This window comes from Arachis ipaensis, chromosome B10 (assembly GCF_000816755.2).
Source record: "Arachis ipaensis cultivar K30076 chromosome B10, Araip1.1, whole genome shotgun sequence".
NCBI classification, from domain to species: Eukaryota; Viridiplantae; Streptophyta; class Magnoliopsida; order Fabales; family Fabaceae; genus Arachis; species Arachis ipaensis.
Window position 1 is genome coordinate 12,208,839 of NC_029794.2, and position 119,171 is coordinate 12,328,009.

The 119,171-nt window shown below is 38.4% G+C and overlaps 2 protein-coding genes and 3 pseudogenes across 10 annotated transcripts; 1 reads left to right on the top strand and 4 right to left on the bottom strand.

The window, feature by feature from the left end:
• LOC110268354 lies at nucleotides 36,603-37,500 on the top strand (annotated as a pseudogene).
• LOC107623240 (U11/U12 small nuclear ribonucleoprotein 59 kDa protein) lies at nucleotides 43,924-54,424 on the bottom strand. 8 transcript variants are annotated; one of them, XM_021114981.1, is made up of 10 exons: nucleotides 54,012-54,424; nucleotides 53,697-53,750; nucleotides 47,104-47,312; nucleotides 46,627-46,969; nucleotides 46,424-46,507; nucleotides 45,747-45,812; nucleotides 45,246-45,318; nucleotides 44,753-45,135; nucleotides 44,461-44,501; nucleotides 43,924-44,243 (listed from the first exon to the last, which is right to left on the bottom strand). In XM_021114981.1, the coding sequence occupies exons 3-10, from the start codon at nucleotides 47,268-47,270 to the stop codon at nucleotides 44,165-44,167; spliced, it is 1,236 nt and encodes a 411-aa protein (XP_020970640.1). In that variant the 5' UTR covers nucleotides 47,271-47,312; nucleotides 53,697-53,750; nucleotides 54,012-54,424; the 3' UTR covers nucleotides 43,924-44,164. The 8 variants fall into 8 exon arrangements, with proteins under 8 accessions (XP_020970640.1, XP_016180913.1, XP_020970644.1 ...); XM_016325427.2 differs by having other exon boundaries at nucleotides 47,104-47,249; nucleotides 54,012-54,423; XM_021114985.1 differs by lacking the exons at nucleotides 53,697-53,750; nucleotides 54,012-54,424 and adding exons at nucleotides 49,130-49,259; nucleotides 49,304-49,431.
• LOC107623242 lies at nucleotides 55,787-58,752 on the bottom strand (annotated as a pseudogene).
• LOC107620146 lies at nucleotides 60,641-99,080 on the bottom strand (annotated as a pseudogene).
• LOC107621895 (U11/U12 small nuclear ribonucleoprotein 59 kDa protein-like) lies at nucleotides 60,849-63,104 on the bottom strand. Of its 2 annotated transcripts, XM_016323871.2 has the most exons (5): nucleotides 62,695-62,933; nucleotides 62,218-62,560; nucleotides 62,015-62,098; nucleotides 61,340-61,405; nucleotides 60,849-60,911 (listed from the first exon to the last, which is right to left on the bottom strand). In XM_016323871.2, exons 1-5 carry the CDS (start codon nucleotides 62,859-62,861, stop codon nucleotides 60,864-60,866), a joined length of 708 nt encoding a protein of 235 aa, XP_016179357.2. In that variant the 5' UTR covers nucleotides 62,862-62,933; the 3' UTR covers nucleotides 60,849-60,863. The 2 variants fall into 2 exon arrangements, with proteins under 2 accessions (XP_016179357.2, XP_020969673.1); XM_021114014.1 differs by lacking the exons at nucleotides 60,849-60,911; nucleotides 61,340-61,405 and having other exon boundaries at nucleotides 62,039-62,129; nucleotides 62,695-63,104.

Below are 119,171 nucleotides of genomic sequence, written 5' to 3' on the forward strand. Positions count from 1 at the left end.
TATATATATATATATATATATATATATATATATATATATATATATATATATATAGAAAAGAAAGAAAAAAGAAAAGTAATAAAAAGGGGACAAAATGCCCCAAAGTGAAGTTCAATAATAATCAATGCATATGTGTGGTGATAAAAAAAGAATGCATGAGTATGTAAAAAAGTGAAGAATGGGTAGTTAGGTTTGTTTAGAATTGTATAAGTTGTTATATAGGTTGGGTGGGAAGCTTATGTTAATCAAAGATTCAAATCTCAAGCTCACTTGACCATATGCATCCTTATCTTAACTCTAGCCCCATTACAACCTATGGGAAAGTCCTCATGATATTTGTATGCATGCATGGAATAACTGTTGATTGTTAGATGAAAAACAAATCTTGGAAAGCATGATTAGGGGAGAATTGAGTGAATCAACCCTATACACTTGAGTGCCTAGAGCGGATACACATCCGGTGAGGATTCGATTGCTCGATTACATGTTTCCACCCATGATCATCTTTTCTTGCAAGTTTGTAAAATCTTTCAATAATTCAATTCAATTGTAGGTTGATTTGATTGTTAAGGCTTTAGCCCTTGTACTTATATGTATTCTTGAAAATTGATTGTTTTGACCAAGTAGATGCATTCATGAAGATAGATTGCATTTAGATAGATTGCATATAGATAGGTTGTATATAGTTAGTTTGTATTGAATAAATGTTGATACCCTTTGCTTCTTTCTTGATTTTAGCATGAGGACATGCTTAGTTTAAGTGTGGGGAGGTTTGATAAACCCCAATTTGGTGGTTTATCTTGTGCTTATTTTAGGGGATTTTATCACCTTTTTCCATATTTATTCAATGAAATAGCATGTTTTGTAATTCTCCCTTAATTTGTGCTTAAGTGTAAAAACATGCTTTTTAGGCCCTTAAATTGGTGATTTTAATTCACTTTAATTCTATTTGATGCCTTGATGTGTTTGTTGAGTGATTTCAGGTTTATAAGGCAAGAATTGGATGGAAGAATTGAAGAGAAAAGCATGCAAAAGGGAGAATTCATGAAGAAATGAGCTTTTGGAGAATTGAGGGCCATGCGCACAGGTCATGCATGCGTACGCGTGCATTGGAGATTTTTCAAGCCACGTGCACGTGTCAAGCACGCGTACGCGTGAATAAAGGTTTTTGCCAACAACGCGCATGCGTCACCCACGCGTACGCGTTATGCTCGGCACGTGACCCACTTAAAGTGAAATCGCTGGGGGCAATTTCTGAGCTGCTGAAGAACTGAACATTGATGGTTTAGAAGTTATAGTAAATTCTCGTTGCAAGTATAGTTACTAAACCAAGTAATCAACCTTTCTTACAAAAGTTTTGGTTGTCATAAGTAACAAACCCCTTTAAAATTGATAACCGAAGTATTTAAACCTCGGGTCGTCTTCTCAAGGAATTGCAGGGAAGTATGTTCTTATTATTGGTTATGAGTTTTGTAAATTAGGGGTTTTTAAAATAAGGGACAGGTAATTTAAATGACAACTAAAATAAATTATCAATAATAAAATCTCTTGGCAAGGTATAAGAACTGGAAGTCCTATCCTAGTTATCCTTATCAATTGTGATGAGAATTGGATTTTTCTCCCACTTTGTTAACCTCTAACTATGAAGGTAAGTTAAGTGGATGAATTAATTTTGATTCCTCAGGTCCTAGTCTTTCCTTGGGAAAGGCTAGAGTTAGTGGAACTCGAATTAATTCTTAAAGAATTTCAATTTTCAATCAACAATGAGTTTGATAACTCAAGTGTCTCCAATGACTCAACCAAAGCCAAAAGGGAAAATTCTAAATCAAATTAAAAGCATTCATAAATCTGAAACACATCAAATTACGTCTAAACATAAATTCAACTTTAACATGGAAAGGTTCATAAGTCAATTGGGCAACATAAATCAAATACAAATAAAAGTATTAGAGTAAATAAAAGTAGAATTTAAATATTGAAGGAACATAGAACCTGGAATGAAGAGATCATAGCTTAAACATAATAAAAATCCTAAATCCTAATTCTAAGAGAGAGGAGAGAACCTCTCTCTCTAAAAACTACATCTAAAACTAAAAATTATGAATTATGAGCTGATCATTATAAATGGATGCATTCCCCCACTTTATAGCCTCTAATATGTATTTTCTAGGCTGAAAACTGGGTCAAAAACAGCCCAGAAATCGCCCCCAGCGTATTCTGGTACGTACAGGTCGCGGGAAAGTGACGCGGAAGCGTCGTCCACGCGTTTGCATGGATTGTGTTTCTGCCAGGTCATGCGTCCGCGTGATCTACGCATTTGCGTTGCCTGGCGTCGAGGCAGCTATGGCAAATTATATATCAAATCGAAGCCCCGAACGTCAGCTTTCCAACGCAACTGGAACCATTTCATTTGGACCTCTGTAGCTCAAGTTATGACCATTTGAGTGCGAAGAGGTCAGGCTGGATAGCTTAACAATTTCTTTAACTTCTTGTATTCCTTCCACTTTTGCATGCTTTCTTTCCATCCTTTGAGCCATTCCTACCCTGTAATCTCTGAAATCACTTAACACACATATCAAGACATCGAATGGTGATAAGAGAGAATTAATATTAATAAAATTAAGGTCAAAGAAGCATGTTTTCAATCATAGCACAAAATCAGAAAGGAAAACGTAAAACCATGCAAATAGTATGAATAAATGGGTAAGGACTTGATAAAAACCACTTAAATGAGCACAAGATAAACCATAAAATAGTGGTTTATCAACCTCCCCACACTTAAACATTAGCATGTCCTCATGCTAAGCTCAAGAGGAGCTATAAAAGTGAAGAGGAATGATAGAATGTATGAAATGCAACCTATCTATATGAATGCAACTACATGCTAAGATGTTTCTACCTACTTGGTTAAAAGTAAATAAGTTCTCCAAAATATGAATCAAATTCCACTAATTCAAATTATACAATGAAAGACAGGTAAACTTGTAAGAAGATAGCTCATGAAAGCAGGGAACATAGAATCAAGCATTGAACCCTTACTGGTAGTGTATATGCACTCTAATCTCTCAAGTGTATAGGGTAATTCACTCTACTCTTCTCTAGTCATGCTTTCTAAACTCTGTTCTTAATCTAACCAATCAACAAATATTTAATGTACTAATGCAAACATCATGAGGTCTTTTTAGGGTTGTAATGGGGTTGAGGTAAAGGTAAGGATATATGTATGGCCAAGTGAGCTTTATAAAGTGAATCCTTGATTAGTCTAAGATCTCACCTAACATATACATACTTATACAATTTAAAATACTTTACCTAGCTACCCAAATTTTTTTTCCACTTTTGTATTACATGCTCAAGTATCAAACTTATTTTTGAATTTTGTCCCATGTGCATTGATTCTTTTTATTTTGCATTTGGGGTAATATTATTTTTCTTCTTTTTTTTTGTATCCCCTTATTTAATTACTTAATATAAATTTTTTTTCTTTTCAATACACATGGTAATTTAATTATTTTGATTTCTCATGAGCATGCTTCCCAAATTTTCAAATAACTTATTCAAATTAATTCCCCTTTTTTTTTATCATCCCATGTTCCCATAAAATTTTCCACACTTAAATCATACACAATATCTATCTTAAGCTAACCAAGAATTCAGCTTGGGATTTTTATTTTATTTTTCTGCTTAAAGCTAGTAATGTGGTTATGAAATAGAAGGGGGTTAAAAAGTTCAAAGTGGCTAACAAGGGTGATGTAAAAGGTAGGCTTATTTGAGATAAGTGAGCTAATAACAAATAATGGCCTCAATCATATGCAAGCATGTAAATACACTAAATAATGGACATATAGAATGGAACAAAGCAAAGATTGCAATTATAGAGAAGAAAACACACAAGAATAAAAATTTATGGTTAAATAATGTAACAATATAAATAAGCTCAAAATCTCACAGGTTGTGTGTTCTTTTTAACTCAAAAACCATGTTTCAATTACAACTTCAAACAAATTTAACACAAAAATTTTGATTTTAAATTAGTGAAAATTTTTCAAAAATAGGGTCTTTAAAAAGAAACTTATTATTTCTCAACCAAGCAGTAGCTACATGCATAAAATCAAACAAACATGCAATTAAACATGCAAATGCAATAATGAACAAATGAAGAAAATAAAACAATGGTATTGAAAAGAAGAAAATAGCTAACCCATGGAGATCGGTATCGACCTCCCCACACTTAAAGATTGCACCGTCCTCGGTGCATGCTAAGATGTACAAGTGGATGGGTGACTCCAACTGATGCTTTTCTCTGAAGATTTTGTAGATGGACTTGTCTGTCTCCCCATGTAAACGTCTTTCGGTTCCATTCCGGGTGGCCATCCTGAAAGAAAAAGGGAAGAAGAGTAACCCAGAAATAAAGATAAGAAAATAAATGAACTATGGGTGGGTTAATGCCAAATGATAAGGGTCTCATTTACATGGAAGCTTCAACAGGTACGTGAGAAAACAATAGAAGCAATGGCATACTAGTGGTGCAAGATTTGAAACATAGGGGAGGAGAGTGCAAGACAATATAAATTCATATCAATGCAAAATTAATACAAATATCATAAAAGATTAGCATTGACTTAAATAATATTACCCAACAGTGTAAAACAAGTCACTGAGTACCAAAATAATACCAGAAAAGACACAACAGTTGAATATGAACAAGTGACACCAATGGAAAAATAAAAAATTTAGAAAAGAAAAGAAAAATATGCACAAAATTAAAATGTAATGAATGAAATATGCAAATAAATTAAATAAAATAAAATGAAAGTGAAAAAAGATGAGAAGAAGAAAAAGAAAGTGAGAAAGGAGAGAGAAAGAAGAAATTAGGATTAGAAAAGAAAAGATAAGATAATTGGCGCAAATCTGGATAAGTTGTGCAACGCAGGCGACGCGGACGCGTGATTGACGCGGTCACGTGGTGCGCGATAAGGTCAGGTGACGCGGACGCGTGGGTCATGCGATCGCGTGGCCTGTTTTATGCGAGTGGCGCGAGTGCAGCCTCGTGTTCGCGCAACTCTCTGTTCGAAACTCTTTTTGCCAAATTTTTTGGGTGACGCGGTCGCGTGGGTGACGCAATCGCGTGGAGGGCCATATTTGCTAAACGATGCGAACGCGTGGGGCACGCGTTCGCGTGGTAAAGCTTGTGCTTCTAGCACGATTCCAGCCCCACTCCAGCCCAACATACTGCCATACACCTTTTGACGTCGATTTTACAGGGCCACGCGTTCGCGTGGGTGACGCGGACGCGTGGGGAGGCTATTTCGCACATGACGCGGACGCGTCAACGACACGGTCGCGTGGTTAATTTATGCCACAGGCACACCTTCAGCCACGCTTTCGCGTGACTCTCTGTTCACTTTTCTTTTCTTCCTAATGCACTGGTGACGCGGACGCGTCGGCGACGCTGTCGCGTCGCGTGCGATTTTTTTTTTAATGCAAAATGCAGTATGCAGATGCTGATGCAGATGTTATGAATAATTCCAGGTTCAATAAAATAAAATAAAACTCAAAAATAAACAAAATGAAATAAAATTAAAATTAAAAATGAATGATCATACCATGGTGGGTTGTCTCCCACCTAGCACTTTTAGTTAAAGTCCTTAAGTTGGACATTTGATGAGCTTCCTGTTATGGTGGCTTGTGCTTGAATTCATCCAGAAATCTGCACCAATGTTTGGAATTCCAGTAGCCTCCGGAATCCCAAACTAGGCGTAGAAAGCCTTCAAGTAAGTTGAAGCAAGTGACAAGGCCCCAAGAGTGTTGATTTCTAGACTGAATTCCGAGGTCCCAAACCTTGCTTTTGCACCCGTCTTCTTGTTGATCATCATGATTCCATCCGGGTGGCACGCAATTGAAATTCTCACTGAGACATCCAAACAGCTTCCTAGACCCATTCAGTTGAGCTCTACACCAACCTTTGTGTTTAAACTTAAAGCTTCCAACCATAATGAACCTAGCAAGACAATTCTTACCGCTGACCATCTTCCTCTTACTCTTAATGTCACAAAGAGCTCTAAGTTGACCATCCGTCTCCAGTAGCCTATATTCAAGTGGAATTAGAAAGCTAAGGGATATGAATTTTACCCACTTGAATGTTGTGAAGGATGATGGCAACTTAGGGGGAGGGGTTTCTAATGAACTTGCAAGCTCCACTCCTTTGTGTTCTTCTTTGACAATTACCACCTCTTTGCAAGCTTCTTCAATATCAACCTCTTCCTCTTGGTAGCTTTCTTCCAATTCAATCTCTTCTTCATTGTTTACCAAGGGCATGGGAGGTTGTGCTTCTTCTTCTTTAATCTCCATCTCTTGACCAACCTCTTCCAAGTCTTCAACTATGATATGCCTTGGAGGTTGTACACCCTCTTCAACATCAAATGCAACCGTCTTGGAAGGAGGTTCTATGTCTTGACTTTCCCATGGAGGTTCAGCATCTCCCAAGTCTTCAACCACTTCTTCTTCTTCAATAATTATGGCTTCCTCCACTTGTTTCAGTACAAATTCATGCTCTTTACTGTCCACCGGAGTTTTTAATGTCTCCTTCATGCTACGTTCTTCATTAGATTGTCCACATGAAGCCATGGGGATTCCTTGAGTGTCCGAATGTCGGGAAGCTAATTGATGTATCGCTTGCTCCAATTGATGAAGGGTTGCATGAAATTGATCCACTGTTTCCTTGAGACGATCCGTTGATTCGTGTTCCGCTTGGGTATCATAAGTAGGACCATAAGGCTCTTGGATTGATGGATATGGATATGGTGCATATGGAGGTGGTGGTTCTTGGGAGTAATTGGGTTGGAATTAGGGTGGTTCTATATATGGTTCATAAGGTGGTTGGTATGGTGGATGAGGGTTAGGATCATATGAGGGTGTTTGGTGGTAAGGGGCTTGTGAGTATGGTGGTCCAAAATGATGTTGAGGAGGTTGGTCATAGGTATATGATAGGGTCCACCGTATCTATCGTCTTGGTATGCACCTCGGAATGGCTCTTGACTATAGCAGTTAGGTGGGTGTTGGTTGTCACGGAAGGGTCCACCATAACTGTTGTTTTGACATGCATTGTGGAATGGTCGTGGTCTATGGTATCTTGGAGGGTGTTGTTACCCAAAGGGTTGATCATATCCTCGTGGCTCCTTCCATCTCTGATTGTTTTGACCTTGATGCATGTTCCTGTTATAATTTTCATTCCTTGCAACAACATTGGAACCAAACTCAAAGCGAGAGGGGTGAAAACTCATAATAGTAAATAAAAATTAAAAACAAAAATAAAAACAAATTTTAAATTAAAAGGTTATTGAAATTTAAAATTTGAATTTGAAAATTAAATTTTGAAATTTGAAAATTAAATTTTGAAATTTGAAATTAAAATATTGAATTTTGAAATTTGATTTTTGAAATAAGATAAGATAAGATTTTGAAAAAGATATGATTTTTGAAAAAGATTTGAATTTTGAAATTTAAAACTAAGATAAGATAAGATAAAAATTTTAAAATAGAAATCTGAAAAAAAATTTTTATGCAAATTTCGAAAATTCAATTAAAATAAGGAGAAAAGATATTTTTGAATTAAATGAGGAAAGAGGAGAATAATAAAATGACACTAAACTTAAAATTTTTAGATCAAAACGAAGAAAACAATTAAGAACAACTTGAAGGTCAAGATGAACACGAAGAACAGATTTTTGAAAAAAAAATTTTTTAATAACTAAATAAAAACCAATAACCTCTTAATTTATGAAAAAGCAAAAATAAAAACAAAAATAAAAACAAATAAACAAGCAAAAGAAAATATTTACAATAACCAATAATAAGGCACACGTTTGCAAAAAGGGAAAATTCTAAATCAAATTAAAAGCATTCATAAATCTGAAACACATCAAATTACGTCTAAACATAAATTCAACTTTAACATGGAAAGGTTCATAAGTCAATTGGGCAACATAAATCAAATACAAATAAAAGTATTAGAGTAAATAAAAGTAGAATTTAAATATTAAAGGAACATAGAACCTGGAATGAAGAGATCATAGCTTAAACATAATAAAAATCCTAAATCCTAATCCTAAGAGAGAGGAGAGAACCTCTCTAAAAACTACATCTAAAACTAAAAATTATGAATTATGAGCTGATCATTATGAATGGATGCATTCCCCCACTTTATAACCTCTAATCTGTATTTTCTGGGCTAAAATCTGGGTCAAAAATAGCCCAAAAATCACCCCCAACGTATTCTGGTATGTACAGGTCGCGGGAAAGTGACGCAGAAGCGTCGTCCACGCGTTTGCGTGGATTGTGTTTCTGCCTGGTCACGCGTCCGCGTGATTCACGCGTTCATGTCACCTGGTTTTGGGGAAGCTATGGCAAATTATATATCAAATCGAAGCCCCGAACGTTAGCTTTCCAACGCAACTGGAACCATCTCATTTGGATCTCTGTAGCTCAAGTTATGACCGTTTGAGTGCGAAGAGGTCAGGCTGGACAGCTTAACAATTTATTCAACTTCTTGTATTCCTTCCACTTTTGCATGCTTTCTTTCCATCCTTTGAGCCATTCCTACCCTGTAATCTCTGAAATCACTTAACACACATATCAAGGCATCGAATGGTGATAAGAGAGAATTAATATTAATAAAATTAAGGTCAAAGAAGCATATTTTCAATCATAGCACAAAATCAGGAAGGAAAATGTAAAACCATGCAAATAGTATGAATAAGTGGGTAAGGACTTGATAAAAACCACTTAAATGAGCACAAGATAAACCATAAAATAGTGGTTTATCAGCTGCCCAGGCCCAAATCCAACTCATTTCTGAGGATATTTGATGCAGAATTGAAGATTGAGCAAAAGGGGAGCGCTTAGTTGTAGAATAGCATCATGTAGTTTAGTTTCTAGAGAGAGAACCTCCCTCTTCTCTCTAGAATTAGGGTTCTTAGGCTTATTTTCATCTTAGATCTAGGTTTTTATTATTGTTGTCATCTTGTTTTCTTTACAATTTCATGCTTCTACACTTTGGTTCTCTTAGTTTTCATGTTAATTTCCCTTTTATGCCTCTTTTATGTTAATGAACTCTTGTTGGATTTGGATCTCTTTTAATGCAATTTAATGTTTGAGGTTCTTTTATTGTTGATTTGAGTTGTGATCTTACTTTCCTTGCAATTGATAGTTGGTAGATTTTATTGATTCTTGCAATTTATGATGTTTACCTTTATTGCACTCTAGATGTTTGATGAAATATTTTCTCTAGTTTTTGAGTATTTTTCTTGACTCTTGGCCTAGGCTAAGGGAATTGAGTGACCTTGAGTCATTGGGTCTCATTGAATTGGTGATTTGAGAACCCGTAGTGGTCAATTTGATAATCATTAACTCTAGCCTACTATTAAGTTAATTGGTAGCTAGGTTAGGACTTATGGATTGATGTTGATCAAGCCATTTGACGTACTTCAAGCCTAGGAGTAGATATTACGTACTTAAGGCTTTTGTAAGTAGACTTAATGAGCTCGGTTCCTCATAATTGTCAACACATGGTTTGTAGACAAGGATGGTCATCTCAATTACCTATGTCTAGCCAAGAGTTCTTTACCTTACCTTTATCAATTCTTGATTTACTTTTCTTGTCATTTATTTTATTACCCTTTTATAAATTAAACCCCTTGTTCCTTCATAGCCAATAATTGACCATTTCATTGCAATTCCTTGTGAGACGATCCAGAGTCTAAATACTTCAGTTAATTTTCATTGGAGTTTGTACTTGTGACAAAACCAAACTTTTTATTGGGAGGATTATTTGTTGGTGTAGAACTATACTTGCAACGAGATTTCATTTGTGAAATTCTATACCATCAACTAAAATTCTCACATCAGTCCTCAACACTGAATGGATAAAGGACAAGGATGGAAGGCCAAACCAATTGAGGAGAAGAGATTTGTGCCCTCAAATTAGAGGGTGGCTTGATTTTGTAAGGAGATCCCTCAACCCCACCTCCAACACTTCGGAGGTAACCTTAGAGAGATGTGTTGATTTACAGCATAATGAAAAGGGAGAATATAAATGTGGGGGAGATGATAGCTGCCAACATTCATAGGGTGCTGAAAAGCACCAAAGATAGTACAAGGCTGGCTCTAGTGACTATGTGATGAGGCTGGAGTAGAGACTGTGATTGATGAGACCCTGCTGGAGCAAGACAAACCAATAACTACGAAGAAGATGGAGAAAGTGGTGGCCATCAACCCACTACAAAGAGCCAGAGAACATAGGGCTCATGTGCAAGAACCACAAGGGCTACCACAACAAGAAGAAGCATATGTTCAAGCACCAATTCCACGGTTTCAAGCACAGTTTCCAGAAGGTTTCAATTGGAAGGAGATGCAAGGGAACATTCACCACATGTAAGGGGATATCAACCAACTTATGGAACAACAAAAGTAATGGGGACAAATACAAGAGAGCATCCAGCAACTTCAAGGAAGTATGGAGTATATGAAGGAGCAGCAAGGTCAATTCAATTGGGGAGAAATGCAAGGCAGCCTCAACAAAATTCTTGAACAACAAATGGTGCAACAGAGGAATTTTGCTGAGTTTAGGTCCCTTTATGAGGCTAGGACCACATCAAGAAGACAATATGACATAAACACACAAGCGAAGCTGAATAACCTGTGTAATGTGGTAGCCACCCTGAACCCCAACTATCCTACTTTCATGCAAGGAATGGAGGAGTTTAGTGCTAGGCAAGAGGAGATATTGGCCAAGCACAAGGATGATGAGAGGACCTTCATGAGGAGGCTAGGCTTTTGGAAGCCAAAGGACACCCCAGCATAAGAAGGAGCCTCTAAGAAGAAGGATGGTGATGACTCCTCTAAGAAGAAGGATAAAGGGAAGGGACCTATGCATTGAGCTGCTGATGAGTAAAAGGTTATTGAGTCCCATGTTGAAATCTATTTTCTGAATTTACTGCTAGTAGTTGTTTTGATATGTTAGTATTTGTTTGTTTTAGAGTTCTGCTATGAGTCCTTTAAATTTCAGTTTTTACTTTAAGAAAGAAAATGTCTTTTGTTAAGTTTCACTACATCAATAAAATTAGTTTGTTTCCACAAAGAGTCAATGATGAGTTGTTGCAAAATAAAAATTAGAAACTAAGACCCAAGTGAGTTGGATTCAAAATAAGAGATGAGAAACAAGTATAAAACCATGAATTGAAGTTTGGAAGTGAGTATTCCATAATGAAACATCTAGACCTAGGGGACATAACAAGTAGATACTAAGAATGAACCTTGAATATCAATAGAATCAAGAAGTAGTAAGTAACACCCAAGGCTCTGAGCATCAACTACTAGGAGATAAGAAAGAAACAAATAGCTCAAAGAGCGAAGATCCTAGTAGATGCTTGTGGTGAAGATGTGTCAAGAAGAGAGACCTGAGCAAGTAAATTTTTAGGGATGTTTCAACACCTAGTACCCTAAAACCAACTGATTTGGGAGTGCTAATTGAAAGCTTACTTTAAAGGGTCGTCTTGAGACAAAACACTTAGAGTCGTGGTCAAACAAGGAAACAAAAAGATAATGAAAGAAGAAAAAGAGCAATCAAAAGAAAGTTAATAAATCTTACTACTTCAAGGTGACAATCAATAGAAAGGGCTCTAAAAGCAAGCACTTAAAAGAGTCCTCAAGAGTCTAAGAGTTCATTGTGATGTGAAAGCAATAACAAAGTTCATGCATGATTTGATGCTTAGCCTCTATCTCTAATTGTGAATGCATTCTCTTAAGGGTCAAGTTTCAATCAATTAGAACAATTCACATTGATTTGCTTGGGGACAAGCAAAATTTAAGTTTGGTGTTGTGATGACTTACATCATCTACCTCTTTCTCTCATCTAAAAGGACCATAGAATTAGTGAATTCTCATTCAATTGATGCAATTACATGAACTATATGATAAATTTATGGGACATTGCTTTGAAATGAGTCTTACTTGAATTTCAAGTGAAAATAGCAACAAAAGAGGAAGAAAGTAAGAAAAAGGAGCTGAGCGTCCCACTTGGTGCAAACGCCACTATTTTGACTGGCCGTGGCACGCCAGCTATACGGCATGGCATGCCAGCTATTGTTTTCAGGGAGCAAAATAGGAAGGATTAATATGGGCGTGGCACGCTAGAGCTGTGTGTGGCACGTCAACTATACTTCCTATAGAGAGTCCATGAAGAAATTCAATGGGCGTGTGGTGCACGAATTATGAATCTCACTTTTCAAAACTCGTACCACTAACGAGCAAGTGCACTGGGTCGTCCAAGTAATACCTTACGTGAGTAAGGGTCGATCCCACGGAGATTGCCGGCTTAAAGCAAGCTATGGTTATCTTGTAATTCTTAGTCAGGATATCAATGATAATTCTTAATTTCAATAGTAAAAAGTAAAAGAGCATCAAATAAATACTTGTTAAGCAGTAATTGAGAACAGATTGAGGTTTTGGAGATGCTTCGTCTTCTGGATCTCTACTTTCCTCCCATCTTCTTCTTCACACACACAAGACTCCTTCCATGGCAAGCTGTGTGTTGGTGGATCACCGTTGTCAATGACTACCATTCGTCCTCTCAGTGAAAAGGGTCCATGTACATGGCTAATCATCTGTCAGTTCTCACTTGTGTTGGAATAAGATCCATTGATCCTTTTGTGTCTGTCACTACGCCCAACACTTGTGAGTTTGAAACTCATCACAATCATCCCTTCCCGGATCCTACTCAGAATACCACAGACAAGGTTTAGACGTTCCGGATCTCAGGAATACTGCCAATTGATTCTAGCTTTTACCACGAAGACTCTGGACTAAGGGATTTGAACGCTCTGTTGTCAGGAGAGGCAATCAAACTCCTGAACCATGAACCCAAGAGATATACACTCAAGCTATTACAGATAGAACGTAAGTGGTTGTCAAGCATGCGTTCATAGGTTGAGAATAATGATGAGTGTCACGGATCATCACATTCTTCACGGTCAGATACGAGTGAATATCTTAGAACAGAAACAAGCGTGTTGAATAGAAAATAGAAGTAATTGCATTAATTCATCAAGACACAGTAGAGCTCCTCACCCCCAATCATGGAGTTTAGAGACTCATGCTATAGAGATACAATGTAAAACGTGAAAATGTCATGAGATGTAAAATAAATCTCTAAAAGTAGTTTTTATACTAAGCTAGTGACCTAGGTTTTCAGAAAATGAGTAGACTAAGATAGATAGTGTAGAAATCCACTTCCGGGGTCCACTTGGTGTGTGCTTGGGCTGAGCATTGAAGCTTTCATGTGTAGAGACTTTATTTGGAGTTAAACATCAGGTTGTAGCCTGTGTCTGGCGTTTAACTCTGGTTTGCAACCTGTTTCTGGCGTTTAACGCCAGAATAGGGTAAAGGCTTGGCGTTAAACGCCAATTTGCATCGTCAAAACTTGGGCAAAGTATGGACTATTATATATTGCTGGAAAGCCGTGAATGTTTAATTTCCAAAGAAATTGAGAGCGCACCAATTGGGTTTCTGTAGCTCCAGAAAATCCATTTCGCGTGCAGGGAGGTCAGAATCCAACAGCAACTGCAGTCCTTTTTCAGCCTCTGAATCAGATTTTTGCTCAGGTCCCTCAATTTCAGCCAGAAAATACCTGAAAACACAGAAAAACACACAAAATCATAGTAAAGTCCAGAAATGTTATTTTTGTATAAAAACTAATAAAAATATACTAAAAAGTAGCTAGATCCTACTAAAAACTATATGAGAATACCACCAAAAAGCGTATAAAATATCCGCTCATCACAACACCAAACTTAAACTATTGCTTGTCCTCAAGTAACTAGACAAATAAAACAGGATAGAAAAAAAATCAAGAGGCAATAATATCTCAGAGTTTTACATGAAGCTCAAATTCTCATTAGATGAGCGGGACTAGTAGCTTTTTGCTTCTGAACAGTTTCGGTACCTCAATTTATCCTTTGAAGTTCAGAATGATTGGCATCTATAGGAACTCAGAATTCAGATAGTGTTATTGATTCTCCTAGTTTAGTACGTTGATTCTTGAACACAGCTACTTTATGAGTCTTGGTCGTGGCCCTAAGCACTTTGTTTTCCAGTATTACCACCGGATACATAAATGCCACAGACACATAACTGGGTGAACCTTTTCAGATTGTGACTTAGCTTTGCTAAAGTCCCCAATTAGAGGTGTCCATAGTTCTTAAGCACACTCTTTTTGCTTTGGACCACGACTTTAACCGCTCAGTCTCAAGTTTTTCACTTGACACCTTCACGCCACAAGTACATGGTTAGGGACAGCTTGGTTTAGCCGCTTAGGCCAGGATTTTATTCCTTTAGGCCCTCCTATCCATTAATGCTCAAAGCCTTGGATCCTTTTACCCTTGCCTTTTAGTTTAAGGGGTTATTGGCTTTTTGCTCTTGCCTTTTGGTTTAAAGAGCTTTTGGCTTTTTCTGCTTGCTTTCTCTCTCTCTTTTTTTTTCGCAAGCCTTGTTCTTCACTGCTTTTTCTTGCTTCAAGAATCAATTTTATAATTTTTCAGATTATCAATAACATTTCTCCTTTTTCATTATTCTTTCAAGAGCCAACAATTTTAACATTCAAAAACAACAAATTCAAAAGACATATGCACTGTTCAAGCATTCATTCAGAAGACAAAAAGTATTGCCACCACATATAAATAATGCAAATTTTTCTTGTTAAGAACTCGAAAATAAAACTGCCTCCTTATTCTAAAAATCTGCTATTTTATTCATGTTTAATGATGATGAGAAAAATAAATTATAGCTTACTTGGAGATAATAAAATAAAAACTAAAAATAAAAACAAAGATATTAATTATTACTATTCAAGTGACTCCTAAGGTAGATCTCTAGTAGCAAAAGCTATCACAGAGTTAAGATTAGGACTCAACAACCTTTATTTTGGGAGGTGGATGCTCTTTTAATCTGTGGGGTGTTTGGCCCTTCAAGAGACAACTTCTGACGCTTCAGCTCCTGTAGCTCACGCCCCTGCTCCTCTTGTTTCTTCAGCAGTTTGTAGAGCATGCTATTTTGAACTTGCTGTTCTTCTTTCAGTTGATCCATAGCTTCTTGCAACTTGGTGACAGATGTTTCTAGGCGGTTTCAGTAGTCAATTTGAGGGATTTCTGGGAGAAACTCATGTGCCCTCCTTTTTATGGAGTTATCCTGCACTTGTTGTCCCTCCATTAACTTTTTGGTGATTGGTTGCTCGACTGAGATATACTCATCCACTCGCATCTTCACCCCAGCATTTTTGCATAGCAGAGAGATTAGGTTTGGGTAAGCCAATTTGGCATCAGTAGAGTTCTTATTTGTAATTGTGTAGAGCTCACAAGAAATCAGATGATAAATCTCCACTTCGTTTCCCAGCATAATGCAGTGGATCATCACTGCTCTTTTGATAGTGACTTCATAGCGGTTGCTGGTGGGCAGTATAGAACGCCCAATGAAGTCCAGCTAGCCCCTAGCAATTGGTTTGAGATCTCCTCTCTTGAGTTGATTTGGGACACCCTTTGCATTGGTTATCCACTTGGTTCCAGGGATGCATATGTCCTCTAGAACTTGGTCTAAGTGCTTACCAAATTTCACCATTCTCCTATTAAAGGACTCTGGATCATCTTGTAGTTGAGGCATCTTGAAGACCTCTCTTATTTTGTCCTGGTGGAAGTACATAATCTTCCCTCTGACCAAGGTTCAAAAGGTATAGAAGGCGACTCCAGTTAATCTCTGCTTATCTGTTTGCCATAGATTTGCGTAGAATTCCTGAACCATATTTCTACCCACCTTTGTCTCAGGATTAGCCAGAATTTTCTAGCCTCTTTTTCGAATCTGCTCTTGGATCTCCAGATATTCGTCTTCTTTCAGATCGAATTTAACTTCTGGGATCACTGATCTTAGACCTATTATTTTGTAGTAATGGTCTGCATGTTCTTTGGTTAAGAACCTCTCTTGATTCCAAAGTGGTTTTGGAATATTCTCTTTCTTGCCTCTTGAAGTGGTTTGTTTTCCTTTAGGAGCCATGATCTTAGTGAGTCTTAGCTCAGGGATCAAGAAAAGCACACCAAACTTAGTGGTTTGCTTGTCCTCAAGCAAAAGAAAGGAGAGGAGAGGAATAGAAGGAGGGACAAATTCGAATGGTGGAGGAGAGGGGGAGGCCGAGTGTGAATTTATAAGGGAGGGGGCGGGTTTGAAAATTTTGAAAAAGATATGATTTGTAAAAGATAAATATGATATGAAGAATATGAAATTTTAAAATTGAAAAGATATGATGGATTTGAAAAAGATAAATCTGAATTTGAAAAGATAATAGGATAAGTAAAAAAAGATATGAGAAGAAATTAAAAAGATAGATGAGTTTTGAAAAAGATTTGAAAAGAAATTGAAGAAGATTTGAAAAAGATTTTTAGGAAAAAAAATTTAAAATTTTTTGAAATTGAAATTGAAAGATGACACTTTGTAATATGTTTATGCAAGAAATTATGGATGAAATCATGAAAATTTGAAAAATATTTGAGTTGGAAATAAACTTCCTCCCCTCCAGACATCTGGCGTTAAACGCCCAGTTGTTGCTTGTTTTAGGCGTTTAACGCCCATTTGTTGCTTGTTTTGGGCGTTTAACACCTAGCCAGGTACTCTGGCTGGCGTTAAACGCCAGAAATCCTTTGTCACTGTGCGTTTTCTAAACGCCCAGGATGCTGCAATTCTGGCGTTAAAGGCCCAGAATGATACCCATTCTGGCTTTTAACGCCCAGAAAGCTATCTTTACTGACGTTAAACGCCCAGTAGATGCTTCTTTTGGGCGTTTAACGCCCACAATTCCCCTTACTGGCATTTTTGTGCCAGTGAGCTCCTTTTCTCTGCTTTATGCTCTGAATTCTTCTGTAACTCTGTGAACTCCTGCAATTGTTAATCATTATTAAATATAATTTATATAAAACTCATATAATTATTATTTGCATAATAAATAAACATTGCTAATGGCTGGGTTGCCTCCCAGCAAGTGCTTCTTTATTGTCTTTAGCTGGACTTTACTGAGCTTTTAATCTAGTCTCAGCTTTGAGCATTCTTGCTCAAAATGACCTTCAAGATAATGCTTGATTCTCTGTCCATTAACAATAAACTTCTTGTTAGAATCAATGTCTTGAAGCTCCACATAGCCATATGGTGACACACTTGTAATCACATATGGTCCCCTCTACCGGAATTTTAGTTTTCCGGGGAATAATCTGAGCCTAGAGTTAAACAGGAGAACCTTTTGTCCTGGTTCAAATACTCTGGGTGATAGTTTCTTATCATGCCACCTTTTTTCTTTCTCCTTGTAAATTTTTGCATTCTCGAAAGCATTGAGTCTGAATTCCTCTAGCTCATTTAACTAGAGTAATCTCTTCTCTCCAGCTAACTTAGCATCCAGGTTTAAGAATCTGGTTGCCCAGTAGGCTTTATGTTCCAGTTCCACGGGCAGATGACAGGCCTTCCCATACACAAGCTGGTATGGAGAGATTCCTATAGGAGTCTTGAATGCTATTTTCTATGCCCACAGAGCATCATCCAAGCTTTTTCCCCAATCCCTTCTACGGGTAATTACAGTCCGTTCCAGGATTCTTTTTAGTTCTCTATTAGAGACTTCAGCTTTCCCATTTGTCTGTGGATGATATGGAGTTGCTATTTTGTGGCTAATTCCATATCGGACCATAGCAGAGTAAAGCTGTTTATTGCAGAAATGAGTGCCCCATCACTGATTAGTGCTCTAGGGACACCAAACCTGCTGAAGATATGTTACTGGAGGAACTTCAGCACTGTCTTAGTATCATTAGTGGGTGTTGCAATTACCTCTACCCATTTAGATACATAGTCTACTGCCACCAGAATATATGTGTTTGAGTATGATGGTGGGAAAGGCCCCATGAAGTCAATACCCCATACATCAAACAACTCAATCTCCAAGATCCCTTGTTGAGGCATGGCGTAACCATGAGGGAGATTACTAGCTCTCTGGCAACTGTCACAGTTACGTACGAACTCTCGGGAGTCTCTATAGAGAGTAGGCCAGTAGAAGCCACATTGGAAGACCTTGGTGGCTGTTCGCTCACCTCCGAAATGGCATCCATATTGTGACCCATGGCAATGCCATAAGATCTTCTGTGCCTCTTCTTTGGGCACACATCTATGGATTATTCCGTCTGCACATCTCTTAAAGAGATATGGTTCATCCCATAGGTTGTACTTTGCATCAGAAATCAATTTCTTTATTTGCTGCCTGCTGTACTCTTTGGGTATGAATCTTACAGCTTTATAATTTGCAATATCTGCAAACCAAGGTGTTTCCTGAATGGCAAACAATTGCTCATTCGGAAAGGTTTCAGAGATCTCAATAAAAGGGGGGGACGCCCCTTCTACTGGTTCTATCCGGGACAGATGATCTGCCACTTGATTCTCTGTCCCTTTTCTGTCTCTTATTTCTATATCAAACTCTTGCAGAAGCAACACCCATCTTATGAGCCTGGATTTTGAATCCTGCTTTGTAAGTAGATATTTAAGAGCAGCATGGTCAGTGTACATAATCACTTTTGATCCTACTAAGTATGATCTAAACTTCTCAATGGCATAAACCACTGCATAAACTTTTTCTGTGGTTGTGTAATTTTTCTGGGCAACATTTAAAATACGGCTAGCATAATAAATGACATGCAGAAGCTTGTTATGCCTTTGTCCCAGTACTGCACCAATGGCATGGTCACTGGCATCACACATTAGTTCGAATGGTAATGTCCAGTCTGGTGCAGAAATAACTGGTTCTATGACCAGCTTAGCTTTCAGAGTTTCAAACACCTGCAGACACTCTGTGTCAAACACAAATGGCGTGTCAGCAGCTAGCAGATTGCTCAGAGGTTTTGCAATTTTTGAAAAATCCTTTAAAAACCTCCTATAGAATCCTGCATGCCCCAGAAAGCTTCTGATTGCCTTAACATTGGCAGGTGGTGGTAATTTTTCAATTACTTCCACTTTAGCTTGATCCACCTTTATTCCCTTGTTTGAAATTTTATGCCCAAGGACAATTCCTTCAGTCACCATAAAGTAACATTTTTCCCAGTTTAAAACTAGGTTGGTCTCTTGGCATCTTTTCAGAACAAGTGCTAAATAGTCAAGGCAGGAGCTGAATAAGTCTCCAAACACTGAAAAGTCATCCATAAAGACTTCCAGAAATATCTCTACCATATCAGAGAAGATAGAGAGCATGCACCTCTGAAAGGTTGCAGGTGCATTGCACAGACCAAAAGGCATCCTTCTGTAGGCAAACACTCCAGAAGGACATGTGAATGCTGTTTTCTCTTGGTCCTGAGAATCTACTTCAATTTGGTTGTAACCTGAATAGCCATCCAAAAAGCAGTAGTATTCATGACCTGCCAGTCTTTCTAGCATCTGGTCTATGAATGGTAAAGGAAAATGATCCTTCCTGGTGGCTGTATTGAGCCTACTGTAATCAATACACATACGCCACCCTGTAACTGTTCTGTAGGAACCAGTTCATTTTTTTCATTATGAACCACTGTCATGCCTCCCTTCTTGGGGACAACTTGGACAGGGCTCACCCAGGGGCTATCAGAAATAGGATAAATAATCCCAACTTTCAGTAATTTGGTGACCTCTTTCTGCACCACCTCCTTCATGGCTGGATTTAGCCGCCTCTGTGGTTGAACCACTGGCTTAGCATCATCCTCCAATAGGATCTTGTGCATGCATCTTGCTGGGCTAATGCCCATAAGATCACTTATGGACCACCCAAGAGCTGTCTTGTGTGTCCTTAGCACTTGAAGTAGTGCTTTCTCTTCCTATGGATTTAAAGCAGAGCTTATAATCACCGGAAAGTGTCACCTTGTCCCAGAAATGCATATTTCAGGGATGTTGGTAGTGGTTTGAGCTCGGGTTTAGGAGGTTTCTCCTTTTCCTGAAGAATTTTCAGAGGCTCTTTTATCTCCTCTGATTCCTCCAGATCAGGATGAACATCTTTAAAGATGTCTTCTAGCTCTGATTCGAGACTCTCAGCCATGTTGATCTCCTCTACCAGGGAGTCAATAATATCAACACTCATGCAGTCTTTTGATGTGTCTGGATGCTTCATTACCTCAACAGCATTCAGCCTAAACTCATCTTCATTGACTCTCAAGGTCACTTCCCCTTTTTGGACATCAATGAGGGTTCGTCCAGTTACTAGAAAAGGTCTTCCTAGAATGAGAGTTGCACTCTTGTGCTCCTCCATTTCCAGCACTACAAAGTCAGTGGAAAAGGCAAATGGCCCAACCTTGACAATCATGTCCTCAATTATGCCTGATGGATATTTAATGGAGCCATCAGCAAGTTGAAGACATATCCGGGTTAGTTTGACCTCTTTAGTCAAGCCAAGCTTTCTGATAGTGGATGCAGGGATTAGATTGATACTTGCCCCCAAGGTCACATAAAGCTGTCTTGGTGTAAGTACCCTCTAATGTGCATGGTATCATAAAGCTTCTGGGATCCTTAAGCTTTTCTGGTAAGCTTGTTAGGATGACTGCTGGTGCACGAAATTGTGATCATCAATGGCGCCATCAACATGGTACGCTCAATTGTAATCTCAACTTTTTATCACAACTTCGCACAACTAACTAGCAAGTGCACTAGGTCGTCCAAGTAATAAACCTTACGTGAGTAAGGGTCGATCCCATGGAGATTGTTGGTATGAAGCAAGCTATGGTCACCTTGTAAATCTCAGTCAGGCTGATATCAAAAGGTTATGGAGTTTTCGAACATAAATAATAAATAGATAGAAAATAAGGATAGAAACACTTATGTAATTCATTGGTTAGAATTTCAGATAAGCGTATAGAGATGCTTTCGTTCCTCTGAACCTCTGCTTTCCTGCAGTCTTCATCCAATCAGTCCTACTCCTTTCTATGGCTGGCTTTGTGTAAGGGCATCACCGTTGTCAATGGCTACAACCCATCCTCTTGTGAAAATGGTCCAAATGCTCTGTCACAGCACGGCTAATCTTATGATTGTCACGTTCATCACATTCAGGTTGAAGTGCGAATGAATATCTTAGAAGCGGAATAAGTTGAATTGAATAGAGAAACAGCAGTACTTTGCATTAATCTTTGAGGAACAGCAGAGCTCCACACCTTAATCTATGGAGTGTAGAAACTCTACCGTTGAAAATACATAAGTGAAAGGTCCAGGCATGGCCGAGAGGCCAGCCCCCATGATCTAAGAACCAGGTGTCCAAAGATGTCTAATACAATAGTAAAAAGTCCTATTTATACTAAACTAGTTACTAGGGTTTACAGAAGTAAGTAATTGATGCATAAATCCACTTCCGGAGCCCACTTGGTGTGTGCTTGGGCTGAGCTTGAAGTCTACACGTGGAGAGGTCATTCTTGGAGTTGAACGCCAGCTTTTGTGCCATTTTGGGCGTTGAACTCCACTTTGCAACTTGTTTCTGGCGCTGGATGCCAGAATTGGGCAGAGAACTGGCGTTGAACGCCAGTTTGCATCGTTTAAAATTGGGTACTTGACACTTTCACGCCACAAGCACATGGTTAGGGACAGCTTGGTTTAGCCGCTTAGACCAGGACTTTATTCCTTTAGGCCCTCCTATCCACTGATGCTCAAAGCCTTGGGATCCTTTTTATTTACCCTTGCCTTTTGGTTTTAAGGGTTACTGGCTTTTTGCTCTTGCCTCTTGGTTTTAAGAGCTTTTGGCTTTTTCTGCTTGCTTTTGCTCTCTTTTTTTTTTTTGCTATTTTCTTTTCCTTTTTCTTTTTCTGCAAGCTTTGTTCTTTGCTGCTTTTTCTTGCTTCAAGAATCATTTTTATGATTTTTCAGATTATCAAATAACATGTCTCCTTGTCATCATTCTTTCAAGAGCCAACATATTTAACATTCTAAAACAACAACTTCAAAAGACATATGCACTGTTCAAGCATTCATTCAGAAAACAAGAAGCATTGTCACCACATCAATATAATTAAACTAAGTTCAAGGATAAATTCAAAACTCGTGTACTTCTTGTTCTTTTGAATTAAAACATTTTTCATTTAAGAGAGGTGATGGATTCATAGGACATTCATAACTTTAAGACAAAGTTACTAAATACTAATGATCATGTAATGAAGACACAAACATAGATAAGCACTTAATATAGAGAAAACGAAAAAAACAGAAAGTGAGAACAAGGAATGAGTCCACCTTAGTGATGGTGGCGTTTTCTTCTTGAGGAACCAATGATGTCCTTGAGCTCTTTTATGTCTCTTCCTTGTCTTTGTTGCTCCTCCCTCATTGCTTTTTGATCTTCTCTAATTTCATGAAGGATGATGGAGTGCTCTTGATGTTCCACCCTTAGTTGTCCCATGTTGGAACTTAATTCTCCTAGGGAGGTGTTGATTTGCTCCCAATAGTTTTGTGGAGGGAAATGCATTGGAGGCATCTCCGGGATCTCATGGTGATGAGCTTCATGCGCCTCTTGAGCTCCATGAATGGGCTCTCTTGCTTGCTCCATCCTTTTCTTAGTGATGGGCTTCTCTTCCTCAATGGAAATGTCTCCTCTTATGAAAGCTCCAGCTGAGTAGCAGAGATGGCAGATAAGATGAGGAAAAGCTAGCCTTGCCATGGGGGAGGACTTTTCGGCTATTTTGTAGAGTTCAAGGGAGATGACTTCATGAACTTCTACTTCCTCTCCAATCATGATGCTATGAATCATGATGGCCCGATCCACAGTAACTTCGGATCGGTTGCTAGTGGGGATGATGGAGCGTTGTATGAATTCTAACCATCCTCTGGCTACAGGCTTGAGGTCCAGTCTTCTTAGTTGAACTGGCTTGCCTTTGGAGTCAATCTTCCATTGAGCTCCTTCCACACATATATCCATGAGGACTTGGTCCAACCTTTGATTAAAGTTGACCCTTCTAGTGTAGGGGCGTGCATCTTCTTGCATCATAGGCAAGTTAAATGCCAACCTCACATTTTTCGGACTAAAATCTAAGTATTTCCCCCAAACCATGGTGAGATAATTCTTTGGGTCCGGGTTCTTACTTTGATCATGGTTCCTAGTGATCCATGCATTGGCATAGAACTCTTGAACCATTAGGATGCCGACTTGTTGGATGGGTTTTGTTAGAACTTCCCAACCTCTTCTTTGGATTTCATGTCGGATCTCCGGATACTCATTCTTCTTGAGCTTGAAAGGGACCTCAGGGATCACCTTCTTCTTGGCCACAACATCATAGAAGTGGTCTTGATGAGCTTTGGAGATGAATCTTTCCATCTCCCATGACTCAGAGGTTGAAGCTTTTGTCTTCCCTTTTCCTTTTCTAGAGGATTCTCCGGTCTTAGGTGCCATCAATGGTAATGGAAAAACAAAAAGCTTATGCTTTTACCACACCAAACTTAGAATGTTGCTCGCCCTCGAGCAAGAAAAGAAAGAATAGATGAAGAAGAAAAAGAAAATATGGAGGAGAGGGGAGAGGTATATTCGGCCAAGAAGAGAAGAGAGGGTTGTGTTGTGTGAAAATGAGGAAGAATGGAGGGCTATATATAGGGGAGGGAGGGGGGTTAAGTTCAGCCATTTAGGGTGGGTTTGGGTGGGAAATTGATTTTGAATTTTGAAGGTAAGTGGAGGTATGTGAGGTAGGTTTATGGGGAAGAGTGGATGGATGTGAGTGGTGAAGTGGTGATAGGGAAGAGAGATTGAGGTGATTGGTGAAGAGTTTTGGGGAAGAGTGTTTATGGGATTGTGTGAAAGAAGGGTGAGAAGAAGTGAGTGGAGGTAGGTGGGGATCCTGTGGGGTCCACAGATCCTGAGGTGATCCTGTGGGATCCACAGATCCTGAGGTGTTCAAGGATTTACAACCTTGCACCAAATTGGGCATGCAAAATGCCCTTGCACACAACTCTGGGCGTTCAGCGCCAGATTGGTGCTTGTTCTGGGCGTTGAACGCCCATTTATAGCCCATTTCTGGCGTTGAATGCCAGAACCATGCTTGTTCTGGGCGTTCAGTGCCAGCTCTTCTCCAGGGTGCATTTCTGGCGTTCAAATGCCCAGATGCTGCCCATTTCTGGCGTTCAGCGCCAGAACCATGCTCTGTTCTGGCGTTGAACGCCCAAAACATGCTGCTTACTGGCGTTTAAATGCCAGTAAGGTCTTCCTCCAGGGTGTGATTTTTCTTCTGCTGTTTTTGATTCCGTTTTCAATTTTTATATTTATTTTGTGACTCCACATGATCATGAACCTAATAAAACATGAAAAACAATGAAAATTAGATAAATAAGCATTGGGTTGCCTCCCAACAAGCGCTTCTTTAATGTTAATAGCTTGACAGTGGGCTCTCATGGAGCCTCACAGATGTGCAGGGCTTTGTTGAGACCTCCCAACACCAAACTTAGAGTTTGGATATGGGGGTTTGACACCAAACTTAGAGTTTGGTTGTGGCCTCCCAACACCAAACTTAGAGTTTGACTGTGGGGGCTTTGTTTGACTCTGCTTTGAGAGAGGCTTTTTATGCTTCCTCTCCATGGATGCAGAGAGAGACCCTTGAGTTGTAAACACAAGGTTGTCCTCATTTATTTGAAGGATCAATTCTCCTCTGTCCACATCAATCACAGCTCTTGTTGTGGCTAGGAAAGGTCTTCCTAGGATGATGGATTCATCCTCATCCTTCCCAGTATCTAGGACTATGAAATCAGTAGGGATGTAAAGGCCTTCAACCTTTACTAACACGTCCCCTACTTGTCCATAAGCAGGATTCACGTCCTCTCCCTCCCTTACAAGTTCAGCCATGGTAATTAATTCAATGGCTTTGCACTCTCCTTTTGGATTTTCTTCTGTATTGCTTGGGAGAGTACTAGGAGGGATTTCAGTGATCCTTTTACTCAGTTGGCCCACTTGTGCCTCCAAATTTCTAATGGAGGATCTTGTTTCATTCATGAAACTCACAGAGGCCTTAGATAGATCAGAGACTAAGTTTGCTAAATTAGAAATATTTTGTTCAGAGTTCCCTGTCAGTTGCTGAGTGGATGATGGAAAAGGCTTACTATTGCTAAACCTGTTTCTTCCACCATTATTAAAGCCTTGTTGAGGCTTTTGTTGATCCTTCCATGAGAGATTTGGATGATTTCTCCATGATGGATTATAGGTGTTTCCATAAGGTTCACTTAAGTAATTCACCTCTGCTATTGCAGGGTTCTCAGGATCATAAGCTTCTTCTTCAGAAGACGCCTCTTGAGTACTGTTGAATGCAGCTTGCATTCCATTCAGACTCTGAGAAATCATATTGACTTGCTGAGTCAATATTTTATTCTGAGCCAATATGGCATTCAGAGTATCAATTTCAAGAACTCCCTTCTTCATAGGCGTCCCATTATTCACAGGATTCCTTTCAGAAGTGTACATGAACTGGTTGTTATCAACCATGTCAATGAGTTCTTGAGCTTCTGCAGGCGTTTTCTTTAGGTGAATGGATCCACCTGCAGAAGTATCCAATGACATCTTTGATAGCTCAGATAAACCATCATAGAATATATCCAAGATGGTCCATTCTGAAAGCATGTCAGAAGGACACTTTTTGGTCAGTTGCTTGTATCTTTCCCAAGCTTCATAGAGGGATTCACCTTCTTTCTGTCTGAAGGTTTGAACATCCACTCTAAGCTTGCTCAGCTTTTGAGGAGGAAAGAACTTGGCTAAGAAAGCCGTGACCAGCTTGTCCCAAGAGTTCAGGCTATCTCTGGGTTGAGAATCCAACCACACTCTAGCTCTGTCTCTTACAGCAAAAGGGAAAAGCATGAGCCTGTAGACTTCAGGATCTACTCCATTAGTCTTAACAGTATCACATATCTGCAAGAATTCAGTTAAGAACTGAAAAGGATCTTCAGATGGAAGTCCATGAAACTTGCAGTTTTGCTGCATCAGAGAAACTAATTGAGGTTTCAGCTCAAAATTGTTTGCTCCAATGGCAGGAATGGAGATACTTCTTCCATGTAAATTGGAATTAGGTGCAGTAAAGTCATCAAGCATCCTCCTTGCATTATTATTATTTTCGGCTGCCATCTCCTCTTCTTGTTCGAAAATTTCTGAAAGGTTATCTCTGGATTGTTGTAATTTAGCTTCTCTTAATTTCCTTTTCAGAGTCCTTTCAGGTTCTGGATCTGCTTCAACAAGAATGTTCTTGTCTTTGTTCCTGCTCATATGAAAAAGAGGGACAGAAAAATAATAATAATAGGGATCCTTTTTACCACAGTATAGAGGTCCCTGTGTGAGTAGAAGAATAAATAAATAAAAGGAGATGAGAGAGAAGGAGAATTTTCGAAAACAATTTTTGAAAAAGAGGGTTAGTGATTTTCGAAAATAGTTTTCTTTTGAAAAAGGTTAGTAATTTTCGAAAATTAAAATCAAAAATTAAAATAATTAGTTAATTAAAAAGAAATTTTGAAAAAGAGGGGAGATATTTTCGAAAATTAGAGAGAGAGAGAGAGAGAGAGTTAGTTAAGTAGTTTTGAAAAATATAAGAAACAAACAAAAAGTTAGTTAGTTAGTTGAAACAAATTTGAAAACCAATTTTGAAAAGATAAGAAGATAGGAGGTTAGAAAAGATATTTTAGAATCAAATTTTTGAAAAAGATAAGATAAGAAGATATTTTTGAAAAGATATGATTGAAATTAGTTTTGAAAAAGATTTTATTTTTAAAATCACAATTAATGACTTGATTTACAAGAAATCACAAGATATGATTCTAGAACTCAAAGTTTGAATCTTTCTTAACAAGCAAGTAACAAACTTGAAATTTTTGAATCAAAACATTAATTGATGATGTTATTTTCGAAAATTATGTGGTAAAGATAAGAAAAATATTTTTGAAAAATATTTTTATACTTTTCGAAAATAACTAAGAAAAATGAAAAAGATTTTATTTTTGAAAAAGAAAATGAAAAAGATGTGATTTTTAAATTGAAAATTTGATTTGACTCATAAAAACAACTGGATTTTAAAAAATTTTTGAAAAAGTCAAATCTAATTTTCAAAATTTTTAAGAGAGAAAAAGGGAAAGATATTTTTTTATTTTTGAATTTTTTTAATGATGAGAGGGAGAAACATGAAAAATGATGTAATGCATGAAAGTTATGGATCAAAGTATGTGATGAATGCAAGAACACTATGAATGTCAAGATGAACACCAAGAACACTTTGAATGTCATGATGAACATCAAGACTTATTTTTGAAAATTTTTATATGCAAAGAAAACATGTAAGACACCAAACTTAGAAATCTTTCATGTTTAGACTCTATGGATGCTAGAATGCATATGAAAAACAAGAAAAGACACAAAACAAGAAAACATCAAGATCAAACAAGAAGACTTACCAAGAACAACTTGAAGATCATGAAGAACACTATGAATGCATGATTTTTTCGAAAAATGAAAGATGAATATGCAATTGACACCAAACTTATAACATGACACATGACTCAAACAAGAAACACAAAATATTTTTGGTATTTTTCGAAAATTGTTTGAAAAAAAGAAAAATAAGGATTCCAAAATTTTTAATATGAATTCCAGGAATCTTGCAATGTTAGTCTAAAGCTTCAGTCTAGGAATTAGACATGGCTCACCAGCCAGCCAAGCTTTCAAGTGAAAGCTCCGGTCCAAAACACTAGACATGGCCAATGGCCAGCCAAGCTTTAGCAAAAATATGCGTGTAATTCATTCAATTTTAAGCCAAAACCTCAGTCCAAAAGAATTTAGACATGGCTTTACAGCCAGCCAGGCTTTCGCATGCTTCATGAAACACTAGAATTCATTCTTAAAAATTTTGAAGAAAAATATATTTTTGAAAACATTTTTTTTTCGAAAACAAAGGAGAAATTTTTGAAAAATTTTTGAAATTTTTGAAAATAAAACAAAAAGAAAATTACCTCATCTGAGCAACAAGATGAACCGTCAGTTGTCCAAACTCGAACAATCCCCGGCAACGACGCCAAAAACTTGGTGCACGAAATTGTGATCATCAATGGCGCCATCAACATGGTACGCTCAATTGTAATCTCAACTTTTTATCACAACTTCGCACAACTAACCAGAAAGTGCACTGGGTCGTCCAAGTAATAAACCTTACGTGAGTAAGGGTCGATCCCACGGAGATTGTTGGTATGAAGCAAGCTATGGTCACCTTGTAAATCTCAGTCAGGCTGATATCAAAAGGTTATGGAGTTTTCGAACATAAATAATAAATAGATAGAAAATAAGGATAGAAACACTTATGTAATTCATTGGTTAGAATTTCAGATAAGCGTATAGAGATGCTTTCGTTCCTCTGAACTTCTGCTTTCCCGCAGTCTTCATCCAATCAGTCCTACACCTTTCTATGGCTGGCTTTGTGTAAGGGCATCACCGTTGTCAATGGCTACATCCCATCCTCTTGTGAAAATGGTCCAAATGCTCTGTCACAGCACGGCTAATCATCTGAGGTTCTCGATCATGCTGGAATAGGATTCACCTTCGTTTTGCGTCTGTCACTACGCCTAGCACTCGCGAGTTTGAAGCTCGTCACTGTCATTCAATCCCTAAATCCTACTCGGAATACCACAGACAAGGTTTAGACTTTCCGGATTCTCATGAATGCCGCCATCAATCTAGCTTACACCACTTTGGGCGTTGAACTCCACTTTGCAACTTGTTTCTGGCGCTGGACGCCAGAATTGGGCAGAGAACTGGCGTTGAACGCCAGTTTGCATCATCTAAACTTGAGCAAAGTATGGACTATTATATATTGCTGGAAAGCCCTGGATGTCTACTTTCCAACGCAATTGGAAGTGCGCCATTTTGAGTTCTGTAGCTCCAGAAAATCCACTTTAAGTGCAGGGAGGTCAGAATCCAACAGCATCAGCAGTCCTTCTTCAACCTCTGAATCTGATTTTTGCTCAAGTCCCTCAACTTCAGCCAGAAAATACCTGAAATCACAGAAAAACACACAAACTCATAGTAAAGTCCAGAAATGTGAATTTAGCATAAAAACTAATGAAAACATCCCTAAAAGTAACTAGATTCTACTAGAAACATACTAAAAACAGTGCCAAAAAGCGTATAAATTATCCGCTCATCAACTGCACTGCATTCTTCAGTGAGAAAACCTTTTTCTGTTTCTCTCTAATCCTTCTTATGACTTAAGATCTTTTTCATGAACTTAGCATAAGAGGGTATTTGCTCAAGTGCCTCTGCAAACGGAATCTTTATTTCAAGAGTCCTGAGATAGTCTGCAAAGCGGGCAAATTGTTTATCCTGTTCCGCTTGGCGGAGTTTCTGAGGATAAGGCATTTTGGCTTTATATTCTTCAACCTTAATTGCTGCATGTTTATTTCCTATAGAGGCAGGTTGAGAAGCCTTCTTGAGGGAGTTATTATCAGCACTTGCAGGTGTCTGATCCCTCACTGGCATTTGAACGCCAAGATTGGACGTGGATTGGGCATTTAACGCCAGATTCCTACCCTCTTCTGGCGTTTGAACGCCAGAACTGGACATGGATTGCGCGTTTAACACCAGATTTTCACCCTTTTCTGGCATTTGAACGCCAGACTTATTCCTCTCTGGGCTCTTACTATCCTCAGAGGGATTTTGGGTAGCAGGTTGCTCATCCTCTGTCAGCTGTTCCTTTCTTGGCTTTCTACTGCTTTGAGTTGAGATATTTAACATTTTTCTACTTCTTAATTGAACTGCTTGGCATTCCTCTGTTATCTGTTTTGATAACTGCTGTTTTGTTTGATTCAGTTGTAATTCCATATCCTTGTTAGCAATTTTGGTTTCTTGTAGCATCTCCTTAAATTCTGCTAACTGCCTTGTTATAGAAGATAGTTGCTGATTGAGTTCAGCAACTTGTTCCTGAGGACTAAAGTCAGTTGATACTGTCTTAGCTTCTTCTTTCATGGAGGACTCATTACTTATGTACAAATGCTGATTTCTAGCAACTATATCAATAAGCTCTTGAGCCTCTTCAATAGTCTTTCTCATGTGTATAAATCCACCAGCTGAGTGGTCTAGAGATATTTGAGCTTTTTTTGTAAGCCCATAGAGAAGATGTCTAATTGCACCCACTATGAAAACATTTCAGAGGGACATTTCCTTAGCATCCCTCTGTACCTCTCCCAGGCGTTATAAAGGGATTCATCATCCTCTTGTTTAAAGTCTTGGATGTCCAGCCTTAGCTGTGTCATCCTTTTTGGAGGGAAATATTGATTCAGGAATTTGTCTGATAACTGTTTCCATGTTCTTATGCTTGCTATGGGTTAGTTATTTAACCACCTCTTAGCTTGATCTTTTACAGCGAAAGGAAACAGTAACAGCCTGTATACGTCCTGATCTACCTCCTTGTCACGCACTGTGTCAGCAATTTGCAAGAACTGCGGCAGAAACTTAGTAGGTTCTTCCTGTATGCAAATTAAAATATATTTTTATTTTTATCTTATTTAAATAAAAACAAACCGAATAATTTAAAATTTAATAAAAATAATAAGATAAAATAAAATAATTAGAAATTAAAATGTAAATTTCGAAAACTAAGAGAAAAATAAATTTGGAAACTAAAATAATTACTTAATTAAGAAGATTTGAAAAACTTTGGATATGATTTTTGAAAAAGATTTTGAATTTTGAAATTTCAAAACTAAGATAAGATAGAATAGAAAGTTTTAAAATAAAAATCTGAATTTTTAAAGGAAAATTCGAAAATTAATTAAAATAAAGAGAGAAGATATTTTTGAATTTAATGAAGAAAGAGAAAAACAGTAAAAATAACACCAAACTTAAATTTTTAGATCAAAACAAAGGAAACAAACAGGAAAACTTTGAATATCACGATGAACGCTAAGAACAACTTTTGAAAAATTTTTAAGAAAACAGAAACACAAAAGACACCAAACTTAAAATATGAAACTAAACTCAAATAGAAAAACTCAATTATTAGTTTAAAAATTTTCGAAAAAATTGAAAAAGAAAATAAGGATTCTAAAAAAAAGTTTCAACCAAAAACAATAATAGAAGACGCAATTTTAGTGACTCTAAACAAAAAAAATAAATTTTTCCTAATCTAAGCAACAAAATAAACCGTCAGTAGTCCAAACTCGAACAATCCCCGGCAACGGCGCCAAAAACTTAGTGCACAAATTGTGAATCTCACTTTTCACAACTCGTACCACTAACTAGCAAGTGCACTGGGTCGTCCAAGTAATACCTTACGTGAGTAAGGGTCGATCCAACAGAGATTACCGGCTTGAAGCAAGCTATGGTTATCTTGTAATTCTTAGTCAGGATATCAATGATAATTCTTAATTTCAATAGTAAAAAGTAAAAGAGCATCAAACAATTACTTGTTATGCAGTAATTGAGAACATATTGAGGTTTTGGAGATGCTTCTTCTTCTGGATCTCTGCTTTCCTCCCATTTTCTTCTTCACACACGTAAGGCTCCTTCCATGGCAAGCTATGTGTTGGTGGATCACCGTTGTCAATGGCTACCATCCGTCCTCTCAGTGAAAAAGGGTCCATGTACATGGCTAATCATCTGTCGGTTCTCACTTGTGTTGGAATAAGATCCATTGATCCTTTTGCGTCTGTCACTACGCCCAATACTTGTGAGTTTGAAGCTCGTCACAGTCATTCCTTCCCGGATCCTACTCAGAATACCACAGATAAGGTTTAGACATTCCGGATCTCAGGAATGCTGCCAATTGATTCTAGCTTTTACCACGAAGACTCTGGACTAAGGGATTTGAATGCTCTGTTGTCAGGAGAGGCAATCAAACTCCTGAACCAGGAACCCAAGAGATATACACTCAAGCTATTACAGATAGAACATAAGTGGTTGTTGGGCACGCGTTCATAGGTTGAGAATGATGATGAGTGTCACGGATCATCACATTCTTCATGGTCAGATACGAGTGAATATCTTAGAACAGAAACAAGCATGTTGAATAGAAAATAGAAGTAATTGCATTAATTCATCGAGACACAGCAGAGCTCCTCACCCCCAATCATGGAGTTTAGAGACTCATGCTGTAGAGATACAATGTAAAACGTGAAAATGTCATGAGATGTAAAATAAATCTCTAAAAGTAGTTTTTATACTAAGCTAGTGACCTAGGTTTTCAGAAAATGAGTAGACTAAGATAGATAGTGCAGAAATCCACTTCCGGGTCCCACTTGGTGTGTGCTTGGGCTGAGCATTGAAACTTTCATGTGTAGAGACTTTATTTGGAGTTAAACACCAGGTTGTACCCTGTTTCTGGCGTTTAACTCTGGTTTGCAACCTGTTTCTGGCGTTTAACGCCAGAATAGGGTAAAGGCTTGGCGTTAAACGCCAATTTGCGTCATCAAAACTTGGGCAAAGTATGGACTATTATATATTGCTGGAAAGCCCTGGATGTCTGATTTCCAACGCAATTGAGAGCACGCCAATTGGGCTTCTGTAGCTCCAGAAAATCCATTTCGAGTGCAGGGAGGTCAAAATCCAACAGCATCTGCAGTCCTTTTTCAGCCTCTGAATCAGATTTTTGCTCAGGTCCCTCAATTTTAGCCAGAAAATACCTGAAATCACAGAAAAATATATAAACTCATAGTAAAGTCCAGAAATGTGATTTTTGCATAAAAACTAATAAAAATATACAAAAAAGTAGCTAAATCCTACTAAAAACTATATGAGAATACCCCCAAAAAGCGTATAAAATATCCGCTCATCAGCGTGGCATGCCAGTTACAGTTTCCAGAAGAGACTCCATGAAGAGCTACAATGAGCGTGGCACGTCAAGGCCAGGCATGGCACGCCAGTTATCTTTCCCAGAACATGGATGGACAAGCTTTACAATGCACGTGGCACGCCAACTACACTTTCCAGAGGGGAATCCCAAGGCTTTACAATGGGCATGGAACGCCAATGTTGAGCGTGGCACGCCAGGTATTCTGGCTAGAAAAGGATCTTTGAAGAATTGCAAAGGGCGTGGCATGCCAAGTTACGCGTGGCACAACAGTTCTATCTCCCATGCTGGGCGTAGCACGCCAGGTCGAAGGCGTGGCACGCCAGTTCAACTGAGCAGAGGAGAAAGGAAGGAGCAGCATCGAAGGCGTGCCACTTGGTACTTTGGGTGTGGCACGCCAAGCTTGTGAGTTCAACCATCATCATGGGCATGCCACTTGAGCCCTGGGCGTGGCACGCCAGTTCACCAAACCAGAAAGGGTGCATGAAGCTCCAATAAGGGCGTGGGATGCCACTTCGAAGGCGTGGCACGCCAATACAAAGTCCCAGAAGAGAAGGAACAAGGCCTCATCGAAGGCGTGCCACTTGAGACTTTAGGCGTGGCACGCCAACCGTGTGCACACCATGGGCGTGCCACTTGAGTCCTGGGCATGGCACGCCAGCTTACTACACCACAAAGGGCGTGGCACGCCAGTCCTGGGAGTGACACGCTAGTTCAACACTCCAGAAGAGAAGATTGAGATCCTAACAAGGGCGTGGCACGACAGACCTGGGCGTGGCATGCTAGTACAAGTGACCAAAGAAGAAGGTTGAAGAGCTTAACAAGGGCGTGGCACGTCAGATATACTTTCCAGAGGTGAAGAATGAGGACTTTGCTGAAGGCGTGGCACGCCAGGTCTGGGCGTGCCACGCTAGTTCAACTTACCAGAGAGGAAGAAGGAAGACATCACTATGGGGAGTGCGACTTGAGTTATGGGTGTGGCACGCCAAGCTAGCTTCACTATGGGGTGTGCCACTTGAGTTTGGGGCGCGGCACCCCAAGCTAAGCTATTGAGCTGGGCGTGGCACGCCACTCACACGCCGCGCACACGCCACTCACATGCCTCAATTTAATGGTTTTCTCTTTAGTTTTCAATTGTAATTTTCTTTTCTTTTTGTAATTTTTCATTTTCTAGTAATAGGAGTAGTATAAATACCCCTTGAAGAGTATTGAAAAGGGGTTAGCTTGGAACTTTTACTTCACTTACTTCATCTTCTTCCATCTCTTGTACTTTTCTCTAAGCTATGAGTAGCTAAACTCCCTCTCATTGGGGGAGGGAGCTCTGTTGTACTTGATGGATTAAATGATAATGAATCTCTTCTTCTCTTCATCTCTCTTTGATTTGCTAGAAGGAATTTCGTTCTTCATGCTTAGTGTTCAATTATCTTGAAAAAGAGATTGAATGCAAATCGGGCTTCATGGGAGCCTTGGAAAAGGAAACATGAAACCATGTTTAAAATCCCTTCTCACATTGAGTAGATTTGGGTTTTGAGATTGGATATGGTGACATAAAATCTATCCAAATACTTGGATCTATGAGGATGTGTGGTAAAATCAGGGACCAAGCTTATCTCTCTTCATGAGCAATTAGACCAAGGAATTGGCTAATTATCAAGATTTGAGAGATTGAATCACCAAGAAATTGAGGTTCAATCAATCATGATTGCCAAGAGGTCAATAAGTTACATGATTGAAGATGAGATGATCTGAATTTAATCCAAGGAGAGCAACATCTTCCAACTCCAATGAATCTTTCCTATTCTTATCTTCCCTATTCTTTATAGCTTTCTTTAATTTCTGCTATCAACCTATTCCCCATTTACAATTCAGTCATTTATACTTCTGCAATTTACTTTCATGTTCTTACATTTCTGCACTTTATTGCTTTCCTTTATCTTTAAGTCATTACAATTCTGCTATTCAGAATTCTGCACTCAACATTATTCTTGATTAGCTTGACTAAATCACCCAGTGACTAAAGTTGTTCAATCAATCAATCTCTGTGGGATTCGACCTCACTCATTGTGAGTTATTACTTTACAATAATTTGGTATACTTGCCAAGAGGGGTTCATTGTAGTGATATAGTGAATTTTCAGTCATCAGTGACGCACCAGAATCATACATTACAGTTAAAGAACAAGTGTTGAGATAACACTGACCTTGGAGCAAGGAGTCAGAACCAGTAGCATCATTGGCAGACATAGCGAACACTCTCCCTTGTTGTAATGCTCTAGTAGGATCTCGATTAGGCTTCTTTGGACAATCCTTCGTAATGTGCACCGTTTCTCCACAAACAAAACAAGCGTGTGCTTTGAACTGGCACGGCCTGCCGAGGTGATCCTTTCCACACTGCCTACATAACTGATCCATGGGGCCTTGTTGAGGTCACTTACTAAGGTTTTGCCACGGTCGACCTCCGTTCCCAAAAATAGATCTACTAGAGGCATTTCCAACTCGTTGATTATCACATTAAGGTACTCTAGGATTCTTGAAAGGCACCCTCTGTTGAAACGTAGGTCGGTGAAAGTTGTTAGCATTCCCTTGTGGTAAGTTTGATGACCCATTCTTGTTGCCACCATCTTTTTTCTCACAGTTTTCCATAAAATGGCTTTTATTGATGAGTTTTACGAAATTTCGAAAGAGTGCAACAGCTCATCGCGAAGTCTTCCTTCATACTTCAGACATTTCCATTCTTCAAAACTATTAGGATCTCCTTGGAAGATCTTTAAAAAATGACACAGATCTTCGAACTTCCAAGTATACTCGGCTACTGACATGTTTCTTTGACTCAGTTGGATCAACTCCATCTCCTTAGCTTCGCGAATAGGCTTCGGGAAGTATTTCTTATAAAACTCTTCCTTGAAATCTTCCCAAAGAATCTCCCTTGTGTCTTGCCACTACAACCTCTGCACTCTATGCCACTAGTGCTCAGCCTCTCCTTCCGACATATATGTTGTGAACTCAATGAACTGTACTTTAGGTACCTGCTGCACCCTCAACAACTTCTTTATTCCCTGAAACCAGTTGTTCGCCTCGGTTGCCACAAGCATCCCCTTGAACTTGGGAAAGTTCACCTTCAGGAAAGTCGCCTAAGTCATCATCTTGTCATTGTTCTCAACACTTCTAGTGTCATTGCCATCCTCTGCAGATACCCCACTTCCTTACGCTTGCCATTCCTATCTCCTAAACAGTCAATTACTCGAATAGTAGCAGTCGCCGTTTCACGCAGAGCCTTAGTCATGGTGTTTATTGCCACCATAAAGGCATCAAGATCGTGCGTTAGAATCTCTCTCGGAACCTCACATCGTCTACCACGACCTCATCCTTGTGTAGCCATCTAGATCATGTTCACACCTAACAATCAACATTAAGGTGATCAATCTCAACATCTCAAGTTAGAGAATGAATAGTTTCTAAAATGGATACACAGCAACTGTCATGCAATCTATATCACAAGGATATCTTATAAGCATGAGACACAACACAGAGTATGCAATGAAACATGATCCATTCCATTTCTCAGGCTCTAACAGGAATGAACTGCTCTGATTCCAAATTGTAACGACGAATTTCCAATATAGCATGCTCATACCGAAACATCGAGTGTTAGCAACTTGAAGTTACACTGACACTATTATTAATAATATCAAGCCTGTAATTGGTTAACGGAACTCAATTTTTATGAAAATCCTTCCTTAAAGAAAATAAAATCGCAACCAAAATGATAAACAGGTATATACATAAACAGGATAGTAAACTATAATATATATATATATATATATATATATATATATATATATAGGAAAAACTACCATTTATACCCATGAATTTTGCGAACGCTGACAAAAGTACCCATCAAACAAGAAAACTAATGTTGTACCCATGAAAGATGGGTTCCGTGTGACAATAGTATCCAACCCGTGACTTTCCGTTGACTTTTTAATAAAATTTCCAAATTATCCCTTCTATCTTCTTCTCCAAATTCCAAATTCCAAATTTCAAAACCCTCATCCTTCGTCTTCCTCCTCTGCTGCTGCTAGTCACCAGGCATGAAGACGTTTCCTCCCTCCGACACATTTTACTGGTACAAGAATGAAGACGTTTCCTCGTACCGAGGTGGCTTGGAGCTGTGGAACCATCATCATCATCATCACCAACCGGAACACGACCTCATACCTCAAGCAAGGCCTCTCTTCCACCAAGATCTTTACAGCTCCGTGGCTGCTCTAGGAGTGGGTCCAACCACCGTGTCCGACGATCAGTCACCCTCGAGATCGGCCTTCCTGGTGCGGCACCGGCCGTGGGGAGCGGAGCAGCAAGTGGAGCAGGAAGTGGAGCAGGTGGGATTAGCTGCCAGGACTGCGGGAACCAGGCGAAGAAGGATTGCCCTCACATGCGGTGCAGGACATGCTGCAAGAGCCGTGGCTTCGATTGCCAAACCCATGTCAAGAGCACTTGGGTTCCCGCTTCCAAGTGCCGCGAGAGGTAGCAGCAACTCGCCTCTATCCAACAACAACAGCTTCTTACTACTGATGTTCCCAAGCACCAAAGAGATCATGCCTGGTGACTGGCAGCAGCAGAGGAGGAAGACGAAGGATGAGGGTTGTGAAATTTGGAATTTAGGGAAGAAGATAGAAAGGGTAATTTGGGAATTTTATTAAAAAGTCAACGAAAAATCACAGTTTGGGTACTATTGTCACACGGAACCCATCTTTCATGGGTACAACGTTAGTTTTCTTTTTTATGGGTACTTTTGTCAGCGTTCGCAAAATTTATGGGTACAAATGGTAGTTTTTCCTATATATATACAGCACCCAAAAAATGAAAAGTTAGTTACTCCCTCACAGTTATACATATATACAACTCAAAATATTTCAGGAGTCTGGTCCATATAGAAAGTCCTTAATCTGATGCCTAGACTAGCCTAGTCTTTTAACCTTATCTCTCAAGAAACAAAAGTGAGAGTCTAAAAAGAACACTAAGTCGGAGAGATGCCAAAATAAGATGTTGATGTCGCTACCTAGTCGCTGTCAAAAGTCAAGTTCACTATCTCTATATCCATCTCAAGATTCTCATCATCCCCAAAAGTCAGATCTACAACCTCTATCTCCTCGATGTTCTCATCATAAAAAATAATGATCACCTCTGATGTACTCTGGGGACTACCATCAATGCTGTCGCCTGCGAAAGCTGTACCACTAGGAGAAATCTGCTCAACTGCCAAAGGCTGACCAGAAGCTGCAGCTGAAGTCCCGATAGGCTCTATAGTGAAAGGGTCAGAGGATGAGTAGAAAGAGACTCTATCAATAGGTCCAAATCCATTGGAGGAGACTCAAGAATGTAGTAATCGATGATAGGGCTAGGCTCCGGCACTGTCTGACCATCCTGCTGTGCTAGAATAGGACCTCCATGCATGAAGTCAAAAGAATGGTGGACAGAATCAGGATGAAACCATGACAGCAGAAAAGCATACGGTGCATCAGGATCAAAGAGGGGTGAAGCTAGCAAGTGTTAAAAATGATGGTCTCTAACTACGTACTTACAGACTTGAGGCTCCGCGGTCACAACATAGAAGCTGTGAAGGACAGGATCCTCATACACATAAGGTTGCTCGAGCTCATAGAAAAAGACATCCATCTCCATCTGAAGGGGGTAGGAAGATAGGGAGTAAGAACTGGGGAGTTCTTAGTAGGGTCGGAGTAAAATAAGTTAAGTTGCTTTTCATAAATTGGCCATGTGTCCCAGATCAATCAGACCACAACAACGGAACATAGGACAAACAACAATCAAGAGCAAACAGCAAATAACATACAACCACAAGAACGAATTCAAAACACACAAGAAATATGCGAAAATAAGTATGATGTATGTCTAGCCCTAGTGCAGGTAATGAGTTCTTCCGTCGGTTTTTGACCCGCACCCGACATTACATCCTTACAGACGTTGTCTCTTGTTGACATCGCTTCGGGGTATAGTGCTCGGTACACTCTTGGGTTATAGCGCCCGCATGCTCTTGGGCTATAGCGCCCCTACCGCTCTCACGATTAAAGTGATGGGTCACACTCTTGGGTTATAGCGCCTATACCTCTGTGAAATTAATCCAGCTATAATTTCAATAGCCAACAATCACAGATTTAAGCAACATACATTAACAAACAACAATCCAACCACATGTATCAATTAATTCATAACTTCAATCGATTAAAGAGTCAAACCCTACTTCTGTGAAGCGCAGAACACACACAAGATATCGAAGGAAGTTTCTGATCGATCAAACGGAGCGAAAAATGTCAAAAACTCGATGGTTCCTCCCCTTCCTTAGTTCGGCCGAACTGGTTCCTGGCAGGGGCAGCTCCACTTCGCGATTCCACGGAATAAACACACACGTCACCACGTAGAGGATGAAGATATTGTCCCTTCTATCGGATCAAAAAATTTTTGGGGGTCACAGATCTCAAGAAATCGAACTCGGAAAGTCAGAAAAGTAACAAAACCTCCCCTTTTTCCATGCATGGCTTCGGATGAAACTAGAGGAGAGAGAGAAGATTTTGTGCCTTATATAAGGTATAATTAGTGACTAATGTCACTTAATTAAAGGGGGAAGCATGCATCGCGACGCGACACGTGGCGCATTAAGCGCTGTGTGTCACGATTTTGAGCTGCTAAGTCAGTGAAGTTAGATTTTTAAAATATCTTGGAAGGTAATTAAGGTAATTGGACATGGTAAAAACTCAAATAATTATTTTAGTTTGTGGTATTTAATTAGAATAAAAATTGGGTAAATTACTAATGTAAATAACATTAGTAAAGCTGAGCTTTTTAAATCAATGATCTTCTTTTAATAACTAAGGATCTTTTACATTTAGTGAGAGGTCTTTGGTTCAACATCTTTTTAAAATATATTTTATATAAGTATATAACATATACATATATAGGGTGCGGGTTGGTCAGATAGGGTTAAGACGCAACCCGCACCTGATCCGACCCACACAAGAATTCTACCCACACTCTATCTTACCCGCTGTGGATCGGGTTGGCAACCCTACCCGACCGGATGGATAGGATTGGGTACCCGCAGATAGAGTATATATTACCATTCCTAGGACCGTTTATTTTAAATAATTGACATTGTTAGTTTTATCTATCTGCTTTAGATAGGAAGATTCGAACCCACAACCTCTTAAGTGAATATGAGAAGATTATGCCATTTGAGTTATAGTTCGTTGGCATTATTGGTATTTTAGTTGCTATTTTAATGAAAATACAATTGATTTTCAGATTGCTTTAAATTGGACTTTCAATTATGTTTAGTTCATAGAAACGTTAAACTATGATGCAGTTGATTATATAAATTTTAATTCTTTTTAAATATTGGTGAACATTATCATAGAATTTTACGTAGAATATATCTAAATTTATTTTAAATTTAAACGATAACCGAATATATATTATTAATTCACTAGTATATATAAAGATCATAACTTAATCTTTCAAAAAATAAGCTAAGCTTTCTATCTATCCCCGGCCCAATCGGCCAACCCCCACACCCCCAAAATTTCCGTTATGCATTAGGAAAGTTTGGTATGCCAAATTGCCAATACATGTGTAACCAAGAAAGAATAGTGCTTCTTATTACACGCTTCTAGCGAATTCAACCGATAGACTAATAACCAAGGTTCTGAAAACCGGACCGGACCGGCCGGTTCGACCGGTTTAACCGTGAACCGGCGCTACAAACGGTTCGGTCCTTATCTGAAAACTGCAGAAAAAAGAACCGCTCAAAAACCGGCAAACCGGTCAAAAACCGGCCGATCATCCTCAGCTCCAGCAACCCTCCAATCTCCATCGTCGCCTGGTTCCTGCCCAGTAGCCCTCAATCTCCATCGTCTTCATCTTCTCAAGTCTCAACACCAACACGCAGTAGCCTCTCATCGGCGGTCCTCAACAGTCAACACCGGTAGCCCTCCATCGACCCCAGGTGAGTGACTCGTCCTCTGCTCATTTCTCTTTGTCCTTCGCCTCTGCTCATGTTCTTCCATCAATGTGAACTGTTAAATTTCTATGAACTTAGACCTCGGCTTAATTTTCTGTGAACTGAACTGAACTTAGACCTCTGCTCATGTTCTCTTTCTCTTTGTCCTCAATGTGAGCTGAACTTAGACCTCGGCTTAATTTTCTGTGAACTTCATTTGTGAACTGTTCAATTTCTGTGAACTTGCTCTGTGCATTTTCTGATTTCAGTGCTAATCTTCTTCCTTCTTCGTTCCTCTGCTCAATTTCTGTTTGACTGTTTGTTGGTTAGCAATTAGCATAAGAAATTAATAATCTGAAAAGTAAGTGGCTGTGTTTGGTCAATTTGTGTTTGGTCCTCTGCTCAATTTCTGCTCTATTTTGTATTTGAATTTTATTTCGCATATCAATTATTTATCTTTAAATGATTAAGGACTAATTATTACCTCTAACAATACATATTTTTAGAAAATCAAAAAATAATTATATTAATGTGTGGAAATAATACATTAAATATTAATGCCTGATCTATCTTAATTATGTTTGTTTTTAGAATAATTTTTGTTGAGATTGTATAATAGAAAATTAAATATTGTTACCGTATTTTTTATGATATTACGCTCTACAAATGATATTTTTATACAATCACTTAATATATTCACTAACATACATCTTAAATCGTTAAAAAAACCTCTTATAAATTATTACTTGTTCTACCGTTCTACCGTTTTTGCCTTTTTTTTTTTCAGATAGATTTTATGAATATCCTTATTGATATAGATAATGATATTAAGGAGAAGGAATCAAAGAATGAATTAACGAGAATGAGAATGAAATTAAAAATGAAGAGACCAACTTTTGACAGTAAAAATCAAAGAGGAGACGACAGTTACACCAAAATTTTGGCTATAAAGTTTAAAAATTTTACATTGTCAAAATTTTATCTTATCATAAAAACTTACCTGCAATTTATCTTCATATAAAATTTATAATTAAGAACCGTAGATGATAATTTAATTAAACTTATCAAATCATCTAACGATTCTTAAATATCAACTTCACATAAAAACTAATGTATATAAATTTTCATTATATTAAAAATAGATAAATAGATATTTTTTTATTTGCAACCCACGTACCACTTATGAAATATATGATGAAAAATTCCACTTTACCGCTTCAACAACAACAATAAAGCCTTGTCTCACTAGGTGGGGTTGGCTACATGAATCAAACGACAGTTATTGTGTTCTGTCATGTATCATGTCTACAAAGAGACCGTTTAAATGTAAATCTCGTTTGACCACCTCATGGATAGTCTTCTTAGGTCTTCCTCTACCTTTCATCCCTTGTCCATCTTCCATCTCATCCACCCTCCTGACTGGGTGTTCTGTCGGTCTTCTTCTCACATGTCCAAACCACCTGAGACGCGATTCAACCATCTTTTCCACAATGGGTGCTACTCCAACTCTCTCCCTTATATCTTCGTTCCTTATTTTATCTAATCGCATATGACCACTCATCCATCTCAACATCTTCATCTCTGCCACACTCAACTTATGTTCGTGCTCCCCTTTGACCGCCCAACACTCTGTACCATAAAGCATAGCTAGTCTTATAGCAGTGCGATAGAATTTATCTTTAAATTTTAAAGGCACTTTTTTGTCGCATATAAAACCAGATGCATTCCGCCATTTTGACCAACCTGCTTGGATCCTATGATTTACATCCTGTTCAATCTCTCCATTATCATGTATGATGCACCTAAGATACTTAAAACTTTTAACTTTTGGTAGGATATTTTCTCTAATCTTCACCTCTATATTAGGGTTTTCCCTTCTCAAACTGAACTTACATTCCATATATTCCGTCTTGCTACGGCTTATGCGCGGACCATATACTTCTAAAGCTTCTCTCCATAAGTCCAACTTCTTATTTAGGTCTTCCCTTGACTCTCCCATAAGGACGATATCATCGGCAAAAAACATGCACGATGGCACAGGCTCTTGGATGTGCTCTATGAGTACTTCCAAGACTAATGTGAAAAGATATGGACTTAAGGATGATCCATGGTATAATCCTATACTAATAGAAAATTCCTTTGTCACACCACCTTAGGTCTTCATACTAGTTGTGGCCCCATCATACATGTCTTTAATTGCATGAATATATGCTATCTTTACTTTTCTCTTTTCTAAAACCTTCCATAAGACTTCCTTTGGCATCCTATCGTATGCGTTTTCCAAATCAATAAACACCATATGTAGATCCCTTTTATTACTACGATACATCTCCATCATCCTTCTTAACAGGTATATCGCTTCGGTGGTGGATCTGCTTGGCATAAATCCAAATTGGTTCTCTGTTACTTGTGTCTCTTTTCTCAACCTCCGTTCTATCACCCTTTCCCATAACTTCATGGTATGACTCATGAGCTTGATCCCTCTATAGTTTTCGCAACTTTGTATATCCCCTTATTCTTGTAGATAGGTACCAAGGTGTTTTTTCTCCACTCATCAGGCATCTTCTTTGACTTTAAAATCTTATTAAAAAACTTGGTTAACCAGTTGATGCTTTTCCCTCCAAAGCCCTTCCAAACCTCAATCGGAATATTATGAGATCCTACTACCCTGCCATTTTTCATCTGCTTTAGAACCTCTTTTACCTCGAAGTCTTGAATCCTTCGATAGTAGTCAAAGTTTTGATCTTCTTCCCTTGTACATAACCGACCAAAGCTTGGAAGAGTCTTCTGTCCTTCATTAAATAACTCGTAGAAGTAGATCTTCCACTTCGTAAAAATTTCTTCTTTCACGACTCTTATACCTTTTCTCCTTCTTTCCACTTTACCGCTCCAAGTGAAAAAAAAAAATTCAGAGATTAAACCATTCCTCGAGTGTGTGCAACTAATTTAGCCGATAGTTTGTATTTAATTTTGGTACACCATTCCACGTCCCAAAAACACATTTGATATAAATGGCAGTGAAGAAGGAATAATACAACTTTTCATCAGATTGCATCACCTCTGCAATTTTGAAAAATGATTCTGAAATTATTTTTTCATTTATTTACTGTATATTCAACAATATTATGCTATGGTCTTTGATTTGAATAAAATACTTACAAATGATTGGTTGCATACAAAAGATTACTACAATATACATTTCACCCACACATTAATACCTGGCTGGTCATGAACACAGTTCATACTTCATAGGTAGCAAAACAACACTAATCATCTGAAATCTTTACACAAAATTGGCAATGAATTAGCAATCATTTGGGTTTGACCAAGTAAGAAGCCCATATCTCATTGGCTGGAGGAGGAGGCTGAACCCAGTGCCCTGGTATGCGGCTGTTCGAAGTGCAGCACCAAAACAAAAAGGGGTTAAAAACAGATTAGTGAAATACAGAGTTAACATGTTAAACATAAGTGTAAATTCTTTTTTTGGATGAGATTTATGCGTGGAATTAAATTGATATCATCCCTTAATTTTAAGGATATACCAACCAAATTAACCCAAATAATGAAGAATTAGCAGAAAAGCTTCATTTTTTTTCTTATTTCTTACCTTCCTCCTGGTCTGATATAGGCATCCCACCCTCTTCTAACCTGTATGAGATCATTCAGAAAAAATTCTTAATAATCAATAAATCAAAATGAATGTATGAATGGGTTAAATTTAAGCAGGTAAAAAGGGGGGAAATAGTATTATTAGGCTATTAGTGTATCAATGAAGTAAAAGTAGCAGTCATTCACTACTAAAGAATTCAACTGATAACATACAAATTCTGAAGAGATAAAGAAGAAAAGGTAATATGCATTAAGAATTAAGAATTTGATGATAAAGTAGTTGAAAATACCTCAATAAGCGTTCCCATGTCATTGTTGCTGCCATGATAATAATGATAGAACTCAATAGGTAAATTTGCCAAAGGATCATATGTTCCTCCACTACTCTGTCCTTCTGAAGCAATTTTACTTGATTTATACTCAACAGCATCAGATCCCTCTTCAGGCACCTTATCAACCGTTTTCTCTTTGTTCTCCTCAATTTTAGTGTCAGTGCTACTTTCTTTTGAGAGCATCCCTTGATTTTTGCTAGCTTTCCTGGATTCTTCAGCAGTTGCTATTGCATCTTTAGCAGCAACTGTTTCCGCTGCAGCCAAAGCTTCACGCTCCTCTTCTTCCACTGCAGCCTGAACTTTGTCAAGAAACTTGTCATCCTCCTTAGGAAGAAAATGGCCTGCATAATTTGTAAAGAACCAAGGTCGCGTCAAGTATGAAAGAAACTGAATGTTACATTATATATATATATATATATACACACACACATTTATATTACACTTCAGTCACCTTGTTTTTTCAACTTTTGAATCCTTATGGAGCGTAATTCTTGAAGCTTCTCCACAACCAAGAGCATTTCAAGCTGTGATGTGAAATAATGTAATGTAACAAAATCAACACCCAAAAGTATAAAGTAAGTAGTGTGGGATAAAAAATAAAATGATTCATGTTGATAGAATAAACATACAGCTAGATGGGAAAATTTCTGCAAAAGATTTGATAGTAAAAACGAGGACTTGTGGCAAAGAAAGAGGCAATAGATGCCTTTGACAAAAACAACAACATGGAAAAGAACTATAGGACAAAAGAACAGAACATGATGGTAAACTGCTAAGGAGCATAGCATGATGGAAAAGATTCACATAACTTAGGTAGTCAGTAGACACGAGATATAAAAGTCATCACATAACATTGGTAAATTCTATAGAACATTTGACAAGTTATTCAAAGTTAACATAAACCACAATTTAACAATGATTTACCAGTCATTTGTACAAAAAGAAAGTTTACCTCAGCCTCTAATTTCCTCTTCTCTTCTTTGGCTTTAATCTTAGCAATTTCCTTCATCTTTTCCACCTGCCAAAGATATGTTTTAGACACCCCTAAAATATGTATAACTTGCAGTTCAAACTGAAGCAACTAATAATATATCTATACTAATCAAATGTGCAAACAGATTACACAATTACTTAATTTCACCATTTCTCACATCTCACTAAGAAACTAATGAAGAAAAAATAGCAGCAAAAGAAGCAATAGCATATAGCATGTAAACAATTTAAAGCAATACACAGAAATATGTTATTGGAAATATTATGAATTGAAAGCTTTACGACTTAGCTGCTCTCTTAATCTAGAAAAATAGCATATAAACAATATTGTAGCAACATGTTGACTATAATTATGTGTAATGAGGATTTGAGAAACATAAAAAAAAAATTAAAAAAGTAAAAAATTGAGAAGTTAAATTTATAGCCATTCCTATATAGCCCCCAAGCCACCGATTAATCCTTGAATTTTGCCAAAGACCGCAATCATATATCTGATTTTGAGAATCATGTGCTTCATATTTTGGACATAAATTAATTCATGCAGACAGCAGACATGCTTTTCCTCTTTAGCCTGGCAATAGCAAAAGCTCACTAGCAAATTCAAAGTAAAAAGTATGCAGGCAAAAACATCAATACCTTGCAGTTTGCAACATCCTTAGAAATCTCCCTTGCTCTCCATTCATCAGCTTCTAGGTCAATGCAATGAAATTCCTCCCGCTCCTATATTTTTTATTTTTTGATAAAGAAATGACTAAGGAGCCAAACATAGAAACGGGTTTCAAGAAACGGCTACAATAAAGGGCAATGAAAATATCTCACAAAAACAAAGGGAAAGTAACCTTTGCCAGCATTTCTGCAATACGCTTCCTTTTCTTCTTCCGCCAGCGCTTATTTCTTTTGGACTTGTACACTTTATTCGCAAACCTTGCAGCCGCAGATTTCTCCTCCCATGGACTTGCTTCATCCGCAACATATCTGAATGGCTCCAGCTGAGATCTTAGCTTTGACATCAAATAATTAGCTGCTTCAACTGCCAACGATTCTTGGGATTCTATATTAACCCTTCTGTCTTGCAAACATTCTAGAAAACCAGGGAGGTAAGGTTCATTAGATCCATGTTTCACATCTTCTAAAGACACTTTACCATCTTTGATCATCATCAACATCTCTAGCTCCTTTTGCCTAAGAAAAACAGCAAGTTTATAATTTTGATAAAAATATAATTAACTAGCTTACAGCATAAAAGCTATTAATTTTGGAGAAACATTAAGTTTAAAAAAGTGAAAGTAATATATGAAGCCAAAATAAAAACATACATTGCCTTTGCAAGATTAAGAGTGTCCTGCAATTCTCTGAGGCGTTCACAAACATTTCGGTTTTGCCAAAATGAACTTGAATTTGGTGGATCAGGAGGTAACATTAGAAACTGAGGAGGTCCAAGAGGATGAGGTGGTGGTACAGACTGAAAATGAAATGGATTCATTTCTTTCAAGTATGCACTACTCCTTGATTTCAGAGAATAACCCTAAATAAAATAAATAACCAAAAGAAGAAAAAAAATCAACAGATAAAACCAAAACAAACCATGATATTCATAATCAAACTAAGAAATATTGAAATAACTTGTTTCCGTCCAAACTGATAGAATCATAAAATTACCAAAAAAACATATTCATAACACTGTAAATTTTTCAATTGAGCTCCTGCCAAACTGAGATCCCATTATGCATGATTTCCCATAGAAATTTTTTGTTCTTAAATTCTAAATAAATAATTTAATGTTCATAATTTTTTTTTTCTAAAGATAGGTTATTTTATTTAATTAGTAATTAAATATAAGCTAAAGAGAACAACAGCGACGTTAAAAATGGGAATTTTCACGATATGATAGTTTCTAACAATCACAAAACAGATGAGCTTATCCATCATCAAAACACTAGAACTAATCGAGCTTCTTCAGATGCATTCATGGCGAAACGAGCTTCTTCAATGGGTGACAGCGGCTGACTAGCAAGTTTCGAGCTTTCTATAGCTCCAAACTAGGTGTGCGGCCCTATTCCTCTTTTTTGTCTCTCTGGCTCTTTGAAATTCTTCAAAGAGATTATCCAACCATTTCCAAGTTTCCACGTCAGAGTCTGGTACTGGAAGTTCAGCTAATATTCTAAGGGTATTCGCGGTGCGGTTTGGTTCAGTTATTTAAGAAAAAGTCATCCGATCATAGTTATCAGAACCGAACCGGTAATCAACCCGGTCATATGACTGGGTCACTGGTTCAACCGGTGGGTCATTGATTCACCCGGTTAACCCGGTCATAACTAAGAAATTTAAAATTATATAAATAAAATTAAAATAATGTCTTAAAATTTAAAATATAAGTCTTTACAAACATTAATAATTCAATATCAATTTTTAAACATAACTAATTATCTAAAAAAAGATTTGGGCAGGAACAATTTATCTAGGATGTGCTTGGGGATATTTCCAAATGCTCCTCAGTCCTCATTGAAATCTTTGTTAGTGGATCACAACCATCTTTCAGGGAAACATACCAGAGGCATTGACAGATCTGTTAAACCTAACAATGCTGATCTCTCTGCTAATAACTTCAGTGGGGAAATTCCTAGTAATCTTTCTATGATTCCTGGCTTGGTCTACTTCAATGATTCTGGGAACAACCTTGACAGTGAGATACCTGATGCATTGGGCTCTAAATTCAACAATGCCTCTTCATTTGCAGGTAATGAGAAATTATGTGGGAAAACGTTAGATAGAAAGTGTGAGGAGATGACCAAAAAGAAACACAGCAACAACTAATGATAATCAACAACCACCAAAGTTCACTAATGATAATCAATAACAAATTTAACTATTCAACCAAAGTTCACTAAAATTTCCTCAGGTTCAACAACTCCTCTAAAAAATCAAATACAATAGCAGTAACTACCAGATTCAACAATAATTCTAACTAAAATTTGCATCAAACCAAAGAAAGAACAGAAAGAACAGCAACAACAACTCTAGAAAATCAACATTCAACAAACAGAAAGAACAACAACTCTAAAATTTGCTCAGATTCACCGAAATTAACATCAATCCAGAGAAAAAATAGCAACAACAACTCTAAAAAATCAACATTCAACAAAAAAAACAGAAAGAACAGCAACAACTCTAAAATTTGCTCAGGTTCACCAAAATTAGCATCGAAGCAGAGAAATAACAGCAAAAAGCCAACATCAACTCCGATAACGAAATGAAACAGCTGCAACCCCATTCAACAACCACCAGATTCACCGAAATTAACATTGAACTAGAGAAAAAATAGGGTTGAAAATTGGGGCTCACCTGGTTGAGAAGATGACCACCACCACCACCTGAGGGAGCAGATGCTGCTTCACTGGTTCCGATGAGAGACCCAGAGTGACGCCGAGGGAGTGACGAACCGACGACGCCGAGGGAGTGACGAACTGACGAACTGAGAGTGAGGAACTGACGAACTGAGAGTGAGGAACTGCCGGCGCCGAGCTTGAGAGAGTGACGAGGTGAGGGTGAGGGGCTGCCCGCTGCCGACGCCGAGCTTGAGAGAGCAGAGACAGAGAGATGAGGGCACGAAGGTGGCTTGGGAGGGTGATTTCATTCAGTCTCAGATGGAGGCTTAGGTTTCAACAAGGTTGCGAGAACCGAACCGGTCAATGAACCGGTGAAGTAACTGGTTTACTGGTTTACTGGTTCGACCGGGGTTCAACCGGGGTTCAACCGGTTTAATTAAATATTAATTAAAAATTTAATATATAGTTTCAAATATTTAAATTTGATCTTTTCTAACCTAATAAATTCAAAATTGCACCTAATGTTCTACACCAAAAAAATATTAACAAAATTCAACTACCCACAGGAACTAATTATCACTAATTAGTAATCATCAGAAAATCAGCAACATCATCATCCTCATTTCAGAAAATCAACATTTCAGAATAAGAAAACATCAACAAAATCAATATTATTAACTCAGCAACTCAGAATTAAATCCAGTAACTCAACTAAATCCAACTCCAATTCAGAATTAAACAAAGCCACTAATCATCACTAATCAGTAATCATCGGAAAATCAACAAGAAGCCAACAACATATCAGTAACAATATCATCATCATTTTAGAAAATCATTCTAGAATCATAAATCAACAATCAACAGGATTATTCCAGTTTCATAAAATAAGAGACTATGTACTCATTCACAATTTTAGAAATAATGAAAATTTTGATGCCAAATGTAATCATATTTGTCTTAAAATTTTCATAAAAGCTTTCGAGTGAAGGATTTGCAAATATGAAGATTGGGACCTGCATCAACACTCAGAGAGTCAGAGTGCTTACTGCTTCCCGGCAGCGAGGAGGAAGGGGAGTGACGGCGACGACAAAGGAGACGGCCACACCGGCGAACACAGAGAGAGAGAGAGCGCTTGAACAGGGGAGACGGTGACGGCCACAGAGCTTCCACGCAACGGCGAGGGAGCTTCCTACAACGGCGACACAGCTTCCTAGGACGGTGACGGAGCTTCCTACGACGGCGACACAGCTCCTGCGACGGCGACGGAGCTTCCACGGTGCGAGGAGATGAGAGGAGATGAGTGGGAGTGTTGGACTTTTGGTGGGAGGGGAGGGGGTCCGGGCTTCGGGTAGATGATTTAGGCTTTTTTTTTTTTTTTTAAGGCCAAAAACGGCGCTGTTTTGAAAGGGGTTTCAAACCGAAAAACCGTAAAAAAACCGGACGGTTCAATCGGTTCACCGGTTAACCGTCGGTTTGACCGGTTTTTTTACCGGTTTTTTACCAAACGGTTTCTGGCCTTATCCGGACCGGCTAGATGACCGGTTCCCGGTTATTCCGGTTGAACCGGCCGGTCCGGTTCGATTTTCAGAACCATGGGTTTCAAAGAGGGGGTGGGGGTGGGGTCTGAAACGACGCCGTTTCAGTGGAAATAAAATTAAAAAAAATTAATAAACATTACCCCGCATAGTTGTCAAAACCGAACCGGTGATCGAACCGGTCAAGTCACTGGGTCACTGGGTCATTGGTTCAACCGTTGGGTTACTGGTTGAACTAGTTAACTGTTAAATAAAAATATAATTAATTTAAGAATGAGTGAGTTTATAATTAAAATTAAAATAAATTAAATAAAAGTAAACTATTTGATAGAAGATATCTATATGTATTATAATTTGCATATATCTTAATAGAAAACATAGTGGCCTAGTGGTTGTGGAGCCTTTTGGTTTCCTTGAGGGCAGGGGTTCGAACTCTACCTCAAGCATTTTGGAAATATTTTCTTCTAAGCGGTTCGGTCAGACCACCTCACCGGTTCACACCGAGTTGACCAGTTCAATTCTTTGTGCGGTTCAAATACTGGACCTGACCGGTATAGGGTTCGGTTCATCGGTTTTCTGGTCGGGCCGGTCCGGTCCGGTTTTTACAACTATGATTACCCGGACCGGGTTGGATTAACCGGCCAGGTCACTGGGTTTGCACTAAACCCGTTGGGTCGAACCTGGTTCGACTGGGTCTGTTGCATGGACGGTTCAACTGGTGGTTCGGTCCGGCCAGGTGACCGGATTTCCGGTCAAACCGGTCGGGTCGAGCCAGATTTGATAACTATGCATCCAATACAATTTCATATTAATTCTTCGGTTCAGTTTGGTTTAGTTTTTTTACCGAGTCAAACCAAACCAAACCAAACTAATTTGGTTTTTTCAGTTTTTCAATTAATTCAAAAAATTATCTTGTTTTAATCATCTAATCGTATCTAAGTGTGCTAAAATCCAAGGTTGCAAGAACCAAACCGGTCATTGAACCGTCAGGTGACAAGTTCAATGATCTAACCGGGGGTCGAATCATGATTGATCCGGTTTAATTAAATATACAATAAAATTATTAAAAATTCAATATATAATTTCAGATATTCAAATTCAATAATTTCTAATTTCAAAATTTCATAATGTTCATAATTTATCACTAAAAATTTACAAAATAAAAAAATTTCTAATTGATTTCTAAGTTCAAATCAAGTAGTTAGCAATAATACTCACCACATCAGTGACAAAAATTCAGAACAAAAAATTTAACAATAACTTCTAATAATCAAGTATTCAAAAACTTTTAAAGAAAAATAGACAAAAGTACACCCGGATCTTCACACGGTGGACAGATGTACCCCCAATTTTTTAATGAGTCATTTGTACACACCAATATAAAACTCCGTTGTCAATTCTACTCTTCCATGACCTGAGTAATTTTTCAGGCGATGGTGGAGGCCAGGTGGCACGGTACTGTGTGATGTGGCCATTTTGGGTGACACAATGAAAAATAGAATTATTACATTATTAAATTTTGTTGAAATAAATATATGAAAAGGGCATAATGGAACCACTATTTATCCTCTTTCTTCTCCAACTCCTTCGAACCCTAAGAACCCTAACAGAGGGTGAAAAAAATTGGGGCTTCATTTTCTTCATTTTCCTCTGTAGATCATTTTCCTGTCTATCGTATTAGGGATTTGTAAACTCTAATGTATCAAAATGTCACTCTCATCGAAGGAAGATATACCTCATGCTTGTGCCAGTGGTTGTGGTGGCTCGTCTTCTGCGCCAAAGAATAGGAAGAAAAAAAAGTTCGACTACAACAACAGCAAGTGTCTACATGGATTTGACGCAATGATGCTTGAGTCTGCTACAGAGTGGAACCCTGGAAGATTGTTTCTTCGTTGTTCGTTATGGGAGGTATGTAAATTCTGATTTTGTTTATGATGACAAATGCTGTGAATCTTATGTGAAATGGTTGAAATTGTCGTCGGATTCTTGATGCAAGAAGGTTGAATTGAGGTGTGATTATTTTATTTGGGCTGATGAAGTTGTTGATACTGGAAAAGATTGTGGGATTCAAGAGCAAAGTGAAGAAAGAAAATGGAGGTCTGCAGAAGAAAGCAACTGAAAGGTAGAAGAAGAAATGAAGAAGATGTTGCAGACAATTGATAGGATTAATCAAGGGTTGATAAGTATGTTTGCTTAGGGATAAGATCTACAGAGGAAAATAAAGAGAATGAAGCCCCAATTTTTTTCCACCTCTGTTTAGGATTCTTAGGGTTCGAAGGAATTGGAGAAGAAAGAGAATGAACAATGGTTCCATTATATCCTTCTCTTATATTTATTTCTACCAAATTTAATAATGTAACAATTTTATTTTCCACTATGTCACTTAAAATGGCCACATCACACAATACCTTACCACCTGGCCTCCACCACCGCCGGAAAAATTACCCAGGCCACATAAGGGTAGAATTAACAACGGAATTTTATATTGGTGTGTACAAATGACTCATTAAAAAATTTGAGGGTACATCTATCCACCGTGTGAAAATTCGGGTATACTTTTGTCTATTTTTCCAACTTTTAATAAGAGCATCATTTCTATTTACTGAATAGTAAAAATCCTCAAACCAAACATCATACAGTTGTAACACAAAACAAAGTTTAATTCAATTACAAATTTCTAAATCTGCTAAATATAAGAGAGCCAAAGCATATATTCATATTTAGTTTTGGGGATTCAAATCCATTAATCAGCAACATTTTCTAACATTTGACTCCAAATTAAACTGAAAACATATCAGCAACAAAAACTAAATTGAATCCAATTCCAAACTCCGAATTCAAATTAAATTGAATTCAGAATCACACCAGCATTCAACAAATTAAATAAATAATCCAATTCCAAACTCAGAACACAAACTCAGCTCACAATCTTAAAATTAATGGGAAAAAAAAAGATGAACCCAAAATTAATTTAACAGTAACTGAAGAACCCACGGCGATGATATAGGGAGTCAGGGAAGAACGAAAGGTTGGAGGCGAGGAGCTTACCGTCGACGACCACGAAGAAGCAAACGGCAACACATTATCACTCGCGGCGAAGAACTGAGAGGCGAGCAGAGAGGCGATTTGGGCGGCGAACCGGCGACAGAGACAAAGTAGACGAACCGTGAAGTATCAAGGAGAGGGACGCGGGTGAGGTGACCTACGCTGGTTGCGTGACAAACAACCGAGAGAAGAAGCACTGAAGAGGCATCGAAGATTGAAGAATAAATCAATAAAATTTTTAAAAATAAAACTAATGAAGCACTGAAGAAAGCAAGCAGCAAGCAGTCGCTAGTGAGGGAGGAGCCGAGGAGTGCTTACCGTTGAGGTGAGCAACGGCGAGGTGACAGAAGAGGCGAGCGACAAGATAAGCGACGTGCGAAGGTGAGGTGGGCGACGCGAGCGACGTGCGATATGTCTGAACAGAAATTCCACGGCAAGAAGAGGGCGAGTGGCAACTGGTGATGGTGGCTGGAGCCGTTGTCTCTGATAGGGTTTAGCAAGGGGTACGGTGCAGTTTGGGAAGTGAGAAGGGGGGCTTTTGTTTTTTTATATACAATTTTAAAAACCGGAAATCTTTTAAAAAATCGGACGGTTCAATTAGTTCACTGATTAACCGTCAATTTAACCGATTCTTTCACCGATTTTTTGTCAATAATTTTTTGTTTGAACCGAATTGGTCAAGTGACCGATTTTCGATTGAACCGGTCAATTCGGTTCAATTTTCAGAACCATGCTAAAATCACAAATTAGAACAAAAAAATAAAAACAAAATAAAACCCTAAATAAAAAACAAAAACACAAAACAAATAATCATAAAAACAATTTTAATAAAAAATCATAATACAAGATACAATTAGAATTAAGAAGAAATCATGAGATCCAAAATGCTAAACAAAAATCATGACCAAAAACAAATAATCATAACCAAAAATCAAAATAACAAATCAGAACATAAACAAATATCAGATTAGAACAAAAAAAAACTAACAACAAATAACCAAATCCAAAAAATAATTTAGAACTTCAAATCATAGATATACGAAGCCGAGGCGCTGCAAACTATCAAGACAACGACGTTGTGAACTACAAAGTGAGAAGAGTGAACAAAGAAGAATCAAATCCAAAAAATAATTTAGAACTTCAAATCATTGATATGCAAAGACGAGGCGCTGCGAACTATGAAGACAACGACCCTGTGAACTGCAAAGGGAGAAGAGTGAACCGAGAAGAAGAAGAATTAAATCCAAAAAATAATTTAGAACTTCAAATCACAGAGATATGAAGACGAGGCACTGCGAACTATGAAGACAACGACGCTGTGAACTGCAAAGTGAGAAGAAGAAGGCGTTGCAATTTGAGAAGGCGGCAGTGATACGAACTGAGAAGACGACGACAAATCAAACTCAGAAGACAACAACGCTGTGGCAGTGATACAAACTGAGAAGACGACAACAAATCAAACTCGGAAGACGATAACGCTTCGAAAAGATGCATCGACAGACGCAGACGAAAATAGGGTTACTGGACGGCTGGACGCCGACGATAGAAAAAAGTAGAGGACTATGAGTCTGTGACTGAAAGAGGAGGGTGCAGCTATGAGACTGTGACTGTGAGTGAGAAAGCACAGAGCAGTTTTTGTCATTTGGGCGTGAGGGAGAAGTGAGAGAGGTCGTGTGCACTAGGGGGTGTTCGCAGTACGATTTAGTTCAGTTTTTTAGGAAAAAAGTCATCTGATCCAATCGTTTAATTAAATTGCAGTTCGGTTTTGTAACAGCCCGTTAACCTAAGCCTTACCTCTAGCCGTAAAGCAAAGAATAACAAAGTGCCACGATAGTTCTATATATATATATATATATATATATACATATGCATATATACATATATACACATATATGTATATATACACATATATGTATATATACACATACATATACATATATATACATATACATACATATGTATACATATGTATATATATCAAGGTTCGGAAAACCGGACCGGTCATAAATAAATTATAAATAAACATCCTAAAATATAATTATAGTATAATATAAATATTAAAATAGTTTTCAAATTTAAAAAACTACATTAAACGTCATCAATCAAATTCATATAATCTTATTAATATACAAACTCAAGTTAAATAGTATAAAAGGAATGGCACCAAAAAATGAGGTAGTGAAGGCTACACAAACTAACAATACTCTCTGTTTGTTGTGGGCAGTGACCTTTATTGCCTTTTCCATTGAAATCCTCACAGGTTCAGCCAATAACTGCAAGTTTCCAATAAAATGTAGTTTAACACCGTATTCATTGATAACGCTTTCATCTTGAAGTAACTCCTCAATCTTTTCTCACATCAATTCCATCAAGGATTGCACCTCTTTGGGCTTTCTTTTGAAGTTATCGATGCTGAATGCATAGACAGTTACATACTTCACTCCTAATTCATAACAATACCTAAGCATGGAAATGAGTGATGGAAAATCCAGCCTTATGACCAATCCCTTCAGCCAAGTTACTCTTCTTTGCAAACCTTCGATTCCCATCCATGATAAAAGCAATATGATGTGGCACAGGACCCATAGATAATATGCCAAATATGCATCTCCTAAGACAGTTGGATAAACCTCCAAGCAGGTTGCTTGTAATACCTCCAGTATCTTTGTGCATGGTGTAAAGCCCACATCGGTTGGAGAGGGGAATGAAGCATGCCTTATAAGGGTGTGGATACCTCTCCCTAGCATGACGCGTTTTGACGAGTGAGTGTGGGGGGCTTCGGCTATCATCCCTATCGTCAAAGGCAAAACCGTGAGGCCTTGTGTGCCAAAGCGGACAATATCGTGCTAGCGGGTGGTCTGGGCTGTTACAGATGGTATCAGAGCAGTTCGTTCCTGTAGAGCCTGAGGAATGGACTGACTATGCTTCTGTGCATTCTCTGAATGTGTGTTATGTGCTGTTAGTATATCTACTTGATATAGTTAGCATAAACGTTCATGAGCATGCATTTGGGACTTTGAAGCACTAAACTTCCGATATTGAGACTGATCAACTTAATATCGATTGGTTGGTGTGTATAGGAACCAGATGGCGCCTCGTGGACGCGGTAGAGGCCGTTGGAGAGGTCATACGAATACTCGTGCGCCGGTGAATAACCCTAATGACCCGGTAAACTTTATGACTGCGTTGGAGAACATGGTTGCTGCTATGCAAGCCACTGTTGAGGCTCTTGGTCAACAGATGAACAACCATGGTAATGACGGAGGTGGAGTTCAGGGCCCGATGACACTGGCGAATTTTTTGAAGGTTAATTCCCCAAAGTTCAAGGGAACTACTAGCCCGACTGAGGCCGATACATGGTTTCAGGCCATGGAATAAGCACTGCAAGCGCAGGTGGTGCCTGAAGGACAGCGTGTTGAGTTTGCTACCTATTTGCTCACTGGCGAAGCGTCGTATTGGTAGCAAGGTATCCGACGTCTCCTGCAGCAGGGTGATGATTATATTACCTGGGATATCTTCCAAGAGGAGTTCTATAAGAAGTACTTTCCGACTTCTGCTAGGACGGCCAAGAAAATTGAATTGTTACAGCTGAAGCAGGGTACTATGTCCGTATCTGAGTATACTGACAAGTTTGAGGAGCTGTTCAGATTCTCTCGTGTTTGTTTGGACTCCTGAGTGCGAGGAGAGCTTTCAGACATTGAAGAAAAAGTTGACCACTGCACCTGTGTTAGTGTTACCTGAGCCGAACGAGCCTTTTGAGGTGTAATGTGATGCATCGTTAAAGGGCCTAGGGTGCGTGCTGATGCAGCATCATAATGTGGTGGCGTATGCCTCACGACAGTTGAGACCTCACGAAGTTAGTTATCCTACGCATGATTTGGAACTCGCTGCGGTTGTGTTTGCCTTGAAGGTGTGGAGGCATTATCTCTATGGGGTTAAGTTCTAAGTCTTCTCCGATCACAAGAGCTTGAAATACCTCTTTGATCAGAAAGAGCTTAATATGAGGCAAAGGAGGTGGATGGAATTGTTGAAAGACTATGACTTTGAGTTAAATTACCATCCTGGAAAGGCGAATATAGTGGCGGATGCGTTAAGTCGAAAGTCGTTATATGCGTCTTGGATGATGCTTCAAGAGGAGAAGTTGCTCAAGGGATTCGAGAGTCTAAAAATTGGTGCCCGAGAAGTATCTGGAACCTTGTGTTTGAGCCGATTGGAAATCTCGAGTGACTTTAAGTCCGAACTCCTAAAGGCTCATGAAAATGATGAAGCGTTATGGAAGGTGCTACCCTGGAGGAAGTTCTAGGATTGCCTTCGGCTTTCCTCTATTATTATGTATTATATATGTGGAAGCTGTTACCGTGCTGGGGACCTCTGGTTCTCGCCCATGCGGATTTTGTGGTTTTCAGATGCAGGACGCGAGGCTTCTCGTTGAGGTATGCTGGAGACTTCTGGATTAGCGAAGATCCTTTGTTCTCGGGACTCTATTTTGATTTATATATCTTGTTTAGATACTTTTATCTCCATTAAATAATACAAACTGTGATGACTCCTTCTAGAGGGGATTTTGGAGAATAGGTTTTCTGTATTTGTGTCCCTTTGGGTTTCCTTTGGGGTTTTCCTTATTTTATTATTTGTATATATTACTATGCTCGGACCGGTTATCTTCGCGGCCGGATTTTGAGTCTTGATATTCCTGTTTTTGACACTCCTTTGCATATATGTTATCTCGCGTTCGCTTATCCTTTGCTCGTTGCGTTATCGATCGGAGTGTTGCGTTTTTGAGTTACGATTTTTTTGTTTACCCCCTTTTCTATAAAGGCTCCTAGTTATAATCAATTATTCATACTACTATACGTACTAAATTTTTGTTTTAGAGGTCGTACGACCTTGCCATCTCTGAATTATGACTTAAGCATAAGACTCTGTATGGTAGGGTGTTACCAAATATGCATCTCCTAAGACAGTTGGATAAACCTCCAAGCAGGTTGCTTGTAATACCTCCAGTATCTTTGTGCATGGATGTGTTCCGCAATGCAACTCAAAGTGTCTAAGATAAACCTGAAAACTTAAAACTTTGTTATAAGTTAGCATTAGAAAGAGTTAAAGCAACAGAAGCACATTATCAAGATACAAGCTCAACAGCTAAAGCAATAACAATGTCAAACATAAATGCAATACAGAAAATCAGTAAGAAACAAAAGAAGAAAGAAAAAAGAAGCAGCAACAAAAGTTAAATACCACCAACAAATAATCACTCTAAACCCTGAAATCAACAATTATTTCAACAAAAATTAAGAAACATCATACTTAAAAATTAAAAAATGGCAACAGCAGCATAACAAATCCATTTTAATCAACAATTTCAACAACACAAAATTAATGATTTAATTAATTTCAGATTCAGAAATCACAAATTAGAGTATCGGACATTCAAAACACTGAAACAGACTCAACAGTGATGACACTAAATTAAACAGAGCATTAGCAAGGAAGAAGAAGAAGAACATTAGCAATATTATTTGAACAAAAAATTCAGAAATTAAAAGTAAGAAGAAGAACCGAGCATTCAGAAACTAAACAAAGCCATCAGTAACTAGAGAAAAATTAAAAGAATCATCAGAGTAACAAAACTTCAAACATTCACAGCAAACTTCAAACCATCAGAGTAACAGATCCAGAACCAAACTTTCAGAGTAACAAAATTTCAAACATTCACAGCAATTAGAAAACAGAGTAACAAAACATTCAGAACCAAACTTCAAGGACCATCAGCAACAGCAACAGATCCAGAACCAACCTTCAAACATTCAGAACAAAACTTCAAACCATCGGCAAATACAAGACAGATTTGAACAAAACTTCAAAAATTGAAGAAGACTTGAACCAAGACCGAAGCAGACTTGAACAAAAATTGAAGCAGACTTGAAGAAAAATCAGAAATGGAGCAAAAATTGAAGAAGACGACCAAAGTGAAGATGAAGAAGAGAAGCCACTAACCTGGGTCCGTGCCGAGAAGCCAGCAAAGATGAAGAGCCGAAGAGGAGCTGGATTAGACGGCGACGCTGAGGAGCTGGGTTAGGCGGCGACGATGGATGGCTAGCGGAGGGCAACGCGGCTAGGGTTTCTTTCATTTAGAGTTCTCCAGAACATGGATGAAGGAATGATTGGGAAAAGAAGGGGGGAGTTGGGTCACGACGGATCACTGGATCGGTGGATCCATTTCTTTTTTTTTACAAGTTTAAAAACGGTGCCGTTTTATCCGAACCGGCCAGTTACCGGTCTGGCCTAACCGATCGGTTCTTGGCCGGTTCGTCGGTTTTCCACCGATTTTCTATCGAACGGTTATAAAAGGAGGACCGGACCGCTTGTACTGCCGGTTCCTGGTTGAACCGGTTCGACCGGCCGGTCCGGTCCGGTTTTCAGAACCTTGATATATATATATATGTATGTAGATGTATATATATGTATATGTAAATATATATATGTATATGTATGAAAATAAAGAGAATGAAGCCCCAATTTTTTTCCACCTCTGTTTAGGATTCTTAGGGTTCGAAGGAATTGGAGAAGAAAGAGAATGAACAATGGTTCCATTATATCCTTCTCTTATATTTATTTCTACCAAATTTAATAATGTAACAATTTTATTTTCCACTATGTCACTTAAAATGGCCACATCACACAATACCTTACCACCTGGCCTCCACCACCGCCGGAAAAATTACTCAGGCCGCATAAGGGTAGAATTGAAAACGGAATTTTATATTGGTGTGTACAAATGACTCATTAAAAAATTTGAGGGTACATCTATCCACCGTGTAAAAATTCGGGTATACTTTTGTCTATTTTTTCAATTTTAAATAAAAGCATCATTTCTATTTACTGAATAGTAAAAATTCTCAAACCAAACATCATACAATTGTAACACAAAACAAAGTTTAATTCAATTACAAATTTTTAAATCTGATGAATATAAGAGAGCCAAAGCAAATGGCCTGAACTCTTTCAAGAAACTTGTCATCCTCCTCAGGAAGAAAATGGCCTGCATTATTTGTAAAGAACCAAGGTCGCGTCAAGTATGAAAAAAACTGAATGTTACATTATATATATATATACACACACACATTTATATTACACTTCAGTCACGTTGTTTTTTCAACTTTTGAATCCTTATGGAGCGTAATTCTTGAAGCTTCTCCTAACCAAGAGCATTTCAAGCTGTGATGTGAAATAATATAATGTAACAAAATCAACACCCAAAAGTATAAAGTAAGTAGTGTGGGATAAAAAATAAAATGATTCATGTTGATAGAATAAACATACAGCTAGATGCGGAAATTTCTACAAAAGATTCGATAGTAAAAACAAGGACTTGTGGCAAAGAAAGAGGCAATAGATGCCTTTGACAAAAACAACAACATGGAAAAGAACTACAGGACAAAAGAACAGAACATGATGGTTAACTGCTAAGGAGCATAGCATGATGGAAAAGATTCACATAACTTAGGTAGTCAGTAGACACGAGATATAAAAGTCATCACATAACATTAGGAAATTCTATAGAACATTTGACAAGTTATTCAAAGTTAACATAAACCACAATTTAACAATGATTTACCAGTCATTTGTACAAAAAGGAAGTTTACCTCAGCCTCTAATTTCCTCTTCTCTTCTTTGGCTTTAATCTTAGCAATTTCCTTCATCTTTTCCACCTGCCAAAGACATGTTTTAGACACCCCTAAGACATGTATAACTTACAGTTCAAACTGAAGCAACTAATAATATATCTATACTAATCAAATGTGCAAACAGATTACACAATTACTTAATTTCACCATTTCTCACATCTTACTAAGAAACTAATGAAGAAAAAATAGCAGCAAAAGAAGCAATAGCATATAGCATGTAAACAATTTGAAGCAATACACAGAAATATGTTATTGGAAATATTATGAATTGAAAGCTTTACGACTTAGCTGCTCTCTTAATCTAGAAAAATAGCATATAAACAATATTGTAGCAACATGTTGACTATAATTATGTGTAATGAGGATTTGAAAAACATAAAAAAAATTAAAAAAGTAAAAAATTGAGAAGTTAAATTTATAGCCATTCCTATATAACCACCAAGCCACCGATTAATCCTTGAATTTTGCCAAAGACCACAATCATATATCTGTTTTTGAGAATCATGTGCTTCATATTTTGGACATAAATTAATTCATGCAGACAGCAGACATGCTTTTCCTCTTTAGCCTGGCAACAGCAAAAGCTCACTAGCAAATTCAAAGTAAAAAGTATGCAGGAAAAAACATCAATACCTTGCAGTTTGCAACATCCTTTGAAATCTCCCTTGCTCTCCATTCATCAGCTTCTCGGTCAATGCAATGAAATTCCTCCCGCTCCTATATTTTTTATTTTTTGATAAAGAAAGGACTAAGGAGCCAAACATAGAAACGGGTTTCAAGAAACGGCTACAATAAAGGGCAATGAAAATATCTCGCAAAAACAAAGGGAAAGTAACCTTTGCCAGCATTTCTGCAATACGCTTCCTTTTCTTCTTCCGCCAGCGCTTATTTCTTTTGGACTTGTACACTTTATTCGCAAACTTTGCAGCCGCAGATTTCTCCTCCCATGGACTTACTTCATTCGCAACATATCTGAATGGCTCCAGCTGAGATCTTAGCTTTGACATCAAATAATTAGCTGCTTCAACTGCCAACGATTCTTGGGATTCTATATTAACCCTTCTGTCTTGCAAACATTCTAGAAAACCAGGGAGGTAAGGTTCATTAGATCCATGTTTCACATCTTCTAAAGACACTTTACCATCTTTGATCATCATCAACATCTCTAGCTCCTTTTGCCTAAGAAAAACAGTAAGTTTATAATTTTGATAAGAATATAATTAACAAGCTTACAACATAAAAGCTATTAATTTTGAAGAAACATTAAGTTTAAAAAAGTGAAAGTAATATATGAAGCCAAAATAAAAATATACATTGCCTTTGCAAGATTAAGAATGTCCTGCAATTCTCTGAGGTGTTCACAAACATTTCGGTTTTGCCAAAATAAACTTGAATTTGGTGGATCAGGAGGTAACATTGGAAACTGAGGAGGTCCAAGAGGATGAGGTGGTGGTACAGACTGAAAATGAAATGGATTCATTTCTTTCAAGTATGCACTACTCCTTGATTCAGAGACTAACCCTAAATAAAATAAATAACCAAAAAAAGAAAAAAAAATCAACAGATAAAACCAAAACAAACCATGATATTCATAATCAAACTAAGAAATATTGAAATAACTTGTTTCAGTCCAAACTGATAGAATCATAAAATTACCAAAAACACAGATTCATAACACTGTAGATTTTTAAATTGAGCTTCTGCCAAACTGGGATCCCATTATGCATGATTTTCTATAGAAATTTTTTGTTCTTAAATTCTAAATAAATAATTTAATGTTCAAAATTTTTTTTCTATAGATAGGTTATTTTATTTAATTATCAATTAAATATAAGTTAAAGAGAACAACAGCAACGCCAAAAATGAGAATTTTCACGATATGATAGTTTCTAACAATCACAAAACAGATGAGTTTATCCATCATCAAAACATTAGAACTAATCGAGCTTCTTCATATGCATTCATGTCGAAACGAGCTTCTTCGATGGGTGACAGCGACTGACTAGCAAGTTTCGAGCTTTCTAAAGCTCCAAACTTGGTGTGCGGTCCTATTCCTAAAGCTTATATATATATGTATATACATATATACAAATATATATACATGTCATATATATATGTATATATGTATATATGTATATACATACATATATGTACATATGTATATACATACTGTAACACCCTACCATACAAAGTCTTATGCTTAAGTCATAATTCAGAGATGGCAAGGCTCTAGATCAAAAGTTATGGTGGTTTGAAGATCAAGTGAGAGATAGAACTTGAGAGAGTGTTCTTCCCTCCATGGCCTCTCTTTTTCAGCGTGTATTAGTGTTGTGTGAGGAGAGAGAGTGCTGAAAACTAGGGTTTTGGTTTAGTTATGTTGGGCCAAGGGCCCACTTTGGGTCCGGTTGGATCGGTTTGGCCCGTTCGGTCCAATCTTGGTCCGATTTCTATAAAATTGGTACCGAAATTCTCGTCTCAATTTCCTCTATCATATTAAGCCATAAAAATATCATTTTTGGCTTTCTAGAATAAATTCTCATATATGGGTTAATTAGCCGTTAATTAACCGGGTCTTACACCAAACGTTTTCCGAGATCCATTCAATTGAGCTTGATACCAATCTGTGCACTTCAAGTTGAAGCGTGGAACCTTATTGAACCTTGTGCACTAGCTCTGAGCACGAGCCATTTCCCGCTTACTCTTAAAGCCGCAGAGAGCTCTAAGCTGGCCATCTGTTTCAAGCAAACCATATTCAAGTGAAAAAGTAAAGTTAAAGGTTAAGGATTGTACCCACTTGAAGCTTGTATTGGGTGGTAATGGTCTTGGGGTAGGTGTTTCTGGAGGTTCTGTAAGTTCTACTCCCTTGTGCTCTTCTGTGAATTCCTCCACTTCCTTGCAAGAATCTTCAAATGCATCTGAGTCCTGGTCAAAGTCTTCTATGTCTTCCTCATCATTTGAGTCATAGATTGGAGGTTGAGAGAAATCTACCTCCGCATCATCTTCGTATTCACTTGGGGAAGATTCTTCAATCTCAGAGAATTCACTTGCGGATGCAAGTTCATCACTAAGAGAGCTAGACTTGTGACTCTCATCATCAAGGGAATTTGTGTCTTGGATTATTCTGTCTAGTTCTTCATAAATAACTTGCCTTGGGGATTGTACAATATCCTCCTTAGCATCAACTGTAATGTCCTTGACGGAGTTCTTCTCAACTCTGGATTCCCATGGAAGTTCAGCATCTCCTAGATCTTCAACCAACTCTTCTTCTTGTACAATGACAGCTTCTTCTATTTGTTCTAGTATGAATTCATGCTCTGTCTTGTCCACTGGAGTTTCTAATATTTCCTTCATGCTACGCTCTTCATTAGATTGTCCACATGGGGTTGTGGTTGGTCCTTGAATATTCGCGCGTCTAGAAGCTAATTGAATTACTGCTTGCTCCAGTTGTCGAATGGTTGTTTGAAGTTTAATTACTGTTTCCTTGAGGCGAACCTCTGATTCTCGGGGTGATGGATTTGGACATGAAACATAGGGAAGTGGTGGTGCTTGGGAGTGAGTGGATTGGAACTGGGGTGGGAAAGGATCATACGGTGGCGAATGGTGAAAAGAAGCTTGTGAGTGTGGTGGTTCGAGGTTATGTTGAGAGGATGGTTTATAGGCACGGGGTGGGGCTTGTTGGTAGTTACAAGGTTGTCCACCATATCTATCAGCTGGGTATGCATTGTAGAATGGTCGTTGTCCGTGATATCTTGGAGGGTGTTGTTGCCTGAAGGGTTGATTAGATCTTCTTGGCTCCATCCATCCTTGATTGGTCTGACCTTGATACATATTCCTGCTGCAACTTCTATTTCCTTCAACAAAGTTAGAACCAAACTCAAAGCGAGAGGGGTGAGAGTTCATGGTAGCAAATAAAAATAAAAAGGAAAAATAGAAATAAATAAACAAGTAAAAGAAAAATATTTATAATAAGCAATAATAAGGCACACGTTAGCAGTTTCCCGGCAACGGCGCCATTTTGAAGAGCAGAAGATTGATGGTTTAGAGGTTATAGTAAACTCTCGTTGCAAGTATAGTTACTAAACCAAGCAATCAACCTTTCTTACAAACGTTTTGGTTGTCACAAGTAACAAACCCCTTTAAAATTGATAACCGAGTAATTAAACCCCGGGTCGTCTTCTCAAAGAACTGCAGGGAAGTATGTTCTTATTATTGGCTATGGAAATTGTAAATTGGGGTTTAGAAGATGAGAAGCAAGTGATTTAAATGACAATTAAAGTAAATGAAGAACAAGTAATTTAAATAGCAAGTAAAATAAATAAATGACTGTAAATGACTCTTGGCAAGGTGTGAGAAACAAGAGGTCCTATCCTAGCTATCCTTATCAATGATGATGATAATTGAATTGTAATTCCACTTTGTTAACCCTTACTAAAGCAAAGGAAGGTCAAGGGACAAATTGATTTGATCTTCGGATCCTATTTATTTCTTAAGAAAAGATTGGGATTATTGAAGTTCAATTCAGTTGGCAAGATAACAATTATCAATTATGCTGTTGAATTGGATAACTCCTGAGTTACTAATTTCTTAACCAAGACCAAAAGGAGAAAAATAAAATCTACTGGAATAAAAATGTCTTCAGAGTAAAAGCAACAATAGCATAGATAAAAGAAATCAATATTAAACTGAAATACCTCAAATAACATTAATTCAAATAATCTGGAACATAGAAGAATTCATAAAGTAACTTGCAAAAGTAAATAAAAGGAATATTGAACCTGATCAAAAGAGATAATCCTGAAAGCGAATAAAAATCCTAAATCTAAATCCTAATCCTAAAGAGAGAGGAGAGAACCTCCCTCAAAACTAAATCTAATTCATGGAAAGTAAAAATTGGCGAGGTCTCTCATGAATGGATGCATTTTCCTACTTTATAGCCTCTAATCTGTGTGTTATGCACTTGGATCTGGGCCAAAATTGCTTCAAAAATCGCTGGGGCGTATTCTGTAATTTCTGGTGCGTGGCCTCTGTCACGCGTCCGCGTGGGTCACGCGGTCGCGTCGGTCATGCGTCCGCGTTGTATGCGCTTTGCTCAAGATGCGTGGTCGCGTCAGTCATGCGGCCGTGTCGCTGCTTCTTCGTTCTTGGCACGCGATCGCGTCCTCCATGCGATCGCGTGGATGCCAGTTTCTTCAGAAACTCCGTTTTGTGCTTTCCTTCCATTTTTGTATGTTTCCTTTTCCATCCTTTAAGTCATTCCTGCCTTAGAAGATCTGAAACTACTCAACACACTAATCACGGCATCGAATAGAAATAAAGGTAATTAAAATAATTAATATTAAAGCATAGGAAACATGTTTTTCATATACATCACATAATAAGGAAGGAAAAGTAAAACCATGCAATTAATATGAATAAGTGGGTGAAGTATTGAATAAATCACTCAAATTAAGCACAAAATATATCATAAAATATGGGTTTATCACACGCGCACGCGTCGCCATGCAGACTCCGATTCACGTGCACGTGTGAGCCATGCGTGCGCATCGCTCCTCGCTGGTTATCTCCTTTATTTCTTTTGCTCCTTCCATTTATGCAAGCTTCTTCTCCATCCCTCTAAGTCATTCCTGCCCTATAAAGCCTGAAAACACTTAACGCACAGATCACGGCATCGAATGGTATAAAGGGGAATTAAAATATACAATTTAAAGGCTCAGGAAGCAAGTTTTCAATTATAGAACAAAACTAGGAAGAAATTGTAAAATCATGCAAATTGTATGAATAAGTGTGAAAGGACTTGATAAAACCACTCAATTGAGCACAAGATAAACCATAAAATAGTGGTTTATCAATCTCTCAAGTAACCCATAAAGAGGTTCAGTGTCAAGCATGTAAAACAATGGAACCATAAGAGTAACACTAACGATTTAGTTCCAAAATCACCTCCGTAAATCTATGTTGCATGGATACTACTAATAAATACTCAAGAACTATTTTTGTTAATGAAAAATGGCAGAACGAAGTAGGAAACTAACCTCGACACCATTCTAAGGCGGCTCTCTAGTTTGACGATCGCATTCTGTGCGGTAGTGCGTTCTAATTGGGTAGCTCACAGTCACAGTCACTGTCACTGATGTTGTAAACTCGTTTGGGGGATGTATTTGATCTGATTGGGCTTCTTTTCTTTTTGATAACTTTTCTATTTGGGCCTACGCAAGCATGGCTAGAGAGGTTATACTCTAAGGATTGGAAGATGCAACTCAGTTCTTGTTAGAAGAAGTTGGTGTCATAGCCAAGGATGTTACTGTGATAGTTAATTACAAAGATATTGTTGACTAGATTAAAGTAATGGAGGATACTAGCTGGGAGTTACGGTTCTTGAGAAACGAAACAAAGAATAAAATCCACATATTTCAACATATGAAAGTTGTATACAAGGACGACCAATGGTTTCAGACCAAGGATCAATGGGAGCAGATTGCTTTGAACATAGCTAGTAGGTAAAGACAGTGGATCCAACCGTGAAGTTCATAAATCAAATGATATGTGCATTCACAATTAAAGGATAAAGGTGATTAGTTATATAAAGTGTCTTCATGTAATATATGCATGTATGTGGTTGGTGAGTCATGAAATTGTGGCTAGTTTGTAATGTTAGGTGGGTAGGTCTTACTAATAGAATTGGAGATATGTTGAATGTGCTGAGATATGTTGAATGTGCTAAGTTGGATTCAATGTCTGTGTAATTTAATTTTCCTTGATAGTATTGTTCGGGATCATTATATTCATGAAGAACTCTTTTTTAATTCTTCCTCTTGGGTCAAGACTTTTACGAATGATCTAAAAAAAAAAAAAAGAGACAACCAGGACTCCAATGTTGTAGCTTATTAGGAGGTCCATGAGGATGAGGTGGTGGAACAGACTGAAAATAAAATGGATTCATTTCCTTTAGGCATACACTACTTTGTGATTCAAAGACTAACTCTAAATAAATATATAACAGAAGAAGAATCAAAATCAACAAATAAAACTAAAACAAACCATGATTTTCATAATCAAACTAGAAAAAATTGAAATAACTTCATTCCAAACACAAATAGAATCTTAAAATTACCAAAACGCTGAGATTCATAACACTATAAATTCCTTCTCTCAAGTTACCCAAAAAGAAGTTCAACGTCAAGCATGTCAAACAATGAAACCATAAGAGTAATGCTAAGGATTTAGTTCCAAAATCACCTCTATAAATCTATGTTGCATGGATACTACTGATAAATATTGAAGAACTCTTTTTGTAAATGAAAAATGGTAGAACGAAGTAGGAAAATAACCTCAACGCTGTTCTAAGGTGGCTCTCTAGTTCGACGACTGCGTTCGGTGCGGTAGTGCGTTCCAATTGGGCAGCTCAAAGTCATTGTCACTGATGTTGTATACTCATTTTTGGGCTGTGTTTGGGCCGATTGGGCTTCTTTTCTTTTTGACGAATTTTTTAGTTGGACCTACGCAAGCATGGCTAAAGAGATTATACTCTAAGGATTGGAAGATGCAACTCCGTTCTTGTTAGAAGAAGTTAATGTCATAGCCAAAGAGGTTACTATGATAATTAATTATAAAGATATTATTGACTAGATCGAAGGAATAGAGTACACTAGCTGGGAGTTACCATTCTTGAGAAACAAAACAAAAAATAAAATCCACATTTTCAACATGTGAAAATGGTATACAAGGACGACAAATGGTTTCAGGCCAAGGATCAATGGGAGCAGATTGCTTTGAACATAGCTAGTAGGTGGACACAATGGATCCAACTGTGAAGTTCATGAATCAAATGATGTGAACATTCATAATTAAAGGATAAAGGTGCTTAGTAATATAAGGTGTCTTCGTGTAATATATGCATGTTTGGGTTGGTGAGTCATGAAATTGTGCTGGTTTGTATTGTTAGGTTGGGAGGTGTTACTTGTAGAATGAGAGATATATTGAATGTGCTGAGTTGAATTCAATGTCCATGTAATATAATTTTTCTTGATAATATTGTCCAGGATTATTAGATTCAAAAAGAACTCTTTTGTAATTCTCCATCTTGGGTCAAGACTTTTACGAATGATCTAAAAAAAAAAAGAGACAACCAGGTTCCAATGTTGCAACTTCTTAGGAGGTCCAAGAGGATGAGGTGGAGGAACAAATTAAAAATGAATTGGATTCATTTCTTTCAAACATACACTACTTTGTGATTCAGAGACTAATTCTAAATAAATAAATAACCAAAAGAAGAAACAAAATCAACAAATAAAACCAAAACAAACCATGATATTCGTAATCAAACTAGGAAATATTGAAATAACTTTATTCCAAACAAATAGAATCATAAAATTACCAAAACACTGAGATTTATAACATTTTAAATTCTTTCTCTCAAGTTACCCATAAAGAGGTTCACATCAAACATGTAAAACAACGAAACCATAAGAGTAACGCTAATTAGTTCGTTCCAAAATCACCTCCTTAAATCTATGTTGCATGGATACTACTAATAAATAATGAAGAACTATTTTTGTAAATGAAAAATGGCAAAATGAAGTAGGAAACTAACGTCGACACTGTTCTAAGGCAGCTCTCTAGTTCGACGATCGCATTCTATGCGGTAGTGCGTTCCGATTGGGCAGCTCACAATCACTGTCAATGATGTTGTAAACTCATTTGTGATCTGTATTTGATCAATTAGGCTTCTTTTCATTTTGACAACTTTTCTATTTGGGCCTACGCAAGCATGGCTAGAGAGGTTATACTCTAAGGTTTGGAAGATGCAACTCAGTTCTTGTTAAAAGAAGTTGGTGTCATAGCCAAAGTGGTTACTGTGATAGTTAATTACAAAGATATTGTTGACTAGATTAAAGTAATGGAGGATACTAGGTGAGAGTTACGGTTCTTGAGAAATGTAACAAAGAATAAAATCCACATATTTCAATATATGAAAGTGGTATACAAGGACGACCAATGGTTTCAGGCCAAGGATCAATAGGAGCAGATTGCTTTGAACATAGCTAGTAGGTAAACACACTAGATCCAACCGTGGAGTTCATAAATCAAATTATATGTGCATTCACAATTAAAGGATAAAGGTGCTTAGTAATATAAGGTGTCTTCATGTAATATATGCATTTGTGTGTGGTTGGTGAGTCATGAAATTGTGTTGGTTTGTAATGTTAGGTGGATAGGTGTTACTGATATAATGAGAGATATGTGATAAGAAGAATTTGTACCGGTTCGGAAATTAGCAAAATAATTTCGTTGTGAGCATAGCCCAAACCGATAGTCAATCCTCAAATCAAATTTAAATATGTTGGTTATCACAAGTACAAACCCCTATAAGAATTAACCGAAGTATTTAAACCTCGGGTCGAGGAATTGCAAGTGATCAATTATTGGCTATGAAGAACAAAAGGGGGGTTTGATTTGGTAAAAGGGCAAGGAAATAAATGGCAAGAAAATAAAGAAAGCAAGTAATAAGGGAGACATTCATGGCAAGGATTGAGAATATAAGCTTTCCATCCTAGTTACTAATAACAATAATTAACAAGAATTTATCTTATTTCGTTATCTCCAACTACGGAAGAAGGTATAATGTTATCTTCACATAGGGAGAAAGTCAAATACAACTAGCTAATCTCAATCCAAAAGTCCTAATCAACTCACTAATTGAATTAGCAAGAGATTAGAATCAATAGAAACAATACTAGCTAACAACTCTAGATCACCAACATAGGTTGGGTCTTAATGACTCAAGATTGCCTAATTACTCTTTCCAAGCCAAGAATGCTCAAAATCTACTCTAGAATCCTACCAAACATTTTGTCAAAAGGCATAAAAGGAAAGCAAGCTAAAATGACAACAAGAGTAAAATCTACAACTACCCAATTGCAAAGAATTAACAACAACTCAATTAAACAACAAGGGAATATAAAACATAAATTGCATTAAAGAAAATAAAGGTCCAACAATAGTACATCAACATAAAAGATATATCAAAGGGGAAATTGACAAGAAAACTAAGAGAACATAGATGTAACAACAAGGAATTGTAAAGAAGACAAGATGAAAACAAGGAATTAAACCTAGATCTAGGAGAAATTGACCTAATCCTAACCTAATTCTAGAGAGAAGAGGGAGCTTCTCTCTCTAGAAACTAAACTACATGATGCTAAGCTACAACTAATTGCTCTCCCCCTTTGCCCAAGCTTGAATTCTGCATAAAATAGCCTTAGGAATGAGTTAGATTTGGGCCTGGACAGCTCAGAAATCGCCCCTAGCATTTTCACTTTAATGAGGTCACGTGCGAGCTGTGACGCATACGCATGGGTCACGCGTACGCGTCGTCTGGCATTTTTCTTCTCACGCGTACGCGTCATGTCACGCGTACTGATGAACGGACATATTCTTATGCCGGTTAGAAACTAGTAATTAATCCGATCGTGAGTATAGTCTAACCAACACGCGAATACCGCATCAAATAATTCTAAAATCTATGACCGAGAGTATTGATCCCAGGTCGTTCTCCTTAGGAATTGCCTTAGAATGCGCATCATTGATTAGGAAAGCTTTTATGATTTTGAGAGTTGGTACAAGAATTCAAGCTAGCAAAGCAATCAACAATTAATTAAGATAAAAGCCTTGGCTAAGGGTAAGCATTGGAAGTTCCATCATTATAGTTTCCTTCAATTATGATAAGAATTGATTATTGCTTCACTTAGTTAATCCCCTAACAATGGAGGAAAGTCAAGTGAGAGTAACTAACTTGAGTCACAAGTCCTAGTTTCACCCTAGGGAAGTCTAGCTTTAGTGCACTCCAAGTCAATTAGCAATTCTCAATTCATAATCTACAATTGATATCCACTATTCAAGTTTCTCCAATAACTCAACCCCTAAGCCAAGTGAGAGAAACCTACTCCATAGCTAAGGTTGTCATTATCAAAAACAATTGGTAGGCAATTATAGAAAACATGATGTAATTGAGAGAAGAGAATTGAATTAAAGCTATCTACTCCAAACAATCATCAACAATTAAGGAATTGAATAAAATTGCACAATTCTTTAATCCACATTCAAAGTAACAAAGTGAACCAAATCTAGATATAAGAAATTGAACCAAAAGAACATCAATTAAGAGTAGAAGAAGAGTAGATCTACACTTGTATCAAAACAAAAAGTCAATTAGCAATAGATCTCACCAAGAATTCAAAGGAAACTTGCAATAGAGGAAATGAAAACCTAGAGAGAAGTTGGAGTTTCTCTCTCTAAAAATAAAACGTAACTAACTCCCTAAAATATCTAGAATTATGACTAATTCCTAACACTCCTAATCCTTGGTCTTCTTAAGCTTTTCCCTCCAAAATCTGCTCCAAAACAGGGCCTGGGAACCCCTTGAAATAGCTGGGCACGTGTTTCATTTAAAAAATCCTGTGCGCACATTGACGCGTATGCGCACTGCACGCGTACGCGTCCCTGGGGTCTTTTGCGATCTGTGCGTAGGCGTAAGGTGCGCGTGAGCGTCATAAGGAATATGGCCCAGCCATATAAGCGCACCGGCTCCTTGCTCGGCTCCACTGCGCTGGCTCTGGATGAGCGCATCCACGCGTACGTGCACTGTGCGCGTGCGCGTGCATGTCCAAACTTCAATTCTTTAATTTGTTTGATGCTCCTTCCATTCATGCATGCTTCCTTCATTCTTCTTAGCCATTTTTTTGCCTTATAACTTCTGAAATCACTTAACAAATGGATCAAGGCATCTAATGGTAATAGAGAAGGATTACAATATCTCAATTTTGATGCAAAAGAAGCATATTTTCATCTATGAGGTAAAATGGGAAAGAGACACGAAATCATGCAGTTTTATATGAATAAGTGTGGAAGATCATTGATAAAACCCTTAGATTCTATGCATGATAAGCCCTAAAAATGGGATTTATCACGTACGCATCGCCTGGACGACCTCATTTTCACGCGTGCGCGTCTGTCACGCGTGCGCATCGATGTATGCACTCCAAATCCTTGTTTGTCTATGAATTCTCCACCTTGCATGCCTTTCTCTTCACTCCTTCCATCCAATACTTGCCTTATGAACCTGAAATCACTCAACACACACATCAAGGCATCGAATGGAATTAAAGTGAATTAAAATCACCAATTTAAGGGCCTAAAAAGTATGTTTTTACACTTAAGCACAAATTAAGGGAGAATTACAAAACCATGCTATTTTATTGAATAAATGTGAGAAAAGGTGATAAAATCCCCTAAATTAAGCACAAGATAAACCACAAAATTTGGGTTTATCAATATGTTGAATGTGCTGAATTGGATTCAATGTTTATGTAATCTAATTTTTCTTAATAATATTGTCTAGGATTATTAAATTCATAAAAAAACACATTTGTAATTCTCCCTCTTGCGTCAAGACTTTTAGGAATGATCTAAAAAAAAGAGACAACCAAGTCTCCAATGTTGCAGCTTCTTAGGAGGTCCACGAGGATGAATTGGTAAAACAGATTGAAAATGAATTGGATTTATTTCTTTCAATACTACACTACTTTGTGATTCAGACACTAACTCTAAATAAATAACTAACCAAAAGAAGAAACAGAATCAACAAATAAAACCAAAACAAACCATGATATTTATAATCAAACTAGGAAATATTGAAATAACTTCATTCTAAACAAATGGAATCATAAAATTACGAAACACTGAGATTTATAAAATTGTAAATTCCTTTTCTCAAGTTACCCATAAAGTGATTCAGTGTTAAGCATGTAAAACAACGAAACCATAAGAGTAACGCTAATCAGTTGGTTTCCAAAATCACCTCTGTAAATCTATATTGCATGGATACTACTAATAAATATTGAGAACTATTTTTGTAAATGAAAAATGGTAGAACGAAGTAGGATACTAACCTCGACACCGTTCTGAGGTGGCTCTCTAGCTCGTCGCCTGCGTTCTGCGCAGTAGTACGTTCCAATTGGGGTAGCTCACAGTCACTGTCACTGATGATGTAAACTCGTTTGTGGACTGTGTTTGGGCTAATTGGGCTTCTTTTCTTTTTGACAACTTTACTATCTAAGCCTTCGCAAGCATGGCTACAGAGGTTATACTCTAAGGATTGGAAGATGCAACTAAGTTCTTGTTAGAAAAAATTGGTGTCATAGCTAAAGAGGTTAATATGATAGTTAATTACAAAGATATTATTGACTAGATTGAAGGAATGGAGGACATTAGCTGGGAGTTATGGTTCTTGAGAAACAAAACAAAGAATAAAATTCACATATTTCAACATATGAAAGTGGTATATAAGGACGACAAATAGTTTCAGGCCAAGGATCAATGGAAGCAAATTGCTTTGAACATAGCTAGTAGGTGGACAGAATGGATCCAATTGTGGAGTTCATGAATCAAATGATATGTGCATTCACAATTAAAGGATAAATGTGCTTTGTAATATATGCATGTATATGGTTGGTGAGTCATGAAATTGTGTTATTTTGTAATATTAGGTGGGTAGGTGTTACTGATAGAATGGGAGATATGTTGAATGTGTTGAGTTAGATTCAGTGTTTGTGTAATATAATTTTTCTTGATGGTATTGTCCAGGATTGTTAGGTTCATAAAGAACTCTTTTGTAATTCTCCCTCTTGGGTCAAGACTTTTATGAATGATCTAAATAAAAAAAAGAGACAACTAGGGTTCCAATGTTGCAGGTTCTTAGGAGGTCCAAGAGGATTAGGTAGTGGTACAAACTGAAAATGAAATAGATTCATTTCTTTCCAGCATACATTACTTCGTTATTCAAAGACTAACTCTAAATAAATAAATAACTAAGAGCATACTTTGTTTTTTCAACTTTTGAATCCTTATGGAGCGTAATTCTTGAAGCTTCTCCACAACCAAGAGCATTTCAAGCTATGATGTGACAGGATGTAATGTAACAAAATCAACACCCAAAAGTATGGATTAAATAGTGTGGGATAAAAAATAAAATTATTTATGTTGATAGAATAAACATACAGCTAGATGAAAAAATTTCTACAAATGATTTTCGATCGTAAAAAAAATGGGCTTGTGGTAAAGAAAGACAACATGAAAAGGAACTACAGGACAGAAGAACAAAACATTATGGTAAATTGCTTAGGAGCATAGCATGATGGAAAGGATTCACATAACTTAGATAATCAGTAGACACGAGATATAAAAGTCATCACATAACATTGGTAAATTCTATATAACATTTGACTACTTTTTGAAAGTTGACATAAACCACAATTTAACAATTATTTACCAGTCAATTGTATAGAACGAAATTTTACCTCGGCCTCTAAATTTCTTCTTCTCTTCTTTGGCTTTAAGCTTAGCATTTTCCTTCATCTTTTCTACCTGCAAAAGACATATTTTAGACATCCCTAAGACATATATAAATTGTAGTTCAAACTGAAGCAACTGATAATATATCTATACTAATCAAATGTGTAAATAGATTACACAATTACTCAATTTCACCAGTTCTCACATCTCACTAAGAAACTATTAAAGAAAAAAAAAGTAGCAATAACATATAGCATGTAAATAATTTTAAGCAATACACAGAAATGTTATTGGAAATATTATGAACTGAAAGCTTTACAAATTAGCTGCTCTCTTAATCCAGAAACATATAGTATATAAACAATATTGTAGCAACATGTTGACTATAATTATGTGTAATGAAATTTGAAAAAAACATGAAAAAAAATAAAAAAGTAAAAAATTGAGAAGTTAAATTTTTAGTCATTCATATATAGCCACCAAGCCACCGATTAATCCTTGAATTTTACTGATAATGCCCAATTTCGTGGTTTATCTTGTACTTAATTTAGGAGATTTTATCACCTTTTCCCACATTTATTCAATGAAATAGCATGGTTTTGTAATTCTCCCTTAATTTGTGCTTAAGTGTAAAAACATGCTTTTTAGGCCCTAAATTAGTGATTTTAATTCACTTTAATTTCATTCGATACCTTGATGTATTTGTTGAGTGATTTCAGGTTCATAAGGCAAGTATTGGATGAAAGAAATGAAGAGAAAAGCATGTAAAGTAGAGAATTCATGAAGAAATGAGCATTTGGAGAATTGAGGGCCACGCGCACGTGTTACCCACGCGTACGCGTGAGTAGGAGTTTTGGCCAGCGATGCGCACGCGTCATTTACGCGCATGCATGACGCTCATCACGTGACCCACTTAAAGTGAAATCGCTGGGGGCAATTTCTGAGCTGTCCAGGCCCAAATCCAACTCGTTTCTGAGGGTATTTCATGCAGAATTGAAGATTGAGCAAAGGGGGAGCACTTAGTTAGTCATGATGAGCCTTGAGTTAGTTTTCTAGAGAGAGAAGTTCTCTCTTCTCTCTAGAATTAGGTTAGAATTAGGTTAATTTCTCTTAGATCTAGATTTGATTACTTGATTTCATCTTGTTTCCTCTACAATTCTTTGTTCTAATACTTCAATTCTTCTTGGTTCTTTTGTTAATTTTACTTTCATGTCTCTTTTATGTTCATGCACTCATGTTGGATTTGGATATCCTTTAATGCAATTTAATATTTGATATTCTTTTGATTGTTGATTTGAGTTGTGATCTCACTTTCCTTGCAATTGGTAGTTGGTAGATTTTACTATTTCTTGCAATTTATTATGCTTTCCTTTTATGCCTTCCAAGTGTTTGACAAAATGCTTGGTTGGATGTTAGAATAGATTTTGAGCATTCTTGGCTTAGAAAGAGAAATTAGGTGATCTTGAGTCATGGATACCCAACCCATGTTGGTGATCTAGAGTTGTCAGCTAGTATTATTTCCATTGACTCTAATCTCTTGCTAATTCAATTGATGAGTTGTTGGATGTTATTGTATGATGATGTTTGATGAAATGATGATTTTTGAGTTAATATTGTTGGCTAATAGTGATATGATGAGGATGAATGACTTGTGATGTTGAGTAGTGGATTATGTTGATAAATGTGATATTAGTGTTGATCGATTGGTAATGTAGATGGAAAATTGTTAATGAAGTTTGATATATGAGATATATTGATGTTGATGTGTGGATGAGGAAAGATGAAGGAAAAATGTGGTAATTTTGGGGTAGTATGACATAGAGGGTTGATTTTGATGAAAAGTGGAGTTTTGAATGGTTTGGTATAGGTTGGAATGTGTATGGTAAGAAATGTTGGTAAGTGTGAAGTTTGGTAAAATTAGATTTTTGGTGAACTTTGTTCGATTATAACTTTTGCTTCGGTTTTTGAAATTGATTGAAATTTGTTTAGAATTAAAGATCTTTGAAAACCCTTTAAATCGATATAAAGTTTGTGAAAATTGGAATTTTGTATAGGAAGTTATGATCATTCAAAGTTGGTGTGAAAAATCTGAAATTCTGCAAGGTTGCCGAATTTCATGATTTCTGATATGTGCGAGCGCACACCCTTGTGCGGATACACACCCTGCAAAAATTTTGACCTGTGCAGACGCACACACTTGTTCGCACGCACAGGCAAGGAAATGCGTTCTGTTTGCAGCGCTAGCAGAACTTGTGGACGCACATATCTAAGGAAGAATTTCAACATGTGCGGACGCACAGACCTGTGCGCACGCACAGACCTGTGCGCTCGCACACGTTGGGGAGGCCAGTCTGTTGGGGGTGCTGGCACGGGTTGTGCGAACAAACAGACCTATTAAGTTTTGACACCTGTGCGTACGCACACTTTTAAAAATTTTCCTGGGCGTGCGCACGCACACCCCTGTGTGGACGCACACGCCCTGTTTCTCAAATTTTGCCTTGTTTTCAATTATTCTACTTCCCCAACAAGGTTGTAAGCTTCTATAACACCATTTTAAGGCTTTTGGGCTTAATTTTGGGTATGAGAACTCGGGAAAAAACTTTAGAGATTAGGTTGATATCATTTTGAAAAGCTAGTAAACAGAGACTTAGATTCTGGTGTACCAAAGATAAGTTGGTTGAGAGAGGAGAAGAGTAGTGAACAGGGTGATTGCAGATAATAAATTGAGACACTGATGAATTGATGATGGATGTGATGAGTTGAGGACTCAAAAAGGAAATGGATGATCCTGATGGATGCTGAGAGTGTGCCAGGCACTATATCCTTGGAATGATAGTGTGGTAGGCACTATATTCTTGGAATGATTTGTGATGAATTATATGTTGTTGTTGTTTTCCTTCTCTACCGCAAGAGTGTGCCAGGCGCTATATCCTCGGAAGTGGCAGAAAAGGCGACATCCGAAAGGGTGTGTCGGGTTGGCATTTATGGACCGACAAGTGATATCACGAGCCAATAGGATAGACATTCATCATGTCCATTTACTATCTGTTTGAATGCTTTGCCGACTTGATATTGTTTTCCCTATCTGTATAACATGTCTAATTGCTATATATGCTTTTACTTGTGTTTTACTTGTACTATATATACTTGTGCTTTTACTGGGATTGAGGAGGTTCGGAAGGCGGTGGCGTTGGGATCGTATGGCAGATCAGTTGGTGAAGGCTGTGGGACAGCGGTGGTTGATTAGAGTAGAAATCCCCTATGATAGATTACCCTTTTTGGTTCTACGACTTAAATCTTATTAAGGTTTTACATATTATGCTTATTCGGTTTAGAATGCTTTAAGCTTGAATTCTTGTGATGGATATGGAGTCTAGGATTGCCTTTGGCGTCCCGGGGTCTTATATCCTACATCACTGGGTACTGTTACCATACTGAGAACCTCCGGTTCTCATACCATATTTCTGTTGTTGTTTTCAGATGCAGGTCGCAACCCACCACGGTGAGTTGTTTTACTAGTGACAGGAGCGGAGGATCTGGATACCTCTTGGAGTCTTTTTGATGTATTATGTATGTCTCTCGCTTTTGTATTTTGTTTAGCCTAGGGGCTTGTATTTGAGAGAACAAAACTTGTATAAGCTGTTTTACTATTTGGTCTGATGTATTGTCTACTGATGAGCGGATATTTTATACGCTTTTTGGGGATAATTTCATATAGTTTAGAGTATGTTTTAGTTAGTTTTTAGTCTATTTCTAGTAGTTTTTAGGAAAAATTCATATTTCTGGACTTTACTATGAGTTGTGTATTTTTCTGTAATTTCAGGTATTTTTCTGGCTGAAATTGAAGGAGCTGAGCAAAAATCTGATTCAGGCTGAAAAAGGACTGCTAATGCTGTTGGATTCTGACCTCCCTGCACTCAAATTGGATTTTCTGGAACTACAGAACTCGAAATGACATGCTTCCAATTGCATTCGAAAGTGTCAGAAAATGGGTGGAAGGCTGGCGCTGAACGCCCAGACCATGCCCAAAACTGGCGTTCAACGCCAGAAACAAGGCAGGATTGGCGTTCAACGCCAGAACTGGGCAAGAATCTGGCGTTGAACGCCCAAATGGGGCAGCATCCAGCGTTGAACGCCCAACAGGGGCACATTTCTGGCGTTCAGGTGCCAGGAACAGACAGTGAGTTGGCGTCTAACGTCACTCCAGCTTCTAACTCTGGTACGCAATTGCCAGTGAGGGATCAGACACACACAAGTGCTGATAACAACCCCTCTAAAAAGGCTTCTTTAACCACTAAGGTTGAAGAATATAAAGCCAAGATACCTTATCCTCAAAAACTCCGGAAAGAGGAGCAGGATAAGCAATTTGCTCGCTTTGCAGATTATCTAAGGACTCTTGAAATAAAGATTCCATTTGCAGAGGCACTTGAGCAAATACCTTCTTATGCCAAGTTCATGAAAGAGATCTTAAGTCATAAAAAGGAGTGGAGAGAAACAGAAAGAGTTCTCCTCATTGAAGAATGCAGTGCAGTCATTCTGAAAAGCTTTCCTGAAAAGCTTAAAGACCCTGGGAGTTTTCTGATACCATGCATATTAGAAGGTGACTGCACCAAGACAGCTTTATGCGATCTTGGGGCAAGTATCAACCTAATACCTGCATCCACTATCAGAAAGCTTGGTTTAACTGAAGAAGTTAAACCAACCACTTCCCTCCACATAATTATTGGAAGCAACTGAGGATAGAAATACCAAAAATCACTAGGAATCAAGCCACAAAGGCAAGGAAGAGACATAAAAGAGCTCACGAACATCATTGGTGCCTCAAGAAGGAAATGCCATCATCACTAAGGTGGACTCATTCCTTGTTCTTACTTTCTCTGTTTTTTCGTTTTCTCTATGTTAAGTGCTTATCTATATTTGTGTCTTCATTACATGATCATTAGTAGTAATTAGTGTCTAGTTTGATTTTATCCCCAATTAAGTTATAGTTTACTTTTCTCATCATCAGCAAACATGAATAAAATAGTAGATCTTTTGAATAAGAAGCAATAAAATTTCGAGTTTTAATAAGAGAAATTCTAATTAGTTAAATGTGGTGGCAATGCTTTCTGTCTTCTTAATGAATGCTTGAACAGTGCATATATCTTTTGAATTTGTTGTTTAAGACTGTTAAATATGTTGGCTCTTGAAAGAATAATGAACATGAGACATGTTATTGATAATCTGAAAAATCATAAAAATGATTCTTGAAGCAAGAAAAAGCAGCAAAGAACAAAGCTTGCAGAAAAAAAAAAAAAAAGAAGCAAGCAGAAAAAGCCAATACCCAAGCAACAGTTTAAGTTTGGTGTTGTGATGAGCGGATATTTTATACGCTTTTTGAGGATAATTTCATATAGTTTAGAGTATGTTTTAGTTAGTTTTTAGTCTATTTCTAGTATTTTTTAGGAAAAATTCATATTTCTGGACTTTACTATGAGTTGTGTATTTTTCTTTAATTTCAGGTATTTTTCTGGCTGAAATTGAAGGAGCTGAGCAAAAATCTGATTCAGGCTGAAAAAGGACTGCTAATGCTGTTGGATTCTGACCTCCCTGCACTCAAATTGGATTTTCTGGAGCTATAGAACTCGAAATGACATGCTTCCAATTGCATTGGAAAGTAGACATCCAGGGCTTTCCAGAGCAGAGATTCAGAGGACAAAGCATCTCCAAAACTCCAACATATTCTCCATTACTGCACAACAAGTAACCTTTAATTTATGCTCTCTTGGTTATTCGCAATTCAACTGATAAACATAATTGACTTCCTGACTAAGATTTACAAGATAACCATAGATTGCTTCAAACCAACAGTCTCCGTGGGATTCGATCCTTACTCACGTAAGGTATTACTTGGACGACCCAGTGCACTTGCTGGTTAGTGGTACGCGTTGTGAAAAGTGTGATTCACAATTCGTGCACCATCTATATATGGCTAGCCGGCTTAAACTTCGCGAGCCGTGGCTAGATTCTTATGATATTATACTACTATATTTTGTTATATTACATTTGTTTCTGTGCTTTAAGTTAGTAGCTTCGCTAGTACGTCTTGCGTTTTTCAGATCCTGTTTTTGAGCTATATTCTTCATCGGGCTTCTAGATATTATTAATTCCTTCTATATATGATATGTATAAGTTTAGAACTGTCGTAACCTTTAATTAACCTTTGCTTTACGATGCGTGGTAAGGCTTAGGCTAATTAGGGTGTTACATTTAGTGGTATCAGAGCAGTTCATCCTCGTGAGCCTGAGGGATGGACCGACTGTGCTTTATTGCATACTCTGTGTGTCTTTTTCTTTGATGCTATTAGGTTATCTACTTGATATTGCATAGCATGCTTGTTTGTGAGTGCCTGTTTGGGAAAATTGAAACACTAGACTTTTGGTATTGAGACTGATCACCTTGATATCGATTGTTTGGTGTAGAAAGGAATCCAAATGGCTAATCGCGGATGAGGTCGTACACGTTCACGAGAGAGTAGGAACGAGCAACTGGCTGATAACCATGCCAAATTCATGGCGGCGATGGCGAACTTAGCAAATACCATGGAGGCTAATGCTGCTGCGACTCCGCAAGCTATGCAGAGGTTAGGCCAACCGGCCAGAAATGGAAACGGGAATGGCAAAAGAAATGGGAATGACTATGCGGGAGAAAATGGCGATACTGTGGGAGGTGCTCCGATGACCTTAGCTACGTTTCTCAAGGTTCATCCGTCCAGTTTCAGGGGTTCAACAAATCCTACTGAAGCGGATCACTGGTTTCAGGCTATGGAGCGTGCTTTACAGGCGCAACATGTTCCCCTCAATCAATATGTCGAGTTTGCCGTTTATCAGTTAGCGGGAGACGCCCAGCCCTGGTGGCAAGCAGAGTGTCGCTTGCTACAATTTCAAAACGCCGACATTCCATGGGAGGTGTTCCAAACGGCCTTCTATAAGAAGTATTTTCCCGAGTCTACAAGAGAAGCGAAGGAGATGGAACTGATGCAGCTGAAGCAAGGTTCCCTATCTGTGGCAGACTACACCAACAAATTTGAAGAACTCTGTAGGTTTTCTAGGGCGTGTCAAGGTGCTTCGGAGGCCTATGAAGGCTGGAAGTGCCTCACGTACCAAAGGGGCTTGAAGGATGACATCATGACTGTTGTGGCTCCTATGGAGATTCAGATTTTCTCCGATCTGGAGAACAAGGCAAGCGTGGTTGAAGAACATGCAAAGATGGTAGCCTCGTTAAGGGACACTTATAGAAGCAACCCTAGTAAGGAACGTGTCGATTACCTTGGACCAAAGAGACAGAACTTCAAGAGAGATGGACACGCTCCCCAGTATCTGCTAAGTCAAGGGAATTCTAGGAGGGACAACAGTGCTCAGTTTCACTATATGAAAGGGAGTCGCCTGTGCTATGTTTGTGGACTACCTGGACACCTAGCCAAGACCTGTCTTCGTAAGAAAAACCAGAACATGGGTCAGAATCAATAGTCAGACCGTGTGGTTGCCTTGGATGCACGTGACGCGACAGGGTCGGATCCTCCGACGAGAGGTAAGCGTATGCATTGAGTATTATATTGCTTGGACCTAACAGTAGCTTAGTTCTATCTTTTCCAAAGTCGTCGTTTGGATTACCAGAGCTTAGAGTTTTGTTGGGAGTGAACCATGGGGAAGGAGGATTCTAGTGGCGATAGACGAGGATTTCGGACTTGTGGTGATGAACGATCTGAGTGGGCGTGCCGTAATGGTTACCAGGCATGGCTATAAGTCTTGTCGGTACCCTGTATGGGTGATGGGTACGGTTCCGCAATAGTGGCAACGGAAATACCGACTAACGCCTTTGCGGTTTTTAACTATGATTTTTGCCGTTTTAAGATTTAGAATGATTTTCAAATCTCGTTTGGAGCTTTAGTTTAAATGATTTGGTTTTGAAACTAGTATGGGAACTTTTGATCAAATGATATGATTTAAAACGGGAAAGTGAGTTGTATGATTTTGTTAACTTGTGATTTTGGGTTTGTAATTTCACTTATCAAAAAGGGATTCAAATGGAAAGGTTTTGATTTACGGGTTTCAATGAATTAGGAAAATCATGCTTTAAAATGATTGATTTACAAATAAATGATTTTCGACTCTTTTGAAAAAGTTTTAATAAATGAACTCATTTATATGGAACTTGTTTTAAAGGTTTTGAACAGTATTACAAAATCGGTATTTGGTTTAAAGGAAAGAATTTCGGATTCTTAACAACGATAATCAGAGTAACGCAGCGGAAGGCGAGAGAGTTTTCAAACTTTGAAGCAGAAGTTAACTTTAGCACCTGTTTTAAATCTTGCCGAAACCGCATGAACCATTTGAAGTATACTGTGATGCTTCCTTGAAGGGTTGGGTTGCGTGTTGATGCAACATCGGAATGTGATGGCTTACGCATCACGTCAGCTGAGACTGCATGAGGTGAATTACCCAACTCATGACCTGGACTTAGCGGCAATTGTGTTTGCATTGAAGATTTGGAGACACCACATGTACGGAGTAAAGTTTAGCATCTTTTCTGATCATAAGAGTCTCAAGTACATCTTTGATCAGAAAGAGCTTAATATGCGCCAGAGGAGGTGGATGGAATTGCTTAAGGATTATGATTTCGAGTGAGTTATCGCCCTGGAAAGGCGAATGTGGTAGAAGGAGCTTTGAGTCGGAAGTCCTTGACAATAGCTTGGATGAGAATCAAGGGAGAAGAGCTAATGGATAAGTTGTGGATCTTAAGCTGGACATTGGTGAAGTTGCCGGAAGGGCTTGTTTGAACCAGTTACAAATCTCAAGCAATTATTTTACAAAGGGCTCAGCAAGATGAGCAGAAGTTTCAGCAATTATTCTAACCAGTTGGGGATAAGAGGCGTGAAGAATTCACTAAGGATGAGGAAGGGTTGTGGAGATATAGAGGGAGGATTTGTATACCTGATATTGGGAGTTTAAGGCAAGACTTTTGTCAGAGGCTCACATCAGTGGGTTTTCTTTCATCCAGGCAAGACTTTTGTCGGAGGCTCATGACGTTAGGATTTTTGCCAGTAAAGAATGTCATAAAAATAATCGCGTTGTAGATATAGTCTCTAAACCGACAAAAATCCTTTCGTACAAACGTTTTGGTTGTCACAAGTAACAAACCCCTTTGAAATTGATAACCGAGTATTCAAACCTCGGGTTGTCTTCTCAAGGAATTGCAGGGAGGTATGTTCTTATTATTGGTTATGGAGATTGTAAATTTGGGGTTTTGAGAAATTTGGAGTTTGGGCAATGTGCACAGGTATATTTTCAAGTAATAAAAATTAATAAATAACTGTAAAATAAACTCTTGGCAAGGTATGAAGACTGGAGGTCCTATCCCAGTTATCCTTATCAATTTCAACGAGAATTAGATTTTTCTCCCACTTTATTAACCTCTAACTATGAAGGTAAGTTAAGTGGATGAATTAATTCTTGAAGAATTCCAATTCTCAATCAACAATGAGTTTGATAACTCAAGAGTCACCAATTATTTAACCAAAGCCAAAAGGGGGAAATTCTACTAGAATGAAAATAATTTGGATAAATCGAGAACTTTAATAAATTAAAGAAAGCAATCATAAGTCTGGAATACCTCAATTAACTCTAATAAAGACATCAAATGTAACATGAAAGAGTTCATAAATTATATAAAAATAAAGAACCTGGGAATGAGAGTCACTCCAAAACTAAGAGAAATCCTAAATCCTAATCCTAAGAGAGAGGAGAGAACCTCTCTCTCTAAAATCTACATCTACTCCTAAAATTGTGAATGTGAAAGCATTCTTATGAATGGATGCATTCCCTCACTTTATAGCCTCTAATCTGTGTTTTCTGGGCCGCAAACTGGGTCAAAAACAGTCCAGAATTCGCTGGTTTCGAATTTTGCCACGCTGGATTTCTGTCACTGCGACGCGGCCGCATGGATCACGCGGTCGCGTCACCTAGCGTCAGGGGAACTATAGCATATTATATATCAAATCGAAGCCCCGGATGTTAGCTTTCCAACGCAACTGAAACCGCATCGTTTGGACCTCTGTAGCTAAAGTTATAGCCATTTGAGTGCAGAGAGGTCAGGCTGGACAGCTTAGCAATTTCTCCAACTTCTTGCATTCCTTCCACTTTTGCATGCTTTCTTCCCATCCTCCAAGTCATTCCTGCCTTATAATATCTGAAAACACTTAACACACATATCAAGGCATCTAATGATAATAAGAGAGGATTAATAATAAGCAAATATAAGATCAAAGAAGCATGTTTTCAATCAAAGTACATAATTAGGAAGGCAAATGTAAAACCATGCAAATAGTATGAATAAGTGGGTAAAGAGTAGATAGAAACCACTCAATTGAGCACAAGATAAACCATAAAATAGTGGTTTATCAGCTCACTTCCAAGTGTTTGACATGTCAGAAGATGAAGGTAGAGCATCAGAAACCCTCGGGGATGCTATAGTCTCTTGGAATTCCTCAGTGGAAGTGGGGAGGAATCGCATGGAGGATATGCTGAGAGCATGTGTTCTGGATCAACCCAGAAGTTGGGACCGTTACATATCATTGGTGGAGTTTGCGTACAACAATAGCTTTCATGCGAGCATTGGGATGGCTCCGTATGAGGCCTTGCATGGACGGAAGTGCCAATCTCCACTTTATTGGTATGAATCCGGTGAAGCAAGCATTTTGGGTCCTGATTTGATAGCGGAGACTACTGAGAACATTAAGAAGATTTGTGCAAGGATTCTAACTGCTCAGAGTCGCTAGAAGAGTTATGTGGACCAGAGAAGGAAGCCGTTGGAATTTGAAGTGGGAGAACATGTGTTTCTGAGGGTTACACCGACAACTGGGTTTGGAAGAGCAATCAAGAATAAGAAGTTGAATCCGAGGTATGTAGGACCGTTTGAGATTTTAAGGCGATTCAGACCGGTGGCGTATCAAGTTGCTTTGCCACCTCATCTTTCTAACTTGCACGACGTATTCCACGTGTCACAGCTCCGTAAGTACATGTCAGATGCGGCTCATGTGTGGGAGCCTGAATCGGTCAAGTTGAAAGAGAACTTGACTTTCCAAGTGACACCGGTGAGGATTGACGACACTAGTGTAAAGAAGTTGTGAGGAAAGGAAGTTCAGTTGGTTAAAGTTGCTTGGGAGCGAGCAGGAGTTGAAGAACATACTTGAGAATTGGAGTCTGAGATGCGAAAGGATTATCCCGAGCTTTTCTCAGGTAATTCAAATTTTGAGGGCAAAATTTCTTATTTGGTGGGGAGAATGTAAGAACCGCGATCAATCAATCGGTTAATTAAGTGATTAATTGTCCAAAGTAGATTTCAAAATGTTAGAGTGAGAATTTGAGGATTTAAAGGTGATTTTTGGACTCAGTGGATCTTTCTGAGTCAGAAAATCTACTTTCTGCAAAAAAGTGAAAACTGTCAAAAATCTTAGAAAAACATTAGAAATGGAAAACCGGGTGTTAATTTTAAAGGTTTGGCCCGAAATTGGGCCAAACGGGTTAAAAATGCGAACGGATTGGACCGGACCCAAGTTGGGCCCAAGCCCAACATATATAAGGTTCATTTAATGAACCCATGCAGCCACAACACACATTAAACACATACTCACATCAGAAATTGAAAGAGGGAGGAGAGAAGAGCTTGAGCACTATTCATCATCATCTTCTCTTCGCGATATCTCGAGCTTCGGTGCTCCGATTTATGTGCCGTCAGCGGCTACACATTCCTTGTGAAGAGCTCTACAAAACTCATATAAAAAACTAGTAAGTAAAGTTTGAAAATTTCCCAGTTCCTCTCCTCTAAATTTCTGGTTTCTAGGGTTTTGGATTAAGTGAGTTTTTGTGATTTTGGATATTTAGGTTCACTCTAATCCTTGCTTAGCATTGGGTTTTGACATCCAAATCTGTTGGAAAAGGTAAGAGCCAATAAATCCTTGTGATTTTATGTTTAATTTGAAACCCTAGGTTGATTTGAGGTGATTTATATGCCTATAGTTTGATTGTTATGGCTTTGGGAGCTATTGGAACTTAATTGTGCCTATTGGAGTGGAATTGAAAGCTTGGATTTTGGTTGAAAGCTCATTTGGTTCATAAAGGGAATCGGCCAAGGTATGGTTTCGGTTTCCTCTATGTAGTATATAATATTCATGGACACTTAGGCTAGTGACCTATATGATAGGATTGGACTTGAATGGTTGATGAGTTGTTGGATGTTATTGTATGATGATGTTTGATGAAATGATGATTTTTGAGTTGATATTATTGGTTAATAGTGATATGATGAGGATGAATGACTTGTGATGTTGAGCAGTGGATTATGTTGATAAATGTGATATTGGTGTTGATCGATTGGTAATGTAGTTGGAAAATTGTTAATGAAGTTTGATATATGAGATATATTGATGTTGATGTGTGGATGAGGAAAGGTGAAGGAAAAATATGGTAATTTTAGGGTAGTATGACATAAAGGGTTGATTTTGATAAAAAGTGGAAATTTGAATGGTTTGGTATAGGTTGGAATGTGTATGGTAAGAAATGTTGGTAAGTGTGAAGTTTGGTAAAATTAGATTTTTGGTGAACTTTGTTCGATCATAACTTTTGCCTCAGTTTTCGAAATTGATTGAAATTTATTTAGAAATAAAGATCTTTGAAAACCCTTTAAATCGATATAAAGTTTGTGAAAATTGGAATTTTGTAGAGGAAGTTATGATCATTCAAAGTTGGTGTTAAAAATCTGAAATTCTGCAAGGTTGCCGAATTTCATTATTTCTGATATGTGCGAGCGCACACCCTGCAAAAATTTTGACTTGTGCGGATGCAGACACCTGTGCGCACGCACAGGCAGGGAAATACGTTCTGTTTGCAGTGCTCGCACAGCTTGTGCGCGCACATATCTAAGGAAGAATTTTAACTTGTGCAGACGCACAGACCTGTGTGCATGCACACGTTGGGGAGGCCAGTCTGTTGGGGGAGCTGGCACAGGTTGTGTGAGTGAACAGACCTATTAGGTTTTGACACCTGTGCATACGCACACCCCTGTGCGTACGGACACTTTTAAAAATTTTCCTGGGCGTGCGCACGCACACCCCCTGTTTCTCAAATATTGCCTTGTTTTCAATTATTCTACTTCCCCAACAAGGTTGTAAGCTTCTATAACACCATTTTAAGGCTTTTGGCTTAATTTTGGGTATGAGAACTCGGGAAAGAACTTTAGAGATTAGGTTGATGTCATTTTGAAAAGCTAGCAAACAGAGACTTAGGTTTTGGTGTACCGAAGATGAGTTGATTGAGAGAGGAGAAGAGTAGTGAACGGGGTGATTGCAGATAATAAATTGAGACACTAATGAATTAATGATGGATGTGATGAGTTGAGGACTCAAAAAAGAAATGGATGATCCTGATGGATGCTGAGAGTGTGCCAGGCACTATATCCTTGGAATGTTGAGAGTTGATAATTGGAAGTGATTTGAGATGAGAAATGATGATGAATTGAGGTTGATGGACTTGTAGATGTGGATACTTCATCGGGCTTCTAGATATTAGTTCTTCCTTCTATATATGATATGTATAAGTTTAGAACCATCGTAACCTTTGATTAACCTTTACTTTACGACGCGTGGTAAGGCTTAGGCTAATTAGGGTGTTACATGCTATGTTATTGGCTATTGTATATATTGTGAATATGTTTGCCTCTTGCTTCTTTGTTAGTTTTTGCTAGTTGTAGGACTTTGCTTTCTTTGTTCCTTGTTAGTTTTGTTTTTGTTTTCTCTTGTCACCATGAATTCTCATCACTTTGGCTATGAGTGTGGTTCAAACTATGTTGTAGGAAATGGAAGCTTTAATGAGGATTTGTATCAAGGCTTTGGAGATCAAAGGTGGGAGGAGCCCCAAGCTTATGGACAACCTTCTTGGCAATAATCTCCTCCCGAATCAAGTTTGATAAGAGTTCTTGGGGACATAACTACTCTCCTCATGAAGATGCGCAAGGAACAAAAGGCATTTTATTCCATCCAAGCCGTTCAAGCGCCACCCCAACATGATTACCCTTCGGATTCTTATGGGTACAATCCAAATCCTAATGCATACCAATCTAATGTGTGTGATGACCCCTATTGTGATTGTCAACCACAACCACCACATACATATGACCTTTTCCCTCAACATAGTCCCCAACAACCTCATTCATAAGCCTCATACCACCATTCATCCCATATGACCCTAACCCATATCCACCCTACCAACCACCATATGAACTATACCTAGAGCCACCACCATTTCAACACCAATACTCCTAAGAACCACAATTTCCATACACACCACCTCAAGACTTTCACCAATATGGACCACCTTCCAACTACAATGCCTTTTCCTCAAACAATGAACCCTCTCTTCCACCATCGCCCTCCAATAAAGCCCTCATGCTAAAACAAAGAGATCTTAGATCTTATATCCTAAGGCAACAAGAGGAGACGGAAAGGGAGTTTAAGGAGCTAGAAGCCCAGATGGCTATCATGGTAGAAGCCATTAGCAACATAGTCTCATCCCGCCTAAACTTGCATGATCAAGGCACTCCCATTATTGAATGTGGAGAAGCACCCAAGGAGCTTAGCGAGGGAGTGAATTTGGAGCTCCAAGGTGAGGAAGAGAAGTTAAAGCAAGAAGTACAACAAGAGGAGGAGGTAGGGATTATTAAAAAAGAGGAAGTAGTGGTTGGGTGTTTAGGATATGTTGAGCACATAGAGGAATCTCAGGCTGAAGAGCCTTCTTCCATGGAGTTTGGAAGGGATGTTAAAGAGGAGAGTGATGTTAAGGATATGGATAGAGAGTTGAGGGAAATTGATCAAGAAGTAGATTCTATCATTAGTGATTTTTTGTCCACATTGATCAATCCCCTTGATAATCTTGTTGAGCCTTCTTCCATTGGACTAGAAGGCGATGTTGAGGAGAACGTGCAACGTCCAAGGCATATTGTAAGTGAAGAAGTGGAAGAAGTGTTCCAAGCAACAAGCTCCCCTATCTATGATGATTTCGCATCAACATGCGATCCTTTTGAGCTCGAGAAATCCTTCTCCATTGGGCTTGGAATTAATGAAGGGGTAGACTTAGCTAAACCCCCTATTTATGATGAGAGTGATGGGGAGGATCTTGAAGAGATTGGTGAAGAAGAATGTGCACTTGAGGAAGCTTGGCAAGAGGTAGAGCTTGAAGAACCTTGCCAAGTGGTGGAAGCCTCTAGAAGAGGATGGACGGGAGTGGAATGTGCTTTATCAAGACCGTTAGGAACTCCTCTACCTAGGTTGCCATCTAATACTTCATTTGAGTGGGTAAAACTCCTAACTCTTAGCTTTATATCCTACTTGAATTTGGTTTGCTTGAAACAAATGGCCAACTTAGGGCGCTTTGTGGAATTAAGCGTAAGAGGAGGATGTTTAGTGATTGGCGTTGTAAGTCTAGACTCATTATGGTGGGAAGCTCAAAATTGAGGAGCATGGATTGGTGTAGTGCTCAATTGGATGGGTCTAGGAGGGTAGTTTGGTGCCTTTATGAGAATTCGGCTTGCTTACCACCCAGAGGAAATTATCATAACCAATTTGGAGACGGGTGTGAAAACAAAGTATGGGATCCCGGATTACAATGTGAAGATCAACTTTGGAAGCCTATGGGCTGTGAAGAACTCCATCAAAGCTTGGAGCTATTAACTTTGAATGATGGAGCTTATTGGAAGTCCAAGCATTAGTGGATGTTCAAGGATGGATTCAAGCACAAGCCACCTTGATGAAGAGAAGCTCCCCATAAGTCCAACTTAAGGACAATAAACAAAAGTGTTAGGTGGGAGACACCCCACCATGGTAAAATCTTTCCCTTTTTCTCTTTTGTAAATATTGGTAAAATAAGTTTAATTTCATGCTTTGTTTAGTTTGTTGAGTTTATTTGGGAGTCTAGCAGGTTAAATAAGGTTTTATAGTGTTTTGGTAGCTGTTTGGAGGTTTGGTATGCTTGGTTTGGTGCAAAAACTTGAAAATTTTTGAAAAACAGAGCACCAACCCACGCGTACGCATGCCCCAAGCATTTTCGACCATCCACGCGCACACGTCACCCACGTGTACACGTGGATCCCAAAACTCCACCTCCCAGCCAAAAAACTGAGAGTTGCGCCTGCACCACACGAACACTGTGCCTTTCGTGCAGGCCAACCCACGCGTAAGCGTGAAGGACGCATACGCGTCGCTCTTTGAATAAGCCATCCACGCGTACGCGTGATACACATGTACGTGTTGTGTCCGTTTCACCACTCCACGCGCACGCGTCACTGACGCGTACGCACGGGCTGCCTTGTTTCATTCACCTTCTTTTCTTCTCCCCTTTCCATTTCTTTCCTTCTTCTCTCTTCTCTTCTCTTCTTTCCACCCTTCAACCATCACCCAACACTACCAAGTACCATATAACACCATTTCTTTTGGTTAGTTAATTAGTTAGTTGTTTAGTTAGTTTGTTTCATGTTTATTTTTTCTATTCCATTATAAGTGTTGGATTATTAACCTTGTTTACTGTTTATTGCTGCTTAAGTGCTTATTATTGACTGAATGCTATTTTTGCATAACTGTTTTTGATATTCATTGTTGGATTCCTTGTTGAGGGTACATTTTTGTTACTTGGTTTCGAGTTCTTAATGCTTAATGTTTTGAATACAAAGTACTTGTACATTGCCTCCAAGTATCTTAACTCTTTTGAATTGCATGTTTTGGCCGCCATGCATTCATCATCCATCGTTAGGCAATTGTACATTATCAATGCATTTTTTTAGGTGATGTTTGCTATGCTTGATCCATATTTACATCACCTATTTCATGCATTGAGATTTTGGAATTGTGAAATTGGATCGAAAGCTTACCTGAGTGACATATTTTTGAACTCTTCAAGCTTTGTGGACCATACTTGCTATGTGATTGATCTTAACTCTTATATTTCTTTTTCTAAGTTCCATAGCATCCATGTAGTACCCCACCTCTATGTCACTTAGGTGTTGCAAATAAACTTCAATATGTGTCATTGTTTGATGTGTAAGTTTCACATTCCATCTTGTTCATTAAAGTTACCTTGTATATCAATCAATGTCCATCCATTATCCAATTCACAATTGCTTGACTTTGCTTGAATGCTTTTATGCTTCCTTATTGCTTGTTTGGTTGTCTCAACCTACAAGTTCTCTTTGAAGTATCTCAAGCACACTAGAATGAGTGACGTGCATACTTTCTTTGTGTAATTGTGACATAGCTCTCTATGATAGTGTGTGTGTTCTAAAGGGCACCTAATTTAGAATTCACACACCTATTCTTTCTTAATATCACTTTCATTCACTCACTTCATTCTAGTGATTTACCTCATTCCAACAATTCATGCTTCTTTGCTTTTGTATTTTCTCATCTTACGGTGTTAATTTCTATTTTTCATGACCGATGTACCATAAGCAAAGACGGAAGTGAGAGAAGGAACACGCAGCAACCGGTTGATCCGCCAGCTGAAGGTGGCAATTCGAAAAATAGCCATACCCCCTTGCTCATCTTTGAGTGCACCGAGGACGGTGCAAACTTTTAAGTGTGGGGAGGTCGTCCGACCAGTCGGTGTTTTTTGGGTGACAAATTTCTAACCCCAACACTTTTGCATTTCAATTTTAGGTCTTCTAGGATTTTTAGTTGTATTTTATTATTTTGCATATATATGCATAATAAGCTTAGTCAAAATAATGAGATTTTTCAAGAAATTTATCTATAGGGCACCCCAATTGATTGAAAAATTTTTTTAGAACTTGCTTGAACTCCACATTGTGGAACATGATTTTTGAGCTAAGAATACAAGCATGTGAGATTTGAGCCTAATTGTGTAGTTACATCATACAACCACTTATTTTCATTCTTGTGTGTATTATTCTCTTTCTATGAATGCAATCTTTGATTTGTTTGATTCTTTATGTCCATTATTTTGTTTATGAATGCACTTATATGATTGAGGCCATTATTTCAATTAGCTCACTTATCCAAATAGCCTTACCTTTTATCCTCCATTGTTAGCCAATTTTGAGCCTATGCTTAACCCAATTGTTCTTAATTTTAGTACATTACAAGCCCTAAGCGAAAAATAATAAATGTCCCTTGTTTGGATCTTTGATTAGCTTAGGCTAGTGAGAGTGTTTATCATTTGATTTTGGGAACGTTAGGAACATTGGGTAGAGATAAAAGTGTATTTTTTTGGTTTTGTTGAAAATTATGGGAATTGGGTACATACTCATGCATTGAATGTTAAACTATATGCATTGATGCTCTTGTATATATTTTAGTTTGAAAAGAAAAAAATGAGAAAAACAAAAAGAAAAAAATATATATATAAAGAAAAAAATAGAAAAAGAAAGAAAAAAAAAAGTAATAAAAAGGGGACAAAATGCCCCAAAGTAAAGTTTAATAAAAATCAATGCATATGTGTGATGATCAAAAGAGAATGCATGAGTATGTGAAAAAGTGAAGAATGGGTAGTTAAATTAGCTTTGAGATTGTACAGGTTGCTATATAGGTTAGGTGGGAAGTTTAAGCTTATCAAAGATTCAAATTCTAGTCCACTTGACCATATATATGCCCTTACCATGACCCTAGCCCCATTACAACCTATGGAAAATTCCTCATGATATTTGTATGCATGCATGAAATAATTGTTGATTGTGAGATGAAAAACAAATCTTAGAAAGCATGATTAGGGGAGAATTGAGTGAATCAACCCCATACACTTGAGTGACTAGAGCGGATACACATCTGGTGAGGGTTCGATTGCTCAATTACATGCTTCCACCTATGATCATCTTTTCTTGCAAGTTTGTGAACTATTTTTAATAACTCAATTCAATTGTGGGTTAGCTTTGATTGCTATTGCTTTAGCCCTTGTGCTTGTATATGTATTCTTGGAAATTGAATTATTTTGACCAAGTAATTGCATTCATTTAGATAGTTGCATATAGGTAGATTGCATGTAGGTAGTTTGCATTGAATAAATGTTGATACCCTTTGTTTCTTTCTTGATTTTAGCATGAAGACATGCTTGGTTTAAGTGTGGAGAGGTTTGATAAACCCTAATTTCGTGGTTTATCTTGTGCTTAATTTAGGAAATTTTATCACCTTTTTCCCACATTTATTCAATGAAATAGCATGGTTTTGTGATTCTCCCTTAATTTGTGCTTAAGTGTAAAAACATGCTTTTTAGGCCCTAAATAGGTGATTTTAATTCACTTTAATTCCATTCGATGCCTTGATGTGTTTATTGAGTGATTTCAGGTTCATAAGGCAAGTATTGGATGGAATAAATGAAGAGAAAAGCATGCAAAGTGGAGAATTCATGAAGAAATGAGCATTTGGAGAATTGAGGGCCACGCGCACGCGTCATCCATGCGTACACGTGCATTGAAGATTTTCAAGCCACGTGCACGCGTCATCCACGCGTACGCGTGAGTAGGAATTTCGGCCAGCGACGCGCACGCGTCATTTACGTGCACGCGTGACACTCAGCACGTGACCCACTTAAAGTGAAATCGCTGGGAGCGATTTCTGAGCTACCCAGGCCCAAATCCAACTCGTTTCTGAGGGTATTTCATGCAAAATTGAAGATTGAGCAAAGGGGGAGCACTTAGTTAGTCATGATGAGCCTTGAGTTAGTTTTCTAGAGAGAGAAGCTCCCTCTTCTCTCTAGAATTAGGTTAGGATGTGGTTAATTTCTCTTAGATCTAGATTTGATTACTTGATTTCATCTTGTTTCCTCTACAATTCCTTGTTCTAATACTTCAATTCTTCTTGTTTCTTTTGTTAATTTTACTTTCATGTCTTTTTTATATTCATGCACTCATGTTGAATTTGGATCTCCTTTAATGCAATTTAATATTTGATGTTCTTTTGATTGTTGATTTGAGTTGTGATCTCACTTTCCTTGCAATTGGTAGTTGGTAGATTTTACTATTTCTTGCAATTTATTATGCTTTCCTTTTATGCCTTCCAAGTGTTTGACAAAATACTTGGTTGGATGTTAGAATAGATTTTGAGCATTCTTGGCTTAGAAAAAAAATTAGGTGATCTTGAGTCATGGATACCCAACCCATATTGGTGATCTAGAGTTGTCAGCTAGTATTATTTCCATTGACTCTAATCTCTTGCTAGTTCAATTGGTGAGTTGATTAGGACGTTTGGATTGAGATTAGCTAGTCTTGTTAGACTTTCTCCGAGTGTGAAGATAATATGTTACTGGTGCACGAAATTGTGATCCCATTAATGTAGTGCACAAAGAAGAAGGCACAGAAAAATAATAATAATAATGGAGATCCTTTATACCCCAGTATAGGGATCCCTGTGTGAGTGGAAGAAGAGGGGGAGACAAAGAATGTAATATAATGGAAGAAACACAGCTGTGAGGATGGAAGAGAGGTGAGATGAGATGTTAGGATATGAATGAATAAATAGAATGAGATGGGGGAGGAAATTTTCGAAAATTTTTTGAAAAAGATTTTGAAAAAGATAAGATTTTCAAATTGAAAATTTGATTTGACTCATGAGAAACAATTTGATTTTTAAAAATTTTTGAAAAAGTCAACTCAATTTTCGAATTTTGATGAGAGAAAAAGGGAAAGATATTTTTTTTTTATTTTTGACTTTTTATAAAAACATGAATTTGAAAAAGATTTGATTTTTGAAAAAGATTTTGAAAAAGATAAGATTTTCAAATTGAAAATTTGATTTGACTCATGAGAAACAATTTTGATTTTTAAAATTTTTTGAAAAAGTCAACTCAATTTTCGAATTTGATGAGAGAAAAAGGGAAAGATATTTTTTGATTTTTGAATTTTTATGATGCAAGAGAAAAATACTAAAAGGATGCAATGCATGAAATTTTTAGATCAAAACGATGAATGCATGCATGAATGCTATGAATGTCAAGATGAACACCAAGAACACTATGAAGAACATCAAGAACATATTTTTGAAAAATTTTTTAATGCAAAGAAAACATGCAAGACACCAAACTTAGAATTCTTTAATGCTTAGACACTAAGAATTCAAGAATGCATATGATAAACATGAAAAGACACAAAACAAAAAATCATCAAGATCAAACAAGAAGACTTACCAAGAACAACTTGAAGATCATGAAGAACACTATGAATGCATGAATTTTCGAAATATGCAAGATGCATATGCAAGTGACACCAAACTTATAATGTGACTCAAGACTCAAACAAGAAACAGAAAATATTTTTGATTTTTATGATTTTCTAAATTTTTTTTTTTTTGGATTTTTCGAAAATTAATAGAAAAGGGAAAATAAGGATTCTAAAATTTTTAATATGAATTCCAGGAATCCTGCATTCTTAGTCTAAAGCTTCAGTCCAGGAATTAGACATGGCTCCTAGCCAGCCAAGCTTTCAATGAAAGCTCCGGTCCAAAACACTAGACATGGCCAATGGCCAGCCAAGCTTCAGCAGGTGATTGAGGATCAGCAGCAGGTTGATTAGCAATCTGGAAAGCCCTGGATGTCTACTTTCCAACGCAATTGGAAGCGCGCCATTTCGAGATATGTAGCTCCAGAAAATCCACTTTGAGTGCAGGGAGGTCAGAATCCAACAGCATCAGCAGTCCTTCTTCAACCTCTGAATCTGATTTCTGCTCAAGTCCCTCAATTTCAGCCAGAAAATACCTGAAATCACAGAAAAACACACAAAATCATAGTAAAGTCCAGAAATGTGAATTTAACATAAAAACTAATGAAAACATCCCTAAAAGTAACTAGATTCTACTAAAAACATACTAAAAACAATGCCAAAAAGCGTATAAATTATCCGCTCATCAGTTACATTCTTCCATCGTCAGGGATGACGTAATAAGATAAATTCTTATTAATTATTGTTATTAGTGACTAGGATAGAAAGCCTACATTCTCAACCCTTGCCATGAATGTCTCTCTTCATTACTTGCTTTCTTTACTTGCTTGATTTACTTTTCTTGTCATTTAATTTCTTGCCCCTTTTATCAATCAAACCCCCTTGCACCTTCATAGCCAATAATTAACCACTTCATTGCAATTTCTTGTGAGACGACTCGAGGTTTAAATACTTCGGTTAATTCTTATTGGGATTTGTACTTGTGACAACCAATATTTTTGCATGTGAGGATTCTTTGTCGGTTTAGAACTATACTTGCAACGAGATTTCATTTGTGAAATCCTAAACCATACAAAGAAACCGATCATCATTTACCAAAGACTACAATCGTATATCTAATTTTGAGAATCATGTACTTCATATTTTGGACATAAATTAATCATGTAGACAGCAAACATGCTTTTCCTCTTTGACCTAGCAACAACAAAAGCTTACTAGCAAATTCAGTCAAAGTAAACAGTAAGCAAGCAAAAACATCAATACCTTGCAATTTGCAGCATCCTTAGAAATCTACATTGCTCTCCATTCATCAGCTTCTCGGCCAATGCAATGAAATTCCTCTCGCTCCTATATTTTTTATTTTTTGACAGAGAAAGGATTATGGAACCAAACATAGAACGAGTTTCAAGAAACGGCTATAATAAAGGGCAATGAAAACATCTCACAAAAACAAAGGGAAAGTAACCTTTGCTAGCATTTCTGCAATACGCTTCCTTTTCTTCTTCTGCCAGTGCTTATTTCTTTTGGACTTGTACACTTTATTCGCAAACCTTGTAGTCGCAGATTTCTCCTCCCATGGACTTGCTTCATGCGCAACATATCTGAATGGCTCCAACGCAGATCTTAACTTTGACATCAAATAATTTTCTGCTTCAACTGCCAACGATTATTGGGATTCTATATTAACCCTTATGTCTTGCAAATATTCTTGAAAACCAGGCAGATAAGTTTCGTTAGATCCATGTTTCACATCTTCTAACGACACTTTACCATCTTTGATCATCATTAACATCTCTAGCTCCTTCTGCGTAAGAAAAACAACAAGTTTATTATTTTGATAAGAATGTAATTGACTAGCTTACAACATAAAAGCTATTAATTTTGTAGAAACATTAAGTTTAAAAAAGTGAAATAATATATAAAGCCAAAAAAAGATATATTGCCTTTGCAAGATTAAGAGTATCCTGCAATTCTCTGAGGTGTTTACAAACATTTCGATTTTGCCAAAATGAATTGAATTTGGTGGTTCAAGAGGTAACATTGGAAACTGAGGAGATCCAAGAGGATGAGGTGATGGTACAAACTGAAAATGAAATGGATTCATTTCTTTTAAGAATACCGTACTCTGTAATTCAGAGACTAACTCTAAATAAATAAATAACCAAAAGAAGAAACAAAATCAACAAATAAAACAAAAAAAACCATGATATTCATAATCAAATTATAAAATATTGAAACAACTTCATTCCAAAGTGATAGAAACATAAAATTACCAAAATACAAAGATTCATAACAGTGTAAATTCCTTCTCCCAGGTTACACATAAAGAGGTTCAGCGTCAAGCATGTAAAACAATGAAATCATAGGTGTAACACTAATAAGTTCATTCTAAAATCACCTGAGTAAATCTATGTGGCATGGATATTACTAATAAATATTGAAGAACTAGTTTTGTAAATGAAAAATGGCAGAACAAAGTAGGAAACTAACTTCAATGCTGTTCTAAGGCAGCTCTCTGGTTTGCTGATCGCCTTCTGCGCAGTAGTGGGGTGTTTTTAGACGAATTGGACTTATTTTCTTTTTAACGACTTTTTTATTTGGGTCTACGCACTATAATAAGATGAACGCTTTGGACTTTTAATCACAGTCTAAGCAAATAAAGTCTAAGTTAATAACCAAAAGTAAGTTTAAATAAAATTTAATTTCTTATAAAATACTTTTTTAATAATTTCTACAAAAAAAAAATTTGGTTATATAAATTTTTAAACTTGCCTATCTTACTCTATCAGCAACTAAAGTAGTAGGTTAAATATTGATGTAATTTGTTTTGCCATGTAAGTATTTACTTTTTTTATGTCAATGTTTAATCTAACACAACTTTAGGTAATATAATATATAAACGCTAAAAACAAAAATAGATCATTTTTAAATTTTACCTAGAATAATATAAAAAATTAAATTATAAAATAAAAATCTAAAAGAATATATTTCATATAAATAATAAACTTCTTTGAAGATTGACGGAAATGAATATAAATGTTAGTATAAAAAAGCTTTTTTTTTATAAATTAAATGAAGAAAATGAAGATTTTTGACCGCTTTGTCGATTTTGGCATAATCTTTCGTGCACATTCTCGTAGAGAAAGAAATTTGTATCCTTTTTAGCAACATCCTTGAAAATTCTAAAATTTGTTTATTACTTGTCTAAATAAAAGTAATAGATTAAATGTTGACGTAGTTTCTTTTGCCATGTTAGTATTTATTTTTGTTACGTTAATATTTAATCTAACACAATGTTAGGCAATATAATATATAAATGACAAATATAAAAATAGATAATTTTTAAATTTTACTTAGACCAATACAAAGAAATAAATTACAAAAATAAAAATCTAAAAAAATATTTCATATAAATAAAAAACTTATTTAAAGATTGATGGAAGTGAATATAAACATTAGTATAGAAAAGCGCATTTCTCTAAATTAAATGAAAACGAGAAGTTTTGGTGACAATCTTGTCGACTGTAGCATAATCTTTTATGGACACATTTCTACAAAGAAAGAGATTCGTGTCCTCTCTAACAACATTTTTGAATTCTATAATTTTTTATTACTCATCTAAATTAAAGTAATATGTTAAATGTTGATGTAAGTCGTTTTCCGTTGCTAGTATTTACATTTGTTACGTCAATATTTAATTTAACACAATGTTAGGTAATATAATATATAAATGATAAAAATAAAAATAGATAATTTTTAAATTTTACTTATATCAATATAAACAAATAAATTATAAAAATAAAATAAAAAGCTTATTTAAAAATTAATGGAAGTGAACATAAATATTAGTGTAGAAAACGACTATTTTTTCTATATGGAGATAATTTGAGTGTTTTGGTTGGAAATTGGCCTTTTTGGTATAATTGCATGTCGATGCATGCTGTAGGTAGAGCAGACCCAACACGCAGGTCACGTGTTGAGTTAGCACGCAGAGCACATGCTGGATATGTATTCAGATTGGGGCCAACACACAAGGGTGTGTTGGACACGTGTTAGCTATTGATTCGATGTGATTCCAACATGTGACATGCGTAGTGGGTGCTCTGCCTATAAAAATCGAAATTTGTTACTATTTTACTTTATTACGAGAAAAGTATTTTAGTGTATTATTGGTGTGATGGAGGGTCTTGCAAATATATTGGTGTACCACAATGGGGAGATTATACGAAATACACATGAGAAAGAAAGATTCGCATATAAGAATCTGTTTTTGTTTGTGTAAGACCCAAAATCTTTGAAAAGTCTTATTATGATCAAGTCTCAAATCATATAGTTATTTATAGTCTTAATTTCAGAAATCATTTTATTAAAGATAATTAAGGCAAGTTTTGATTTATTGAATTTGAGATGAGTTATGATTATTATCCAATTTCATAATTATTGGATTATTTTCTATATTTGAATTATAAAGTTGGTAGCTGTGAAATAATGAATATTTTATATGATTTGGATTAGATAAGTAATATTTTGAATATTAATACTGCTATTTTGGAAATTAAATAAATTAAGTATATTATTTCTAATTATTTGGTTGGGACATTTTATTGAAAATAAAGTGTAAAATTGATGATCAAATGGTATTTTTATACATTATTATTGTTGGATTAGAATTTATTTCTCATTACTATATTATCCCTATTTTAAGTGAAATTACTAAAATGCCCATGCCCTTAACCCTAATTTTTGAAAATGAAGCCCTAACCCTAAAACCCTAACCTATGACCCGGTAACCCATTGTTTCCCCATGCCCCAGCTGCAGCCAAAACCCCCTTCTTCCTAACTCAGCAGCAGCATTTCTTTTCCATGATGGAAAAGGAAAACAGAAACAGAAAAGGGAGAGGGAGTCTAAGTCATGCCAGGGGAAGAGAAGAGGGAGGGGCGAGCCAGCGTCGGTGGGCCTTGCCATCGCCTCCAAGCTGCTCGCCGTTCGCCACCAACGTCAAAGAAGTGGTATGACTTGTGAGTGAGAAGGACGTGGGTTGAAGCCATCGTCATTGCTGGCACCGAGAAAGAGAGACTGCGCGACAATGAAGGAAGGGCACATCGGCCAGAGACACGAGGAGCACGACCCACTGCGCCGTCGTCGATCCCTTGCCGTCGAGCTCGAAGGAGCAGGGGGAAACGACGTTGGGTTTGAGAGAGACATAGGTGGTGCGACACCAGGGAGGAGGCGAGCTGTTCGCGCCACCATTGCCGAGCCATAGCGCCGCCAACGCTGGGTCTCTCACTGCTGTGCGAGACCGCCACCATTACTAGGGAACGATGCTGCCAAGGGACCCGCGGAGAGAGTGTGAAGGTGCGGCAGTCGTGGGTAATTGCTGCAATGTCGCCGTTGTGCTGTCGAGAGGGAAGCCACCGGGTCGTACAGAGGAGAGGAGGCAGAACCGCACCCAGCCACCGCCGCTTCCGCCGCCATGAAACCCCACAGCGCCTCTGGTTGCCGGAAAACGGTGGTGGATGTTGGGGCTGGGTTAGCGCCGCCACTGCTGCTGGACGTTTCGAGCTGCTCCGCCGTCTCTGCCGCCGGAGAATGCAGCTTAGTCACCGGAAAAGCCCTGCCGGTAAGGGTCCTTGCATTTGGTCTTCATTCCTTTCTATTCATGGGTCTTTATCGTCATGACGTTGTTGTGCAGTCGCGGTTGTCGGAGTCTTTCATTTGCCGCTGCCGCTTGAGGTGGTTGACGGAGCCGTTGCCAGGTTGATATGGAGCTGCGGCTGTTTTGTTAGTTCAGTAAGTATTTGTATTTCGAAAAGCCTCGCGTTAGTATTCTGTTATGTTCGGTTAATGAATATGAGTTTTGATAACGTAGGGTCGAGTCCTGATTATTGTATGTTGCGATTAGTGTTGCTATGGTTATTGCGAACGTGACTGGGAGCTGAGGTTTTGGTTGCTGTCAGTTCAGGTTGAGGCGGAAAGGACTCTGTGAGGCGTTTGGGTTATGGAATTGCGTTTTGTGGTAGGGGCGCTTTCCAAAACTATATTTTATATATTGGAATTATTACATATGGATACTGATGTGAGTGAATGTGTATTTGGTGATTGTATCGGCCTTATGTATGGCTTGATTTGCCTTGGTTGGTTATGAACGTCTGTTGGTTGAATTGTTGTGTGGTTTTGTGAAACGAAATGCTTTTCAAGTTGATTCTTTTAAAGCTTTGAGATCGAGTTTAACCTGTTGAGAATTGATTTTAGTTAATTTTATTGAGAATGTGAAAAATAGAATCCACTCTTGAATTCAGCCTGGCTTGCTTTAAATGATTTGGTTTGATAAATGATTGTTGCTGAACAGTTTCTTTAAAGCTTTGGTAATGAGTTAATTTGGTTGATATTGGTGTGATTTTGAAACGGTTTCTTTGAGATATGCCAATGAGGCGACTGTTGGATTTAGTTTGATTTTGAATTGATTTTGGATTCTGGACTGTTGAAAAGGATTGTGGAACGGTTTAGTTGGGACCCGAACTGGGTGGCAAAGTCCAAGTTTTAGGGGAGATGCTGCCGAAATTTCTATGAAATCCGAGTATTTATTGAAATATTTTCTGGAAAAATGATGAGTTAAAGATTTCTACTATTTTATCTGAATTATTAAGAAAGGGGTGACTTATGCTTTTGAAATGAATTATTAGAAAGGAAATTGTGATTTAGTCTTATTTCTTAAGCAAAGTATTACATTTCCCTTGTGAACAAGTTATTTAAATGAAACTTAAGCTTTAAGGCTGCTTGAATGTGAAAAGGGTTTATGCATTTGGATTTGACTTGGGGGTTTCAATTAAAGAAGTTTCAATGGCTTTGAAAGAACCCGAGCGTCTATTGACAAGTCTCATTTTAAAGTGTTTTGGGAAAGGTTTTAAGTACTCCTTGAGTTCTGAATTTTTATAAGACTAAAACAATTTCTGAGCAGTTGAAACGCTTTAGAATTTCCTCATGTGGTTGAAGTTGATTTTTGTTTAAGTAAAAGAAACGGCTTTGAAAAGAGTAATTGACTTTATGACTCTGTATGGCTTAGATCCTATTTTGTTACTCAAATCAGGAAGCCAATGTTTTAATGATTTTAAGTGAATTTGAGAAAATGAGTTATATTAATTTTCCCTAAAGACTTGGGACTCTGCCGAGAAACTTTGTTATAAAATCCCATTGTTGGATGGATGATTCTGAATGTTTCAAAATGAATCTTTAACTTTCCATGGTTATGGAAGTTTTGAAAAGAGGATGCCGAGAGTGGCATGGTTTTAAAAGGGGAATTTACCTTGAGTAAAAGTGGCTTATGAGCCTGAGATGATTTGAGAAATGAGATCTTTAAAGCCAAGGCTGAAAAGAGTTGAAACTTGATTTCAAAGTGAAATGATTTGGGAAAAAGTGATTTATGGCTTAAATGCCGGTTTTATGAATTGATGATGTTGAATGTGGAAGTAATGTTTTGTTGTGAGCCGGAATGGCTGTGTATGATTATAAATATTGGTTGGTTCTGGATTGAACCGTGAGCCGGAATGGCTGTGTACGATATGAATATTGGCTGGTTCTGGACTGAACCGTGAGCCGGATGGCTGAGATGGATGTTGATCCATGGATGAGATTGAATGCATGTATATGCTGAATCATTGATAAATGTGAATGTTGCACTTCCACTATCAGAGATAAGAGTTTCCCTGGGAGAAAGCAGTGGCTAGCCACCACGTGCTCCAGGTTGAGGCTCAAAGCTCTTTTTACCCTATGTCGTCAGGGTGGCCGGGCACTGTGAAAGCCCCGGATGAGCTCACCCCCATAAATATTCACCAGTGAGGGTAATGGATGTGGATCATGATTATGATCAAGTTTATATTAAGTATAACTTGAGTTGGGGAGACACGACAGAGGGACAGTCCAATGGTTAGCTACCAGGACTTGTCGGGTTGGCTCTATAACCGACAGATGATATCATCAGCCACTAGGAACAGGCATGCATCATATGCATTTATGTGACATTATTTGGGTGTGCATATTGTACTTGGTTTGCCTTTGTGACTATTTGAGATTATCTGCTACTTGCTCTACTTGCTGTAACTGTTTGTTTGTGCTTGAACCTCCTATATGTGTTTGCAACTGGGACTCTGTTGGATTGTGGTGATTGGTTGTTGTTGGATTGTTGGGCCTAGGGCCGTGGTTGAAATGAGACGGACCGATGGTTGGTTTCGATTTTGTGTTTCTGATTTGGAATAGTATGAAAGGCTATTTTTGGTTTAGCATAGATAAACCTTTTGAAAGGCTTTCGAAATATTGTTTTAAATGAACAATTTCCTCTTTCAGAAAGGATTTCAGATTTTCTCTTTTATTGTAAACCGTGATTTTTGAAAAGAGGCATAAACGGTTATTAATCACTGGTACGGTTTATCTTCACGTATCCTATTACAGTAATTCCCAAAAACCCTCTACTGAGAACCCTTTCGAGGATGATGTTCTCACCCCCCTACATTTTTCCCCTTTCAGGATATGGGCGCAGAAGTCACGAAGAGTTTATTTAGTTGTTGTTGAAATGCTCTGTATTGCTTTAGACTATTATTTGTACCCTCGCCTTTATCTTGAGATATTCTGTAAGAGGGATAGGATATATATATATATATATATGGATGTACTCTTTATGAGTTTTGTAAGTTGTATGGTATCTATGGATGTATGTTATCGGATGAAAGTATTTTTGGGAGCGGTATTGCGGTTTAAAGTTTCAAACAGGCTCATATTTTAGTATTAAATAATATAAAAGTCGTCGTAATGTCCGAGCTATCAGAGTCGCGCAGCCGGAAGCGTGAGCTTTGGTAGTTAGGGTGTTACAGTTTGTGGTTCCATGCACTGTGATGTTCGCTGAACTATAGTACAATCTCTATCAAAGCATAGTGATGTTTTAAAGAGAGTTGGCAATATTCTCTATAGGAGTCCTGTTCCGAGGGTTACCTGAAACTGGAGGTCGATCTCGGACGAGATCTTCCGTACTGGTCGGAGATAACGTGTCCGGCTGGCTGATGAATGCCGGAGCTGTTGTATTCGACTTGTTGGACTTGCTGCACTGCTGATCCTTGGCCACCGGAAGGTGGGGGGTACCTGCAAGAGACTTCGATGCTTAAGTTAGCACGGGTATTAAGCAGGTTTTACATAGAATCAAAGTATGAGTTATACCTGGGTGCTTCAGTGTATTTATAGTAGTGTGGGTTGACCTTTCTAATAAGATAAGTTAGTTATCTTATCTTATCTTATCTTACTTTAAGTGAAGTCAGCTTATCTTCAAGGGAACCGCCTTTATCTCTATAGGCTTGGATTGCCTTTGGATTTGGGTCGTGTTCCTCTATTTGGGCCCTTTATTGGGCTTTTCTGTCGATTTAGCCGACCTCTTTGAGAAGAGGTCAAGTAGCCTGACCTGAAGAGGTCGGTCGCTTTGTCGCCAATCATCCCAGGTCGGATAGCTCGACCCAGGGTATGAACAGTGCCCCTGCTTGAGCTCGGTCTTTTTGCTGAGGTCGAGTCTTTGACTTCAGTCCTTCTTTGGCGAAGCCGAACTCAAGCATTTTGTCGATTCCTTTCTTTGTAGAGTCTTTTTGAATGTGGAACGTTTTCCTTTAAAAGCGCGCGCTTTTATATCGGCGCTTTGGAAACGTGCGAGGGTTTAATACCCTCATTAATTGACTTTAAATGTCCCGTTTCCCTTGGTTTTATTTTGAATTTTGCCATCAGAAACGGTTTCTCTTCTTCGTTCCTCTTCGTAACTTCTCCCTTTACTCTCTCATTTTCTGTTTTTCCTTAGAGTTTCACAGTTTCTTCCTGCGACGCCTGCTCTTCTACTGCTTTCTGTGGAAAAGGAGTGATTTTGGGTTTCTCCTTCTGTCTTCTTCCGGCGAATTTTTTCCGTTCGAAGGGTGGCTCTGTCGCTTCTTGCTCTTCAGCTTTCTTTCGAGGTTTTCTTCTATTTTCCAGGTTCGATTTTTCCTCCTATGTCATTTTTATGCCTATTTTGAGAAAGTTTTTATCTTAGTTGGGAAAAGTTTGGATCTTTCTACTTTCTGCTGTGCCTGATCACTGTGCGTTTCGTAATTTCTTCGTCTTTTGCATGGTCTTTTTTGCTTTTCCTGTTGCTTGATACCTTTAGGGTTTTTGCATGTTGTGAAATGCTTTTGATTTTGAAGCTTTGGAATGATAATTTTGTCTGATTCTGAAAAAAAGGTTGCATCTTTGGTGATTTTTGCTTGGTATGTTTGCTGTTGTTTCTTGCTGATAGACTGTAGGAAGATGATTTTCTGTTTTGTTTGTGTTTTGTCTTTCTCCTATGAAAAATGCTTGCTGTTTGAGGTCTTCTATTCTTGTTTGCGGGATGCCGGGACGTAAGTAGATTTTCCTTGATACCTCGCTTTGTTACTGCCTCCAAAGGATGCCCCAGAAGTTTTAGTTTGAGTCTTGGGGCTTCCTTTTTCTGTGTATTCGCCCGCCGAGATGTTTTTGAGTAATACATTCTTCTTTTCTTTTGTAGGGTTTAGTTGGCCTCATGTTTTCCCGAAATAACGTTGTATAGATGCCTTCCCGGGTTCCTGAGGGTATAGCCGATTGGGTGGACTCGATGGTTCTTATGTGTGTCTCTCTGGTTGATTCTGAATTTTGTGCACAGCTTAGACAGTTTCATAGTGTTTGTAGTAATTCTAGTGATGAGAAGAACTATGAGCTTGTCCCTCCCTCTTCTGATGAAAGAGTCTGCTTTTCTACTCGGGTTGTTGATGATCGCCCCTTCTTTTATGTTTATGATTTTTTCTTCAGTCCGCTGGGTATCACCCTTCCTTTTACTCCATTTGAAACCGATCTGTTATGGTCCTGTAATGTTGCCCCCTCTCAACTTCACCCAAATTCCTGGGGTTTCATAAAAATTTTCCAATTGTTGTGCAATGGTTTTGGTATTCCTGCTTCCTAATCTCTCTTTTTCTATCTGTTTGTCTTGACTAAGCCCGGTGTGGTAAAAAAGAAGTCAGCTTGGGTCTCCTTCCATTCCACCCAGGGAAAGAAGGTCTTTTCTATGTTTGACGAGTCGTTCCGTGATTTTAAAAACTACTTTTTCAAAGTCCGAACTGTTGAAGGAGCTCGGCCCTTTTTTCTGGATGAAAATGACGAACCTGCTTTTCCCTTGGAATGGCAAAAAGATATGAGGGTCTCTAGATATGCGTGAAAAATGCTGGATGAGGCTGAACGAGCCTTCGTGACTGTCTTGGAAGATCGCTGGGGTCATCCTCCCCATCTCGACACAAAGAAATTTCTAACCAATCTTTCTCTTCTTTAAACTGAACTGGGTATCTTGTGTTTATCTGTTTATGTTGCTTGTAGCTGCCTTTCCGACTTATCCGACTTGTAGCTTAACTTCTGTTTTATTTGCAGAGGCAATGAAGAATAATGAAGCTATGAAAGCTTTTAAGAGGGCGCAGAGGGCGACCGCTGCCAGGAATATTGCGGCCAAGGCGGCTGGGGAGGGGTCCTCCCAAATGCGCGAGAAGCCATCAGTGCCGAGTTCTCCTGGGGTGAAGAAGGTGGTCCCTACACCCCGAGTTCATTTGGTGGATCCTCACCCCACTTCTGCCCTCCATCTGTTGCTCCTCCCAATAAAAAACAAAAAACAGCCGAGCCCTTTGACCTCGATGCTCCTGATTTCAATGCCATTGAGTTTGTGGATCAACAAATCGGTCCCTACGGCTCCCTCTCTACGGATGATGTGTCCATCCTCCATCACTTGGAATTTATGGCCCGAAATCACGTAAAGATGGCGTATATGGCGGCCGCCATATATCGGACTGCTCAGAATCTCCCTCTCCATGCCACTAAAGCGTTTATGGAGGAGGCAAAACAAGAGTTTGATCGGATGAGGGAGTTGAAGGAGGAACTTGAGATAAAGGTAGCCAAGCTGGAGAAGGACTTAGAGAACGAGAAGGCGAGTTCTCAATCACTGGCAGCTTCTTTGAGGTTGGCTGAGGACATAACCCTGATGCACAAGGATAGTTACGTTACATCCTATCGGGAGATGTTGCGTCTGAGGGGGGAGCTCGACAATGTCCGGGAAGATTATTCTGAGCTCCAAAGTCATCTCGTTGGCAGCGTGACTGCTGCTTACGAGAACTTGAAGGAGCAAGTTCGGGTTATTGCTCTCGAGGCCGATCTCACTCCCTTTAGCTTGGACAACATTGTCAGGGATGGCAAGATTGTCCCTGATGATGATGATGAGGTCGATCCCCTCCCTGTGTCTTCTGCCAAGGTGTCAGTGCCTACGGTTCCTCCTGCCAAGGTCGATCCTCCCGCTTTTGATCCTGACTGTCAGATTTTAAACCGGGACGATGGTACTGTGGATGCTGTTCCTCTCCAGGCTCGCCCTCCTTCTCCTCAGACTGATGCTGCTAAGAAGCCTTCTAACCTTTAGCTGATTTATGTTGGATATTTTTGCAGTTGGCCCGGCTTGTGGGCTTTAAAACTCTTTGGTTTATTTTGTTGACACTTTTTCTGGTTGCTTGTTTAGCAACATTATTTAAAAACACAATGAATAGCTTCTAAGCTTTTGGGTCTGACCCTGAGGCTTTTACATCACATTTGCTTGCGCCTGTCTTGGCTTCTTTGAGGGCTTGTTTGCTTAGCTTCTTTGAACCGGTTTGTTGTCGATGTGTGGATCCAATTTAACAATCCCTGCCCGACTTCTTTGTTTTTTTCCAAGTAGTTGACCGGTGTCAATCTTTTTCAAGTATTTAAAGTAATCTTCTTTTTTGGACCTTGGTCAGGTCTCTTTTAGAGATTACTTTTATAACCGATTTGTGGGAGACCGACTTCTTTATGTCGTTCTCTTCTAAGTTACTTCGTAATTCTCTTTCTTGGACCTTTGTCTGGTCTCTTTCAGGGATTACTTTTATAACTTTCCGTTGTAGGAGACCGACTTCTTTGTGTCGATCTCTTCTAAGTTACTTCGTAATCCTCTTTCTTGGACCTTGTTCAAGTCTCTTTCAGGGATTACTTTTATAACTTTTCGTTGTAGGAGACCGACTTCTTTGTGTCGATCTCTCCTAAGTTATTTCGCAATCCTCTTTCTTGGACCTTGGTCAGGTCTCTTTCAGGGATTACTTTTATAACTTTTTGTTGTAGGAGACCGACTTCTTTGTGTTGATCTCTCCTAAGTTATTTCGCAATCCTCTTTCTTGGACCTTGGTCAGGTCTCTTTCAGGGATTACTTTTATAACTTTTCGTTGTAGGAGACCGACTTCTTTGTGTCGATCTCTTCTAAGTTATTTCGCAATCCTCTTTCTTGGACCTTGGTCAGTTCTCTTTCAGGGATTACTTTTATAACTTTTCGTTGTAGGAGACCGACTTCGTTAGGTCGGTCTCTTTCCAGGTTATTTTTGTAATCCTCTTTCTTGGACCTTTGTCAGGTCTCTTTCAGGGATTACTTTTATAACCCTTTTTATTTTCGGCTGACTTTGTTAGGTAGAGCCCTTCTAAGTTAAAGTAATCCTCTTTAATAGGGTTGGCCAGACCTCTTTCCAGGGTTTACTTATAACTTGGGTTGACTTGGTCCGACTTCTGGACGTCGGCCAGTCTTTAAGTTATTATTTTAGCTATCCGTAAGACCTCGTCAGGTTCTTTTTTGGATTGCTTTCGATAACTTCTTACATTATTCTGTGTTTATTTTTGCCGATTTGTAGAAAGTGGTTGGCATCTTTAGATCGTCCTTTGGGTGAATCGCGCTTTCACCTTTATCGGACGGTTTGTCTTTATCGTGGTCGTGCAGTGAAATTGTTTTTCACTTTCTGTCGACCTGTCGCTTTATAATCGGATGATGAATTCTTCAGATTAATGCATCTTGAATTCTTGTAGAAATATCTAAATAAACTTTATTCAAAGTAAAAGTGCAAATATATACATGTGGGAATTTTTTCATCCCTTCAAGTCGGATAGTGTCTGGGTCTCAACTTGGTGCCTCATTAAAAAACCTTTTCAGGAAAAAGAGTGCATCCAATAATGAGATCTGTTACCTTCCTAACTGTAGTACCTTCTTAGGTTGCAAGTGTGCCATGATCTGGGAAGCTCTCGTCCGTTGAGTTCGGACAGTCTGTAATAGCCCTTCCCGAGTACTTCTACAACTCGGTAGGGTCCTTTCCAGTTTGCTTCCAACTTTCCTTCTCCTGGTCGAGTTGTTCCGATATCATTTCGGATTAAGATGAGATCATTCTCTGCAAAACTTCTCGACACTACCTTTTGATTATATCTGGAAGCCATCCGTCGTTTTAGTGCTTCTTCCCTGATCCGAGCTCTTTCTTGGATTTCAGGTAGTAGGTCGAGTTCTTCCCTCTGAATTTGGGAGTTGGCTTCTTCATTGTAGTGGACTACTCTGGATGACCCTTCCTCGATCTCTATTGGGATCATTGCCTCCACTCCATATGCTAGTCGAAATGGTGATTCATTTGTGGTGGAGTGTGGCGTTGTTCGATATGCCTATAGGACTTGTGGAAGTTCTTCGGCCCAAGCTCCCTTTGCATCTTGTAGTCTCCGTTTCAACCCAGCCAATATGACTTTGTTGGCGGCTTCGGCCTGTCCATTGGCTTGAGGGTGTTTGACGGAGGTGAACTGGTGCTTTATATTTAAGTCGGCTACTAGTCTCCTGAAGCCTGCGTCTGTGAATTGAGTGCCATTGTCCGTGGTGATGGAGTGTGGAACCCCAAACCTTGTGACAATGTTTCTATATAGGAATTTCTGGCTTCTTTGAGCGGTGGCGTTGGCTAGGGGCTCTGCCTAAATCCATTTTGTGAAATAGTCTACCCCTACTATGAGAAATTTAACTTGTCCTGACCCCTGGGGGAAGGGGCCAAGAAGGTCGAGCCCCCACCTTGCAAACGGCCAAGGGGAAGTTACGCTGATGAGCTCTTCTGGTGGGGCGATGTGAAAGTTGGCATGTTTCTGACATGGTGGGCATGTCTTTACAAATTCTGTAGCTTCTTTCTGTAGAGTTGGCCAATAAAACCCCGCCCGGAGCACTTTTTTGGATAGAGCTCGTGCTCCGAGATGATTGCCACAAATGCCGCCGTGTACTTCTTCTAACACTTCCTTTGTGTGGGAGGTCGGTACGCATTTCAGTAATGGTACTGAGATCCCTCTTTTGTACATGATGTTGTTTATAATGGTGTAGTATTGTGCCTCCCTTTTTAGCCTTTTTGCCTCTTTTTCTTCTGTGGAGAGTGTTCCTGCTCTGAGGTAGTTAATTATGGGAGTCATCCATCCTTAGTCCTGGCTTGTTATGGCTAGGACTTTTTCCTCTTCCGAGATTGACGGGTTTTGTAACATTTCCTGGATGAGGCTTCTATTGTTGCCCCTTGGTTTGGTGCTGGCTAGTTTCGAGAGTGCGTCAGCTCGGGCATTTTGTTCTCGGGGTATGTGGTATATCTTATATTCCCCGATTTGTCCGAGCTATTGCTTGGTCTTACCTAAATACCTTTTCATGGTGGGATCTTTGGCTTGGTAGCTCCCTGTTATTTGTGATGTGACAACTTACGAATCACTGTAGATGTTGAGTTTTCGAGCTCCAACCTCTTCAGCCAGCTTCAAACCAGCTAGCAGTGCTTCGTATTCTGCTTGGTTATTCGAAGCCGGGAACCCGAACTTGAGGGAGAGCTCAACTTGGGTTCCCTGGTTGCTTTCTATTATCACTCCTGCGCCGCTTCCAGTTTTATTTGAAGAACTGTCCACATAGAGATTCCACTCTGTGAGGGTTTCCAGGACATCTGTGAATTCTGCGATAAAATCGGCCAGATATTGTGACTTAATGGCCGTCTGAGCTTCATATTGGAGGTCGAACTCTGACAACTCGACTGCCCATTGTAGAATTCTACCTGCTAAATCTGTTTTCTGCAATATTCCTTTCAAGGGCTGGTTGGTGCGAACTTTGATGGTGTGGGCCTAGAAGTAAGGACGGAGTCGTCTAGATGTTAGAATGAGAGTATATGCAATTTTTTCTATTTTCTGGTAGTTCAGCTTCGGATCCCTGTAGTGCTTTACTAATGAAGTAGACGGGTTATTGTCCGTTTTCGTCTTCTCTGACTAGTGCTGACGCTACTGCCCGGCTTCCTACTGCGAGATATAATATGAGTGGTTCTCCTTTTTGTGGTCGGGAGAGGATAGGTGGCTGTCCTAAGAACTTTTTAAAGTCTTGGAAGGCTTGCTCACATTCTGTCGTCCACTCGAACTGCCTTCCCTTTCTTAAAGTAGCATAGAAGGGGAGAGATCTTATCGCGGCTCCTGCTAAGAATCGGGATAGGGCTGCCAATCTCCCGTTGAGTTGCTGTACTTCTTTGACACAGGTTGGGCTCTTCATATTGAGTATGGCCTGACATTTGTCCGGATTTGCTTCAATTCCTCTTTGTGTGAGCATGAAACCTAAGAATTTGCCTGCTTCTACCGCAAAGGTGCATTTTGCTGGATTGAGTCGCATGTCATGCTTCCTTATGGTGTCGAATACTTGGGCCAGGTCGGACAATAATGTCTCTTCACTTTGTATTTTTATTAACATGTCGTTGACGTAGACTTCCATGATCTTTCCGATGTGATCCGAGAAGACTTTATTCATTAGCCTTTGATAAGTAGCTCCTGCGTTCTTGAGACCGAAAGGCATCACAATGTAACAGTAGTTTGCTTTCGGTGTTAGGAACGAGGTCTTTTCTTGATCTGATGGATACATGGAGATCTGGTTGTATCCCGAGTATGCATCCATAAACGAGAGATATTTATATCCGGAGGAAGCGTCTACCAGAGCGTCGATATTTGGGAGTGGATAAGGGTCCTTTGGACAAGCCTTGTTGAGATCGGTGTAATCGGTGCACATTCGCCACTTCCCATTTGATTTTTTCGCCAAGACAACGTTGGCTAGCCATAGTGGGTATTTGACTTCTCTTATGAATCCTGCTTCCAGTAGTGCCTGTACTTGTTCTTCCACAGCCTGGGATCATTCTGGCCCAAGTTTTCTTCATCTCTGCTGTACCGGTCGGGATCCTGGATAGACCACCAACTTATGACACATCAGCTTAGGGTCTATGCCTGGCATATCTGCGGCTTTCCATGCAAAGAGATCGACATTATCTCGCAGGAACTGTATTAGTAATTCCTTTGAGTCTCCTTTTAGGATTGTGCCGATATTGGTTATTTTTTCCGAGGTGTCCCCGATCTGAATCTTTTCTATCTCGCCCTCTGGCTGGGGACGAAGTTCTTCTCGTCGTTGAACTCCACCTAGCTCGATTGTGCGGAACTCTTCTCCTTTGCCTCTGAGGTTTAGGCTTTCGTTGTAACAGCGACGTGCCATTTTTTGATCTGCTTTTATCGTGGCTATCCCCTTTGGTGTTGGGAATTTCATACATAGGTGTGGGGTCGAAACTATCACGCCGAGTTCGTTGAGTGTTGTCCGACCTATGAGAGCATTGTAAGCTGAACTTACGTCGATCACGATGTAATCTATTTTGAGGGTCCTGGATTGGTTCCCTCTTCCGAAGGTTGTATGTAGTGGTATGTATCCTAGTGGTCGAACCGGGGTATCTCCTAGTCCAAACAGACTGTTTGGATATGCTTGAAGTTCTTTTTCTTCCAAGCTGAGTTTATCAAAGGCTATTTTGAATAAGATGTCGGCAGAACTCCCTTGGTCTATTAAGGTGCGGTGTAGGTTGGCGTTTGCTAATATGATGGTGATGACCATGGGATCGTCGTGTCCTGCGATGACGCCGGATGCGTCCTCTTTAGTGAATGTTATTGCTGGGATGTTGAGTGCTTCTTCCTCTCCTTCGACATGATATACTTCTTTGAGATATCTTTTGCGAGAGAATTTGGAGATCCCACCTACTGTGAATCCGCCATGTATCATGTGGACATGTCTTTCTGGTGTCCGAGGTGATCGTTCTGTTCGTTCAGTATCCTCATCTCTTCGTCTCTTTCTTTGATCATCATCTCGGGTGGCCAGGAATCGATCTAACTTTCCTTCTCTCACTAATTTTTCTATGATATTTTTTAAGTCGAAACATTCGTTTGTGGAGTGTCCTCGGACTCGGTGGTATTCGCAATATTCTTTCCGGTTTCCTCCTCCCTTTTTGCCTTTGAGTGGCCGTGCTGGGGGGATTTTTTCTGTATGGCACACTTCTTTGTATATCTCGACCAAGGATGCCTTGAGAGGAGTGTAATTATGGTACTTTTTGATTTTCTCCCCTTGTCGATCTTCTTTCCTCTTGGATTCCTTGTCTCTGTCTCGGTAAGAGGCCCCGGATTTTGAGGTCTCTCCTAACCGAGCATTTTCTTCTATATTGATGTATTTTTCGGCTCGTTCCTGCACTTCATCCAAGGAGGTCGGGTATTTTTTTGATATAGATTGGCTGAAGGGTCCTTCTCGTAGGTCGTTGATGAGTCCCATGATGGCAGCCTCTGTGGGTAAACTTTGTATGTCCATGCATGTTTTGTTGAATCTCTCCATATAGTTGCGGAGGCTCTCCCGATCTCCTTGTTTGATCCCTAGTAAACTGGGGGCGTGCTTGGCTTTATCTTTCTGAATGGAGAATCTGGCTAGGAATTTTTTAGCTAGGTCATCAAAGCTTGAGATGGACTTTGGGGGTAGGTTGTCGAACCATCGAATGGCTGTCTTTGTGAGAGTTGTTGGGAAAGCTTTGCAGCGAACAGCATCTAGGGCGTCGGTGAGGTACATTCTGCTTCTGAAGTTACTGAGGTGGTGGTTGGGATCCCTGGTGCCATCATAGAGGGTCATATCCGGGAGTTTGAAGTCTTTTGGAATTTTGGTTTTCATGATTTCCCTGGTGAACGGGTCTTGCTCTTTGCGTGAATTTTCTTCCAGATTGGCCCGGGGGGCCTTTAATTTGAGATCGGCTTCTAATTGCTGTAGTTTTTCTTCCAACTCCTGACGTCACCGCATCTCTCTTTGTAGATCCCTTCCGATTTCCCGTTGTTGTTGAGTTTCTTTTTCTAGTTGTTTTAGGCGATCTAGGAGTGCTTCTATTGCCCCTGAATTTAGTGAGTCGTTGTCTTTGTTGATTTCCGGAGTGTCTTGTAGTGTGACATCCGCGTTCTTGTGCGGCGTTCTCTCTTCCAGACCTGAATCGTGGTCATTGTTATGGTTGTCCGCCATGGTAATGGGATGACTTCCAGGTTCCCCGGCAACGGCGCCAATGTTCCGAGGGTTACCTAAAACTGGAGGTTGATCTCGGACGAGATCTTCCGTACTGGTCGGAGATAACGTGTCCGGCTGGCTGATGACTGCCGGAGCTGTTGTATTCGACTTGTTGGACTTGCTGCACTGCTGATCCTTGGCCACCGGAAGGTGGGGTGTACCTGCAAGAGACTCCGATGCTTAAGTTAGCACGGGTATTAAGCAGGTTTTATGTAGAATCAGAGTATGAGTTATACCTGGGTGCTCCAGTGTATTTATAGTAGTGTGGGCTGACCTTTCTGATAAGATAAGTTAGTTATCTTATCTTATCTTATCTTACTTTAAGTGAAGTCAGCTTATCTTCAAGGGAACCGCCTTTATCTCTGTAGGCTTGGATTGCCTTTGGATTTGGGTCGTGTTCCTCTATTTGGGCCCTTTATTGGGCTTTCCTGTCGATTTGGCCGACCTCTTTGAGAAGAGGTCGGGTAGCCTGACCTGAAGAGGTCGGTCGCTTTGTCGCCAATCATCCCAGGTCGGATAGCTCGACCCAGGGTATGAACAAGTCCGGTTATCGTATTTGGCGGCTTATACAGTTAGATATTATGTCTATTTTTGCCTAAACAAGTATTTAGCGTATGTTTTATATTCACCAGCAAACTCTGGTGCAACACTCAAAGATTAAGTTGTACGTTGAATTTGAACATATAACTACGGATGGGATTCAACATGACCCACATGTGGAAGATGATAGAGTTGAAGTGTACGAAGGAATGAACTATGATATCGAAGAGGACTTTGAAGCTACCTACAATGCCGGTGACGAGGACAACGATGGTGATGGAGGAGGTGAGGCAGTCATAAAAAACGTAGTGGTTCCACTCGCAGTCAGTCAACCTATGGACGTTCTACATTTTATGCGTAGCTTGGATCTTGACACCATGCATGCACCGAAATTATTCGAATATGCGAACATAGGTACGTGAGAAGTGAGTAATATCATTTCCTTAATATTATATTTTGGATGGATCGATGAGTGACAATTTGTTTTTTCTGTAGGGGATGTTGATCTTGAGGATAGGAAGTTCAGGTTCGAATTGGAATACAGTTCTAGAAAGTCGATCGTTGCAGCAATTTGAAGTTATACTATCTCAAAAGGAGTCGATTGTGTTGTTTATCAATCCGAGCCACAGGCGTTATATGCAAAATGCAAGAAGTATGGCCATGGATGCGATTGGCTTATCCGAGCCAACTTGATACAGAAGAAAGGTTGTTGGGAGATAGAGAGATACAATGGGAGGCACACGTGCTCCATGGGAATGATTTCACAAGATCACTCTAAGTTGGACTTGGACTCGGTTGCTAAGGCTATGAGGCCATTAGTTGAATCTGACATATCCATAAAAGTGAAATCTATAATTACGGAAGTACAGTCAAAGTTCAACTACACTATTAGTTACTGAAAGGTTGGTTAGCAAAGCAAAAGTCGATAGCCAAAATTTTTTGTGGTTGAGAAGAATCTTACCAAGCTTTGCCATTGTGGTTCTCGGTAATGGTTCAGAAGATGCCTGGTTCAATGATACAAATAGAAACACAATCCTTGTATAATGGGAGTGAAGAGGTGGACGGTGTCAACATACTTCACCGGATATTCTGGAGTTTTAATCCATGCATTAGAGCTTTCTAGCATTGCAAGCCACTGGTTCAGGTTGATAGTGCACACGTTTATAAAAAATACAAAGGTTGTCTTTTGGTTGCAGCTGCACAAGATAGGAACCAAAACATTATGCCGATTGCTTTTGCCATCATAGAGAGAGACTGATAATGTGTGGTACTTTTTTCTCAGTAATTTACGAAGGCATATTGTTAGATGAGACGGTGTGGGAAAAATCTCTGATCGACATGAGTTAATCCGGGCAGTAGTAAATCATACAACAGTGATTGGTACCCTCCAAGAGCATGGTGGATGTACATACATTAGGCACATCGGTAGCAATTTTTTAAGGGCATTCAAGGTCCCATACTTGCATAAGCCTGTTGTCAACATAGGCTATTTAAGGACAATGGAGGAGTACATCATCAATTACAAGAGGTTGCAAGAGTGAGGTGAGACATATGGCCGGTAGTGTGACAACATCAAACGTCCCCAGTGGGTATTGGCATTTGATGAGGGACATCGATGGATCACATGACGACGAACCTACTCGAGTGCAGCATAAATTCAGTGTTGAAGGGTGCCCAAAATTTTCGGTTGAATGAGCTTTTTTACGCGGAGGAGTGTTGAGCCTCACCAGCACAAGCATGTTGAACTTACTTACTCTGAATTTGCCACTCAGCGGATAGAAGCAAATATGCAACATGTAGGAATTATAGTTGTGCATCGATTTGATAGAAGAAATGCAGTGTTTGAGGTGTGCGAAATGCCTAGCGAAAAAGTGTTAGCAGTTGATCTTGCTATGCTACGCTAACCCGTGCTTCGATTAGCAGGTGTATATCAATGACGTGCATAAGATGTTAGAGATTCGCATTAGGCAATCTAGCAGCATGGCATGCTTACCCGGGTCCGATGATGGTCGCTAATCCTACCCGGAGGTAAATGTCAAAAGTTCATCCCAAATCAACCCACTACCTGAATAAAATGGACTCGCTGAAAATGCGTTGTTCTCGGATAGGCTGTCTTTGCGGTTGATAGGGTCATAGTCGTAAATTAAAAATGAAAAAAATGAAGCTTTAGTGATAACCTTGCCAACTGTGGTGTAATCTTTGATGTGCACATTCCCATAGAGAAAGAGATTCGTGTCCGAACAACATCCTTAAAAATTTTATAATTTTTTATTACTCGTCTAAATTAAAGTAATAGGTTAATTGTTGATGTAATTTGTTTTGCCATGTTAGTATTTACTTTTGTTACGTCAATATTTTATCTAACACAGGTAATATAATATGTAAATGGCAAAAATAAAAATAGATAACTTTTAAAT

Coding starts and splice junctions, on each gene's coding strand:
- LOC107623240 (XM_016325425.2), bottom strand. CDS start 47,270: ATGAATCCATTTCATTTTCAGTCTGTACCACCACCTCATCCTCTTGGA. Junction 46,508..46,626: donor TTGCAGAAATGCTGGCAAAG/GTTACTTTCCCT, acceptor TAAAAAATATAG/GAGCGGGAGGAATTTCATTG. Junction 44,502..44,752: donor ACATGGGAACGCTTATTGAG/GTATTTTCAACT, acceptor GATCTCATACAG/GTTAGAAGAGGGTGGGATGC.
- LOC107621895 (XM_016323871.2), bottom strand. CDS start 62,861: ATGAATCCATTTCATTTTCAGTCTGTACCACCACCTCATCCTCTTGGA. Junction 62,561..62,694: donor CTTAATCTTGCAAAGGCAAT/GTATATTTTTAT, acceptor TGTTTTTCTTAG/GCAAAAGGAGCTAGAGATGT. Junction 60,912..61,339: donor AGAGGAAATTAGAGGCTGAG/GTAAACTTCCTT, acceptor TTCACATCACAG/CTTGAAATGCTCTTGGTTAG.